Source organism: Crotalus tigris, unplaced genomic scaffold (genome assembly GCF_016545835.1).
Source record: "Crotalus tigris isolate CLP2741 ecotype Arizona unplaced genomic scaffold, ASM1654583v1 scf7180000024339.11422700, whole genome shotgun sequence".
Taxonomy (NCBI): Eukaryota; Metazoa; Chordata; class Lepidosauria; order Squamata; family Viperidae; genus Crotalus; species Crotalus tigris.
In genome coordinates, this window is record NW_024100509.1 from 8,834,938 (window position 1) to 8,979,116 (window position 144,179).

The 144,179-nt window shown below is 40.6% G+C and overlaps 4 protein-coding genes across 12 annotated transcripts; all 4 read right to left on the reverse strand.

Annotated features, from left to right (window-relative positions):
- Positions 1-5,311: 5,311 nt before the first annotated feature.
- On the reverse strand, positions 5,312-64,818 carry TEDC1 (tubulin epsilon and delta complex 1). 5 transcript variants are annotated; one of them, XM_039326034.1, is made up of 9 exons: positions 64,488-64,815; positions 63,151-63,229; positions 48,555-48,757; positions 38,935-39,102; positions 24,578-24,676; positions 13,625-13,711; positions 13,269-13,472; positions 12,545-12,593; positions 5,986-6,124 (listed from the first exon to the last, which is right to left on the reverse strand). In XM_039326034.1, the coding sequence occupies exons 1-8, from the start codon at positions 64,611-64,613 to the stop codon at positions 12,546-12,548; spliced, it is 1,014 nt and encodes a 337-aa protein (XP_039181968.1). In that variant the 5' UTR covers positions 64,614-64,815; the 3' UTR covers positions 5,986-6,124; position 12,545. The 5 variants fall into 5 exon arrangements, with proteins under 5 accessions (XP_039181965.1, XP_039181967.1, XP_039181966.1 ...); XM_039326035.1 differs by having other exon boundaries at positions 6,007-6,124; positions 12,536-12,593; positions 64,488-64,818; XM_039326031.1 differs by lacking the exon at positions 12,545-12,593 and having other exon boundaries at positions 5,312-6,124; positions 64,488-64,741.
- Positions 27,759-33,914, reverse strand: LOC120300254. Its single transcript, XM_039326037.1, has one exon. It carries the CDS (start codon positions 29,064-29,066, stop codon positions 28,140-28,142), a length of 927 nt encoding a protein of 308 aa, XP_039181971.1. The 5' UTR covers positions 29,067-33,914; the 3' UTR covers positions 27,759-28,139.
- A 4,816-nt stretch (positions 64,819-69,634) lies between the features above and the next one.
- MGST3 (microsomal glutathione S-transferase 3) lies at positions 69,635-82,890 on the reverse strand. 5 transcript variants are annotated; one of them, XM_039326066.1, is made up of 7 exons: positions 82,733-82,888; positions 82,421-82,520; positions 81,770-81,893; positions 72,653-72,726; positions 72,118-72,175; positions 71,052-71,124; positions 69,635-69,846 (listed from the first exon to the last, which is right to left on the reverse strand). In XM_039326066.1, the coding sequence occupies exons 3-7, from the start codon at positions 81,884-81,886 to the stop codon at positions 69,737-69,739; spliced, it is 432 nt and encodes a 143-aa protein (XP_039182000.1). In that variant the 5' UTR covers positions 81,887-81,893; positions 82,421-82,520; positions 82,733-82,888; the 3' UTR covers positions 69,635-69,736. The 5 variants fall into 5 exon arrangements, with proteins under 5 accessions (XP_039182000.1, XP_039182001.1, XP_039181997.1 ...); XM_039326067.1 differs by having other exon boundaries at positions 82,642-82,869; XM_039326063.1 differs by lacking the exon at positions 82,421-82,520 and having other exon boundaries at positions 82,733-82,890.
- Positions 82,891-94,017: 11,127 nt separating this feature from the next.
- Positions 94,018-122,672, reverse strand: LOC120300314 (leucine-rich repeat-containing protein 52-like). Its single transcript, XM_039326147.1, has 2 exons — positions 121,871-122,672; positions 94,018-94,361 (listed from the first exon to the last, which is right to left on the reverse strand). The coding sequence occupies exons 1-2, from the start codon at positions 122,484-122,486 to the stop codon at positions 94,105-94,107; spliced, it is 873 nt and encodes a 290-aa protein (XP_039182081.1). The 5' UTR covers positions 122,487-122,672; the 3' UTR covers positions 94,018-94,104.
- Positions 122,673-144,179: the final 21,507 nt, after the last annotated feature.

Consider the following 144,179-nt stretch of genomic DNA (forward strand, 5'->3'; position numbering starts at 1 on the left):
CAGATCCTGAAGTTGAAACTCAAGTGCTTTGGCCACCTAATGAGAAGGAAGGACTCACTGGAGAAGAGCCTAATGCTGGGAAAGATTGAGGGCAATAGAGGAAGGGGACGACAGAGAATGAGATGGCTGGATGGAGTCACTGAAGCAGTAGGTGTGAATTTAAATGGACTCCAGAAGATGGTAGAGGACAGGAAGACCTGGAGGAACGTTGTCCATGGGGTCGCGATGGGTCGGACACGACTTCGCAATTAACAACAACAACAACAAGGCAAACACCCGGTGGCTGAATATACACAAGAATTCCGGGCCATTGCCAGCAAACTGAACTGGCCAGAAGACATCCTTTTTAGCCATTTCAAAGACGGACTAAATTATGACCTATATGACGCTTGCCTGCCCCGAGCGGACCCACACCAACTTGAGGAATGGTACGTCTTGGCAGAGGAAGCAGAGATCGACATATTGAAGAGACACTGCCAAGGAAAACAATGGAGCCGCTCCCCGCCTGAGTTGACAGACGAACCAGTGAAACCATTGGCTACAGCCAAGAAGCAAATGGGGTGTTTCAAGTGCAGAAGAGAAGGGCATCGAGCTGTAGAATACCGCTCCAAAGCCCCCCAGCACAACCCAGACAGATCCCCAATCAGCAAATCCGGAAAGTCTTCAGCTAAGCCAAAAGAAACTGCCATGAGAATGATGGAAATTGTGGAACCCCCCCACCTCTGCTCATCAGGGGGAAAGAACGCCAGCCTACACCGCAGGGCTGGTGGATACCTCAGATGACAGCTCGGAGGGTGAACCCCTGGTAAGTAGACGCATCGCACCCATCCTCAAGACAGTGACTATATTAATTCCCCCCATGCCTGAAGCCGTGAAGGTGAAAGCCTTAATAGAGTCTGGCTGCACTCGCTGCCTCATTAGCCCGACATTAGTGGAGAATCTGGGCATTCCGTCGAGGAGACTGGAACAACCAATCTCATTTGGCCAGTTAGATGGATCCATAGCGGGGGGGGGGCAGCTATCCTAGCCACTTTACCAATACACTTCTCCCTGGGCAAACATGAGGAGGACATAACGTTTGTGGTGACCCCAGGCATGGAATGCCCAATGATCCTAGGGATGGAATGGTTAAAAAAATGGAACGCCTGGGTAAATTGGAGGATGACAGAAATCAAATTCCCGAAGGGGGAACCTATGGACTTAAAATCCCAAGGGGGGCTACCAGAATCAAGAATAGAAAAAGCACCCATGGGAGAGGAAAAGGGACTAACAGAAATACCAGAGGAATACAGAGACCTTGCTGAAGTTTTCAGTGAGGAGAGGGCGGATGAGCTCCCCCCCCCACCGACCTACAGACTGTGGGGGCTGTTCTATTACAAGAAAACAATGATGGAGTATTGCAACCCTGTACATATACATCCAAGAAACTGACGGAAAAAGAACAGCGCTGGCCCGTATGGGAGAAGGAGGCAAACGGGATATGTTGGGCATTACTCATGTGGCGACAGTTTCTGGAAGGCAACAAAATCCCCTTCCAGGTGTGGACTGATCACAAAAATTTGGAAGCCCTGAAAACGCCCAGGAAGCTCAATCCCAAACAAGCCCGTTGGTCCCAACATTTTCACCAATTCCAATTTAAGCTCAAACATTTACCAGGGAGAAAGAACTTCCTGGCAGATGCACTATGTCGCATGCCCCAATATAACAGCGCACGAGCCACAACTGACAGCATCAGTAACCACAAGACCCCAAGCTAAACTAAAACCACAACTGGACAGTCAAACTGGAATTGAATTCCGGAAAAGTTTGGAAACAGTTGAATGGTTCCAGAAAAACAAAAATGTGTGCACAATGAGAGACGGGTTACCTTGGGTAGGGGAAAAGTTATATATACCAACAACCCAAAGAGTCACATTCATGCAGCTTTGCCATGACACAAAATCAGCAGAGCATTTTGGATTTGTAAAAACTTTACACTTAATTAAACAGCAATTTTGGTGGCCATCCATAAAAAAGGACATAGAAAGTTACATAGCCAGCTGCCCAAAATGTGCTACTGCAAAGAAGTTGCAAGGGAAATTGCCAGGACTATTACAAACAGTGGCAAATCCCTCAGCCCCCTGGAGGGAAATAGCCATGGATTTTATAGAGGAATTGCCAGAAAGCAATGGGAATACTATTGTCTGGACAGTCACGGACTTGTTTTCCAAACAGGTGCACTTTATCCCTTGCCACAAGATTCCCACCACAAAAGCCTTAGCAAAACCTTTCGTCCAGCACATTTAGAGATTGCACGGGGCACCCCAACGCATCAATCTCTGATAGGTTAGTGCAATTTACGTCTGCATTTTGGAAGGAATTTTTATCCCTTTTAGGAACCACTCAGGGACTGACATCTAGCCACCACCCACAAGGGAATGGGGGGGGGGGGGCTGAAAAAATGAACTCAGTACTCGAGCAATATCTAAGAGTGATAGTGGGTGCTCCTCGATACACCCACGTTACACCTATCCTCCGTGAGCTGCACTGGTTGCCTATTGGTCTCCGGGTCCAATTCAAGGTGTTGGTCATTACCTTTAAAGCCCTATATGGCTCAGGGCCAGGCTATTTGCGAGACCGCCTACTACTCATAGTTCCCTACGTCCGGTTAGATCCCACAGGCTGGGCCTCCTTCAGGCCCCGTCGGCCAAGCAGTGCCATTTGGTGGGGCCGCGGAGAAAGGCCTTCTCTGTGATGGCGCCCACGCTTTGGAATCAGCTCCCCCCGGAGATTAGGACCGCTCCCACCCTGTTGGTCTTCCGTAAGCTACTTAAGACCTGGCTTTTCCAGCAGGCTTATATAACCTCACCCCTGGATGATTGTTTTTGTATTGTTGTTTTGTTATGTTTTATGTGCTTTTTATTGTTAGCGACCCAGAGTCCTTTGGGAGTGGGGCGGCTTATAAATTTTAAAAATAAATAAATAAATAAATAAATCATGGTGGAGGGCGAACAACATTTCGAAATAAAGGAAATCCTTGACTCTAGGAGATATCATGGAGCGACTCAGTACCTAGTTGCCTGGAAACACCTCCCTCCCTCACAAAACGAGTGGGTCCATAAACGTCATGTCAGAGCCCCGAAGCTATTAAAAAAGTTTCATACAGAGTATCCTAACAAGCCTGACTAACTTTTACACCTGTTTTGTTTTCTTTCAGGTGGATCTGTCTTTTTTTTAAGGAGGCAGGATGTCAGAATCCAATTATATTTCATCTCTAGTTATCAGCTATAGAAAATACCATTTCTGCCTTCTCTGGATTCTGTCATACGATGAAGGGAAGGGGGTGAACAAAGGGGCTTTATGGCCTTCAATTCCTTCGGTACACTTCAAAGGAACTGGATGTGTATATCACCAAAAGGACTAACCATAACAATGAGGCTATTACCTTCATGTAGTTCTCTCTGAAGTCTCCATCCAGCCGGCAGTAAGGAAAAGGGAGTGGGAGTGTAATGCCTGAGACTGTCGCTGGAAGAAGGGGGTGATTGGGTTGGGATACTGGGGAACCCCTTAAAACCTTGACTGGGAGAGTTTGGACCCCAAGTCCTGTCTAGAATGCCTGCAACCATTTTCTCTTAATAAAGGATGCCTGTTGGAAGAATTATTCCAAGAATTCTGTCTTGTTAAGATGCAAAGTGGGGTGGGTCCTTACATATAGTCTCTGCTTGAACACATCACATAAAAAGAAGCACACCACTTCTCAGTAACTGGTTCCACTATTGAATGGCTCCTACTGTTAGGATGTTTTTACTAACATTCAATCAATCCTGGAATTTAAAATCATTATTTTACATCCTGCAATCTGGATTGACAGAGAACAGGCCTTGTGTTTCTACTATGCAATGTCCTTTCAAGTATCAGAAGAGTGCTATATCCTGATCAGTTATAATCAAGACCAACCCTATCTTCCTAAGATTTAATTTCAAATTCTTTTATACACTTCATTGGTCTTTTTAAAAGTGTTATAATTTCCCTGAATTCTTCTGTGCCCTGAACTAGACAGTAGTTGAGATGAAGTCTAGCCAGAGCAGAATAGAGTGGAATGATTGCTTCATATGATTAAAAAATATACCTCTTTTGATACACTCATAAATTGCATTTGCATTCTTTCAGCCACAAGAAATTACTATTTGGAATCAGTACTATTCTAAGAGGATTTTTTTTTTTACAAATATTAATACCAGATTAGGTATCCTCTATCCCACCGATATCCTCAACCTGTGGTCTGTGGACCCTTAGGGGGCCATGATGTCATCACAAGGGGTCTGCGAAGGCTTGAAGAAATGTTATGATTTAAATCTTAAGTCTTGGAGGTCTTGGCCACAAGGGGGTCTATCAGGACCCATATCTATCATATTGCATACTTCCCTGCCCCTCTTTCTCTCATCTCCTGATTCCATTCTCTTCTCTCCCTGGGTTCTGCCATACTTCTAGAGGGGAGGCGGGACAGAGCGCGGGTTTATTGCCTTAGCTTCATCTATTGATACAATGTAGCGTTTTGCTTCCCTGCCTCCTTTCCCTATTTCTACAGTGTAACATTTCACCTTAACTTCCTTTATTGCCACAATGTAACACCTCGTGCTCCTGCACCATATCTCTCTCTGAACTTTCTTCTCCCTAACTTGTCAGCTAGGAAAAGAGGGGGAGAAAGAAATACAACCTCCGGAGCCTGGCTTATTTCTCCGCTCTCAAAAGGTGTGAAGAGCCGTTTGAAGATCGCACCACTACCAGAGCTGGACGGATGTTATCTCCCCTTTCCCATGATGGACTTAACACCTGGGGATTGGCCGGTTTGAACTGTCCAGATGAACTATGGGGTGGGGTTTGCTTGGGGATACTTTAACCCATCGATCTGTACAGGAGTCCCTCAGATCCTGTCTAGTATGCCTGCCATCAGCTTCTCCTAATAAAAGTTCCTTTTGGAAGAGCTTGCTTTCATAAGTTCTGCTTTCTTGGGATGAGGTGTTGAGGTGGATCCTGACAGGGTCTACGGTGAAGAAAAGGTTGAGAACTACTACTCTATCCCATATTTTTCAATGATAGTTTTCCAGAGGAAGAACTTTGAACATATCTATGCTGAATTTGTTACTTTCATGCCATTTCTCCAGCATACTGAAATTATTTTGAATTCTATTTCTGCTTTCCAGCTATCCTACCCAATGTTATAACTTCTGCAAATTTGATAAGGATGCTTTCCACTTTTGCATTCAAATTAATTAAAATGTCCATTGTCATGCCACATGTGCAACATTTAGCAAGCTTGATAATCAGCATGTCAAGTACTACTTCATCAATATTTTTATTGAAGATGGTGCTAAATATACAGCATTCTTATACTTACACATCTCTTCTCCAAATATTCAGTATGAAAGTTTAGTGTAGTATTGAAATCTGTTCTAGCTAAACTGAAACTGGGCACCAACACTTACATACCTACCTGAGAAGATAAAATAATTTTAAAAGATGTGAATATTAGCCTCCTGCTCATTATTAGCCTCCTGCTCATTAATAGCCTACATTAATATGTAGCACATTTAAAACATATTCATTCTTTCAAAATGAGAAGGTGCATAATAAACCTAAAGGACCAGCAGCTGCATTCAGAAGACAGAAATAAATGTCAACAATGGAGTTTAGCAATTTCAAGCGATCCCAAAGTGTTCTTTCAAATGTGGTGAACTTTGTCAACTTCTGCACTTATTCTTGCTTTTTGTGTTTTTATTGGTGGGATGAAAAGCACTTCACCAAGTTTCTTTGCTGCTTTATGAATCTTCTGCCCACCTTCCTCTTGTCGCTGCTTTAGCTGTGCCTTCAATCTTGCTTCTTTCTTTTTTAGAAAGCTGATCACATCAGTGACAGTGATTCCTTCTCTAATGGCTTTGGTAGGTGCCGATGTTCTAATAGTATTCATTTTACTGTCCTTTAAACACTTTCTCTTATAAACTAGTCTATATGGATCATGCAGTTTATTGCTTCTACAGGTACTATTATTGCACTTAAGATCAGAGAGTTTCAGCTCCACAATTTCTTGTACTTTTCTTACAGCCATGCAGAAATCCTCCTCTCCTTTTTCTTGCCTTGTTCTGACCTATAAAAAGGAAATTGTAATTAGATTGGTAAATGTAGACTGTACAACTGCAAGGATGGCATAGATACCATCATATCTACCCCAGCCCCCACAAATTCTGATTACTGGAAAAATGGTGCCATGTTTCCTCTTCTGTTCTGTTTCTGTTTATACACAATACTTTTTTGCTATCTGAAATTTTCAGATATGCATAATTTGTGGCTGTTGCACCTAGCATTCAGAAACAGAAGTCCCTCTGTGAGGAAAATGGGCAGTTTTAAATTTGATAAGTAAATAAAATTAAAAATAAAGATATACAAAACATACATTATGAAGTTATAATAATTTCCTATTATCATATCAGAGCAAAGGTAACATATTTTTTTAGTAATATGCACTGATTGCCACCTTAGGGTTTATAGAAAAAAATAAAATATGCAGAGTTGACTGTTTTTGAAGTCTGAATAAATTACTTTTGTGTTCTGATTAGTTGGCAGTTTTCAACCACATTATTTCAGACACTGTATTAGGACAGCTATTTTTTCCTTTCTTCCACCCTAACCATCATGTCCCTGCTGTTATTGGTTTAAATAAGATGGAGGATGAGGTAGTGCTTTGCAGAGGGAACAACATGATTGCGGGGGCGGGGGAGAGAAGTTTACAGTTGAAAAATTTCTGCTGTCTGGCTAGTTACTATTGTTTTAAAAATTCATTGCCATAGGAAAGTTAAAAATGTATGCTGAGATATATTGTGTGCTGTTCTTATTGTGGAGCAAAGGATGCCCACCACACAACATGGAGGTATATTTATGGGTATAGCAGTATTTAATGCAAAATCGTGTATAGCTATTGAGATTACATAAATGAAAATGCAATGTTTATTTACTTGATTTATTAAGATTGAGCCTATGTGCTTATACTCTGCATCTCTTGTGTTCTGTGAGCTTCCAGGATTCATTTTAAAACTTCAAGATTTAAAAGTTATTCAAATTATTTATTAAAGATATTTCTGCACCCCAAATGATACAAGTCAGGGTGGTAGACAGAATTCCAAGAGCAATCTCCCAAATACAGTAATTCATAACAATAAGAAATCTGGAAGAAGTATATGATCTACAATCCATCTATGATCCATTTCAGTTAGCTTTCAGGCTGGATCATAGCATTGAAATGGCTTTGGTTGCAGTGGTGGATGACCTTTGATTGGCTCAGGATGGGTGCAATGCATCTACCCTAGCCTTCTTTGACTCTCAGCTTCCTTTGATTCCATTGACTATGGTATTCTACTGTATCAAGTTAGGAGAATGGGAGTGACCTTTTTGCAGTAGTTCTCCTCTTTTCACCATGGTGGGTTCCAGTTGAAGTTTGTTGGGGTGATAAGTCTAGTCCCTGTTACAGGGTGCTTCAAGGATCTATTTTTCTGCACTTTTCTTTAACAGCTACATGAAATCATTGGGAGACCATCTGCCAGTATAGAGTACAGTATCATTAGTAGGTTGATGATACTCAATTGTATATCTATCCCTCACTAAGCTGATGAAGGCCTGGTGTCTGAAGGTTGTAAAGACCTAAATGGAGAAGAACAAGCTCTGGCTTAAAACTCTTCAAAAACAGAGTGGCTGTGGATTTTGGGCCCCTGGACTTCTAGAATCAGAAAGTTTTCATCCTTCTATTTTTTAAGTGAGGTAGAATTATGTTGTGCCATGCATTTGTGAAGTGGTTGTTCAGATCTGCATATGTCTCATTTTATTTTATTGCATATATCACCTTGCTCAATTTGTTTCTGGGTGTTTAGGGTAGGGTGGAGAAACTTCTGCATTAGTGTATTCTTGGGTTTAAAGTGTGCATGTATATTGTGTTGGTTGAAAATCCTCCTGAGTTTTTCAGATATTCCTGCAACATATGGAATGACAATGTTGCTTCGTTTGTTGTTGTCTTCGTTGTCTGTTATGGAGGAGCTCCTGCTCATTTTTTTTTTTAATTTGATTAAGGCCCAGTTAGGATAGCCACAAGTCTGAGGGTTTCCTGGATGTGTTTTAGTTATTTTTCTTAACAAGTAGGCAAACTTTCAGCCTAGTTGTGTAGGGTTCTGATCACTCCCATTTTGTGCTCCAGTGGGAGGTAAGTATCAAAATCTAAAAACTGTTCTCTCTCTCTCTCCCTCTCTCTGTTTGGGGGAGGAGGTTCTGTAAACTTCAGTGTTAAGGCCTCTGTCTTCTTAAAGTGTATTGCACAGTCCAGGAAAGCCCAACTGTTTTCCTTAACATCTTCCCCTGTGAGCTTAATATATCTGTCCACAGAGTTGATGTTTGGTGAAGGCTTTAAAATATTGTTTTGGATGAAACTAGAGAGTTTTCATCATTTCTTTGATTGCTAGTTGGTGTTCATGGGTGCGTTCTGCTAATGTTCTGTTTGTCCTACATAGTAGCTGTTGCAGTTTTTACACTGTATGTTGTAGATAACTACTATTTTTTCTTCTGGGGCTGCTGGATCTTTTGGCTTATTTAGGATGTTTTGGAAGGCTTTAATTGTTTTTATATTATGCTGATGCAATGTTGGTGGTTTCTGAGATTTTTTTTTTTTTTGAAGAAATTATTGTCTTTATTCTTTGATTGTTGTTTTTTTTTTAACTGAAAATTTATTTTTTAAAACATACAATCATTTATAAAAATACAATAAAATTTTTAAAATAGAGAAAACCCCCCCTTACCCTCCCTCCCACCCCCAACCCCCCTCCCTTCACTTCCCAGAGCAGAATACAGGGTTAAAAAAAAATTTAAATTATAATAATTAAGAAAAAAGAAGAAAAAAGAGAAAAAAATATCATAATTAACCTTTAACTCCATAACCTATAAAACAATTCTCTATAATATTTAATATTCATTCATAAAATAAATGAAACTTTTTAATTCCATACTTTTTCTGAATATAATCTATCCACCTTCCCCATACAGTAATATATCTTTCTTGTGTATGATCCTTTAAATAAGCAGAAATTTTTGCCATTTCTGCAAAACTAGATACTTTAAATATCCATTCTTCTAAAGTAGGCAAAGAATCTTTCTTCCAATATAAACCTACTAGTAACCTTGCTGCAGTTAATAAATTCAACATCAAAGTAGTTTCTTTTTCATTTAAGTCAACAAAAATACCAAGTAAAAATAGTTGTAAAAATAGTTGAGTAAACTTTATCTTTTTTCTAAAAATCTTTTGAATGTTCCACCAAATCATAATCCAAAAAGCCTTTACTTTTTTACAGTTCCACCAAATATGAAAGTATGTCGCATCATTATTGCCACATCTCCAACATTTGGGCTGTATGTTGGAATACATACAAGATAATTTTTTAGGATCTAAGTGCCATCTATAAAACATTTTATAAAAATTTTCTCTCAAATTTTGAGCTTGTGTAAATTTAACATTTCTTATCCAAATTGTCTCCCATAAATCCAATGAGATCGGCTCCTGTATATTCTGAGCCCATTTAATCATACAGTCTTTAACCAATTCTGTTTCCGAATCTAACTCTAATAAAACATTGTATATTCTTTTTATATGAGCCGGACCTTGGTTTTTAATCTGAATAACCAATTGTCTATCTTCTAGTGTTATTCCCTCTTTCTTGTCTACAGTCCATCTATCCATTATTTGTAAATATTGAAACCATGACTGTAGAATATTTTGCTGCCTTAATACATCTAGGGATTTCAAATGCCAATTCGAACCAGAACAAATTAACAATTCTTTGTACGAGATTTTATCAAAATTTGTCCCCTTAGAAGTTCCCTCAATTGCATGTCTGGGAATCCCCCAGATAGGTATTTTATAATTTAATCTATAATAATACTTCTTCCAAACACGAAGTAAGGCATTCCTCAAAATATGTGATTTAAAAGTCCGATCAACTTTCTTATTAAAAATTAAATATGCATGCCAACCATATATTAAATCCCAACCTTCCAAAAAAAGAATATCCATATTTGTTAAATTAAGCCAATCACTTAACCAAGTTAGGGCGGCTGCATCATAATATAATTTCAAATTAGGTGCCTTAAGTCCCCCTCTTTCTCGAGCATCCTGTAATATCTTAAATTTAACCCTTGGTTTCTTCCCGGCCCATATAAAATTATTGATACCCTTTTGCCATTCCTCCAAATTTGCCTCTTTTTTAAGAATAGGTATCATCTGAAACAAAAAAAGAAACTTTGGTAGAACATTCATTTTTACAGCTGAAATTCTCCCCAACAATGACAATTGCAATTTTTTCCAATCTCTTAAATCCTTTTGGACTTTTGTCCAAAGATTGCGAAGGAACCGCTAGGCTAAGCTGGCTCGGTTTCTGAGATATTTTTGATGTATGGCAGTGTTATCCTTTTTGAACCTTGTGCTGATTGTGCTATATTGGGTCAGGCACTTTTTGATGAAGTTGCTTAGATATCCATTTTGTTGGAAGATGTTGTAAATATGATCTGTTTCCTTTTTTTGATGTTCAGAGTTGCTGCAGTGTTTTGTGCTTGACTAAATAGTATTCTTACACAGCTTCTCTTGTGAGAGGTTATTACTTTGGTGGCAGAGCACTTGGCTGGTGTGAGTGGCTTTTCAGTAGACTGTGGTGCTAATTTGCCATCACAGGCTCTGCTAAGGATATCCAGGAATGGTAGCATATTGTTATTTTCTTCTTTCCTTGTGAATTGTATTCCTTTGTCAATGGTTTTGTTTGTGTTCTCTACTTGGACCTTTTTTATTATGGTAAAGGTATCATCTATATACCTAATGCATATTTTGGGTTGTTTGAGTCCATGTGAGTATCTTTGTTTTGTTGATACATTTGATTATCAAATTGAAGATATGTGGTTAGGCAGAGGTTGATAAAATCCATGATTCTGGATATTTTAATCTTGGTGTATTTGGTTAGATCAGGTGTCCTGTGCACCAATGGTGTCATGGATTCTTTGGCTAATTCTGGATCTATGGATGTGAAACTGTGACATCAAATGAGACCATAACTTCAGCCTCATCTATTGTCACATCCTTGATTCTTTGGAGGCACTACAATAAGGAGGTTTTTTTTTTAATTTTTTTTTATTTTTCCAAACTCTCCCCCATACATATACCGTGATATTTATCAGATGTTAACATACATTCTTTTTACATTCTTATATATAAGATACTTTTAATAAAATGAAATAAATACATACACATGACTTTTGGTGTTGCTCACCCATTTCCCCTTTCACTGTATCCACACTCCTTCTTCTCTACCTTCTTTCTCCCTTCTTCTCTTCCCTACTTCCCTCTTCTTCCTCTCCTCTTCTCTTTCCTTCACCACTCTCCTCCCCTTTCTCCCCACTTCTCCTCTTCTCTTCCAACCTTCCTCCTTCCTTCCCCCCTCCTTTACTCTTTTCTCTCTCCTCTCCTTTCTTCCCCCTCATCCCTCTTCAGATACAATTCAGGGGTAATGTCTGAGCAACTCCTCTCTCCAAATTTCCCTATCTGTATTATATACAATAAGATTAATTTTCTCTTACATTAATACTTCTATTTATCTAACCTTCTCAGTATATGCTTCTATAAATATTTATACAACCTCCAGTTATTCAATACTGTGTCTCCTGGGTCTCCCTCCTTAACTGCTCCTTCTTATTCCATCTAAATTGATGTTAACTATCTTTTAACCGTATTCTTTTCAGCCAATCATAAAAAGTTCCCCAGATTTCATAGTAGTCTGACTCTGTCTTATCTTTAATCGTCATTGTTAGTCTATTCATTTCTGCACATTCCAGTATTTTCCCAATCACCTCTCCTACAATAGGGAGTTGATGGAGTTGCTAACACCCCCAGTTGATGGAGTATTTACTTCCCCTTGTGAGATGCCCAAGCTTTTTTTGTTAATTCTTCTGTTGTATTATTGATGGGGTCCCTGGTAATAATAAAATTGTATGGAGAGATATGTCAGGCTTATGGTTTTTTGGGCATCCATAGAAGCATGGAAGAATGTATCCACTGCTTCTCATATGCCACTGTTCCTCTTTGTTAATTTAGCCTTTCTTGGTGAGATCACTGAGAGTTCTCTTGTTCTAATTGTCTAGTTTCTGCATTGGATTGGTGTTCACCAGGAGTAAATTTCTTGTCTTCTAGTAATTCTTCACATTTTGGCCTGTCCATAAGTGTAGTTCAGCCTTTGTCTGCTGGTAGGATGATGATAATCTGGTCCTTTTTTAGATTTTGGAAGATTGATATGTCCTCTGCTGCAGCTAGTTTTGTTCTTGTTTTCTGTGGTATAATGGTTTATCTGATGTTTCCTTGGATCTCTCTGGTTTTAAATGCTCCTTCTAAGGCTGCAAAGAATTCTAGTTGATCAGTAGCAGTGCTTTTTTTGTAGAAAAAAACTCACACACGTCATACAGAACTCACACACGTCATACAGCCCACCTTGCTTACCCTACAAGGTTCCATCCAAAAAAGGTGCTGGAACTCTGTTCTGGGCGTTCTATGACAAAAAAAAGCCCCAATCAGTAGTATTTATGTTATCATTGAGGCATTTTTATAGAATATTGTGTTCTGCGGTAGCTAGCAGACAGTTGGATATGTTGACCACCTATTTGGGTTCTTGTGCCTCTTGATTCTGGGATTTGTTTTGTAATGTGATTTTTCTTTTTCTAGCATCTCTCTGGGAAGTAGTTGATAGTGGTTGTTAACCTTTCTATGTACTCTGGTGTGATGGCCTGTTCTAATTGCTCCTTGAGGGTTGCCATAGTGTGCTGATATTTGTTTAATCTAAGATGTGCATCTATGATCATGAGCCATATTGTTTTTGCCCACTTTCTAGGGCTATTTTCTATCCAGGTGTGCAGTTTATTGAAGGTTTGTATTGACACTAGTAGGTATCAAAATATTGGAGCTTTGTAAGTTCATTTTCAACACTCTATATTAATTTATACTATACATTGTATAAATTGTATATATATATGTATGTGTGTGTGTGTGTGTATGCACATACATTTGATAATGCTAGTAAGTCACAATCTTGAATGTACGCAAATGTATTCCTTCATTAGCAAAAACCATAGCTTAAACTTCCCACCCAGAAGGTTGAAAACAGATTAGCATTAGAAGTCAAAAAAGAGGAAGTCTTAATCCCAACTGGATTTCTAACAGATCTTACCTTCCCATAGCAAACCAGTTTCCTGAGGGTTCTATGCTCACATAACTCCTGGCACAGACTCAGAAGATCTTTCTTACATTTGTCAAGTTCTTCAATAATTCTGCTGACACCATGGCATCCCAGGGCAGTACCTGGCAAAAGACAGCCCTTGTAACACACAGTCTGGTTCTGGGTATCTTCTGTTACCATATCTAAAACTGTCCCCTGCGAGGAAGGATAACAAGAATTAGGCAATTGACAAATTCCTAACTGATAGCTACACTGATAATTTTGTTCAGTTTTGTAGAGGGAATTTTTATAAACTAATCTTGGCTGAAAGTATGTCACTTTTGATAGACCACATTATTGAGTTATACCATCCAATGCCAATAAAGGGATTCCATAGGCTTCCACTTCAAAAATGCTTCTAGACGGGAACAATCAGATTCCACAAAATGCAGCAACTGAAGAAATGAAGAACAAAGTATATTTAATTATTGCAATATAACAGAAAGTAATATGGTCTCTGTAAGGTAATAGGCATGTCTACCAATGTAAGCTTTAGAGATCCCTGTTAAATAAGCAACATACTCCCAACTGTAAAGCAATTCTATGCGTATAATAAAACTACAGCATAAGAATTCTGAGCAAGAATTCTCCCTCCCCCCCCATCCCTCTATGAAATAGCCACAGAAGAGTTGCAGCTTTGTTCTTCTGAATTTCTGAATTTCCTGAATTTAGACTCAAAGGATGTTTGAGGATTGATTTCAGTTAGTATATATTCAAACCGCAGTTTTCTTTAAGCTAGCGTTTTCTTGAGAACTAATCACCATCTTTTTTTAAAGCCAAATCCCATTCATGTATCTTAATAAACTCTAAATTGTACAGTAGGTACCTGGTTCAACAGAGTAACTGTGAGAGGATCAAGGAGTCCTAGTGGACAATAATTCAAATATGAGCCATTAGTGTGCTACAGATGCCAAAAAGGCCAAAAAGGCAGAAGGATAGTATCAAGATCACATGAAGTGCTAGTATAGTTTTATATTGCACTGGTAAAACCACACTTAGAATACTGCATCCAGTTTTGATCATCACAATACAAAAAAGATGTTGAGACTCTATAAAGAGTACAACAAAGGGCAACAAAGATGATTAAGAGGACTGGAGGATAAAATATATGATGAATGGTTGCAAGAGTTGGGCATGTCTAGTCTAATGAAGAGAAGGACTAGGGGTAACTTGATAGCAGTCTTCCAATATTTGCCACAGAGAAGAGACCTATTCTCCAAAGAACCTAAGGGCAGGACAAGAAAGAATGGTTGGAAACTTATCAAAGAGAGAGCCAACCTAGAACTAAGAAGAAATTTCCTGACAGTGAAAACAATTAATCAGTGGAATGATTTGTCTTCAGAAGTTGTGGGTGCTTCATTACTGGAGGTTTTTAAGAAGAGATTGGACAGCCATTTGTCCAGAATGACATTGGGTCTTCTGCTTGAGCAGAGGGTGGGACTAGAAGACCTTGAAGGTCCCTGCCAATTCTGTTATCCTGTTACTGAATTTTAAGTTGTTATTTCTGGTGTCAATTGGTCTCTGTTGTGATTGGCTTGTAACCTGATAACGCACCTCAGATGGTGTAGACCTCTCCAGACTGACTAACTACAAGATCCTTGCTAAAGAATATGTATTTCCATTAGCAGAAAGGCGAAAGCAGCTTCTTTCTTCTGAACTTGTTTGTATATCGCTGGTTGAGGAAAAAGAAAGAAGACAACTTTCAACTATTAGCTGAAGACATAATTTCTGCATCATCCCGGGTTATCCCAGTTAGATGTGATAAACCCAGTGATGAGAATTTTACATCTGTAACCAACCCCAATCCTAAGGTATTTGAAAGATTTCTTAGAATAGTTAAAAATAATATTTAATGAATAAATAAATATAGCAATATAAAGAATTCTGTTTGTGTTACATAAATTATTGGTAGTTATTCTAGTAACCAAGTTTAGGGAAAGTCACAGATCCATCTTTTATAAAAACATAGATGAGGCTGGGAAACAGTTGCATATCTAAGGGTACCTAATGTGTTTGGGGACGACAGTAAATCTGAACTAAGAACCTGTGATTCACAGCAATATAGGTAGTCCTCACTTAATAACCCTAATTGGGGCTGGAATTTACATCACTAAGCAATATGGTTGTTAGGTGAAATATCACGTAACCACACCACTTAGCAATGCATTTTCGATAGTCTTGGTTGCAGCTGTTAGGCCAGGACTTGACCCTTCTCCTACTCTGCCATTTTTGCCACTGCTTCAACACTCTCTGCCCTTTTGGCCATCCAAACTCTGTTGCCCCTTCTGTCAACCTTCACTATCTTCTTTCTGTCACTGCTGAAAAGGATTGCCTGGCCTTGCCAACTGCCAGCAGGACCAAGCACCTCATCAGAAGCTGCCAGCAGAGTCAGAGTGGGCATGCCTTAAGTTTTTTTTTATCAGTTTATCTTTTTTGTTTTTTGCATCAACCCATTTTGATGCTGCTTTTATTTTAAGAGACTTGCTCTGTGGTCTAGAACTAGGAATCTTTTATGTAGCATCAGAGCAAAAAAAGTGAACACTATCCAACCATACTAGAACATTAATAGTAGACTTCCGGTTTGCCATCGTGGGCCCGTGGACACAGGAAGACGAGCTCCGTCTTTAGTGTCCAAATTCGTCCCACTGGAGGACCCTGAAAAGGGTTGAAAGTCACCTTGTAGGGGTGACGAGCAAGGAGGGCACCCCTGCTTGATTGCAGGATAGCAGCGGCCCTTTCATTTGATCCGAGGAAGCCCTCCAAACCGGTGGGGGAAAGACCGACCATAGCAATATGGCCCATCACTAAGCTGCTGACAACCAAAGTCAAAATCACCACCAAGCACCTTTAAAGTAACACGGATGAAACTGGGTGAGATCTGATCCTCTCTTTAAGACTTTAAGTATTTTTTTCCTGTAAAAGCTACCCAAAATATTTTTCCCCCTGTGAGGAGAGAGGGAAGCGAATTTCTACCCCACCCTCTAAGAAAAGCGGTGACTAACTACTCAGGGGAAACAGAGCAACTATAAGAACAAGTTGTCAGCCTAGATACTCAAACCCTAACTTTGACTACAATTAAAGAATCAACTACGCAAAACACAATAGAAGAAGTGGAACAATCAAACACTATGATAGAGGATTCAAGGGACCAACAAATACAGTTAATGGAAAACCCACAAAAGGGACTGATAACATGAAAATGGAAAAGACTTTCTATATAAACCAGAAGAAATCTGAGGAGCAAAAAGAAGAACAGACCGAAGGGAAGATAAACAATCCAGGACAATTATGGGGAGATGGAATAATAGAGAGACGATTTGTTAGTCCTTCCAGGGTCTCTTTTATTTCAAATAATTTATACAGTAACAGAGGGAGATCTATTTGATGATTTAAAACCACGGACATGGAAGGCGAGTTGGCAAAGAAAGAAAGCTAGAATAAGGCTGAAGAAAATTGGCGTTTGGATTTATTAGTGAGGATGTTATGTTATTAATTAAAATAGAATATACTCAAACAGACAAGATGTCTACTTTGAATACTAGATTATGTTATGAATTGAGATAAAGAAAACTTTGGTCATTTAAAACTTGGAAGTATAAATATCAAAAGTTAAATTTGAATATTGATGGGAAATTAGAAATTGGGGAAAATAAATAAATAGGATATTGACGGTCTATAAAGAGTGAATAAAAGTAATTAAGATATATATAAGCTAAAAATGTTGATAAATGTAATAAACATGTCTTTACGTAGTTGATAAAATAAGAACTGTATTAGTTTAAATATGAGATAGTAGATATTAAGAGAAAAAGAGAGGAAGTATTTGATGTTGAAATAAGGGAAATTTTGGTCATTAAATTTAAGACATTTGGGAATTAGTAGAAAATAAAAATGTTATACTGTATTATCAATTAGATGATGTAAGATGGTGAGAAATAGAATATATTCAAATAGATAGGACATGTATCTTGAACATTAGATTTTGTGATGAATTGTGGTAAAGAAACTTTGGTTACCTAAAACCTTGGAAATTATAAATATTAAATGCTAAATTTAAATATTGATGGGAAACTAAAAATTGGGAAAAGCTAATTACAGGATATTGATTGTCTATAAAGATTGAATGTTATAGCAATTAGGACATGTATAAGCTAAAAACTATTGATAAATGTAACAATGTTATTTTTACTTAATTGATATAATAAGAATTATATTAGCTTAAACATGAGACAGTAAATACTAAGGGGGAAAGAAAGGAAATATTTAATGTGGTAGTTTGAGATTTGTACTAAAGACACTTGTATGTTATTGAATTATTGATTAACCCAGCCGCCATGTTGCTTTTTTAATACTTAAATGTAAAACTAGAAAATCAATAAAACTTTTTTTTTTAAAAAAACTATTTTAATCTAATTGGATGTATATGCTTTTGAAACTTGGGGACTAAAAGTGTTCTTTTTCTTATTAGAGACATTTGTTTTTCTCTAAAAAAGAAATAAGACTTGAAAAACTATCATAAACATTTTGGACTTAAAAAGCTTTAAACGGTGTTGGTGACATCTCGTGATGAAGTATGGTATTACAATTTATTATTGCCTAAAAGAGACTTGGCTTGAAGCCCAGACTCCAGAAAAAAAATTCCTTGACCTTGACAGTTACCACCTGTGAAAAATCCAGCTAAAAAGAAGGAACTTCTGGGCGGCATGTCTGGCCTGTTTGAACTATGAATGTAAACTGCTACTGACTTCCAGAGCTATACTTGGGGAATTGCTTTCCTATTTCTTTACATGAGAAGCATACGAGATGATGGAATACCTTAGACTATAAACTCTTACTTGACAAACAATTTCTACTATAAAGACCACCTATAATACGTGAAATAGATGTCCCATAACCAGCTATAAAAAACAAAAAACTATTTTTAATGTTTGATTCTAAAGTCTTCAGCTTAACATACTATCAAGAGAATATGGATGAAGATCAGGAAAAAATCCTTTCCATTTTGAAATCAATACACGAAACCAGTGCTTTTTTTGTAAAAAAAAAAAAAGGTGCATGTTATACAACTCGCCTTGCCTACCCTACAAGGTTCCATCCAAAAAAGGTGCTGGGACTCCGTTCTGGGCGTTCTATGACAAAAAAAGCTCTGCACAAAACCATTCTTTCAGCTTGTGACAAAATAAGATGCAACATAAAGGAATAAGATGCCAGCTTAAATATACAAATCCAGAACTTGACTACAACCAAAGAACTAACAATGCAGAAAATAACAGGAAAAGACTCAGCATATAAGACGACCCCCGTCTTTGGCGCCAATTTTAGCGCTTCCGGAAGTCGTCTTATACGCCGGCACATACGGTAAACACTAAGACAGAAGACCCAATTGACCAATAGACCCAGGAAAAAATCAGAAAAGGGAGTGACAACACTGAAAATGGAAAAGACTTTTTACAAAAATCAAAAGAAATTTGAGGAATGGAAGATAAATTTATCAGGACAATTGTGGGAAATTGGAGTAAACAGAGAGGCAATTTAATGAATACAAATGGGCTAGTCCTTCCAAAAAAACTTCAACCAAATGGTCTTTCTTATTCCAAATAATATATATAATAATAGAGGGAGAACTATTTGATGATTCAAAGGCACTGACATGGAAGGTTAGTTGGCAAAGGAACAAAGCCAGAGTAAGGCTGAAGAAAATAATGGCTTTGATTTATTAGAGGGAATATCATATTACTATCTAGAGGGTTATATGGTGGAAAATAGATACAGTAGTGGCCAAAATTGTGGAAACCTTTTAGGGAAAGTGTACATTTGAGGTTTGATGGCTAATAACACCACTTTTCTTTTTAGTAGTACCATAAAATTATATATCAATGGAAAGATAATTTAATCAAGAATGTAATGCAATAACCTTTATGAAGGATTTTCTATTAGAATAGCAGTTATAAAGAAGAAAAGTGAAACACATAGAAAAAATGAGATATACAAAAATTATCACCATAGAAAAAATGAGATATACAAAAATTATCACCATGTCAGTTAACACTTAGATGGGTAACCTTTAGCATGAATTATGGCCTTAAAAGGTCTTCCTATGGAGTGAACCAAGCCCTTTAGTTCTACAGCTGTTATAATGTGAAACCAAGATTGAATGATTTCTTCTATTAATTGGGTTTTATTGCTGGGTCGCTTCTGACTAACAAGTTTCTTTAGTTGGCTCCATAGATTTTCAATTGGGTTAAGGTCTGGGCTATTCCCAGGGGAATATGATTATCTTGAAACCACTTTTTGTACACAGCAGCAACATGACATGGAGCTGAATCCTGTTGAAATATAAATGCTTCACTGTCTTGGAAGGCTTCAGTTTGGGCTCAACTATTTCATTAATGTATTTTTGGCCATTTATATTCCCATTAATCGCACAAAATCTGCCCACACCTTTTGATGTCATATAACCCCAGATCATAACACTGACTGGGTGTTTCATGGTACATGTAATGCAATCAGGATGCAAATGTTCTCCGATTCTTCTCCTTAAGTATTTTATGCCATTACTACCAAACAGGGAGATCTTGGTCTCATCACTCCAAATAACACTGTCCCATTGTTCCTCTGTCCAGGTAACATGGGTTTTAGCCCAGTTTAGTCTTTTCAACCTTTGTTTGAGAGATAAAAGTGGCTTTTTTTGTGGAATTCTAAATTTTAGGCCAAATTCCTGCAGTCTGCGCCGAACAGTCCTTGCACTCAACTTCACATTGCATTGCGCCATTTCATCTTGTATACACCCAGATGATTTTCTTCTGTCATGTAGGCACGGTCTCTTAATTCTTCTATCATCACTTGCTGTTGTGCACCTTTTCCTGCCTTTACCAATGTGGTTTTGTAGTGACTGAGTCTCCTTATACCTCTTCAAAAACTTAGAAATGCCACCTTTGGTTAAGTTTCCACCATTTCTTTTCCTAATTTCTTTATAACTGTAGCCTTGTTCACTTAATAATGCTATGTTACATCGCTTTCTGGGCAACCAGTCAACTCTTTGCACCATTACTTTAATTTTATTACGTTTTACAAGCTCACTAAATGAAATAACACGAAAAACCCCAACCAACTTGATAGCGATCACATAACACACTGACAAATGTCCTCCTCTCAGCTTCAATACATGACATCAATAACTGAATCCTACTGTGATCTGATTGGCTCATTGCCAAAACAAGATGACACCTGATTGGTTCTCTAAACACTCATGCTCATTGGCTACAATCAGATGAAGGAAAACTACCTGATATCCATCTAAGCAAGTTGTGCTTCCTTTTTCTGGTTATTTGGCTATAACTTTTCATAGAATACAGATAATTGAACAAATTTTGTTGCATTACATTCTTTTTTTTTATTAAAAGTTTTACAAATTTATTACAATATACCCCCACACACACCCCTCACCCTTCCCCCCTCCCCCACTTCCCAGAGCTGATTACAGGGTAATAAATAAACAAACATAATCTAACTAACATAAACCAACTATACTATCAATCAAAACCATAACACACTTTAACTCCTTCTCAAAACAAATATTAACAAATTAAAACAAAAATAATAATAGAATTAAAACTATTAATAATTATCTAAAATCTACTCAAAAGCAAGGTAATACTTTTCAGTTTCATATTTCTTTTGAATATAATCAATCCATCTTCTCCAAACCATAATGTATTTTTCTTGTGAATGGTCCTTCAAGTAGGCGGAGATTTTCGCCATTTCTGCTAAATTAGATACCTTAAGTATCCATTCTTCCAAAGTAGGCAGTGAGTTTTTCTTCCAATATTGCCCCACCAATAATCTTGCAGCTGTTATAAGATTCAACATCAAATTGATTTCTTTAACATCAAAATCTATAATAATACCCAACAAAAATAATTGCGGAGTAAACTTTATCTTTCTCTTAAAAATCTTTTGAATATTCCACCAAATCTTAATTCAAAAGGCTTTAATATCTCTACAGGTCCACCAGATATGAAAATAAGTTGCATCTAAATTTCCACATCTCCAACATTTGGGCTGTACATTCAGAAACATGCGAGACAACTTTTGGGGATCCAAATGCCATCTATAAAACATTTTATAAAAATTTTCTCTTAAATTTTGCGCTTGAGTAAATTTTACATTTCTAACCCAAATTGTCTCCCATGTATCCAATAAAATCAGATCTTGAATATTTTGAGCCCATTTAACCATACAATCTTTAACTAACTCCGTTTCAGAGTCCAATTCTATTAAGGCACTATAAATTTTTTTTATATGAGCTCGACTTTGATCTTTAATCTGTTTTACCAAATTCACATCCTCTAAAGTGATACCAACCTTTTGATCTATACTCCACCTCACTAACAATTTATTATAATAAAACCAAAAATATACAATATTTTCTTGCTTCAACTCGGTTAAGGGCTTTAATTGCCAATGCTGCCCAACCAAACTAAGTAATTCCTTGTAAGAAATCTTATCCAAATTTACTCCCCTAGATACTCCCTCTATCACGTGTCCAGGAATCCCCCAAATTGGGATTTTATAATTTAACCTATAATAATATTTCTTCCAGACACGCAACAAGGCACTTCTCAAAATATGGATTTTAAAAACCTGATCAAATTAAATACGCGTGCCATCCATATAATAAATCCCATCCCTCAAGAGAAAGAATATTTTTATTTGTTAAGTTGAGCCAATCACTAATCAACGTTAAAGCCACCGCATCATAGTACAATTTTAAATTAGGCGCCTTTAGTCCTCCTCTTTCCCGTATATCCTGCATAATTTTAAATTTAACTCTCGGCTTTTTCCCTGCCCAAATGAATTTGTTAATCCCCTTCTGCCATTCCTCCAGATTAGCATCTTTTTTCAAAATAGGTATCATCTGAAATAAAAAAAGAAACTTTGGAAGTATATTCATTTTAACTGCCGAGATTCTCCCCAACAAAGATAATTGTAATTTTTTCCAATCATTTAAGTCCTTTTGCACTTTTACCCATAATGTCTCATAATTATTTTTATACAATTTAACATTAGAAGCTGTTATATATACTCCTAAATAGGTTGCTGTATAGTCTGTGTTACTGGAGAGGAAATTGAAACTTTAGGAAGAGAATAAATTCCATGGCGTTTTGAAGCCATGAAAGTCCTCAAACAAAGAAACAGGATTCCTCCGCCATTTTTCCTTTCACTCCAATTGTCAAAATAATAGCTGGAGAAGACAATATTTCTTTCTTGAGTTAAAGTTAAAATTCAGCACAGTTCTGATCCTCCTGAGCAGCTCCGTCTGCTTTAAATTTTACTTAAAGTTCTTTTTTATGTAGCAGATGTGGAAGCAGCGTCTAGCTTCGTTCTCCGCTGGAGAACAAAGGTGTCATGAGATGTGGAGTTATTCCAGACTCCGAAGGAGCTCTCACCCTTCGTCTCCTAAAAAGTAATCTCTGGGAAACTAGAGGAGCTCGACTTCTATCCAGAAAAAAAACCTCACCTTCTTCCCTTTGCCTGGGAAGAAAGTTCTGAGCCGCAAAACAGCTGATAGTCGCTGTCTTGCCGGCTCTTACACAATCCTGAGACGGGCGGCTAAAAAAAAAGCCGCCATCGGTGCGGCAAATGCCACCGGAAGTCCGTTGCATTACATTCTTGATTAAATTATCTTTTCATTGATACATAATTTTATGATACTATTCCAAAAAAGTGGAGTTATTAGCCATCAAACCTCAAATGTACACTTTTCCCAAAAGGTTTCCACAATTTTGGCCACTACTGTAATTTTTAGAAAATAAAGTAACATTATAATTGAATAGGTAAGATGTGTAACAAGACTAATAGACTTTGGTATGAAAAGGGAAAAAGGGAGAAGTTGAGATAAGGGAAATTTTGGTCACCTAATATAAAATATTTGGAAATCATAAATAAGTGTTTTTTTCTTTTTTTTAATATTGATGGGAAATTAAAGTTTATGTATAGGCTAAAAAGTATTGATAAATGTAACAAGATTTATTTATTTTTACTCAGTTGAAAATAAGAATTCTGTTTGCCCAATATGAGATAATAGATATTAGTAGAAAAAGAGAGGGAGTATTTGAGCTTCTAAAAATTAGACCTAAACTAAAATATTTATGTATATTACTGATTTATTGGTTAACCCAGACAATAGATATAATGGTTTTAATTTATTAGAGGGAATACTGTATTATTAATTGAATGGTTCAATATGGTGGAAAATAGATAACTTTTAGAAAACAGAACAAGACTATATTCAAATACATAAGATGTGTATTTAGAATATTAGATTTTGTTGTGAAAAGGGAAAAAGGAAGAAGTTGAGAGAAGAGAAACTTTGATTACCTAAAGCTTGGAAATTACAAATACCAAATGTTAAGTTGAATATTGATGGGAAATTAAAGCTTGGGGAAAAAGCAATAACAAGACATTGATCGTATATAAGGATTGAATGCAAACACAATTAAGATATGTATAAGCTAAAATTATTGATAAATGTAACAAAGATGTTTTTACTTAGTTAATAATAATAATAACTGTATTAGCCTAGTATGAGATAGTAGATATTAAGGGGAAAAGAGAGGAAATATCTGATGTTGTAACTTGAGATTTGTACTAAAGACTTATTGTATGTTATTGAACTATTGATTAACCCAGTTACCATGTTGCTTTTTAAATACTTAATTGTAAAATTAGAAAATTAATAAAATATTATATAAAAAAGAACATTAATGGTAGTTTTTAAAAGTTTTATTTTAGCAATGTTACATCCATTCAGTCATTCAAATTCTACTCACCAAAAGACCCATCTTGTCATTGGCTAAGCCAGTGTTTCTCAACCTTGACCATTTTAAGGCATGTGGACTTCAACTCCTAGAATTCCACAGCCAGCAATGCTGGCTGTGGAATTCTGGGAGTTGAAGTCCACATGCCTTAAAATGGTCAAGGTTGAGAAACACTGGGCTAAGCAATGAGGAAGCCTTCTCCTTGAAGGAAGGGAAGAAGTTCCACTTTGCAAACTAATTAAAACCTCAAGATACTCAGGTCAGCCTGTTTTGTAGGCAGCTGTTTTATAAGAAGTACTGCAGGAGACTAACCAAGATCCTTTGGTGCCATACTCTGAAGTTATTTATTCCAGCTAGAATGTAGCTGAAGCTTGGAAATTCTGCAGAAAGCAAGTTTCTCTGAATTACTAACATATCATCATGGTACAGAAAGAGGATTACCTGCTTGTATCTTTCTGGCTGTCTTCCAACATCAACTTCTATGACTGAGAAATGGCCAATAACAGGGTCAGTATGAGAACCTATTGTGTAGGCATGTACCTGGGAGAGAAACATATGGTTAGAAACAGGATATGAGATGTATCTAAAACTACACATGTAAATGTATTGTCTATAAAAGCAATAATGTGTAATACATTGTTGCTTGTAAAGACAATATACTTAAATTTGTAGTTTTAGGTGTTAGATTATAGGTAGTCCTCGAATTAACAACCACAATTGGAACTCAAATTCCAGTCATGAGTCATGGCATCACATGATTGGACTAGATTTTATGTGTTTTTATGATGATTGTTAAGTGACTCACTGCAGTCATTAAGCAAACCACATGGTCATATGAACCCAGTATATGCAAATGGCATTTTTGCTGGAAAATCTTCATAAAGAAACCAAATCCCAAGGCTATTAGATGAGACAACTTCCTGCAGGCTTCCCACAACTCAATCAGTGGAGAAGTTGGCAGGCAGTTCCAGATGGCTGTGAAGCAGGATAGCAGGCAGGAAAATGGTTGCTGCCTGTTGGGGGTTAGGATAGGGATTTCCTGCCTGAGCAGGGGATTGGACTAGATGACCTCCAAGGTTCCTTCCAACATTATTATTATTATTATTATTATAGAATTAGGGTTTCATAGAGCTACAGTACAGGAAATAAAATTAGCATACTTCAGTAGGCCAGCCAGATATTATGCTGCCTGTAGATAAACATTCAAAAACAATGTATTCTAATTCTGAGTAAAAAAGCAGTAAGAGCATCAGTGGGAAAAAGTTTACCACACAAACCAAAAAGATGCTTTTCATGTTTTGTCCATATATCTTTGCTTGGAAGGTTTAATTGCTTACTGTCAGTACCCATCTCTTTGATGGTGGGGGGGAACTTTTGCTGGTTCAGTCTTTTCTTTTCCCTTCTGAGGGTTTTGCCATACTCCTGGGGGGAGGGAAGAAGCTTAGGGAATTGTTTTGTATCTTTTTCCTTTCGCTTAGTGCTACAATGTATCCTCTCTGCTTCCTCTATCTGCTTGCTCTTTGAACTGATTCCCCCTTGATGTCTAGCTGGGGTGAGAAAGGAATGTGCCTCCAGCCATCTGGCTTATCGCTCACTGTGGAAGAGAAGGTGAGAAGACCCAACAACGTTTTCACAGCCTTGGGAATGGAGTCTTATCAGCCATGTTCCCACAGCGGACTTAACACCTGGGGACTGGCCCGTTTGAACTGACTGGATGAACTATTGGGGTGGGCTTTGCTTTTTACTCTTTTAACTTATTGATTTCAGCGGGAAACCCTCAGACCCTGCCTTCTATACCTGTTGTCAACGTCTCCTAATAAAAGTTCCTTTTGGGATGAAACCATTCCAAGAGTTCTGCTTTCTTGGGAAGAGGTTTTAAATGGGTCCTTACATTAGGCAGGATCTGCAGAAATCAGTCAGCCCAAAAGGAAGACCCTTACCGCAGTGACCGCACAAACCATGTCTGAATTAGATACGGAGAAAGAGGAAGCCACCATGGAGGGGGGGAATTTTCCCTCCAGGCTGGCCTGAGTGGATGCAGCTTACATTCCTCCAGCTCCTCCAATGAAGTTGTGGTTGCTGAGCACCGAGTTAAGCCGAGGTGGTCGATGGGCGTCAGGAAAAACGAAGATTCGGAGCGGAAAGCGAGGAAGGTAACCCTCAAATGTGTCAGTCACCAACCAGGCTAGAAATTGGAGATGGAGAGATCGCTCTGTCTCAGCGAGGATGAGGACAAAAGACCAGTCTGCTTCAGCCAGTTCTTAGAGTAAGCCATTGACATGCTAAGAGTTGCCTTCAACTCCCTCAAAGAAGAGAAGACTGACCCGTGTCATGGCATCGCAAACCCAGGTTCAACTGAGGAAGCAGATGGTGTGGGAATCAAGGCGGCAAACCCAAGTCCTTCCATCAGCACTTCAGAAACTGCAGCTGCCACCACAGCAATAGCCACTCTCGGCTGAGTGTACCAGCTGACAGAGACAGACACCAACCCAGAAGAAGGTGGGGTCACCGAGCCAGTTGGTGTTCTGTCCCAGCCTATGTGAGTCCTTGTTATGCTCACAAGGAGAAACCCCTCTTCCAAGAAACAGGCAGGAACCGCAAGAAAAAACCAACCCCTTTTATTCTCACAGACCTAGTCAATGTCCAAGGCAAACAAACACAGTCCACAGAAACTCAATCCTCAACATGAACAGTTGCCTTTGGCAACCAGCATCTTCCACACCTTCCCTTTTATAATTCAGCCAAGGTGTGGCTTCCTAATGCTTTCTCCTTTGCCTTTGGAGCCACCACATTGCATTCCTCTGTCCTATTCACTTCTCTTGCCTATACATTCATGCATCCGGGATTTTTCCCAGCTGTTCTTCATCACTGTCCAACTCAGGCTCCCATCACAGCTGTGTCTCAGCCTGACCGTGAGTAGAGGAGCCAGGCTCCTCATCTGACTGTAAGTCTTGGAGCTCCTCAGAGACTTCCTCTGACTCTAATGTCACTCCAGGCCTCTCCTCCTCATCTGATTCCTCAGACTCAGCTGCCAGATCCACTGGCTGGCGAGGAATCACAACAGTCGGAAGATTCTGCAACTTGGGGGTAAAGTACAGTGGAGAACCACAAAAATTGGGGTTCTTCTTTTTTTTTTGAAAATATTTTATTGGTTTTTAATTTTTAAGAAAAAGTACTCAGGACACACTGTGGTGTTTAGGTAATCAAACATTCCAAAGTAAAAACATAAATAAACAACTCAATTCAATACATTCACTGTTGTTGTGGAAAAACCACAATACTTACATCAGAAGACAAGACCATGAAGGGTTGGAGAAAATAGGCTTTATTTGTGCACAATGGTTCAGAGCATTCACATGACAAATTCTGAACCCTGAGTTACTCTGAGGGTGTCATTTTTATACAGCTTGCCGCCCACGCTTAACCTAATAGATGACTTCTTATCTACCTTTAACACACTAAAACAGAGAAGTTTATATCTTGAGGCTACACAAGGAAAAAGGAGAAGTTCACACAAACGGTTGTCTTACCACACCTCTCTACACGGGTAATATCTTACACCATCTGTGACTTTCAGTTGACACTTCTTGTAAAAATGTTTCTTCATAGAATTGCACACAGGTCATCACACTCAGCCAGTTTATAGTATTAGTTAATGCTTACGAAACATCACCTCTGTTAATTAAAATATAATTCAAAAGTACTTTATCATTTCTCTTAATGGCAATTTTCCATCTACCTCATTTCCCCCTTTGAAACCTCACTTAAATCTTGAGATTATTGGGGAGGTTCATATATTGGGGGGTCTCCAGCTGGAGCACTCAGTTTTACATACTCCCCCCTCATCCCACAGGGCCATAACCTGGGCTATGGCTAACAGGGAATTAATGACAATACTAATCAGCAACACTATAATCACCCAAATAGTTGGCATGAGCCCCTTTCTAATACAAGCAGTTTCCCTCATCCTTTGGCTGGGTTCCATGCTTAGAGAAGCCTAATACTAGTGACGCGATTGCAGCTTCCAGGGCAGGGGATTTTTGTTGCTCGTGCGATGGGTGTTAGCTTCCAGAGTAACACCTGCAGGGGTTTTCTTCACCTCTCCCGTTCGCAGGGGTACAGCTTCCAGAGTGTCACCAGAAGAGGAGAGGCTCCTTCTTCTACAATGCAGGGTGAGTTTAAGGGGTTGAGTTGGGTCACTAATCACTTTCCACTGGGTGGGGGCGGCCAATTTAACTCGGGACCAATGGATCCATGATTTGATTTCAGCCACCTTAACAGCAAGGAGAGAACACATAACAACAGTATATGGCCCTTTCCATTTTGGGCTTAAAACTTCCCTCTTCCAGTCCTTTACCCAGACCTCCTGTCCTGGTTGTATGTCATGTGTGGGTGTGACCAAGACATGGGGTCTTTGGGTTAGAACATATCGTTGTAGCCGCTGGACTATAGTGTTAAGAGCCTGCAGCTGTTCTAATTTAACAGTATCTGCCATTTGTTCAGAGTTCTGGTCACCTGGTTTGAGTAAGTTGGGGACTCTGCCATACAATAATTCAAAGGGAGACACGAGCAGCCCCCTTTGTGGGGCACACCTTACCGCAACCAGGACCATATTTAAAGCATCTGGCCACTTAAGCTGAGTTTCCTGACATATTTTTGCCAATTTTTCCTTAATGGTCTTATTCATTCTCTCCACCCTTCCTCCCGATTGAGCATGGAAACTACAGTCAAGCTTCCATGTTATTCCTAGCATAGCTGCTATCTTTTGGGTGGCTCTATGGATAAATTCAGGACCATTATTTAAAGAGATTCTAGATGGCAACCCATACCTGGGAATAATAATATGAAGCAAGGCTTTTGCGACCTCAGCTGCTTTTTTTTCTTCTTCTTCCTTGTAGGGATGCAATCCGGTCATCCAGTGTATGTACATACTATGACTAACATTGCTTTATAGGGACCTGAGCATGGCATGTCAGTGAAATCAATCATCAAGGAATCGAAGGGATAATTTCCTCTGGGCTGGGGTCCTTGCCTTGGGTTGTTGGCTGCACAGATCTCACATCTAGCACAAACATTTGCTGCAATACTGTGTATTTTATCAATACAGACTTCTCTCTTCAGGGCATTTGCCAGCACTGTCTTTCCCAGGTGCAGTTGCTTATGAACCTGTTGCACTGCATCCCATGCTATATATCCTGGGATAAAGACTCGCTGGTCTGGCAAAATCCATCAACCATCTTCCTGCCTTGCTTCCAGCACCTCAATTTGTTTCAAGTCTTCCTGAGAGTAGTTGGGTTTCACCTGCTCTTGTTCTTTAGGGGTCCATAAAGCTAGACAATTTGTATGCTCAGAAGGTGCCTTTTGTGCAGCAATGCGAGCTTCCCAGTCTGCCTTATTATTTCCTAATTGAATATCTGATGCTCCCTTTTGATGCCCTTTGCAATGCATTACAGCTACTTCTTTAGGCTCCCACACAGTATTCAGCAGACGCAATATCTGTGGTCCATACTTAACATCCTTTCCCCCTGAAGTTATAAGTCCCATTTCTTTGTATAAGGCTCCATGGATTTGCACTGTTAGGAATGCATACTTAGAGTCTGTGTAAATATTAATGCACTTTCCTTTTGCCAACTCCAAAGCTCTAGTTAATGCATGCAGGTCAGCTAGCTGAGCATTTGTACCGGGCGGAAGTGGCTCAGCTTCCCAGACTTCCTCCAAAGTCACCACAGCATATCCTGCCTTTTGAATGTCTTCTTGCATAAAACTAGTTCCACCCGTGTATATTGTAAAGTCTAGATCAAGCAGGGGGACATCTCTCATGTCTGGGCGACTAGCGTAAGTTTCCTTGATGGCTTGTATGCAACTATGTGTGGTTTCCAAGTCTGGTTCAGGCAGCAGCGTGGCTGGATTCAGTGAGTTTGATTGAATTAATGTAACCATTGGATTATGTATTATTAGGGCTTGATACTTTAGCATGCATGGGTTGGTCAGCCACAAATGTCCTTTTTGCTTCCAAAACAGCTTTAAGAGCATGGGGTGTGTAGATATCTGACTTTTGTCCAAAAGTCAATTTATTAGCTTCCTGTGTTAACAACGCTGTTCCAGCAATTGCTTTAAGGCAAGCTGGCCAACCCTTAGCTACATCGTCAAGCTGTCTTGATAGATAAGCGACCGGGCGATGCCAGGTTCCTATTTTCTGGGTGAGAACCCCTACTGCCACATTTTGCTTTGTATCTACAAACAGTTGAAATAACTTTTCCAAGTCTGGTAGACCTAAACAAGGGGCGCACATTAGAGCCTCCTTGAGAGTGGTGAAGCAGTTATTCTTTATCTCCCTCCTTTGTGGCCTCATATAGGGATTTTGCTATTAAACTAAAGGTAGGGATCCATATTCGGCAGAAGCCAGCAGCAACTAAAAATCCTCTTAACTCTTTCCTATTCTTCGGTACAGCAGCTGGCAGATAGTGGATGATGCTTTGCAAAACCAGTGGGGTTGTCCTCTGCCCACAAATATGGTACATCAAATTCTTCCCATCTGGCATTTTTCTCTATCATTTGTGCCAGCATCACCATTCTCCATTCCTCTGCATGGTTTACCCTGCTCCTGTTCCTCAGGGGTCCACAAAGCTAGACAATTTGTATGCTCAGAAGGTGCCTTTTGTGTAGCCATACGAGCTTCCCGGTCTGCCTTATTATTTCCTAATTGAATATCTGATGCTCCCTTCTGATGGCCTTTGCAATGCATTACAGCTACTTCCTTAGGCTCCCACACACTATTCAGCAGACGCAGTATCTGTGGTCCATACTTAACATCCTTTCCCCCTGAAGTTATAAGTCCCCTTTCTTTATATAAGGCTCCATGGATTTGCACTGTTAGGAATGCATACTTAGGAGTCTGTGTAAATATTAATGCACTTTCCTTTTGCCAACTCCAAAGCTCTAGTTAATGCATGCAGGTCAGCTAGCTGAGCATTTGTACCGGGCGGAAGTGGCTCAGCTTCCCATACTTCCTCCAAAGTCACCACAGCACATCCTGCCTTTCAAATGTCTTCTTGCATAAAACTAGTTCCACCCGTGTATATTGTAAAGTCTGGATCAAGCAGGGGGACATCTCTCATGTCTGGGCGGCTAGCGTTAAGTTTCTTCAATAGCTTGTATGCAACTATGTGTGGTTTCCAAGTCTGGTTCAGGCAGCAGCGTGGCTGGATTCAGTGAGTTTGATTGAATTAATATAACCATTGGATTATGTATTATTAGGGCTTGATACTTTAGCATGCGTGGGTTGGTCAGCCACAAATGTCCTTTTGCTTCCAAAACAGCTTTAAGGGTGTGTGGTGTGTGGATATCTAATTTCTGCCCAAAAGTCAATTTATTAGCTTCCTGTGTTAACAACGCTGTTCCTATCGCAATGGTTCTTTATCTCCCCCCTTTTGGCCTCATATAGGGATTTTGCTATTAAACTAAAGGTAGGGATCCATATTCGGCAGAAGCCAGCAGCAACTAAAAATCCTCTTAACTCTTTCCTATCCTTCGGTACAGCAGCTGGCAGATAGTGGATGATGCTTTGCAAAACCGGGGGGGTTGTCCTCTGCCCACAAATATGGTACATCAAATTCTTCCCATCTGGCATTTTTCTCTATCATTTGTGCCAGCATCACCATTCTCCATTCCTCTGCACGGGGTACTTCCATCATCACCTTTCCATATTTTATGGCCATTGTGCCATCCTCTTCAAAGGAGATATGCGCCCTTAGTTTACAAAGCAGATCCCTTCCCAATAGAGGAATTGGCATATATACAAACTGATGGGTTATAATTTTTCCTCCCATAGTGCAACTTAAGGGCTCCAAAAAGGGTCGCTGCAATATTTTTCCTGTTGCTCCTTGTATGTTGATAGAGTGAGGGGAGGCTTGGCTTAGGGGTTGGGTTAGGACTAATTGGGTGGCTCCAGTATCCACAAGGAAGGGAATAGGTTTGCCTCCTACTGTTAAACTGACCACAGGTTCTGGGAGGCGGGCTGAACCCAGTCGGTCTCAGTCCCACTCCTCTGCTTCTGCCAGGTCTATGAGGGGAGTTCTTGAAAATCCTCTTCTTCTTTCTCTCCCTCCCTGGCTTCTCCCTGGGCCACCTCTGTAGTTCTTCGCAAACCTGCCTCTTCCCCCTCCTTTTTCTTCATCCTTTTCTCTTTCTGGACATTCACCCTTCCAGTGTCCTTCCTTCTTACATATGGCACACTGGTTTTGTCCTAACACCATTCCCCGTCCTCTATCTCTGCCACCTCCCCTTGACACCCCCATCATAGCAACTGCAAGCAATTCAGCTTTCCTTTGCATTTTCTGATCCCTTTTCTTTTCCTCCTCCTTCTCTCTATTCACAAAAGTCTTTTGGGCCACTTCCATCCTAATCTTTTCCCTTTCTTCTGGATTAAACAAGGTCCCCATAAGTTGCTGTAGATCCATCCAGGTGGGGTTGTGGGTATCGACAATAGTCTTCACCAGGTCTGCTACTTCATTTGGTTTTTCACTAAATGGGCCATAATGAAATTTTCCAGTTAAGAAGGTCTGATGTAGTAAAAGACATATGTTGGAATAGAGGAGCTGTGGCTGTTTCTGCTGGATCTTCCTTACTGACAACCAATTGATCTACTTGTCTAAGGGGAGCATTCAAAGACGCTTCCTCAGTCTTTGCCCTCGTTTGTTCAGCTATCAGTCCTCCCACTTCTCTGTCTTCTGTTTGCAGTCCCGTCCATTCCTCTTCTGCCTTGGACCCCCTCAGCACCTCTTGCTGAAGGTCCAGCTTGGGTCCCTTGATCCTGGACATCTGGTTGGATTATGGCTTGTCCCCAGCTTTTTCTATTTTCTAAACTTTTTAACATAGGGGACAGTTTTGCATTTCTGGATCCATGGTGGAGGTCTTTGCAACAAGCCGAGCCACACATCAATATAGGGTGCCTGGTCTGGGTGCCCTAACGTGGGATGGAACACTAGCTGATGTACTTTTAGAGCAATGGATGGATCTAATGTCTGTGCTTGGCCAGCCTATATTAAAGCTGGGCCAATCTACCTCACTGAAGATCCTCAACTTATGCCTGCTCCACTTAATACCATAATCCTGAGCCCCATAGGCAGACTTAAAATGCTTTGACATTCACCCCAACAGAGTAAAGAGTACACTTTCACCACCACCCAATGAGCCTCCCAGGGCACCAGACAAGACAAATGAGGAAAAGGGATGAGAGGAATGTAAGGGGTCCTTCCACTTGGGATGACACTGAGGGTTTCGCTTATATGCGCTAGACCCAGGGAGCCGGAAACTCGACGGTCACCGATGGGAATTTCGAGCGCCACTTACTCACTGCAAACACACACAACAATCCTCCCACCTTATTCCAAAGAGAGGATGATCAGTCCTCTCCTCCGTCCCTGTTTACAGGGAGGGATTCCTTATTTCCCTTTCAATACTTGCCTGCAGGCGAATCCTTTGTCCTCTAGCTGGCTGGAAAGTTGCCTTGTCTCCTTACCCTTCACCTGTGGTTCTTGGAGTGGCCGACTGCCGATGCTGGAGCCCTGTGTCACAGGCAAGTCCCTCGGAATAAAAGGTCCGATGGCGCCTGGGATGTTCCCCCTAACACTACAGGCCCCTGGCACCAGGGTGTGCCCTCCAGAGAGCCCCAAGACTCCTTGCCGTCCTGCCGCGGTCGCCAGATAATTGTTGTGGAAAAACCACAATACTTACATCAGAAGACAAGACCACGAAGGGTTGGAGAAAACAGGCTTTATTTGTGCACAATGGTTCAGAGCAGTCACATGACAGATTCTGAACCCTGAGTTACTCCCAGGGTGTCATTTTTATACAGCTTGCCGCCCACGCTTAATCTAATAGATGACTTCTTATCTACCTTTAACACAGAGAAGTTCATATCTTGAGATAACACACATAGGAAAAAGGGAAGTTTATCCAATGTGCAGAAAACCACACTCCCCTACACGTGTAATATCTTACACCATTTGTGACTTTCGGTTGGCACTTCTTGTAAAAATGTTTCTTCATAGAATTGCACACAGGTCATCACACTCAGCCAGTTTATAGTATTAGTTAATGCTTTCGAAACATCACCTCTGTTAATTAAAATATAATTCAAAAGTACTTTATCATTTCTCTTAATGGCAATTTTCCATCTACTTCAAAACTACTCTCAGGAAGACTTGGACAAAGCTGAGGTGCTGGAAGCAAGGCAGGAAGATGGTTGATGGATTTTGCCAGACATGGGATGCAGTGCAACAGGTTCATAAGCAACTGCACCTGGGAAAGGCGGCACTGGCAAATGCCCTGGAGAGATTTATATTGACAAAATACACAGGATTGCAGCAAATGTTTGTGCTAGATGTGAGATCTGTTCCACCAACAACCCAAGGCAAGGACCCCAACTGCCTCAAGAACATCAGCCCAGAGGAAATTCGATTCCTTGATGATTGATTGCACTGACATGCCATGCTCAGGTCCCTATAAAGCAATGCTTGTCATAGTATGTACATAACTGGATGGCCGGATTGCATCCCTACAAGGAAGAAAAAAAAGCAACTGAGGTCGCAAAAGCCTTGCTTCATATTATTATTCCCAGGTATGGCTTGCCATCTAGAATCTCTTCAAATAATGGTCCTGAATTGTACTCTATTTCCCTCAAATAACATAATACGTTTAAAATATTCCATTTCTAAATTAAATTTCTATTACTACTAAACCTGTTTTAAAACTTTATCAGTTTACAATTACCAAAATCAAATTTCACTTTAACTCAACAAGTTATCAATTCAGGTAGCCCTTCCAGATATATTCTAGTTCTTAATTTCTCTCATCCCTCCTTTTATCACCAATCTCATTTATTTCTTCTTTCATTACACAATAGCTATCTTAATTAAAAAATAATGTTAATTCACTTCAATTCATTACAGAAACTTCAAATTTCATCCAATTGATTGTCATACCTTATCACATCTATGTTATTGTACAAAAAAATCATCTAAGTTAAAACATTCCATTAATTATTAAAACCATCCCAATCTAAAAAATGAACATTTTTTCAATTCCAGTACATAATTTTCATCAAATAAATCTGTTATTCCAAAAAGTATTCTTAATCTATTAAAATATCTTTTCTAAAAATCACCCTCATATATATATATATATGTTTATATTTTTTCTTGCTTCTAACTCTAAATCATAATCCTTAAAACAAACCATAAATCAAAAATTGCCTTTAAATCCATTACACAATTTTAAATTTCTCTTTTCAATCTAATTCTGGTTTTTTTCCTGTGCTAAGCAGGTTTCCATAGGGACACTTCCCTTTCAGCCAGTAGATCTGTCTTTGTTCCTTGCAGTAGCCTTTGCAATAATAGCAAGCCCATCCTCTGGATTAGACGTCTGTATCTCTCCTCCTTGAAGGGTCGTTGCTTTGTAGTCTGAAGTCTCAGTCTTTGCTTCTTCAGTTCCTCTAAGTTGCAGATGCTCTCCTCCTTGAAGCGTCGTTGCTTTGTAGTTTGAAATCTCAGTCTTTGCTTCTTCTGTTCCTCAAAGTTGCAGATGGAAGGTTTGTAAGATAGAATAAGTTCCTCTTTTATTTCTGTTGATTCCTCTCCTAATATATTTTGATTTATACCATAGTCAGATATAGCCTGGACGTCCATTTGAACATTTGAAGTGAAATCCCTAGATCTTAGTTCTGTAGTAAACTTTTTCATTGTAGCACATATTTCTGCAGTAGCCTCATAGATCTTTTCCAATATAAGTGTACAGTTTAAATGTGACTGAGGTTTCTCCATTTTGATAGTAATTAAAAAGAGTCTCTTTTTTCTTTTTGGTAGAGGCTATATTTAATATAATTTAGGCAATATCCACCCCCCACAGTTCAAAAATTGGGGTTCTTCTTAGTCCAGGTCCTGAGCTACATGGAGAAATATGGTCGGGACATCCCCAGTGACCATGGGTGGGTGAGGATTTTAACCACGGAAGTAGAAGGGACAGCGACCGAGTGGATGGTGAACCTCCATGATGCGGATGCTCCATAATTTCATGGCAGCCTTCAGGAGACGATTCAAGGATCCTTTGGCTAATCGGAAGGCCAGAGAGTGCATAAAGATTGTCAGGCAGGGCCGGCGCCCCATGGCAGAATACACGGAGGAATTCCGAGCTATAGCCAGAAAACTTAATTGTCCAGAGGAAGTTCTGATAGGACATTTCAAAGATGGGCTTAACCTATATTATGCCTGTATCCCCCGGGGCAAACTTGACCTGCTCTACGACTGGTACATCCTAGCTGAGGAGGCTGAGATTGATCGAGCCAGGAGGCAACAACGTCTGGGGAAATTCTGGGGAAGATCTCCAGCAGAGGCACCCCGGGAGCTGGCGAGACAGACCCCTACCATTCCAAGACCAACAGGTTGTTTCAAATGTGGGAAGGATGGTCACTGCGCTGCTGAATGTTGCTCAAAAACTCCAGTTCAAAAGTCTGACCGAGTTGCAGGGGGGAAATCCAGGAAAACCCCGCCAAAGCTGAAGGAAATGCCCATGAAAAGTGTGGAGGTTGTTGAGGTCCTAACCCCATCAAAACAGGGGGGGGACTCTAACCCGGACCGAAGAGCCCCAGAATTCTCGGAGGACATCTCGGAGGATGAATCCCTGGTAAGTGGACCCATCGTGCTCCTCATCAGAACTGTAGAACTCTTTAGCCCAGGGATTCTGAAGAAAGTTGCATTAAGAGCCCTGATAGACTCCGGTTGCACTCGCTGCCTCATAAGCCCAACCCTGGTGGGGAACTTAGGAATCCCGGTGAGGAGGCTGATGAAGCTGATTTTGTTTGGCCAATTAAATGGGTCCATTGCAGGGGGTATCCTGGCCACTCTCACCACGCAACCCGTCCAGTTTACCATAGAGAATCACGTAGAGACTCTAACATTTGTTATGACCCTGGAATGGAATGCCCACTCATATTAGGCATGGTGTAGCTAACGAAATGGAACCTGAGGGTAGACTGGAGAATTGGAGAGCTGAGGTTCCCGAAGGGGAAAATCAACACCAAGGGAGTAGCCCAGACCAAGGGGGGGGTAAAACCCCTGCAGTGAGCGAAGGAGAGTTGGAAGGCATACCAGAGGAATATCGGGACCTAGCTGAAGTATTCAGTGAAGAGAAGTCAGATGAATTACCCCCTCACCGACCCACAGACTGTGCTATTGAAATACTCCCGGGGGCAAAGTTACCTAAACCAAAATTATACTCCATGACACCACGGGAATTAGAGGAGTTACAAAAATTTATAGAGAAAAACTTGGCAAGAGGTTTTATCCAACCGGCAAAGCCAAAAATAGCAGCCCCGGTGCTATTTCGTGAAAAGGATGAGTCTTAAGATGTTTTATAAATTACCAACAAGATAATTGGACTGACCTACTTCCATTCGCAGAAGTCGCCTATAACAACGCAGTGCATTCCAAGTGGCGACGGGACAAAGTTTCAATCTGATGCCTGAACTACCCTCCACCAAGCCGACCATCCCTTCCCTGAAAGAGTGGATCACACAACTCCAAAACACTTGGCCAATTGTGAGAAAAGCTTTAGATGAGGTTAGGGAAGCATATAAATTCCAGGCAGATAAAAAACAAACTGAGCTCAAGCCATTCCAAGTGGGGGGGGGGAAGTATACCTTTCTACTAAGTACCTGAAATCCCCACAACCCTCTAAAAGACTGAGACCAAAATTTGTGGGACCTTTCCTCATTAAAAGGATAATCAATCTGGTTACAGTTGAATTAGAACTCCCTAAGACACTCAGACAGGTTCACCATGTCTATCATTGTAACCTCTTAAACCGTGAACTGAATTTGCTCTTAAGGCCAGCTGCAGCCCCTCCTCCTCCTCCAATCATGGTTGAAGGAGAGCAGCATTTTGAAATCAAAGACATTTTAGACTCCAGGACACATCATAGTTCCACACAATATTTAGTTGCTTGGAAACCTCCTCCCCAGAACGAATGGGTCCATAAACATCACATTAGGGCACCTAAGCTACTAAGTAAGTTCCATGCTATGTACCCTGAGAAACCAGACTAATCCCACTGTTTAACTCTGTTTTTTGTCTTTTACAGGTGGATCACTCTTTCTTTTAAGGGGGGGGGACTTTTGCTGGTTCAGTCTTCTCTTTTCTGCTTTCTTGGGAAGAGGTTTTGAAGCTGGTCCTTACACTAATAACGATTTTCTGTCTCAGAAGATGAAGTGATACCAATAGACATTTTGTCTATTTTGTATTCTTGCTGAAAATCAATTGGGATTAATTTGGAGCTCTACCAATCCTTAAAATATATAATTTGTATTACCTTGAAGATCTATAAATAAACCTACTATGGCCTCTTGCCAATTTCAATTATGGCTTGGCTGCAAACTAACTCCCAGTTCTGCTCAATGGCTAAACTATAAATTAAAATCTGGAACTATGGCATGTATTGGAGGACTCATGTCAAACCACGATTAACTGTTATATCAGAATAAACTGAATATGAATCTACAGTGGTTTCAGGCTTATGAACTTTCAATTCAGCTTTACTACCTCATAATCTTGGAACTAGAAAATAAAAAAAATATCACCACTATGTAAAAGAAAATATATCCATTGTTCTTGCTACAAACATTGGCTACAAAAAATAGACACAATCTTAAAATCTATTTTGTTTTAAAAACTCTTTTGAAAATTGATTACCAGAGCAGGATAATGCCACAAAATATAAACTACTGCAACCGAAGTCCTACTTACCTTGTGCAGGAGCTTGCATTGTTCCTCCTGGTCAGAATGGTAACTCCGCCACTGGAGTTTCAGGTGGCCATTCAACCACTGAAGGTATTGAACATCTTTTTGGCCTTTTACGTCAGGTTTAGAAACAAGGCTTTTTCCATCTTGCAGATATTTTAGAAAAGGATTGCACTAAGAAGGAAAATAATAATAAAATCTCTGAAAATGATTTTTGCTCTGTTTTTCAGTCTCTAAGGTTTATTATATGAGCTTAGAGAGTATTTCTGTGTTTAGTATTCATTGTTGCCTAGAAATTTTAGCAGAATTTCTAAAGATGCTATTGACAGAGAAATGTCTCATTACTCAAGAGTCTAAAGCAGGGGTCTTCAAACTTGGCCCTTTTATGACTTGTGGACTTCAGCTCCCAGAATTCCTCAGCCAGGTACGCTGGCTGAGGAATTCTGGGTGTTGAAGTCCACAAGTCATAAAAGGGCCAAGTTTGAAGACCCCTGATCTAAGGAAATGTATATCTCTAGCAATAGTAATACATGTAATGCTCTCTTTTTAGAACAGTTATTCGCTTTCTTGATTGTATCTTATCTCTGTATCATAACTTGAAGGAAGTTCTCATAAAAAGAAATTTTCACTTTTCTGCTCTGTGTTATCACATTCAAGGAGCAATGTAGAGATGTTTTCATTAAAAAGGCATCAATTTCTCAAAAAAAAAATTCAAAATGTCAAATTCAAGAAATATCAAGTATATTAAAATAAATGGAGATTTCCGGTGGGGATGCTGCACTGATGGCAGCTTTGTTTGGGCTGCCAGCCCTGTGATTGTGTAAAAACGCGTGGCGAAAGTGAAAATCAACTGTCCTGTGGCTTGGAAATCTCCTCGGGAGAAGGGGGGGAGAGTTTACCTCAGGTAGAGGTAGAGCTCCCCTAGACCTCCTTAATTATTTGGAGGTCGGAGGGTGTGAGTTCCCTTGAAGCGAGAGGCTTTCTCTGCACTCCAGGATGCCTTTGCTCCGAGCTTCAGGAGCAAAGCAAGACGCCGCACCCACATCTGCATTTCAAAGGGACTTGTGAGTAATTTAAAAGCAGACGGAGCTGACCAGGAGAAGTTAAAATTGTGAATGCTTGAAACTTTAACTCGGGAGAAATAATCTTCTCCGTATTTTAATTTGACTTAAAGGAAAAAATGGCACCGGAATGTTATTTCTTTGTTTGAAAGGACAGTGTCAAGAAAGAGCTACATTTGGAAACAAAGTTTAAACAATGTATTAGACTTTGGTTATTTATGGTTAAAAGTACAAAAGGACTTAAACAATTGGGAAAAATTACAATTATCTTTATTGGGGAAAATTGCAGCTGTTAAAATTAATGTTCTACCAAAGTTTCTTTTCTTGTTTCAAATGATACCTATTTTGAAAAAAAGATGCCAATTTGGATGAATGGCAGAAGGGTATTTGGGCGGGGGAAAAACCAAGAATTAAATTTAAGATCTTACAAGACGCACGGGAAAGAGGAGGACTTAAGGCGCCTAATTTGAAATTATACTATGATGCGGTGGTTTTAACACTGGTTAGTAATTGGCTTAATTTAACAAATAAAAGTATACTTCATCTTGAGGGATGGGATTTATTATATGGGTGGCATGCATATTTAATTTATAACAAAAAAGTTGACCAGGCTTTTAAATCTCATATTTTAAGAAGTGCTTTTGTCAGAATCCAATTATATTTCATCTCTAGTTATCAACTATAGAAAACCCCATTTCTGCCTTCTCTGGATTCTGTCATACGATGAAGGAACGGGGTGAACAAAGCGGCTTTATGGCCCTCACTTCCTTCAGTACACTTCAAAGGGACTGGATGTGGATATCACCAAAAGGACTAACCATAACAATGGGGCTATTACCTTTCATGTACTCCTCTCTGAAGTCTCCATCCAGCTGGCAGTAAGGAAAAGGGGGTGGGAGTGTAATGCCTGAGACTGTCGCTGGACCCCAAGTCCTGTCTAGAACGCCTGCAACCATTTTCTCTTAATAAAGGATGCCTGTTGGAAGAACTATTCCAAGAGTTCTGTCTTCTTAAGATGCAAAGTAGGGTGGGTCCTTACATTAGACAGGACTTGCAAAATTAATCCACCTGGAAGGGAGACCCTTGCCGGGGGATTTTGCAAAAAATTACCATGTCAGACAATGGAACAAGAAAGGGGGAAAACTCCCCAGAAAGAGAGCCGCTGCCCCGACTGGAACCTTGCTGGATGTCGGGATCCGAGAGGTCAGATTGCTCAGAAGTGGTGGAGACACGGGACCACAAGCCTTGCTGGTCAATGGGCGTTCGGAAGAAAAGCGAGTGGGGAAAGGAATCAAGAAAGGTGAGCCTGAGACGGGGGCCAAGCAACCAAAATGGAAGCAGGAGATGGAGAAATCCCTGCACGCAAGTGAAGAGGGAGAAAGCTGGGTACCGTACTCAGACTGGATCCTAGAGAAAGCTATTGACCTGATGAAGAGAACTCTCAGCTCCCTAGGAGAGGAGAATCCTGAGCCCTATGGCCGCCCCAGCTCCTGGAGCCGCAAAGGGAGAGACACCGAGGGGGAAGTGGAACCTGCAGCCCTGAGGACATCTGCTGATCCAGTAGTCCCCACCCTGTGCCGAACCACAAATGGCAATCTGGACGGAAGACACTACCACCAACAACGGAGGCACCAAACCATTCCAAGACGTCCGCCGTTGGAGGTGAAATTCAAAGGGGAGCCAACATGCTTGGGGTTTTTCCTAACCCAAGTCCTCAGCTACATGGAGGAATACGGGCGGGACATCCCCAGCGACAAAGCCCGCATCCTGATCGTGCAATCTGCCCTGGACGGACCGGCTGCAGTATTTATGCAATTAATCAATGACGTTCTAAGGGAGCACCTGTTTAAAGAGGTCCTTGTTTACTTGGACGACATTGTTATCTTCACCGAAACAAAAGAGGAACATGCCAACCAAGTCAGAGCAGTTTTAAACAAACTGCGAGCCGCCCACCTATATACCAAACTCTTGAAATGCGAATTCCACCAGGAAAGGATAGACTACCTAGGTTATCGCATATCCCCCCAGGGCATTGAAATGGACCCAGAGGAGGTCAGAGCAGTATTAGATTGGGCACCACCCCACACAAGAAAGCAACTACAAAGTTTCCTGGGCTTTGCAAACTTTTACCGCCAATTCATCCCCTCATTTGCCCAGATAGCCTTACCCCTCATTAACTTACTAAAAATGAAGGGAGCATCCTCAGTAAAACCTAGCCAGCCACTAACATGGACAATGGAGTGCCAAGCAGCGTTTGAGAGATTAAAGAGACTTTTTTCTGCCGAACCAGTATTAAGGCACCCAGACATGGATAGGCCCTTTGTAATACAGGTGGATGCAAATGATGTGGCAGTGGGGGCTGTTCTATTACAAGAAAATGATAATGGGGTATTGCAACCCTGTGCATATACATCCAAGAAACTCACGGAAACAGAACAGCGCTGGCCCGGAAAGCGCCCAGGAAACTGAATCCCAAACAAGCCCACTGGTCCCAGCATTTTCACCAGTTCCAATTTAAGTTCAAACATTTACCAGGGAGAAAGAACTTCCTGGCGTATGCACATTCATGCAGCTTTGCCATGACACAAAATCAGCAGGGCATTTTGGATTTGTAAAAACTTTACACTTAATTAAACAGCAGTTTTGGTGGCCATCCATAAAAAAAGGACATAGAAAGCTAAGTGGCCAGCTGCCCAAAATGTGCAACTGCAAAGAGGTTGCAAGGGAAATCACCAGGACTATTACAAACAGTGGCAAATCCCTCAGCCCCCTGGAGGGAAATAGCCATGGATTTTATAGTGGAATTGCCAGAAAGCAATGGGAATACTGTTGTCTGGATGGTCACAGACTTGTTTTCCAAACAGGTGCACTTTATCCCTTGCCAAAAGATTCCCACCGCAAAAGCCTTAGCGAAACCTTTTCTCCAGCACATTTACAGATTGCATGGGGCACCCCAACGCATCATCTCTGATAGGGGAGTGCAATTTACGTGTGCATTTTGGAAGGAATTTTTATCCCTCTTAGGGACCACTCAGGGACTGACATCTAGCCATCACCCTCAGTCAAATGGTCAATCGGAAAAATTGAACTCAGTACTCGAGCAATATTTAAGATGTTTTCTTAGTTTCCAGCAGTCTGATTGGGCGGACTTATTTCCTTTTGCAGAAGTTGCCTACAATAATGCAGTCCACTCCAGCACAGGTTACACTCCTTTTCAAATAGCTACCGGTCAAAGTTTCAACCCCATGCCAGAATTAACCCCAATGAACCAACGATCCCATCACTGAAAGAATGGATGGAACAATTACAAAACACCTGGCCAATAGTTAGAAAAGCACTAGATGAAGCTAGACAGGCATACAAAGCACAAGCCAATAAAAAAAGGGTTGAGCCTACACCATTCATTACAGGAGAAATGGTGTACTTATCTACAAAATACCTAAGTCCCTACAGCCCTGTAAAAAACTTGGACCAAAATATATAGGGCCTTTTCCAATTAAAAGAATCATAAACCCAGTAACAGTAGAATTAGAATTACCCAAAAATCTCAGGCAAATACACCCAATTTTTCATTGCAGCTTGCTGAAAAGAGAGCGTCAGTCACCTTTATGGCCAAAAATCCCCCCACCACCTCCAATCATGGTGTAGGGCGAACAACATTTCGAAATAAAGGAAATCCTTGACTCTAGGAGATATGATGGAGCGACTCAGTACCTAGTTGCCTGGAAACACCTCCGTGCCTCACAAAAGGAGTGGGTCCATAAACATCATGTCAGAGCCCCGAAGCTATTAAAGAAGTTTCAGACAGAGTATCCTAACAAGCCTGACTAACTTTTATACCTGTTTTGTTTTCTTTCAGGTGGGTCTGTCTTATTTTTAAGGGGGCAGGATGTCAGAATCCAATTATATTTCATCTCTAGTTATCAACTATAGAAAATCCCATTTCTGCCTTCTCTGGATTCTGTCATATGATGAAGGGAAGGGGGTGAACAAAGGGGCTTTATGGCCCCCACTTCCTTCAGTACACTTCAAAGAGACTGGATGTGGATATCACCAAAAGGACTAACCATAACAATGGGGCTAATACCTTTCATGTACTCCTCTCTGAAGTCTCCATCCAGCCGGCAGTAAGGAAAAGGGGGTGGGAGTGTAATGCCTGAGACTGTCGCTGGAAGAAGGGGGTGATTGGGTGGGGCTACTAAGGAACCCCTTAAAACCTTGAATGGGAGAGCTTGGACCCCAAGTCCTGTCTAGAACACCTGCAACCATTTCTCTTAATAAAGGATGCCTGTTGGAAGAACTATTCCAAGAGTTCTGTCTTCTTAAGATGCAAAGTGGGGTATTATTATAAGTTAAATTATAAAATACCAATCTGGGGGATTCCTGGACATGGGGAATCTATGGGTGTGAATTTGGATAGGATTTCTTATAAGGAACTACTTAGATTGGTAGGGAATGATTGGCAATTAAAGCTGTTGAGTTAAAGCAAGAAAATACTGTACAGTCTTGGTTTCAGTATAATCAATTGTTGGCTAGGTGGAAGTTAGATCAAAAGGTTGGTATTACTTTAATTGATGAGAATTTGGTAAAACAGATTAAAGATCAAAATTGAGTGCATATAAAGAGAATTTATAATGCTTTAATAGAATTGGATTCGGAAATGGATTTAGTTAAAGATTGTATGGTAAAATGGGCCCAAAATATTCAAGAACCGATTCCATTGGATATATGGGAGGTAATTTGGGTTAGAAATGTAAAATTTACTCAAACGCAAAATTTAAGAGAAAATTTTTACAAAATGTTTTATAGATGGTATCTGGATCCTAAAAGGTTGTCTTGTATGTATCCTAATTTACAGCCCAAATGTTGGAGATGTGGTAGCTTGGATGCTACTTATTGTCATATCTGGTGGACTTGTAGAAATATAAAAGTTTTTTGGATTAAGATTTGGTGGAACATTCAAAAGATTTTTAGGAGAAAGATAAAGTTTACTCCACAATTATTTTTATTGGGTGTTATTGTAGATTGTGATGCTAAAGAAATTAACTTGATGTTGAATTTGATAACAGTTGCAAGGTTATTGGTAGGGCAATATTGGAAGGATTGTTTGCCTACTATAGAAGAATGGAGGCTTAAAGTGTCAAATTTAGCAGAAATGGCGAAGATTTCTGCTTACTTGAAGGATCATTCACAAGAAAGATACATTTCGGTCTGGAGAAGATGGATAGATTATATTCAGAATAAATATGGGACTAAATAGTTCCATTTAGTTTATGAGTAAATTTTAGAGTATTATTATTATTAATAGTTTATTATAGTAGATTTTTTATTAGTTGTATTATTACCTTTAGTATTAGTATTGTTTAACAATTTGGATATTGTATTGTTTAATAATTAGGATATCGACTTGTTTATATTATTATGTTTATTTTTAATTTGTTTATACCTATGTTAAAGGGGAGTTAAAGCGCATTATGGACTTGGTTATTTATATAGTTGGTTAATGTTAGTTAGAGTTTGATTATTATATTTGTAACCCTGTACTCAGCTCTGGGAAGTGGGGGAGGGAGAGGGGGGGTTTAGGGTGGGCGGGCTTTGAGGTGCATACTGTAATTTTTATAAAACTTTTCAATAAAAAAAAAAATAAAAAAAATAAATGAAGCTTCCCAGAAGTGAAAAACAATTGGCTTCATCAGACTATTTAATATAATCCCGAATATTTTATGAAAGATACACGCAAAAAAAGATTAATATATGGAATGTCACTGGGAGTCCAGAGATTCATTGTCCAAAATGGCTGAAGGACACCAGGCTTATCTGCTCCTGACATATTCAAATATTCTAGTCTTTGAAAATGTGCCAATTTGATCATCATCTGCCATCCCTTTATCAACAGTGCCAATTTTTTATTCTATTCAATGCAGTGGAATATTGGAAAGAAATTATATAAAGTGATTTGGGACTGTGTCCATCAGCAGGTTAATTCTCCAAACACTGAACAGAACCAAATGTATGGTGGGAAAAAAATCCTCTAATCCTCGTTGAAAGAGGAAATTGGGTAGTGAGTCCAAATATTGCTGATGCTTCCTTCTAAGTCCCTCTTGTCTCCTTCTAGGCTTTATACCTGGCAGCCTTAGTATTATGTAGGCACTATGCAGACCAGATTTTTGCTCTTAAAAGAGATCTGTAAAAAATACATGAATGTGAGAAAGCAAGTTTATGGTATACTTTTTGATTTAAAGAAAGTATGTTAAAGTGAACAGTCTTAAATCATAGAATGTTTGGGATGAAATCCACAATTAGTTGCTGAATGCAGTAACAGCAATGTACAATAGATCTAAACCATACATGAGAATCAATGAAAAGGTTAGCAAATGTTTCATATTAGCAGGAGTAAGAAGGATGTAAGATGGCGCATTGGGGTATTTTAATATATACCTTTTCATTTATTTTGTATTTATTTGATATATATATGGAATCATTGCAGTGACGATAGAGGTGTGATGCTTGGGGATATGAATATACATAAATGTATAAGAAGCTAGTACAGAAGCTGACAACTCATATGTAAATCTGAGTTTATTTTAAATAAATAAGTCTGAATTATTGAGGCTATTTAAACAAGTAAAACCTGGAAGGAGGTTCTGCTGAAATATGGCATTATAATATTATTTTGAAGTGTATAAAGATAACAAACATTCATTTTTCTTTAGGGTTCAAAAGAGTTTCCATATTGGGCAAATGTTTGTTACTAGATTCTCAGATTAGATTGTTACTAACTCTCTTTACAATACTTTTAATATAAAACCAATATGCAATGGAAGAAGTATCTTTACAAAAACATTATGTTGTGTTGAATTGCCACCTATTGGTAAATAAGTAGCACACTTACAGGATTAATTTATGGGACAAGGTGTGAATTTCAAACAATGACATCATTTTGCAAAGTTAACTAAGATATATATTAGTCTTATAAGAAATCAGGATAAATATTAAGTTTGCATGGATAAACTAGTAATAAGTAATTACGTGTAAGTGGCCACTAATCCTGGATATCAAATCATAGTAAATATGCTACTATAGCTCAACTCCGAAGTCCAGTTTTGAAATCAAAACTGAGTAGTCCTATGATACAAAGGTGTCTGGTTTTGGTCTCACTCAATATTTTATATATATTTCATAGCTGTTAAATCCCAAGATAAAACCTTCTTGCTTAGCCAGGTCAAAAAATAAAAAGTAATACTTTAATTATGCAAAAATGGTTGAACAAAGAGTTAATGTACTTAGTATCATCAACTGAGATCTAATATTTAAGGCTTCTTTTTGGGGGAGGGAGAGGGACAGGAATGTGGAAAAATTTGTAAGTAGAAAATTACTTTATTATTTTATTAAATATAGTATAAATATGCACAATTCTGTTAATAAAAAGTATGTTTGTCTACTGAAAACAATTATTCACTGATTGCACTTATTTTGAAAATATCCATTTTTTTCTGGGGAAGCGGGAAAGCAAAAATAGTTGAAAATAGAAAAAACTATCAACCCTGAATAAAACAGGCAAACTCCCTATCTTAATGGAGATACAACCATTCATTTTTGCAGCCATGATTATACTGTGGATTTATACTAAGTTTGCAGTCAACTATAAATATTTCCACAGTATTTTTACCAAATCAATATTGCCCATTTTATATAAGTGGGTTTGTTTTTTGTTTCCTATATAACAATTGTATTTGTCCACACTAAATTTCATTCTGCTATTTTCAGCAGATTTCTCTACTGTATCTAAATCTGTTTGAATTTAATTTGTCTTGTACAGTTAACCACCCAACCTTGTATTTTCTGCAAATTCATAAAAATTCTCTTTAAAATTTGTAAACATAATAATCTTTATAGAGAGCAAAAATCATATCTTGTGACAATGCACTCAGTGTCTCCCCCTTCATATGATATGAAACCATTGATTACCACACTTTTGAATACAATTTTTGAAACATGTCAAACATGTTCATCTACGTGGATGGCATGACAATTAAGTCAAGATGCGTAGAAAATTAATACTTGTTGTTAATCAGAATGTCATGAGATACTTTGTTAAATGGTTTGCTGAAATCAAGATATTCCTACAAAAAATGCTATATTTTATCAAAGTGTAAAAAAAATAACAAAACAAGCAAAACAAAATTCTACACTATATCCTCACAGTGTCTAGACTATTTCTACATTACATAGAGGTAATCAACAACAGACTTGAAGAACCCAAAGGCCCCCCAAAAGGGGATGTCTGCACTTTAGGTGTCTTTCAGCAAGGAAGCTAAATATTTTAAATTAGCGTAAGCCCAGAACAACTTTAGCTCTAGGTAAAATGGTATACATTCATTTTTTAAAGCCATCTGTCTCTTAAACAATTTCCACAAAACATGCCAGGAACATATACATCTGGTTGGAATACATTAAAAATAACCTGCCTCAATTGCCACTCTCATTAAACAAAATCAACTGACCCATTTTCTATCTCATTATTTGGCTGCCAATGAAAATTATTCTTGAACCCCTTAAACTCACCATGCATACTGTTGCTTCATCCCAAGGTTTAAATCTATTTAGTATCAATAACTTTTCCATTAGAGCTATTCTGCAAAGGAACCAAGAAAGTACCAATAGCAGTTCTCTGCTCGCTTCTGAACCATCAGCGGGAAGCTGATAAAATTTTAGTCTTCTATATCCATAGCTCAAGGCTGCACATTTGACAAATCTGATTTGGGTGCCTAAAGAGGAGATAAGGTAAATGTTGGTTATTTATAACAATTCAAGTAACCACAAATTCATCAAAAAGAGTGCCAAATGTTAAAGCAAGTAGAACCAAAATCTGGAAGGCAAGGCGATCAAATCTCTCACCTCAGGAATAATTTATACCATAGTAACTTTTCAACCTTTTCACAGATTGTACCACTTTTAGGACACGACAATATTCGAGTACCACCAGTGTTTAGCAAGGTGTCAAAAACTTGATAACTAAAAAAAAAAAGGGGGGGGGATTTTGGGCTTTACTGATTAGATTCATTTGTTGTTATAGAAATGGCTAGTTTATAATATTATGGAAAAATAAAAAGTTGAGGTTCAATGTTAATGCTTCCTTCTACTGCAACAGAAGAATCAGAAGTCAATGCCTTTTCTTTTCTTTTTCCCTTCTCCCCCTCACTTTTCCCTTTTTCTCTCACCCTTCACTCGCAAAAGCCCCCCCCCTCACCTGTTGCTAGCAAAAGCCTCTGGCTCACTCTCTCTCACTCACTCCGCTCGTAAAAGCCTTTGGCTTGCTCTCTCACTCAGTTTGCTCACCAAAGCCTCTTGCTCCCTCTCACTTACTTACATGTTGCTCACAAAAGCCTCTCATTCACTCAATCTGCTCGCAAAAGCCCCCCTCTCTCTCTCACACACTTTGCTTGCAAAAGCCTCTCGCTTTTTCACTCATTCTGCTCGCAAAAGCCTCTTGCTCTCACTCACTCTGCTCACAAAAGCCTCTCGCTCTCTCACACTTTGCTCGCAAAAGCCTCTCACTCGTTCTCACTCACTCACTCTGCTCACAAAAGCCCCTTGCTCTCTCTTTCATTCACTCACTTTGCTTGCAAAAGCCTCTTGCTCTCTCACTCACTCTGCAAAAGCCTCTTGCTTACTCTGGTCGCAAAAGCCTCTCGCTTTCTCTCACTCACTCTGTTTACAAAAGCCTCTTGCTCTCTCACTCACTCTGCTCACAAAAGCTTCTCACTAGCTCGCTCGCTCACCGCCATTTTAGCTTGTTCCCTCCCCCACTACACTTGGCTAGGGATCTCCTAGCACCTGCCAGATGCTAAAGTACAACTGATGGTACTCATACTACTGGTTGAAAAGCCCTGTACTAGTCTGTCAATACCATCTCTGCTCTCCCAATAATTACTTAGTGCTTAAAATGAAAAGAAAGTGATCTCCCATTATCCCTGAATTCACTGAATCATTAAACAAAGGCTTTGTAGATTTATAAATTATACATACATACATACATACATATATATATTGTCTCTAATTATACTAAAAATGTGAATCCCGGGTATATTCATGTTGAGAAAAGTAATCGAACACCGGGATAAATATAAAAACAATTGTTTAATAAACTAACAACTGTTTTAAGGTAGAATAATATAGAATAATGTGGAATAATAATAATAATAATGAAAAATCATTAAAACAATGATGTGTCTGCATAATTACTGGAATAAAGCTGTGTTAGCAATCTGTGACTAACCAAATGCACATTGCACTTGGAAACAACGTATGTAGCATAACTGTCCATTGTATGCCTGTGAGAAACTAACCTAATGAAATACAATGTGTATCACTAATGTGTGTCCCTTTGTTCCTGAGAAAAGAAATGTATAAAACTGAAGCCTAAACCCGCCCTCAGTGTTCAGAATTGCTTGTTGTTACTGCTTCTGAACCTTGCACAATAAATCTCTCTGCTAAACCCTCTGGAATTCGTAAAAGTCTCTTTTGTTTTCTACAAGAATTCTGGCACTCCAGACGAGACTTTTAGGAAGAGGCCGTTGACCTTCCAGACAGACTGCCCTGGTGGAGAGCCCCTCTCCTAACGATGACTCCTCCAAGCCGGCTCCATGGCCTTTGTCTACGGGGAGACCTCGACGGGAAGGGAGGGGAACGCCAGTGAAGCACTCTAGTCAAGGATCCACCAAGGGTAGCAGACGGGTCTTTAATCCTGGGAAGGGTCTGGAACGCCTGCAGGCAAGTATCGTAAAAGGGGATACCTGATCCCTTTTGGATCAGAAGAGGGGACTGATCACCCCCCTAGAAGACAAGGCGGCGTCCTTAAATCTTCAATAGGTAGGATTGTGTGAGTGGTTAAACCATCGCATTTCCTGCAGTGTGACCGTTGGAACATCCGGCACCTCAGGTCGGTGGTAGTGTGTTAGGGAGAAATGGGGGGGAACCAGACAAAGAAGGGCGTTGGTCAGACGCCGCTTCAGTGCATGTTAGGAAATTTTAAAAAGGGTTTTTCTAGGGATTATGGGGACCCAAGACCAAATCCAGCCATGTTAAAAAGATTCTGTGAATCTGAATGGACCACCTTTGGCATAGGGTGGCCAAAAGAGGGATCGGCGAATTCTGAACTCGTGGCACAGGTTTATCAAATTGTGACTGGAAGTGGTCATTGGGACCAATATCCCTATGTAGACCAATGGCAGATTAATATTGCAGAAAAGCCTCGATGGTTAGCAAAGTGTCAGATAGAATGTGCTAAAATATACTTGGCAAACCAAAAAGCCAAGCCTCAGACAAAAGCTACGATTTTGAGCCAGGAAGACAGGGAGAAAGTTGCCAGACCCCCTCCCTATGTTCCAAGAAGAGAAGAAGGGAGAATACATCAGCAAATTCCACCCCCTTCGGTTGAAAGAAATGAAGTCCATCTTCAATCAGAAGCCAGTGTGGAAAGAAAGATAAAACAGTTCAGAAAAAAGAACAGGACTTGGATAGCGATGAAAGCAAAACATCAGTTTCTAGTCGAACTAGAAGTAACACAGGGGTCAAAACAGAAGAAATGATAGCCCCTCTAAGAGAAATCTTGGTCCCTGGACCAAATAACACCAATATTCCAATGCTTCAGTATGTTCCCTTTACAATCACTGATCTATTTAATTGGCATCAACAATTTGGACCATTTTCAGAAAAACCTCAAGAAATAATAGACCTAATCTCTACGCATAATCCCACCTGGGATGATATGCAACAACTTATTTCTACTTTATTGGATATGGAAGGAAGAGAAAAATATAGATTAGGGAAATTAAAAGTACTTGCCCGCTGACACCCCAAGGGAGAAGCGAATTCTCAGGCAAGCAGAAATACCGATGCAGTAGAAGAAAGACCAAACTGGAATGCTAACGATGCACAGCACCAAAGTTTGTTGCACAATTATCGGCTTTTGTGTTTAGAAGCCCTGAGAGAAGCAGCAATTCACTCAGTTAATTATGCTGCAGTAACTAGTATTTGGCAACAGAAAGATGAGTCACCAACTGCTTTTCTCAGCAGATTGATAGAGGCTTATAAAATAAGCACAGGTCTTGATATGGAGATGGCTCAGAATCACCTACTCCTAATTGAAAGATATATCACCCAAAGTGCCCCAGACATAAGAAAAAAGTTACAGCGCACAGAAGGGGCATTAGGCAAGAATGTAGCAGAGATTATGGAAATAGCACAGAAGGTGTTCCGTAACCGTGAAAAAGGAACGTAAATCAGATCAGAAAAAGAAAGTTGAAATGTTAGCAGTGGCATTGGGGGGGATGCGTATTGGACCCAACCAATGTGCCATCTGTAGACAGGAAGGACACTGGCAAAGGGAGTGCCCCCAGAGGAATGGCCAACCTAGGGGACAATCTCGCCAGCATGGAAGAGGACGAGGAAGAGGATTTAGAGGGACTTTCCAGAGAAGTTACAGGGGAAGCTTCAGGGGAAGAGGGCGTCCAGACTATCCCAGTCAGACAGAAGAAAGAGAAGAAAACATGATCGGCTTAGCCGACATGGAATGGGGAGACTGAAGAGGACAGGGTTCTATGGTCCCACCCCCGGAGCCCATTGTTAAAATACGGATGAGAGGACAGATTGTCCCAATGTTAGTTGACACAGGAGCCACCAGATCTGTCCTAAATAAATCTATTGGCAAGCAATCATACCAGACCATCCAAATTCAGGGAGTATCTGGAGAAACTCAATCCCGACCACTCCTGGAACCCCTAACATGCCAAGTGGGACAAGGAATCATTAAACATCAATTTCTATATGCCCCAGATTGTCCAATTCCATTATTGGGGAGGGACTTGCTTACTAAGTTGAAAGCAACAATATCCTTTGACCATGGGAAACAATTAATGCAAGTGTGCCACCCAGTGGAAGAAATATGGTGTTTGATGATAATGACAGAAAAAGAGAAAGTAGAAGGTAATACGTGGCAGCAGTTTAATGTCCCACTCCTGTGGGCGGAGGATAATCCCCCTGGATTTGTGAAATATGCCACGTCCGTTATGGTGGAACTAAAACCCCAGGCATATCCTGTTAGAATACCCAATGATATTGTACTTCAGAGGCTGCAATTGCCATTCAAGAATTAATCCAAAAATACTTGATAGCAAAAATCATTAGAAAAATTCAGTCACCCTGGAATACTGTAATTCTACCTGTTCGTAAGCCTGACAGACAGTGGAGATCAGCACAAGATCTCTGCCCCGTTAATAAATTGACCTTAACCCTACACGCAACTGTTCCTAATTCATATATTCTTTTGAGTACAATACCTGCATCCGCTAAATGGTTTTCAGTTGTGGACTTAAAGGATGCATTTTTCACCATACCTTTAGCTGAGAATTGTCAGCCAATCTTTGCATTTGAATGGGTTAATCCAAAGACACAAGTTAAGACTCAATATACCTGGACTAGAGTACCACAAGGATTTAAGAATTCACCTACATGTTTTGGTCAAGCTTTAGCCCAAGATCTTGCATATTTGAAGTTAGTCAGACAAGAGGACTGTTGCCTTCAATATGTAGATGATATTCTGATAACTGGACAAAGCAGGGAGGATTGCTTTGAAAACACATCCAGACTGCTTCAAATGTTACAAGACTGTGGCTACAGAGCATCCAGAAAGAAAGCACAATTAGTTCAAAAGACTGTAATGTATTTAGGCTATGAACTATCACAAGGACAAAGAACTCTGGGCCCCCAGAGAAAGCAAGCTGTCTTACAGATTCCCATCCCCAAAACAAAACAAGAAGTTAGAGCCTTTTGGGGAATTACAGGCTTCTGTAGAATTTGGATTCCTAACTTCGCTCTCACAGCAAAACCACTGTACCAAGTTTTAAGGGGACCAGAAAAGGAACCTCTTTTGTGGCAACAAGAACAGACCCTAGCAATGGAATATCTTCAACAGGCACTTACTACAGCACCAGCTTTAGGACTACCTGATATATCTAAGCCGTTCTCACTTTATGTCGATGTGAGACAGAATGTGGTTTTAGGAGTTCTTACCCAAAAGCAGGGAAATTGGAACTGCCCAGTCAAAACAGCTGGATATGGCCTCACAGGGTTGGCCACAATGTTTAAAAATTCTAGCAGCAGTTATACTGTTACTACAGGAGGCAAATAAGTTAACCTTTTCAGCACCGGTGGCTGTTTGTACTAGTCATGCCCTGCAGACAATTATTGACAATAAGGGACATTTATGGATCAGCAATCAAAGGATGCATAAGATACAGGCCCTTTTATTAGAAAATCCACAAGTTACACTACAACAGTGCTCAACTCTCAATCCAGCCACTCTCATGCCAATACCAGATTCAACTATGCCCGTGCGTAACTGCATGCAAACAATAGAACTACAATATTCTTTATGTGTACAATAATATATAATAATAATAATATGAATTATTCTTAGTAAGAAATAGAACATGAAGGAAGAAAAATGTAAATAAGAAATAATGGGGCTATAAGGACAAATATTTAAAGAAGAATAAGGGGGAAATATAAATATTAGATTACTGTTACTTAAGTGCTGTAAAAAAAGGAGGAGTATATATTGTGTGTGTATGTGTGTTATGTTTTGCTTTGTTTTGTTTTGTCTTGTTGGTTAAAAATAAAACATTAAAAAATAAAAAAGAACTACAATATTCTTGCAGACCTGACCTTATGGACCAACCATTGCATAATCCAGACTTTCAATGGTTTACTGATGGATCCAGCTTTTATGGATCAAGGAATTAGATACTCTGTTACGCAATTGTTTCTCAAACTACTACTATAGAGTCAGCACAGTTACCTAGCCAAGCAAGTGCACAATTTGCAGAATTATATGCCTTAACCCGAGCATTAGAAATAGCTGCAGGAATGATTTTAAATGTATATACGGACAGTAAATATGCATTTTTGACAATTCACGCACATGCAGCGAGCTACAAAGAGAGAGGATATTTGGACTCCACAGGCAAGATCATCCAATATGCAACTTTGATTAAAAGACTTATTAAGGCAGCACAGTTACCGTCTAAAGTTGCAATCGTCCATTGTCCTGGACATCAAAAAGACTCAAGCCTTATTACCCAGGGCAATAGGAAGGCAGACAAAGAAGCCAAGAGAGCTGCGTTAGAAGGCTCCCCTCTCCAGTTGCATGTCACCAGGTTCATGTATTTAGACACTTACTTAGAAAAACTTGATCCTACATATACGAAAGAGGAAAGCCAAAAGTTGAAGCAGGATGTACAAGCTGAACTAGTTAAAGGCTGGTACACCCTTCCCGATGGGTGCATTGCTGTTCCTCTGGCGCTTGCCTGCCCCCTTATTTTTCAAGCCCACAAGCAACATCATCTGGGAAAAACTGCATTATTACAACAGCTTGAACGATTTTTCTATCTTCCCTTTGTTTCTTCGCTAACAGTCCAAGTATGTTCTCAATGTTCCATTTGTGCCCAAACCAATGCATGCCAAGGACCGATAATACCACCTGGTCGACAACCAATCGCTTATTTTCCAATGGACTATGCCGTTGTTGATTTTACTGATATGCCTAGGAGTAAGAAATATGTAGCCCTGTTAGTAATAATTGATACCTATTCAGGGTGGATTGAAGCCTTTCCAACTGTAAATAAGAAAACTATACAGGTTGCCAGAATATTTCTAAAAGAAATTATTCCTAGATTTGGTTGCCCTTCTAGGATTTCATCAGATAATGGCCCTGAGTTTGTACACCAAATTAACAAGGCTTTAGCCCAGGCATTAGGAATCAAATGGAGATTTCACTGTGCCTTTCACTCCCAATCGGCTGGAAGGGTGGAACGTGCTAATCGCATAATTAAAATCCTCATTACCAAATTTTGTTTGGAAACTCATCTCCATTGGCCAGATGTTTTGCCTATGGTTTTGTATGCAATCAGACTGGCCCCCTGCACTAAATTACAACTTAGTCCTTATGAGCTCATGTTTGGCCGTCCCCCTTGTCTATTTAAACCTGACAGTCAGGGCTGGCCAGACTTGGCTGATAAGGGGGGAATAGACCAACAGAAATTCTTACATCAGTTACAGCTTCATAATTTAGCTGTTTCAAATTTGCACCATTATATGATGGAACAACAACCCCCTCCAGTGGTCACGGCAACACATGGGTTCAAACCAGGAGATAATGGGTAAAACATTGGAAATCAGATCCCTTGAGCCCAAGATGGAAAGGACCATGTACTGATGTTATGTGTTCTCCTTTGGCTGTGAAAACCTTGGAGGGAAAGTCCTGGATCCACTGGAGTAGATTGAAAGCAGCTGCATCTGCCGATCCAGTAGCTTACAAGGTGGATAAAACTGACAAACCTTTGGTGTTGAAATTTACAAGAAATACACCCTATCGAACCCTATCGGCAACGGATTCTCAACACACGGTGTGAACAACGAACCCTGCTGAGACACCCTGGAAGCTGTCTCTCTACGCACGGTGGAAGATATGAGGATTCTACAGCTCGTAATATCTGTTAGTTATTTAATATGGGGAACATACACAAAGAAAGAACAAAAACATAGGGGAACCAGGGTTGTCGAAACTGCATCAAGATTACAAAACAAGGAAACCAGATAACTAAGACTTTGCTTTATTATACAATGAAACCAGAAGAGTGCCAAGATAGTTCCCCTAGCTCCTGTACATACAATAGAACTACATATAAAGTTTGTAGAAAAGGAGTCCAAGATCAGTGTTATAACCCGAAGTCTGATCCTGACAGCTGGGCCTTGCAGATCCGAACACATAGAACAAGAGGGAGCCCTAGGGACCAGGCACTATTAGGGATCTCCCAATGGAAATCCAACCCACACTCCAGTTTTAGCGTCATCTTTGATGTTTGTAAGGCAGCTAATTATTGGGCTGCAATATATGGCTGTGGAGGGATCGGTTATATCCACAGCTATATCCCAAACCATAAGTACTTGTGCCCACCGGATGGATGTGCAGTCTCCACGGTCAGATGTAAGTGGTGGTCATGTATTAAGTGGCATACCCAAGACCCGAAGGAGATGGAACACATCTTGTTTGAAAAGAATAATACAAAAGCAGACTCCTGTGGAAGGGACAACTGTAATTTGGTGACTCTCACAGTCAAGAATGGCAGTTGGTTCCTGGTTCCAAAATAGATGGGAAAGAAAAAACTGGATGTTTGGGATAGGAATAGATGCCAACGGCTACAACCCAATATCAGAGGTGGAAGTCAAAATTATAACTGCAACCAAAAGATCAGAACAAAAATCATTATTCTGGTCATATTATGAGGAAATGGAGAAAACAAATGTTCCTGAAATACCAAGACAGGTAGTCAATACCTTTGTTAAGTTAGCTGAAGATATTGCCCATACTTTAGGCGTTTTGTGTGTGGTGGAACAAATATGGGAGAAAAATGGCCATGGGAGGCACAAGAGTTAAATTATACCAAGGTACTAGAAATGTCTGAGAATAATAGTTTAACCTATACAAGTGGGAAAGATGGTGATTGGACTCTCACTTCCAACTTGGTAGGACATGTATGTTACTCAAGGAACAAAACAGAATCTTGCGTAGCAGTAGGTCACTACCTATGCACAGGGACTTGGGAAAACAGTAAATGGTGGTCTGGAACCAACGAAACCACTACTATGGATCGTTATGCCCTTACTAATGTATCTGGGATGCCATATCTAAAAGACCCCACAAATACCAGTCTCCTTTGGCTAGCCCCAGATGGAATGTACTGGATTTGCGGAAAAATGGCATACGGACAACTACCTAAGAACTGGTGTGGATCTTGTGTATTGGGAATAATTCGACCAGGATTTTTCCTGTTACCATTAAAAACTAAGCAAATTCTTGGAGTTCCCATCTATGATGAAGTTGGCAATATAATACAAAGAAGGGAACCAAGTACATACACCCAATGTGCAGGAGTCACTTGGCAAGAATATGAATGGCCACCTTGCCGCATTATCCTAGTTTACGGCCCAGCTACTTGGGCTGAGGATGGAATGTATGGATACCGTACCCCTATTTATATGCTCAACAGGCTCATTAGGTTACAAGCGGTGGTAGAGTTAATCACTAAGGAGACTGTGAAGGGACTAACTGAATTGGCCAAAGAAAACGTGAAATCAAGGACATATATTATGCAAAATATTATGCAAAATAGGTTAGCCTTGGACTATCTGTTGGCCAAAGAAGGAGGGGTATGTGGAAAATTCAACCTAACAAACTGTTGTATCGAAGTAGATGAAAGTGGAAAAGTGTTGAAGGACATAACAGACAGAATGGTCAAACTAGCTCATGTTCCGGTGCAAACCTGGAAAGGATTTAATCTGGAAGACATATTTTCAGGATGGTGGCCAAAGTTACCAGGCCTACAAACCATCATAGTTATAGCAGTATTGTTAATTCTAGGATGTATTCTGATTCCCTGCTTACTGCCCTGTGCTATAACAATGATTCGAAGAATCTCAGAAAGTACAGCCCAAATAACTGCAAAACATGAAACAATGTTAGCTTTATGGGAATATAAAATGGTGCCCACTAAAGATCCTGAATCAGAGGTAGAACGATGGAAGTTTAAGCAAGAAAACTTCCAAAGGGGGGAATAAGGTAGAATAATATAGAATAATGTGGAATAATAATAATAATAATAATAATAATAATGAAAAATCATTAAAACAATGATGTGTCTGCATAATTACTGGAATAAAGCTGTGTTAACAATCTGTGACTAACCAAATGCGCATTGCACTTGGAAACAATGTAGGTAGCATAACTCTCCATTGTATGCCTGTGAGAAACTAACCTAATGAAATACAATGTGTATCACTAATGTGTGTCCCTTTGTTCCTGAGAAAAGAAATGTATAAAACTGAAGCCTAAACCCGCCCTCAGTGTTCAGAATTGCTTGTTGTTACTGCTTCTGAACCTTGCGCAATAAATCTCTCTGCTAAACCCTCTGGAATTCGTAAAAGTCTCTTTCGTTTTCTACAAGAGTTTGATAAACTTAGCTTTCGTCGGCAGTAAGAGTGGAATGCCTGCTCATAAGACTGGCATTTGTGCGCTCTGCTCATAGAATGCATCACCGGTCTACCCACCCCAGTTGACCGTATTGCTTCTAATAGTCTCGCATCCGTCTGTATACTTGTAAGCTCAGGGATCACCGCCTCTTTTATTGTCTCTTTGCCCGCTTTGGACGTATCTCAGTACACTTTGCTATAGGATGGTCCCCCAGTGCCTCCTGTCCTGTGGCCACCTCCCTTGTTGTGAGTGTGGCACCCCGCCTCCCATCATTGACTCCTGTATGAATCGTGCTGGAGATTTCTCTTCTTTGCCGGTCGTATTTCTTTGCTGTTGTATGGGACAGCAGTTCCGGTCTTGCGTGGACTGCACCCGTTGCACTCGTTGTGAGTTTATTTATTTATTTATGAGACTTATATACCGCTTTAAGTGCAAGCACTCTCTAAGCGGTGTACACCAGTAAGCAATGTATATATATATTTACATTGCCCCCAACAATCTGGGTCCTCATTTTACCTACCCCGGAAGGATGGAAGGCTGAGTCAACCTTGAGCCGGTGATATTTGAACCGCTGACCTGCTGAACACAGTCAGCTAAAGTGAACATTCAATTAATCACCACATAGAGTTACTGCCTGCTTATCAGGCATGAAGGAAGTGGAAACAACAGCTTAACAACTCACAACAAGTGGAACGGGTGCAGCCTATGCAAGATCAGAACCGCTGTCTCATGCAACAGCAAAGAAATACGACCGGCAAAGGGGAGAAATCCCCAGCACAATTCGTACAGGAGTCAATGATGGGTGTACCCAGATACATCCAAAGCGGGCAAAGAGAGCGACAATAAGAGAGATGGTGATCCCTGAGTCTGGATTTGTTTTCTCATTTTGTCTCTCATAGTTGAGGTCTACCTATGATGACAATTACAGGCCTCTCTCATCTTTTTAAGTGGGAGAACTTGCACAATTGGTGGCTGACTACATACTTTTTTGCCCCACTGTATGTAGGTGAGACCACAAAGCATCTTTGGATAAGACTGCATGAACATCAGTTGGCCATCAAACACCATGAGCAGCAGTCCCAAGTGTGGGCTCACACTGTAGAACACAACCACACGTTTAACTTCACTGAGGCCAGGGTCATTGCTCATGATGCAACAAAGGGCAGCCGTCTGCTAAAAGAGGCATGGCTATCCAACAAGCATTCCATCAACCAGCATATTAAACCGTTACCAGCTTATCAGACATTACGCCAGCAGATATCTTTAAATAAGAAAACTGCAAAGATGAAACAGCCACAGATCCTCACTGATACAAACAGGTCAACAGAGGATCGTATCCTTTCCTCAATGGACTTAGGGTCACAACAAATGATTAAGAGGAGGCAGACGGCACCAATGAGTGACAGCAAAAGACTTGGAACCAACATGGACAGGGACAATGATAGCAAGAAAGAACAGCCAGCTAAAACGGCAGCATCACATATGCAAACGCCAGAAAAGCAGCGAGATGACTATGCACGGCAAAACACACACTCCACATGGGCGGGGCGTGAGGAGAGAAGCAGGGTGCCTAAATTCAAACACCCATCAACGAGTGCGATGGAAACAACAGAGCAATTAACTACAGGGGGGCGGGAACTCAATAGACCAATAACATGCTCATTAGTCAAACGCTTGGCGTTACAAAGACTATAAGAACGTGATTCTCAATCCTGGCTAGAACTCTGATGATGTCAGCAGACACTGACGAAAGCTAAGTTTTTAAATAAATTCTTCAGTCTCGGTGATCTGTGTTTTAGTTTTTGAATATATGTATATGTATATGTAGAGAAAAATAGTTGAACACTGGGATAAATATAAAAACAACTGTTTAATAAACTAACAACTGTTTAATAAATTTAGCTTTCAACATGAATATACCGGGGATTCACACTTTTAGTATAATTAGAGAATAGTACACACACACACACACACACACACACACACACACACACACAGTATATTACAGTATAACATATGCCTCCTAATTTGGACAGCATCATTCCTGGTATAAGATAGTAGCATACAGCTAATCCATGCAGAGAGTAGCATAGCACACTGGCAACAGGGCTCTCTGCCTAAGCAGCTTTGCACTTTTCTAGAACAAAGAAACAAATAAATTATCTATTTCAGTTTTTGCCCTGTCTCAGATGCTAAAACCACTTGGGTAATCTTGAGCTAATCACTTGCACTTACCCCTAAAAAGGCAATGGCAAACTGCTTCTGAAAACATTGTCAAAAAACCTGCATAGACCAGTTGCCACAAGTCAAAACTGACTTGAAAGCACTCATAAATAAACAAATAAATGTATCTACATCAATATGTTATATAGAGTTCACTATATAAAAACTATAGTAACACTGGAATCAAAGTAATGTTCATGAGCTAATAAAGCTGTAAACACAGTAATTTAATACTCTAGTATGAATATGTAACAAAACAATAAAACAATTATCAGATGCTTTGTGAGATTTTATGAGAAAACTGCCTGGAACAATTCTATCTGGATTTCATAGAATTGCAGAGTCACTCAGTTCTCAATGCATGTTTGCTGGGCATCAGAGTAGGATATATCCTTGGTAAGAGCTTACTTCTGAGTATGAGAGAGTAGTGTAATGGTGAGGCAATTAAAACAATCATAGTCATTTTAATTCCTTGGTGAAGCATTTCTCACAGCCCCAATGCTCACCAGCAGTGAGTAAAGAAACTATCTCTAGATAGATTAATTATTCTGATCAAATAGTGAGGCAAAAGGGGCTATCAGTATGGTTGCACCTGAGCAAAAATCTGATTTTTTGAAGCAAGTTGGATAACAGATGGAGCACTTGTAAGAATTACTAGTGTAAGGCTTACTATGTGGATGACCGAACGCATGCCAAAATACATTGCTACTTTTTCACAACAAGAGCAGCAAAAAAAAACATTTACTTTGCAGAGCCTGCTGCTTCATAAATTATTGTCAGTAATTACCTAACTGGCATTTGGATTGAAGCAAGTGGCAAGTTCCATTGCTCCAACATTCAGAGAGGATCATCTGACACTACCATAATTTCAGTGCTGTGAGGTACACAATAAATGTACATGTTGTAATTTTCCATTTCTGTTAAAGGAATAGGCATATAGAGGCACTTAGCTAAGATACTTTTAGGAAAGGAGATATAATAAGCTGAAGGAATAGAGAGGAATTATATATACTGACTTAAGGGATACTTTTAGAATAGTGTACACTATTGTAGAATAGCATATAGCTTCTGAATAACATATTATTCATTTTATATAAGGCTTATTCTTTATAAAAACTGCTTAGAGTTAGTATTTTAAAGTATAACTATGAACCAAAGTGTGGCCATGTTTAACCAAAGCATGAATTCTGTTACACACAGGCATTCTTATAGATAAACAAGGAAAGAAGACAAATCTTTTATAATTGCAATTATTCAGTTTGGGTAACAGTTCACCTTGTAGATAAAGCTACACCCTTAGTTAGCAGGATGTTACAAATCATGCCATGGAAAAGGGAGTGAAAATAAGACAGGAACAAAAGTGGGCTTTTTGATCTAATAATTGGAGGTTTGGTAATTGTAATGATTGCTAGGTGGTGGGAATGCATGTGACCGGGTGGGCCTATCAACTGGGCTCACTTTGGAAGGATGTGGCATGATGCACTGGACGGTATAAAAACCTATGCAAAAATTGATTCAAGTGTGGACTCTGGGATTTGCCATTATCAAGAGTTCCACTGCTTTTGCAAAAGCTTTAATAAAACTTGTTTTGTTTTCCAACACCCTTGGAGTTGAATTTTTATTCCTCACAGTGCCAAGCAGAGATTTTCAACAACTTCTTAATGTATGAAAATATGTTATACTTTTACCGTTTTTATTCAAATTTTTATAGCTGCCCAAAGCGTTTATCATTTTATAATTCATGTACCATCTTTCAGACTGAGGCTGTTAATATATTTCATAAACAAATAAGATAGTTTTGCTATTTGCATTCTCCCCCACCCTCTAAAACTAAACATGTTTTGCTACCTATATCAGCAGATTTTATCTGTCCTCCACCATGGATTTGATTCAGGAGATGATATAGTAGTTTCCAGAATGTTAAACTCTGTTAAAAATAGAGAACGAATTGTTTAATTCATAAGATATCACCAGATGTTGTTTTTTTTTAAAAAATATGGTATTTAACATTTAAGTACCTTTTATGGCTGCCCAATTGATTGCCATTGAAGGTGCAGATTATCCAATTGAATATTAAATAGAATAAGGATATTTCAACTGCAGAATCGTTCAAAATAATGATTTTGAAGAATATTGTAACTAAATTCAGATATAATTTTCATATTTCAATGTATCAATAAATGTGGATTTAATATCTACGTAATAGGAAGACACGTGCATTCTGGGGTATAAACATAATTGAATATAATTATGATTATAATTTTTAAACCTCATTAACTGTTTATAGCAGCGGTTCTCAACCTGTGGGTTGGGACCCCATTTGGGGTTGAACGACCATTTCATGGGGGTCGCCAAACAAGGCTGTCCACCATTTTTTCCCCCTTTTCTTTGGCCACGCCCCTGGCACCCAGTGATGTATAAGTGGTTGGGGGTCACCACAACATGGGGAACTGTATTATGGGGCCGCAGCATTAGAAAGGTTGAGAACCACTGGTTTATAGTGAGGGAATGTTTTTTGTGTTCTATCAAGATTTTGCATTTGTTTTATCCTTTTTTGGTTCTCTCTATTCACCTAAGCGTTACCAAATTTCTCTTAAAAAGGTTAGCAGCAGCTGACAAAATAAATTAGTAGACTGGAGCTTCGTTTTAAAAACTTGAGCCCCTCAGCAAGCATGGTTATATTATCTCCGCGGAACACGTAAAAGCAACTCTGCAGTTGGAGACTCAGAAAGAAGGAAGTGAGACTGTTTCCTAGGATACATTCCCCTGAATCGAAGAAAGCCCTTTTCAGCGAAAAACATCATTTTTTTCATTTTTCGGCTGAAAAGCTCCGTTGCGCAAACCAGACGTTTTTTCTAGTCCATCCGACCAACCCCGCCGCCCTTCGGCGAGAGGGCCACTAATCAAAGGCAGCTGTTACCCTACGACGGCGTCTCTCAGTCTCAGCCGCTTTGTCTGGACTGCAACTCCCAGAATTCCCCAGCCCTCACATCTTAAAAGTAGCTGTGGTTGAGAAATTGCCTTACACCGTTGAGGTCTAGTCTCATTTTTTAAGCTGCCTAGTATGTCTCGCACAAACACTGCCGGTCAACATAAATTCGTGCTCAGTGCCTGAACATACCACCCAGTTAGGATGAGAGCGGCCAGGGGCATGTACAGAATCGCTTCCCCTTTCCCCTACCCACCACCTGAGGTTGATCGAACTTGGCTTGCCGGAAAGTCTCTGGAGAAACGTGCGAGCCAGGCAGGCTCAGGCTCAGCGCTGCAATAGCTGCCGGTAGGTAAGCGGATGCCGATCGTTGGCAATTCATTATCTTTATGGACTTATTCCCGCGCCTCTCTCTCAAAAGCGGCACGAAGTTACGGGGCTTGACAGGAAGTAAGCGTCAAGTACGCATGCACAACAGTGAATTTGAAGCTCAGTCGCTTCCTTATGCCCTCATCACTCCCTCTTTACCATAGAGAAAAAAGAGAAGTAAGCATAACCTGTCAGATTTTCTAATAAATTCTGAGATTCGACCTTTTTAAAAAGTGGTCTGTGATCTCTTTTGGGAATTATTGAAAAGGCGTACGTTAAATAAAAGCTGTGATTGCTTAGCAGACATCGAACGGGTAGTCACCCCGAAACTAACAAAAGCACTTTCTTTTTCTACCTCAAATTTTATTTCGAATATTTTAATCATTTAAGATTTGCAACATTCAAAAATTAGATCACGTTGAAAACAACATGTTAGCTGCATATTGCAAATGATATTTTTTGGGACACGGGCAAGGACGAGGATTTTTGAGGAATCCGTATATTCGAATTTCCTTCAGTTGTTTTGTCTAGAATGATCAATGATATGTCAAGACACTTTTTTTAATTTCATGCCTTGTATATAGTTGATTGATAAGTTAGACTATATGATTTGTACTATATAGAGGACTGTAAAAACTGTTTTTATTTTTGCACCATTTTTTATTTTATCATATTTTCTACTCCCAGGAATTCTTTATTTTTCTCACAAGCTACAAGACCAGTTTTAGGGCTTCATTAATGTGCCAGATTAACAAGGTCCTACCTACTCCATCTTGTCACCTAAATTTTCATGCTTTAATTTCCAAGTTCTAATCTCAAGAGAGCTGGCATTATTGAATGGATAAACTTAAAATAATCAGCAATAAATCAAGTCTTTAGAAAACAAGACATGCTTTGCAATTTATTCCTAATTTTGGGGAAAACATCCAGCCATTAATTTCTGTTGATAGTCCCTAATGTTATGTGCTCCTGGCTACTTTCCTTCCTGACCAGAGGCAAGCTCGCCTGACCAATAACCAGCCAAGACACAGTGAAGGCCTTTTGTTCCGTTTATTGCAATAAGCAGGGAGAGAAGCTATCAAAGCTTGGTTCTCTCCCAAGTTCCAACCCAAAATATTTCCTTCTTTATACATCCCTCCTATTTCCCCATTGGCTGAGGTACTATGAGGTTACACTCTTTCCGACCACCTCCTACATATTTCCTGCTACATATTAAATGATACATTACATGTACATTAAAATTAAGAGATAATTTATGCAAGGTGTGTCAATATTAATCAACTAATTGCACATGCTCAGTTACCTGAGTTCTGCCCACCTTTTTAATGACTTCTTAGAAAAATAGGTTCTTTTCTGTTTTGCTAATTATCTTCTCTTACAGATGTTTTTATAGCTTCTTCCTTTCCCACTCTAAGACCCAGCTAATTTTTGCCTACATATTTATCTTACACCCTGCCTTTGTTATCCTTTCCTGATTCTCCCATCTATTATAGTTTTTGGTTCTCCATCAGTAAATTTCCACTGCAGCAAATTCAATTTTAAATTTCGCTTTCAATATTAAATTTTGAAGACATTTCTTTTACTTCTATCACTACCAACCAGCAACACAAAGAGAATGTATCTAGTCCTCAATGAATACTCTATAGTAAATAAGGCAGCAATCAGCTTAGTGAAGTAGTTCTAGGATATATCTATCAAGAATACAGTATGTTATAAAAACAGCAATTTCTATTCCTGCTTCGTGTGTCACAATTTTAGGTCTAAATTAGATGTAATAGTACACACATTGTAATGACACAACCAGGATGAAGTATGAAATGTATTATTGTGAGCAGAAATGATTAATTAGGCATGTACATCAACCATATTCACTCTAGCAAGTGTGCTACCATGCTCTAGCAAGAATGACAAACTTTATCTTTGAACATATAAAGTAATTTATATGTTTATCACAATCAGAGCTTATCTGAGTTAAGGAAACCTTTTGAACAGTTCTGATAGACAGCAGCACATGCACAAGCTTCTGGCCTTTCTTAAATTCAGGTTGTAGGATAAGAATGATTTATTTTCATAGAAAATAAGAACTAGAGTCAGTACTTGATGACAAAAGTGTATCTTATGGCTTGTCAGCCAAAAATTCAATCTGCCCAATATCTCCTAATAAGCTGTATCTGGACAACAGATATACAGGAAACCTTAGCAGGAACTATACAGGAGCCACTACTGTTAATAAAGAATCAGAAATCTTGAAAGTTCAGGAGGGAGAAACACCTCAGACTTTCTTAGGTTTCCCCTTGTGTCCTTGGAAATATTAAATACATGCTTATATTCTCTGTATAGTATCTTCGTTCTTTTTTCTATATGCAGATCTGAATCTACCATGCTCTATGTCTGTGGAGATTCTCAGTCAACCAGGTCATAGTTATCCCAAAGATGCTTTCTCAGGAGGCAACTGGACTTTGTTTTTCTTTGAAGATGTTTCACTTCTCAACCAAGCTTTTTCAGCTCTTACTGGATGGTGGGGAATGAAAGGACTTATATTCCTTGCAGACAGCTGTTCATTTGCATTCTTTTAGTGAGTTGTTAAAGCTACCTGGAGGCTTATCTGTGTCTCTTCAAAGTCAAGTGAGTAGTGCAAATGGGTGTGGAGCCTTCTTGGAACTGTTCAAAGGACTGTGTTGTAGACTGGAGATACTGTAGATGATGTCGAATCCCTCCCCCTCTGTTGAGGGCTGTTCAATTTTGATATAGATGGCCCCTTTTTCAAACCAGCAGCCCTCTGTCCAAAATGTGGACTTTGCTGTCTTCAAAAGGGTGGCCTTTGTCTTTTAAATGCAGATGGACTGCTGACTCTTGTCCTGATGGGTTTGTTCTCCCATGTTGTGCCGTACGTTTATGAAGTTGTTTTGTTTCTCCAATGTACAGATCTGCACATGGTTCATTGCATTATACTGCATATACCACATTGTTGAGTTTGTGCCTGGGTGTTTTATCCTTGGGGTGGACAAGCTTCTGCCTTAGTGTATTATTAGGTTTGAAGTGTGCATGTATATTGTGTTGGTTGAAGATCCTCCCAAGCTTTTCTGATATTCCTGCAACGTAAGAATGACTATGTAGCTCCGTTTATCAGAATATCAGCAGTCCATCTGCATTTAAAAGACAAAGGCCACTCTTTCGAAGATAGCACAGTCCACATTTCGGACAGAGAGGGCTGCTGGTTTGAATGAGGGGTCAAAGAGGCCATCTATGTCAAAACTGAACAGCCCTCTGTCAACAGAGGGGAAAGGATTTGACATCATCTATCTCTAGTCTACAACACAGTGCTTTCAACAGTTCCAAAAAGGCTCCACACCCATTTGCACCATTCAGGTGACCCTGAAAACACAGATAAGGCTCCAGGTAGCTTTAATGATTCACTAAGAGAATGCAATGAACAGCTGTCTGCAAGGAATATAAATCCTTTCATTCCCCACCATCCAGTCAGAACTGAAGAAGCTTCTTGGATGAGAAGCGAAACATCTTCAAAGAAAAACAAGAAAGTCCAGTTGCCTCGTGAAAAAGCATCTTTGGGATTACCATGTTCTATATGTATCCTATTAGTAGTGGACCAGAAAATGGTGCAAAGTGAATAATAAGAAAAGCAAATCTCCAACTGGTACCATTTAGTGCTAATAAATGGAAATGGACTAAAAAAATATATCATAATTTTATGGCTGCTATGAAAAGGCTTTATTTCTTTGAGAAAAAAACTGAAAACACCCAACAAGAAGGAAACATATGAGACCAGAATGTGAATACTTATTGTGAGAACCAGCATAGAAACTTAACACCGGGTATAAAAGTTGGAACAATGCATTGGAAAGCAGAGATTTATCTACAAAGAGCTCTTTGGAAATCTCCCAACCTCTTTTATTTACCTGGGCAGCAATTAAGAAGAACTGAAATATTTTATTAAATTATTAACTAACTCAAAATAAATGATGTGCAAGCATCTGAAGTTGAATCAACAACATTCAAACAGACAAAATACATACATAACATTTTGGCTAAAACAGTATTAAAACAGAATACTTAAAATGCTTGCTCAGCTACCTACATGTACAAAAAAGAGATTAATAACTGAAGTAATATTTTTTTTTTTAAAATAGTAGCATAAAAGTTTTCTGGAAACTGTTTACAGTTTCATGTCAAACTTGAGAATATATACAATATAGTAACTGATATGGCATGTATATCCCAAAGATATAAACATGTAAATAACCAAGAGTTATCTATACTCAATTATCTGTATGGCTATCCATACTCAAGGCAGCTCCAGTTGCTCTTAATGCCACCACACAAAACCTGGTCACCTAGTAAGTTTTTTCAGGATATCAGAAAATAGAAATTGTACAAAATTTAAGTTGGTGAATCCTATTTTGATAGTCACAAAGTGGAATACTAGAGGAGTTTGGATATAAAAACAGCAGTTCAGAACATGTTTATAATTTCAACTTATCATGAGGACATAATCATAGTCGGTATGGTGTCTTTTTGTACTTTCTAGTACAAAGTGGTATACTAATGTTCTCACAAAGTGGTGAGAACATTACATTTGGGCTAAGGTGATGGTACTTTCACCAGCTTAGTTTTGATGGTTTATATGAAACACGCATAATCTGAGTGGGGTTGTTGCTTGGTCATAGCCCATAGATAGTAAATGGGAGAAAATCCAAGGAGTGAGAGCCTGGAGATGTGTTTCTAGAATGTAGCTGAAACTGATCCAACTTATATTACTGCATGCTCTGATATTGCATTTAATTTTTTTTCTATATATATTTTATATCAGCTATCAAACTGAAAACAGTTTTTCTGCAGTTCTACAGTTTTTTTGAAAGCCTTCTAAAGATACATTCAAGAACATTTATAACCCTTACCAGGCAATGCCTATAATTATAAAACAAGGGAAATGCTAAATCCAGTACCACAGAAATATCTGGTTAGGAGCAAAAAAACCTGTCAAACTGCCAAGTTTTAACAAGAGGACATTGGAACCAGAGGTGATTCACTTGTTTTTATTTTTTTAAAAGTAATGATAAAAATTACATGTGAGATACATTTAAAGACATCTCAGGATGTCACCAGAATGGATGCTGTCTAGGTTCTGCAGATCCAGCCAAGATGCTGGAAAGCTGAGTAAACAGTGATCCCTGCCAAACAAAGATGAGCAATGGAACCAAGGACTCCACGATTTCTCTTATTAGGATCTATAAAGGGAAGACAGAACATTCACATGGCATAATACAAATAGAAACATTAACAATGCAAAATATATTTTTTGTTGAAATGCTTTTTTTATTGTCCAATAAGTTCTGGATGCTTCAAGGAAATTGTTGTCATCTTCATATATAAAATAGCGTCCTTCACAGAAATAAAGTCATTACTTATTTATATGATATTACAGACTATCTTGAGCAACCTTCTATGTGTCATTTTTGTTATGTGGGTCTCTTACTAGTTTGTAATTCCTATACGCTTTCTACTCATGGCACATGCTTTCCAATTTTAAATAAAGGGCTAGGTATCTGCCTAGCATTTTTAATTCATGAAGCATTGTTTCCCCCAAACACTCCTAATAGGATGGTCACTTATTACATTTTCCATAGTTAGCTCTTTCTACATATAAACTGGGCAGTTCACCCAACTTCTCCTATTCCTCTTTCCCTTGATTTTAGAAAGTTCTCTAGAAAACATGCAGGGGTGTCTTTGGGGCTGGCTGTGTACAAGAAAAAGCTAGGCAACTAAACATTCAGATAAACACATTCAACTTTTCCTCTTGTCTGTTTTTTCTAACTATGATTTTTCATTCTATTCCCTGGGGAATACTAACACATAATATAATGTGCAAATTCATTTTATCACTTAGCATTATGTATAGATAAACCCAACATCTTATTTTTGACTGCAAATATTTTCTGGGAATAATACAATCTACATATATCCATTATATAGTGCAAGCCAGATTTTTAAGCAAAATTTGCTGAATAAACCAAGAACTGATTAGAATCACCCTGGATTCTCACAATGCACACAGCCACATTAAAATACACGTCTTAGCAAGTTTCATGAGCCAGTCACTCTAAATTTGGTCATGTTGGTTTTAATAACATTTTTAAAAAAATAAAAAATGCTTTGATACAATCTGTGAATTTAGTCTCATTTTACCAGTAATGGTCTAGGTAAATTAAGGTATGTTTTTCTCTATTTTTTTCCATTTTCTGAGGAAAATATAGGACCAGCTATACGGTCCAAAATTAAACTTTAACTATGAATTCAGACTAATCTTGACAGAACAACTCGAATTTTGTAAAACAGTATCTGGCTGTCAAGTGAAGCAGGAGTTTATAAAAAACACCAAAGAGATGAAAACGGCTTTGCAAGAAATGATTGTAACTCCTATATAAGGACTCACCTCCTGTATAATAGCCATAAGCATACAGTATTCTTCCAATTATCCATGCTATACCAAGTCCTGTAGCAACACGCTATGAAGAATGAATAATTGCACATGAAAGGATGTTTACAATTAAATGGATATTAAATGGACAGTCAATCACTACAATTAAGATTTATACTATGGGAGAATTATTCTGGAAAGATGTGGTTATACTAGCCAAGAAAGTAAATAAAGACAATTACAAACTTACTCCACTATTTCATTTGCTCCAATTCTTTTTAACTCCCTGTATTGGGCAAGTGCAAAAATTATGAAGTGACATGATCAGTCCAATTAAACTTGCTCTCTTTTACACTGTATATCTTTTACCTTTTTATCCCTTCTTTCCAACTTTCTCTTTATCAAGTTACATTGGAAGCTTCTTTAATAGTTTGAATTTATTTTGATGGTGAAATGATTATTGACAAAGAGAGCACATTTACTGGTTAAAAAGATCAACTTTTGTGGTCTGGTTCATTTTCCTAAGATGTGTTGGCAATAGCTGTCATCAATATCAATCCAAAAATATTTATTTCAGAGATAATCTTCCAGTTTTTTAAACGAATAATTTTGGTCTAATTATGGTCAATTGAACATCCATCAAGCTACCAATAAGAAGTTCCTGTATTTCTTATTTTTCTGCAACGCAAGAGTGCTAATTTAAAAACCAACAAATTGCAAATCAGAATGCAATATTTTACACTGATACCAGATGCTGATTACTGTATCAAAGTTATTTATTAAATTTGTTTGCCACCGCCCATTTCACCATGAGGTGACTCTGGGTGGCTTATAGCGTTAAAGAATAAAAAAATACAACAATATGTATACATTAAGAATAACACATTAAAAAGAATAAAATACTATACAAATACAAATTATCAGCTATAACTAAAAGATAGATGGGTTTGGATATACAACATTAATTCATCTGCCTCTGGTTTTACTATATTGTCTTAAGAAGCATTTTGGGGTTTAAAAGATACACCAACTTCCATTGAAAAAATTACTAATCATATCCAGACCTAAATATTGTTCTTACCGGGTAATAGATCCCACTGATTCCAAGAAAGAACAGGAAGGAGGGATATGTTTCCAAGCTAAAAACAGTCAGATTTTTAAATACACTTCATTAATGGATTTTACAAATTTACATCCAACTGAACATTATACAGAACCTAACATATCCCCCAAAATAAAGCAGAATATTCTGCTATACCGTGATACCTTTAGCTTGCCTGCAATCATAATAGTAAACACAAGCAGATTCATCTTACAATTTATAATTTTGCTCTGTTTTTATATTCTTGGTTGCTGTCTTCCCAACCATGTGCCCTGCACCTGTCTAGAATTACATCCAAATGACCAATAGTAGCATTTCATAATGTATAAACACAGAACAAGGAACATGACAGCCTGCCCCATTTATGTCCTTAGGAGAAAAGATATATCATGAGTGCTGCATCAAAATAACCAATATAGATTTCCTCTCTAGTTTACAGTGGAATTCAGATGTTTTCTAGGCACCAAATCTGGAAGAAACCAGGAATAAGCACAATGCAATACAGACTACTCACGTGTTCTGGTGTGCCCTCTGGATACAGTTAAAGATATGCCCATTTTCAGGGTCTGTACTGTACATGGTTGGATACTATTGAGGGAAAAAATTATATACATATATGATTTTATATATATGCTGTATAGCTATATAAATAATACATGAATTCAAAACTTACAGTACATGATATTCTAAATGGTCATGGATGTATATTTGTTGGCATCTCCTCAATAAAAACCTGCTTTTTTTCTTAGACTTACATAGTAGATATGTAAATTAGCAAAACTAAAATTTAAAAATACATTAATATAACAAATAATGATTAAATAATAAAAACACATAAATAAAATATTTTAATAACTGTATTAGCATGTTTCTGCCCAGTTTTGTTATGAAAGTAAAAATTAGATATATGAGAAGCATAAAAATATCACAGAACCATAGAATTATGAAGCTGAAAGCAATCAAAAATATCATCAGTCTAACATTCTATAATGTACAGGAAGCCAACCATTTCCATAAGACGGGGCAGATCAACATTCTCTTAGAAACCTTCAGAAATGGACAACTCACGACTTCCATTGATTGACCTTCTACTGTTGTACAGATCTTGCCCCCTGGAAGTTTTAATGAAAGAAGTGAGAGCCATAAAACCCCTTTGCTCATTCCCCTTCCCCTTCGTAGTATGACAGAATCCAGAGAGGGCAGAAATGGAGTTTTCCATAGTCGATAACTAGAAATGAAATATAATTGGATTCTGACATCCTGCCCCCTTAAAAATAAGAGAGATCCACCTGAAAAGAAAACAAAACAGGTATAAAAGTTAGTCTGGTTTGTTAGAATACTCTGTATGAAACTTCTTTAATAGCTTCGGGGCTCTGACATGATGTTTACGGACCCACTCGTTTTGTGAGGCAGGGAGGTGTTTCCATGCTACTAGGTACTGAGTTGCTCCATGATATCTCCTAGAATCTAGGATTTCCTTTATCTCGAAGTGTTGTTCGCCCTCCAGCATGATTGGAGGTGGTGGGGGAAGGAATTTTTATCCCTCTTAGGGACTATTCAGGGACTGACATGTAACGAACACCCTCAAGGGAATGGACAGGCGGAACATTCGAACTCAGTACTTGAGCAATATTTAAGATGCTTTCTTAATTTCCAACAGTCTGATTGGACGGACCTACTCCCCTTTGCAGAAGTGGCCTACAATAATGCAGTCCACTCCAGCACAGGTTACACTCCTTTTCAAATAGTTACCGGTCAAAGTTTCAACCCCATGCCAGAACTAACCCCAAATGAACCGGCAATCCCATCACTGAAAGAATGGATGGAATAATTACAAAACACCTGGCCAATAGTTAGAAAAGCCTGACTAGATGAAGCTAGGCAGGCATATAAAGCACAAGCCGATAAAAAAAGGGTTGAGCCTACACCATTCATTATAGGAGAAATAGTGTACTTATCTACAAAATACCTAAAATCCCTACAACCTTATAAAAAACTTGGACCAAAATATATAGGGCCTTTTCCAATCAAAAGAATCATAAACCCAGTAGCAGTAGAATTAGAATTACCCCAAACTCTCAGGCAAATACACCCAATTTTTCATTGCAGTTTACTGAAAAGAGAGCATCAGTCATCTTTACGGCCAAAATCCCCCCCCCCACCACCTCCAATCATGATGGAGGGCGAACAACACTTCAAGATAAAGGAAATCCTAGATTCTAGGAGATATCATGGAGCAACTCAGTACCTAGTAGCATGGAAACACCTCCCTGCCTCACAAAATGAGTGGGTCCGTAAACGTCATGTCAGAGCTCCGAAGTTATTAAAGAAGTTTCATACAGAGTATCCTAATAAGCCAGACTAACTTTTATACCTGTTTTGTTTTCTTTTCAAATGGATCTCTCTTATTTTTAAGGGGGCAGGATGTCAGAATCCAATTATATTTCATTTCTAGTTATCGACTATGGAAAACCCCATTTCTGCCGTCTCTGGATTCTGTCATACTACGAAGGGGGATGAGCAAAGGGGTTTTATGGCTCTCACTTCCTTCATTAAAACTTCAAAGGGATTGAATATGGATTTCATCAAGAGGACTGACCATAACGAAATGGCCATCAGCTTTCATGTACTCCTCTCTGAAGTCTCCCTTCCACCGGCCGTGAGGAAAAGGGGGTGGAAATGTAACGCCTGGGATTGTCGCTGGAAGGACGGTGGGATGGGGGATGCTTGGGAACACTTAAAACCTTGAATGGTAGGGGTTGGCCCCTCAGGTCCTGTCTAGAACGCCTGCAACATCTTCTCTTAATAAAGATGCCTGTTGGAAGAAATATTCCAAGAGTTCTGTCTTCTTAAGATGCAAAGTGAGGTGGGTCCTCACATCTACAGAGCTGCACTACAATCATTACTTCTGGTTCTAACTACTTGTCAAGGTTGAACTGCTAAGATTCAACTGCTAACTTCTATTGCTATTCAACTTGCCATAGAAATAGGGGGGAGGGGTAGAAAGCCTAGGGAGGAAACGAAATTCTAAGAAGCTGTCCACAGACCATGAGAACCTACAAGAATGCCACGGTCACTAATGCAGGTGTCTGTCGGAGAAGTGGACTGTTCCCAGAACAAACCAGAGATATATGATTGGATAATCGAATACCTGGTGGGTAGAGGTTAAGGGAAGCTAGGCAAAATTTCACACAGGAAAACCAGAGCTGGTTTTGCTTCTTCAGTTCTGAGATGTGCACTCAATAAAGTTTTATCCTTTATGACATGTCAAAGCCTTGAAGATTCCTTGATTTTGAGTTCGCTAGTTGTACAGTTGACATTAAACCAGCTCACTAATGTTATGAGTGCAGCCTACTCAGATGTAGCATAGTGGATTGTAGCATAGTGATGTCAGGAACCAAGAAGAAGATCGATGCCACAGCCAAGCCTGGGCTGATACCTCCTCGGGAAGTACTGGCATCGGCCCAGGTGGACTTTGGGACATAGCCAGTGGTAATGCTGTCCAAAATGAGAGTGGAGAAGACGAAGCAGCTGCTGGTACAAGAAGAGAGAACTATGTCAGGGTCCCTCTACACTGGCCTGAAAATCCAATGGACAGGCGGTATGGAGAAAGCTGTGAAGATGGAGTTCTCCCTAATCCCACAGGGGGTTGAGATAACCCAAGGAAGCAAGTGGAAGGCCAAGAGGGCTGCAGAGTGGGAAGAGTCAGCAGTGTGGAAGCCTCTGATCACCTCCCACAGCATCATGAGATGTTTGTTGAGGTGGAGATGCGAGGAGCGAAGTAGGTGAAATCCCAAGCCCGGGGGACAGCACTTGGAATGGGTCAGACTATGGTGACTTCATCTCCTTCTTTGCCCCAACCAATGGCACTAGATCAGGTGTGTCGGGATGGCAGGGAACAGGAGAATGGCTGGGATTTTACCAGCAGCCGCCAGGCAGCCCCGCCAGTCCATGCGGCAGGGAGAGCTCCAGCCCACACCACCCAGCAAGTTGTAGAAGTGCCGCCCGGCTACCTGCTAGTCCGTGATGACTGTGAGCCACTGCCTTTGAAAGCCACGTTTGACAGACGGACAGAGAAATTCCTGAACCAGGTATGGATCTACCTATTTATTTATTTATTTATTTTATTTATTTATATGCCGCCCAATCCCAAAGGACTCAGGGCGGCGTACAAAATTAAAACAATCATCGAGAATAAAACAATAAAATAATTCAATCATACTGCAAGTCCGATCATGTCCTGCCCCCCCCCGGGGACATCAGCCCCAGGCCTGCCGGAACAGGAAAGTTTTAACGGCTTTCTTAAAGGCCGGCAGGGTGGGAGTTGTTCGAACCTCGGGGGGAAGTTGATTCCACCAGGTCGGAGCCACCACAGAAAAGGCCCTTCCCCGAGGGCCCGCCAGCCGACATTGTCTGGCCGACGGGACCTGAAGGAGGCCCAATCTATGGGACCTCACCGGTCTCTGGGAGCTGTGCGGCAGAATGCGGTCCTGTAAGTAACCTGGCCCTATGCCATGAAGGGCTTTAAAGGTGATAACCAACACCTTGAATTGCGTCTGGAGACCCACAGGAAGCCAGTGCAGCTCGCGGAGGATAGGTGACACGTGGGCGTACCTTGGCGCGCCCACAATCACTCTCGCGGCTGCATTCTGAACCAACTGCAGCCTCCGAACGCTATTCAAGGGTAGCCCCATGTAGAGCGCGTTACAGTAATCCAGTCTTGAGGTGACAAGGGCATGAGTGACTGTGAGTAAAGCCTCCCGGTCCAAATAAGGCCGCAACTGGTGCACCAGGTGAACCTGGGCAAAGGTCCCCCTGGCCACAGCTGAGATATGTTGTTCCAAATTTAGCTGTGAGTCAGGAGGACACCCAAGTTGCGTGCCTGCACTGAGGGAGGTAAATTTACCCCCCCCCCAGGACTAATGATGGACCATCCAGTTGACCTTTGGGAGGCAAGACCCAGAGCCACTTGGTCTTGTCAGGGTTGAGTCTAAGCCTATTCACCCCCATCCAGACCCTCACATCTTCCAGGCACCGGCACATCACATCGACTGCTTCACTGAAAGGACACGGGGTGGAGATATATAATTGGGTATCATCCGCGTACTGATGATACCTCACCCCGTGTCGCCGAATGATCTCACCCAGCGGTTTCATGCAGATGTTAAAAAGGAGGGGGGACAGGACCGAGCCCTGAGGCACCCCATGATCGAGGCGCCTAGGGGTCGATCTCTGTCCACCCGCCAGCACCGACTGCGACCTGTCAGAGAGGTAGGAGGAGAACCACCGCAATACGGTGCTGCCCACCCCCTCTCTGAGATGACGCAGAAGGATACCATGGTCGATGGTATCGAAAGCCGCTGAGAGGTCAAGAAGCACCAGGATAGAGGAGTGACCCCTATCCCGGGCTCGCCAGAGGTCATTGGTCAGTGTGACCAAAGCAGTCTCAGTGCTGTAGCCGGGCCTGAAACCAGATTGAAAAGGGTCCAGATAATTAGTTTCATCCAAGGATCGCAAGAGTTGGGACGCCACCACCTTCTCTACAACCTTCCCACAAAGGGGAGGTTGGAGACAGGACGAAAGTTCTTCAAAACAGCTGGGTCCAGGGAAGGCTTCTTGAGGAGGGGCCTCACCACCGCTTCCTTTAAAGGTTGCGGGAAAGACCCCTCCATCAAGGATGCATTGATTATCGCCTGGAGCCAGCCTCGTGTCACCTCCCTACTGGCAGAAACCAGCCAGGAGGGGCACGGGTCCAATAAACAGGTGGCGGCATTCATTGCCCTCACGGCCTTGTCCACTTCATCAGGGGTCACAGGCTCAAACTCGCTCCAGATAACATGACTAAGACCAGCCCCGGGCAACTCGGCTGGCACTGCCCAGTCGGAGTCCAGGTCTCTCTGAATCTGAGCGATTTTGTCCGAGAGAAACTGAACAAACTCCTCAGCTCTCCCCTGCAAGGGTTCCTCCGCCTCCTCCACTTTAAGAAGGGAGCGGGTCACCCTAAACAGGGCGGCTGGGCGAGATTCTGCGGACGCAATAAGTGCGGAAAAGTGAACACGCTTTGCCGCCCTTATCGCCACTAAATAAGTCCTAAGATAGGCTCTTAATAGTGATCGGTCAGATTCAGAGTTACCTACAGTGGCATGAAGCAATGTTCCCAGATGAAGGGACCTGTGTGAATGCCATCACTATGAATCTGGAAGAAGCCGCTGAATGGATAGTGTTGCTCCACAATGAGGGAGCTCCGGAACTGGGAAATATCAATGCCTTCCTAGAGGGGCTCCAGGCCAGACTCTGGGATCCCACACAAGCCCACTGGGCGAAATCCAAAAGTCACTCCATAAACCAGGGGAACCAGTCCATGGCTGAGTACATTCAGTTTTGCAGCCTGGCTGGGAAGGTGAGAGTGTGGCCAAAACACCTACTGGTCTACCAATTTTGAGATGAGCTAAACAGAGAGGTGTACCAGAATTGCCTGCCCCGGGGAATTCCTGATGACCTCCAAGTGTGATATCAGCTGGCCATCACAGTAGAACTGGATCTGATGGAGTATCAGCGACATGCAGTGCCTGAGAGCTGTCCCACTGAAGCCAAGAGAAGTGCCCACCAACACGTAGAGGGGAAGGACCCCCTGCTCCAATCACAAGACAGAGTCCACGTCGCTCCACAGGAGCTTTCTTCCGATGTGAGAAAGAAGGCCACAGGGCAGCCAATTGCCTGCCCCCCAACCTACATCGATACCAAGGACCCCGAGCCAACCCAAGCCAAAGAAAACTCCGAAGATGATGGAGAAAATGCGAGCAGCGCCATAGGTCGTGGAGGTCTCCCCCCAATCAAGCAAAGGGGAGGGAACTCCGACCCTCAGCAAGCCTGGACTGGTGTTCTACGAGAGTGACAATGAGGGGGAAGATGATCTGATGGTAAGTGGCACCATTACCCCATCGACTGCCCAGGTGGAGGTGGTAGTGTCCCAGTCGGGGGGGGGGTCTTCATCCTCTGTTAGACTCAGGGTGCACTTGCTGCTTGATCAGCCTGAAAATGATAGATTTGTTGGGATTAAGGCTTAAGAGACTGAAGCAACCCATGAAGTTTGAGCAGGTGGATGGTTTGCTTACTGGGGGCGTGGGATGTCTGCAACTTGCCTGACTGAGCCAGTAAGCCTAAAAGATGGGGAGCCATGAAGAGACTAGCCAGTTTATTATAGGCCCAAAGATGGCAGAAACAATGATACTGGGGTTCTCGTGGCTGAAAAAGTGGAACCCGTCAATTGACTGAGGAAGTAACAAGTGGTGACTGAAGAGTAAAGTCAAGAAAAGGCTGGGAATGGAGAAACCGTCAAAAGTTAGGCAAATGCGATCGGCTGTGAAAGTGGAACCAGTTAATACGCTACCAGAGTTCTGAAGGAACTGGCAGATGTTATCTCAGAACCATTGAAACATATCTTTCAAAAATCCTGGAGCACTGGGGAAGTACCTGAGGATTGGAAAAGGGCTGATGTGGTTTCCATCTTCAAGAAAGAGAAAAAAACAGACCCAGGAAATACAAACCAATCAGTCTAATATCAATACCTGAGAAGATCCTGGAAAAGATAATCAAAAAACAGATCTGCAAACAACTAGAAGCAAACAAAGTTATAACTAGTAGCCAGCACAGGTTTGTTAAAAACAGATCATACTAAACCAATCTTGTTTCATTCTTTCATAAAGTGACTAAACTACAGTAATAGACCAGCGAAATACTGTGGACATAGTATACTTAGATTTCAGAAAGGCATTTGATAAAGTAGACCACAACCTATTCCTTGGTAAGCAAGAAAAAGGTGGAATAGATAACATCACCACCAGATGGATCTGTAACTGGCTGGCAAACTGTACTCAACGAGTAGTCCTCAATGGCACTACATCCATATAGAGAGAAGTAAGCAGTGGGGTACCACAAGGTTCCGTCTTATGCCCAGTACTCTTCAATATTTTCATCAATGACTTAGATGAGGGAATTGAAGGGGAACTCATCAAATTTGCAGATGACACCAAACTGGTAGGAGTAGCCAACACCCCAGAAGACAAACTCAGGATGCAAAAAGATCTTCACAAATTTGAGCAATGGGCCCTATCCAACAAAATGAGTTTCAATGTGGAGAAAAGCAAAGTTTTACATTTAGGCAGGAAAAACCAAAGGTCCAAGTACAGACTGGGCGAGACCTGGCTTAAAAACAGTAACTGTGAGAGGGATCTTGGAGTGCTAGTGGACAATCACTTGACTATGAGCCAGCAGTGTGCAGCAGCAGCCAAAAAAGCTAATACCATCCTGGGTTGTATAAACAGAGGCATAGAATGAAGATCATGCAAAGTATTAGTACCGTTTTATAAAACCCTGGTAAGACCACACCTGGAATACTGCAACCAATTTTGCTCACCATATCACAAAAAAGATGTTGAGAGTTTGGAAAAAATTCAGAGAAGAGCAACTAAGATGATTAAAGGCCTGGAGACTAAAACATAAGAAGAAAGACTGCAGGACTTGGATTTGGTTAAAGAAAAGAAGAAATAGGGGAGACATGATAGTAGTATTTCAGTATTTGAAGGGCCGCCACCAAGAAGAGGGGGTCACGTTATTTTTTAAAGCACCAGAGGGCAGGACAAGAAACAAAGGTTGGAAAAGAGAGAAGCAACCTGGAATTAAGGAGAAATTTCCTGACAGTGAGGACAACTAACTAGTGGAACAGCTTGTCTCCAGAAATCGGGGCGCTCCATCACTGGAGATTTTTAAGAAGAGTCCAGTCACTTGTCTGAGATGGTATAGGTCCTCCTGCTTGAGCCAGGGGCTGGACCAGAAGACCTCCAAGGTCCCTTCCAGCTATATTCTATTCTACTTAATGATCCACAAGTTGGGGCAGCTGGGACTGTAGGGATTGCTGTTGCTAAGTGATACAGTCCCATGGTATTGTGTTTTACAACTACTTTGCTAAGTGATGGAAATTACAGCCTCAGATGTGATTGTAATGACTTGAGAAATGCCTTATCTCTTTACTGCCACTTACTGACTCTACTCATTTCTGCAGCCCAAATTTTTCACTTTATCTTTTAAAAGGTAGGTGGTATGGATCCAATTTATTGGAGCATAATCTGTGTCCTTAAACTAAAGTCACCTTAGAGCAGGCATGTCAAACTGCCGGCCTGCAGGACGGATGCGTCACGCCAAAACTGTGCCCTCCCATTGCCAGCAATGGAGAAAAAGTCACAATATGTCGCGCAACATCACGTGACATCGCAAGTTTGACATGCCTGGCTTAGAGGGTTAAGGCCCCCTCTATATAAATTAGGTTGATAGATTCTTACTGGGCCTTTTAATGGCTCTGAATTCCTTTACCCATGGGTTATGAAAGTTTTTAAACTGGTTACTTGTTTTACCTCTTGTTTATTTTTTATCATTATACAATATTTTAATTGTTATTTTTTAAAATACTGTTTCCTGAAAGGTGAAGCACAGTATTTTACATAATTCAACTTGAAGCATTCACAACATTTCTACACACACACACACACACACAATTTCTTTTCAGGAAATGCTACAGTTTCTGCCTCTAGAAATAGCTAAGTAGGGGAATTCTGGGAAAATCACCCATGCTTACCTCAACATGATATTTCTTGCGTGCTTTCCCCACATTTACTGCAAGGTGTGTTATCAAGACAAAGCTGGCAGCACCAGTTAAAATCACATAGCCATATTCTTTTGAGAAAACCACCATCCTGGCCCTGAAGAAAGTTAAAAGTAGTAAATTAGTGTGTTTTCTGTAAGCAGCCTTTAAAAAAGAACAATTAATAAAGAAAAACAGGCCAGCCTCCTCTTACTCTCCTAGTTTAAACTTTAAACACTACCATTGTCTTGCCCTGTGCTCTCTTCTGCACTTCCATGACTATCATAGAACTTTAGACACATTTTTTTTTTTTTTGCTGGGAGGTCCAGAAACACTATACAACTTTGGAGTTATCTTCTTGAAGGAAACAATTGTGTGCTGCATAAAATGTTAATTAGACTATGTTTCGGCTAAAAGAAAGATACTTTCCTCCCATAATGAGAAGCTGAAGCACGCCATATATAGCTGCAAGCTCTAAACACCTACAGCAACCTGGAACGAAGCATAAATTTCTTGACAATGAGAACAACTAAGTTTCAAAGCAGAACCCAAAAAGGAAGAATTTGGCCTCAAACAATGCATTTTATAGGGACAAAAATAAGTAATGGCGATATCTATAATTTGTGAGAAATAGTGCATGCTCACCAAATGCTTCTTTAAAATACGGTTGGCTAGTCGGGAACAATATGAAACCGCTTCCAGACCTCCCGCAGAAGGTATTGTAGAGAGCGGATAGAACGAAAGTCTGCAGGGACGATAAATTCAAGGGCTCAAACGCCTCAAACGCCCGCTGCATAACCAAGGTATGGCAAAGAGCAATTCCCCCCCCCTCCCCGGGGAAGAACAGGCAAAGAAAGCGAGCTTACGACGATCAGCGGTCAAGTCCCCCACTAGCGGCCTTCAAAAAACTTCTTTCCCTCCAAGCGGGCAGGAGCGACCCCTACTGCCCCAGCTCACCGTTCTCTGCGAGCTGATTCGGCAATCAAACAGCCAAGGCAGTAGGACCGGATCCCCGCCGCTCAGTCGAATCACCCTCCTTCTCTTCGCGAGAAGTCCAACTCCTGCCCGCGCCAGGAAAACCTGAAATAGCTCCGCCCCGAGCAGAAAGAGGTTCCTGTGGGCACCACGAGCTCGTCCTCTGACTGTAATGTTCGTCAGAAATGTTAGACATGATAGTCTTAGTGCTGATTGCTTTCCACTCTTGCAAACTATGCTAAAATGGATGCATCTTGCACTACATCTCCATTACTGTATTATGTTATTAAAGGGGCAAAGTTCCACAACACAGGATATACATGTAGGTATGCTCACGTGCAAATACTAGTGAAAGATGAGGCACACTTGCACAAATTAAAAAAATAAATTCCCACATGTTGATATTTTTGAGTTATTCTCTTTAAAAAAAACTACAAATCCATCTAGAGAGGGATAAGAGCTTGTACACTGAAATCCAAACACTCAAGGTTCAATTTATTTTATGCATTAAATAAATTCCCTGGTACACCTGAGTACTGTATCCCAAATAGTCTTCCTTTCAACCCAGTCTGGTTGCATTTCTAGCTTTGTTAGTGCTTACTTGGTGTAGCAGAAAAATGAGATGTGACCCTTCCATGATGATTGTTTATTTCTCTTTCCAGCAGGTAGACTGCAGGTCTGATTGCCCTGTCATTCATTTTCCACAGCAGGAGTCCCCCCCCCCCATTATTGGCCCAAGAGGATGCAGGATTCGTATCAGGATTGTTGGAATGTTGCAGGAAACCAGGACTCAGAATGTTAATAGAATCATAGGGCTGGAAGGGACTTGGAGGTCTTCTAGTCCAACACCCTGCTCAATGCAGGAGTCCTTATACCATCACAGACAAATAGTTGTACAATCATTTCTTGAAAACTTCCAGTGATGGTACATCCACAATTCTGTGAGGCAAGCCATTCCATTGGTTAATTCTCACTATCAGGAACTTTTTCCTTAATTTCAGGTTAGATCTCCCTCTGATGACCTTCCATCTATTGCTTCTTGACCTGCCCTCAAGTGTTTTGGAAAATAAGTCTATCCCCACCTCTCTGTGGCAGCCGGTCATATACTGAAAGACAGCTATCATGTCACCCCTAATTATTTTCTTTGTTAGGCTAGATATACCTAGTTTCTTTAATATACCTAGTTTCCTCATATGATTATTAGATTCTTTTCCATATTAGCTGCTCTTGTCTGCATTCTTTCTTTTTTGTATCATGGTGGCCAGAATTGGATGCAGTATTCCAAGTGTGGTATCATAGTATAATATAAAGCTGTACTATTATTTCTTATGATTTTGATGCCATTCCTCTGTTGAAGCAATCTAGGACTGAATTAGATTTTTTGGCAGCTGCTTATACTTAAATGGTGGGATATCTATGTCCTCTCACAGTTACTATTATTGAACCAGGTACTGCCTATTCTATACCTGTGCATTTGGCTTTTTCCTGCTGAAGTGCAAGACCGTACATTTCTCACTACTGAACTGCATCTTGTTAGCTAGAGCCCAATGCTTAAATCTGTTAAGATTCTTCTGAATCTCGAGTCTGTCCTTCAAAGTGCAAGATCTCATCTTTTTTTATAAATTTCAAAATGTTTGAAATGCTTTGGGCGTTGCTTCTCAGGACCTCTGCAGGTTGTACTATAGTGGAATCCAATGAATTTTGGGATGGTTTAGGAAAAAGAAGAAGAATCAGAATAGAGCTGGAACAGACCTTGGAGGTCTTCTAATCCAGCCCCCTGCTCAAGCAGGATACCCTATATCATTTCAGGCAAGTGGATGTCCAGTCTCTTCTTAAAGATCTCGAGTGATGAAGCACCCATAATGTCTGAAAGCAAGCTGGTAAATTGTCCTCACTGTTAGGAAGTTTCTCCTTAATTCCAGATTACATCTCTCCTTGATTAGTTTCCATCCATTGTTTCTTGTCTTGCCTTCTGGTGCTTTGGAAAATAAATCGATTCCCTGCTCTTTGTGGCACCTCTCAAATACTGAAATACTGCTGTTGGCTGTAAAATAGAAATACTTTAAAAGAAATCCAATCAGTTGGAGTTGCAATCAGAAAAGAGTTTATTGTTTAACAAAAAAAACTTAAAAAGCGGTTTGCAAAGCGTGGTGAACTCAAGTAGCATAACACAGTATGCCACACTGTTGAGCCACATATACAATGGTTTCATACTTCAATTTTATGCACCCTATCGCGATGCCCCATTCCCTCCCCCCATGGCCCCATTGGCTTAGGCTTTGGAGGCTACAATCTATCAGAAGTGCCTAACTGGAATACATTATCTCCGCCCCTGTTTGCTTACTTTATACTAATAAGATCCCTCCCCTCCTATCCTGTTTATTAAGACCATATATGTACATACTTACTGTTATGTCCCGAGCCTTTGCAAACGGCTCGGGCGTTTGCAGGCAGTCCCGGGCAGGTGCAAAGCTGCCCGGGACCAGACAGGCTGTCGCCAGCGCCGTGCGCATGCGCGGGTGCTGGCGCGGGAAAAGTAACCCATTTACCCGGGAGTTGCCTATATAAGAGGCTGCGAGGCGTTTGGGCGAGGCTGAAGCCATCTTCCTGTAAGCTGAACGCTGAATAAAAGAAACTGAGAACTCCAGCTGCTTCTCGTGTCTGTTTTCCCGCCAAGGACGTAACACTGGCGACGAAGGTGGGATGCCTTGCACTACCTGGAAAGGAAAAAGTGTAAGCTTACCCAAGGAGTCCTGAGCGGCGGAAGAGGAACGGCGTCGACTCGGCAGCTGCCCGCCAATCCGGTGCGCATTCGGGGGTAGGCTGGCTGATAGACCCGTCTCCTGAAGATCCGAAGATGGCGAAAATCGGAAGGCTTTCGGAATTCGACGTCTCACATCCAGAGCGGTGGGAGTCCTACGTATCCAGAATGGAGAACTACTTCAAGGCAAATCAAGTGAGGGAAGATAGCTTGAAGGCGGCCACCCTGCTTTGCGTTTGCGGCCAAGACGCCTTCGAAATCGCAGAAAATCTTGTAGCACCTGTTCCAGTAGAGTCTGTAAGCTACACAGACCTGAAGAAGCTGCTGAAAGAGCACTTCCACCCCAAGGTGTCCGTTATCTCATGGCGCCACACCTTCGAGCAGAGGGATCAACGGTCCGGTGAAACAGCCAAGGAATACATCGCCGCGCTACGGAAGGCCGCCAAGCCCTGCGAGTTCAAGGACCTCGAGGAACGACTGAGGGACCGATTCGTGTGCGGGCTAAGGCATCGAGAGCTACAACAGAGACTTTTTGCCAAGGAAGAATTATCCTTCCAAGACGCCTTAAGGGAAGTCACCGCAGAAGAAGCAGCAGGCGGCGCCATCAAAAACATGCGGCCGATCAGAAACAGTGCAGAGGGTGCGTCCGTGCACCAGGAAGACGTCCGACGAAACTCCGAGGAGGATCCGGACGAGGAAGTCGACCGTCTACACCCCGCGAAGGAAGAGAACCAGAAGGGAAGCTCTTCGGCTCTGCTCAAGTGCATCGGCTGTGGAGGTCGCCACAGGAGAACCGACTGCAAGTTCCGCTCCGCTACCTGCCGGGCATGCGGCAAACAAGGGCATATTGCAGCTGTGTGTCTGAGCCGACGAAAGGCACAACCCCAAGAAGAACGCCTGAAAGGTACCAGATTCCCCAGCCAGAATAGGGTAGGGTTTTGCGCTTCGCGAAGAAGCATCTGTAGAACAGGCACACACAAGCCCATGAAGAAAAAGCTGTCACTCAACGTGAAGCTACAAGGGGTTCCATTATCTATGGAACTAGACACAGGGTCTGCCCTGTCCATCATTTCATTGCATACATTTAGGAAGATTTGTTCCAGTAGTGGGTCTAAGGCCAAGTTAAGGCCTTCTGATATTGTATTAACAGATTTTCAGAACTCAAGAGTGTGTGTTAAGGGGGAGGCCACCCTTAACGTGCAATACAAGAGCTTTGAAGGTCCACTAGACTTATTAGTAGTAGGGGGTGAACGAACGAGTCTCATAGGACTCGATTGGTTTGAGGCCCTGGGGATACACGTCACAGGACTCAACAGCTTACAAACACTCGACCTACAGGAAGTCTGCAAAGAATTTGCAGATGTTTTCAGCCCCCAGCTGGGCACATTCAAAGGACCACCTGTGTCCTTAAAGCTAGACCCCACTGTCACTCCCATTAGGATTAAAGCAAGAAGGGTCCCTTTTGCTTTAAAAAGTAAGATTGACACTGAATTAGACAAACTAATCCAACAGGGAATCCTAGAACCTGTTGATTCCAGCCCATGGGAGACCCCCATTGTCACGCCTCTAAAGGCAAATGGGGACATTCGCATTTGTGCTGATTACAAATGCACACTCAATAAGGCATTGCAGCAACATGCCTATCCTGTTCCTGTGGTCAGTCACATCCTGGCCTCTCTCAAGGGGGGGCGTGTTTTTGCAAAGCTTGACCTAGCTCAAGCATATCAACAGCTGCCTGTTGATAATGATGCTGCCATAGCTCAGACTATTGTGACCCACAGGGGAGCCTTTAAGGTAAAAAGGCTGCAGTTTGGAGTGAATGTCGCTCCTGGATTTTCCAAAGCGTAATGGAAAACACACTACGAGGTATACCAGGGGTCTGCCCCTACTTTGACGATGTCTTGATTGCAGGAGACTCCACACACATTCTAGCTGAAAGACTTAGGGCTGTCCTGTTAAGATTCAGGGAATCAGGCCTCAAGCTCAGAAAAGACAAATGCAAGATTGGGGTGCCTTCTACTGAATTTCTGGGATTCAAAATTGATGCTGCTGGGATTCATCCTGCTGAATACCAAACTAACTGCTATTTTACAAGCACCCAGGCCAAAGTCTAAGGCCGAACTTCAGGCCTTCCTAGGCCTCCTGAATTTCTACAATTCTTTTCTTCCACATAAAGCTAGTGTAGCTGAGCCTCTTCACAGGCTACTAGACAAACAAGCTGTGTGGCTGTGGTCACAAGCACATGAGGCTTGCTTTAAAGAAGTCAGGCCTTGCTCACTTCTAACAGTGTTCTTGCACATTTCAACGAGTCTCTTCCTGTGTGCATCGCTTGTGATGCATCCCCCTACGGGGTTGGAGCTGTCCTGAGTCACCTCAGGTCTGATGGAACTCAGGTTCCTATTGAATACTACTCCAGAACACTGTCTTCTGCCGAGCGCAACTACGCTCAGATAGACAGGGAGGCTCTGGCTGTTGTTGCTGGAATTAAAAAATTCCACGATTTTCTATATGGCAGGCATTTCACGGTCTTCACTGACCATAAGCCTCTGCTGGGACTGTTTACCACACGTAAGCAGACTCCCCACATCATTCCCTAGAATGCTTAGGTGGTGTTCTATTTTTCTTGGTCTGCATAATGATTTTTCATTTTATACAAAAGCCTGGGAAAGAAATGGGCCATGCTGATGGCCTCAGTAGGTTGCCTCTGCCAGTAGTAGAAGCTGACCCCGCGCCAGCTGTCAACATTCTATCAATCCAAGCCTTGCCCGAGCTCCCTCTTAGTGCCAGGGATGTTACCGCTGAAACAGGTACAGATCACACACTTTCACGTGTCCGCTCCTGGGTCCTGTCCGGGTGGCCTGAGCACTGCCCTAGTCCTGAGTTTCAGAGTTTCTGGTCCAAAAGGAACGAATTGTCCCTTTCTCAGGGTTGTTTGCTTTGGGGAAACAGAGTTGTCATTCCCACCTCAATGAGGACTAGGGTCTTAGAATCCCTCCACGAGGGTCATCCTGGCATTGTTCGTATGAAGGCTCTTGCACGCAGCCACTTGTGGTGGCCTGCTTTAGATAAAGATATTGAGGCTAAGGTACACGCATGCCACATGTGCCAACGATCTCGCCCAGAGATGCCCCAAGCTCCTGTGCATAAATGGGAGGAAACACAGTCCCCATGGTCTAGGGTGCACATTGACTACGCTGGGCCCTTTCAGGGCCAGTTCTTCTTGGTCCTTGTTGACAGCCATTCAAAATGGCTTGAGGTTGTGCCTGTCTCATCCACCACCACTGCAAAGACTATTCAGGTACTGAGGGGGATTTTTGCTGCACACGGGCTGCCAGATGTCATTGTGTCTGACAACGGCCCTCAATTCACCTCCTCCGAATTCCAAGCTTTCTTACAGGCAAACCTGATTCGTCATGCCACATCTGCGCCCTTTCACCCATCCACCAACGGTATGGCTGAACGCATGGTGCGCATCGCAAAGGACGCCTTGAAGAGACTCACCTACGGGGACTGGCATCACAGGTTGGCTGACTTTCTCCTTTCTTATCGCACCACACCGTCCACTTCTACAGGGAGAAGTCCAGCTGAACTTCGTTGGGGGCGCCAACTTACTACGAGACTTGACCGGTTGCATCCGGACAGACTGCCTTCATCTACCTCACATCCTAGGGCACCTAGACAACTACTTGTGGGTGCCCCGGTTTGGGCTCGCAATTACGGGCCTGGTCATACATGGGTCCCCGCTTCTGTGTCCAGGATCACAGGTCCTCTCTCCTACGAGGTTGCCCTGGACAACGGTCGTGTCCTGCGTCGGCACATCGACCAACTCCGCTCTAGGCGGGACTTTTCTGCTGAACTCCTGGGTCTTTTCCAGGGGGGGAGGGGGACCCTTTGGAGCAAAGGGAAGGGCAAGAGTTACTGCCCATCTCCACTGAGGGAGCCACAGACGGCCCGTCCCAAGATTCTGCAATTGCTCCGAAAAGGAAGTCATGGAGCTTACCCACACAACAGGCATCCACGCCTACTCCAGCCAGGGAGTCACCCCGGGGGCATACTCACTTTCCACACATATCACACAGCACTCCAGTCACGGAGGATACCCGGGGGCATCCCAACAAATCATTCCCCGCAAGAGAGCTGGCACACAATCCCCAAAGTTGGCCTGACCTTACCCCAAATCCTACAGAGGGTCAAACATACACAGAGCTAGTCGAGGAACCAAGTCCCGACTACAACACCCCTAGCGCAAATCAGGGGACACCTGAGTTTTGGGAGAGTACAGAAACCCACATGAGCCCAAACACAGAATGGGGTTCAGGGAATGGACAGCCTCCTGACAGGTCTTGGACTGACCTAGGAGGTCCTACAGAGACGCCCAGCAGCGGCTATCACTTCAAGGGGCCTGAGGGTCTACAGCTAGGCAGGTCAACCAGGTCACAAAGCAACAGAAGCCCTGGCCTGACGAGCCCGGTGGGCAAGCAAGCAGGCCAGGCATCGGGGCACAGTCCTTGGAAGACACCAGGGCACAATAGAGAGAATAGGCTCACGCCTCCCTCCAGTCAGGGGACTTATGCCAGTAACCCACAGCTAAGAAGGTCACAGAGAGCAAAGAAATCTCCCAAGTACCTAGAAGACTACATAACATTGCTGGCAAGGCAAAGGCCAGTAAACAGTGGGAGCACTGGGGAGCAAAATGTTATATAAAATAAATGCTGTATGTTGGTAGTAGTTTTAGCCCGGGGGAAAGGGGTGTTATGTCCCGAGCCTTTGCAAACGGCTCGGGCGTTTGCAGGCAGTCCCGGGCAGGTGCAAAGCTGCCCGGGACCAGACAGGCTGTCGCCAGCGCCGTGCGCATGCGCGGGTGCTGGCGCGGGAAAAGTAACCCATTTACCCGGGAGTTGCCTATATAAGGGGCTGCGAGGCGTTTGGGCTGAGCTGAAGCCATCTTCCTGTAAGCTGAACGCTGAATAAAGGAAACTGAGAACTCCAGCTGCTTCTCGTGTCTGTTTTCCCGCCAAGGACGTAACACTTACCAATCTTAGAAGAAAGATGTCTTCCATCTTCTACACCTTTCAGACCAAGTAGTGGTTACCAGGCACCCAAAGGTACAGAAAAACAATTCCTAGATGATGACTCACACCAGACCCCATCGTAACTCCTATTTCCCTCCTCCCCTCACTTGAGGCTTGTAATTTTCCAATATACATAAAGCATCTACTCAGGCAATTGATTATAAAGTAATGACCATAAAGTAACAAATCAATGATTACATGATAATGCTAAAAGTATCTATATTTTATTTTTAAACTTCCTTGCTTCTTCCAGTTATTTTCTACACTGCTATCATGTCACCCCTAATTCTTTTCTTTGTTAAGCTAGATATATCTACTTACCTTAATTGTTCCTTATATGATTTATCCAATATATTCCTTACCATATTAGCTGCTCTTTTTTGTATCAAGATGGCCAGATTTGGATGCAGTATTCCAAGTGTGGTATCACTAGTACAATATAAAAAGCTATACTATTATTTTTTGTGATTTTGATGCCATTCCTCTGTTGAAGCAACCTAGGATTGAATTGGATTTTTTGGCAGCTGCTCATATTTAAATGGTGGGACATCTAGGTTACTATTTTTTAATGTTTTATTGATTTTCTAATTTTACATTTAAGTATTTAAAAAGCAATGTGGCAGCTGAGTTAATAAATAATTCAATGACATACAAATATCTTTTAGTGCCAGTTTCAAACTACCACATTAAATATTTCCTCTCTTTTCCCCTTAGTATTTACTGTCTCATGTTTAAACTAATACAATTCTTATATCAATTAAATAAAAATAATATTCTTACATTTATCAATAATTTTTAGCTTATACATATCCAGATTATTTTAACATTCAATCTTTATAGACAATCAATGTCCTAATTAGTTTTTTCAATTTTTAGTTTCCCATTAATATTTAAATTTAACATTTAATATTTATAATTTCCAAGTTTTAAGTAACCAAAGTTCCCTTTATCACAATTCATCACAAAGTCTAATATTCAGGATACACGTCTTATCTGTTTGAATATATTCTATTTCTCACCATCTTACATCATCTAATTAATAATACAATATAACATTCTTATTTTCTATAAATTTCCAACTGTCTTAAATTTAATAACCAAAATCTCTCGTTTCAACATCAAATACTTCCTCTCTTTTTCTCTTAATGTCTGCTATCTCATAATTAAGCTAGTACAGTTTTTATTATATCAGCTATGTAAAAACATGTTTATTACATTTATCAAAAGATTTTTAGATTATATATATATCTTAATTGCTTTTACATTCAACCTTTATAAACAAATCAATATTCAAATTTAACTTTTAATGTTTATACTTCCAAGTTTTAAATGACCAAAGCTTTCTTAGTTCATGACAAAATCTAGTATTCAAAGTACACATCTTGTCTATTTAAGTATATTCAATTTTAATCCTCACTAATAAGTCAAAACCCCAATTTTCTTCAGCCTTATTCTAGCTTTCTTTCTTTGCCAACTCACCTTCCATATCCGTGCTTTTAAATCATCAAATAAATCTCCCTCTGTTATTAGATATATTGTTTGAGATAAAAAGGCCATCCAGTCACCATTTTTTGGGAAGAACTAATAAATCATCTCTCTATTTTTCCATCTCAACATAGTTGTCCTGAAATGTTTATCTTCCCTTCGATCTGTTCTTCTTCTTGATCCTCAGGTTTTTTCTGGTTTATATAGAAAGTCTTTTCCATTTTCAGTGTTGTCAGTCCCTTTTCCGGGTTTTCTGTTAACTGTGTTTGTTGATCAGTTGACTCTTCTATCATAGTATTTGATTGTTCCACTTCTTCTATTATATTCTGTGTAGTTGATTCTTTAGTTGTAATCAAAGTTTGGGTTTGTATATCTAGGCTGACATCTTGCTCTTTTCTGTTGCTTCTTATTTCATCAGTAGCTGTTAGAAGAGTTTCATAAATTGCTTTCAACATAGAGAGAATCTGTTCCTGATCTTAAATCCATGTTCTCTTAGTGATATATTTAATTAAAAGCTTTACAAGCAGAGAATGAAAATAATTCTGTCACTGAGTGTAAAACACAGCTGGGTTTCTCACAGCTGATATCTGCCAAGGTTGCAAAAGTCTTATCTATAGTCTAGGCTTCAAGCCAAGTCTCTTTTAGGCAATAACAAGTTGTAATATCAGGTTTAGCCACAAGATGTCACCCATCCTGTTTAAGATTTTTTTTAAGTCCAAAATTTTTATAGTTGTTTTTCCAATTTTACTTGTTTTTTATAAGTAAGAACCCAAATCTTCAATAAGAATAGGAAATCTTTTAGTCCTCAAATTTTAGAAAGATAAAAATCCAGTTAAAATCAGGTTGTTCTTTCAGCATTTTAAACTCCCCTGGATAGTCAGTCACCACTATTTTTAGAGGATGGGATGGATTTTCCCTTCCCTCTCTCCAGAGGGGGGAAATACGTTGGGCAGCTTATACAGATGGAAAAAATAGTTAGGATTGAAGAGAGGTTTAGATCTCACTGAGTCTCATCTGTGCTGCTTTATAGGTGCCTGGTAGTAAGTTTGACTTCGGCTGTCTGCAACCTAGTGAGGGGCCATATTTCTATGGCCGGTCTTTCGTCTGCTGGTTTGGAGGGCTACCCCGAATCGAGTGGAAGGGCTACCGCCCTCCCGTGATCAAGCGTAGGTCCCCTCCTTACTCATCGCCAGAGTCCCCCAGCAGTGCAAAATCAAATGTGGAAGACGGAGCTCACCTTCCAACGCCTGTGGCGGCTGCAGCAGCAAACTGGAAGTCCTTTGATTTGTTTCTAACCCTCTCCTTGGGGAATGCTTGTCTTTCATATGTAACCAAACCTTGTTATTTGGAACCCTCTTGATCTAGGGAGCAAGAACTTCGTATTCTCATTTGAAGATTCTGTTTCCTGTAAGTGATCAATAATTCGATTCAAGTGTTCCATCTTGGTGCTGGCTATCATCTCCAGGAATGAAGGGACTTGCCTGGCCAAGCCATTATTCATTTATGTTGAGTTCCCTGAAGAGTGGAACAGTGTCTCCCATGCTTTGGAATCTGGAAGATATAGTATCCCTCTTTAGAAGGTGAAATCCCTCTTTAGAAGGTGATGTTCAGCCTTTTGTTTTAACCTTTCTCAAGAATACTTTTTAAAAAGTTTCAGTAATGAGTACTTAAGGAGAGTGGAGTCAATGTTAGGGTTTCACTGGAATGATTTTCAATGTGGATAAGTAAGACAATGCTTTATTATTACTCATGCATGTTTTCTTTTATTGTGGAATGTTATTAAATGTTTACATTTTGAAGAAATGCACTTTAAAACATAAGAATTTTTTTTTATTCAAGATCTCACTTAAAATAATGTTGAATGGGATCTACTTTGGTAGAGTTTTGCTAACAATTACAGCCTCAGTATAATCTGTTTATTCTTTTCCACTGAGAAGGAAGTCCCACTGTTTGCATTATAATTACTGCAACCTTATTGAATGGCCTGGGAGATACTTAAAATAAACATACTTGGAGCTCCATTGTGATGAGTCATTCTAGTTCTCCATTTCCTCTTCCTCCTTATCATCTTCTCCTGTGGCAGTTAAGAACTCATATATCACTGCACATATTTGCATCAGCCAGGCCAACACAGTGCCAGCAGAGAATATACCAAACCCAATTAACCCCAGAAAGAGATAGTCTTGGTTGCTGAAATGGATATAGCACCTGTAGTAGAGTTCTTCCTGCACCTCTTCCAGCATTTTCAAGCCATGCATAAAAACAGGGCTGTAGCAGGTGACATTGGCAGGGTCTGTGGAGGAAACAGGAATGACACAGACCTTGATTTATGCTAGAAATCATACTAACAAAGGATGGTATTCAGTAGTTTCAGGAAGGGATATCTAGAAGCTCTCAGAATGCACTCTAATTAGTTATCTAAAGTGGGAAGATCCATGAGTTCATTTCCCACTAGAGGGTTTGAGCCCCATAGAATAATATGTGGTTATTTGTATTTGAAGAGTCCTATTCAGAGTAAACTGATCACATGATGCTTCCTGGTGATCAATATAACTGAAAATGCCGCACAAGATACACTCTTTGTAAAAATAGAAATCACCTGTAAAATCCATACATGGAGGGGGGGTCACTTGCTCAAGGTGGATACCATTTTGAGAGCTACCAGCAAAAGATGCCTGGAACCTTATCTTTTACAGGCCTAGCATCTACTTCAAATTTTATGCTGTCATTCAGAATTCTTTATCAATAAATGTTTTGATGTTTTGATGCTCTGCTCCTTTTGAACCTCAGTGTGAAACCACTGGGTGAGGTAATTTGTCAGTTCAAGGTCTGGTATTATCAGTATGCTGATCATTCCCAGTTATACATCTCAGCCCTGGACTGCTTATATATGGGGGTCCTTGTGGTCAGGGATGGCTTTAGTATTAGTTTTGGATGGAGTTGCATAGGTAGGTGTGCATTGTGGGGTCCTCTTGGACTCACAGCTAGTTCAAACAGCAGGGGGCAGCTGCGTTATTAATGGTATTTTGTCTAGGTCAGCGGTTCTCAACGTTTGTGTGACGGCGACCCGTCACACAAATGTTCTGCGCATGCGCGCCGCCCCCCATGCGCAGCGTGCATGCGCGGCGCCGCCCCCTGAGGGGAGAAAATGGCGGATCGCCTTCTTTGGCGACCCCCGAAAAATGGTCGATCGACCCCAAATGGGGTCGCGACCCATAGGTTGAGAACCGCTGGTCTAGGTAGTCATGTTTCTTAAATTAGGTATTTCAAATATTGTAAGCTCTCTAGGATCTTCTGGAATTAGGTAACCTCAAAATCTAATAATTTAAATTTAATTTAATTTTGCCACAGCAACAACTCTTTAAGGCAGCTTGGGCTGAGAGAGAGTGACTGTGCCAAAGTTATTCAGACAGCTTTCATACCAAAGGGAACATTAGAACTCACAATCTCTAATCTAACACTTTATATAAACTTGACTTCAGGATGCAGTAAGAAAAACCGAGGGCCATTTGCCCTGATTCCATTTTAGAATACTGCAAATATAGAGCTGCACAAATACACCATCACACACAAAGCAATTGGTATGTTTTTTTCCAGCTTTTTTGAAAGCCTGAAAAATTGGGCTGTTAATCAGTAAGAGAAAACACATACTCACACAAAGTCAAAAGTATTTTGCAAGTATGCATAGCCTTTTATTTTCTACAGGTCAATAAACTATTAACCATAATTTGTTCTGAATTAGTTCGAAATTTCAGTAATATATATAGAATTTTGTTCTTGTATAGCAACTATTGTGAACTCTGTTGCGGAAATAACACTAGGGAAAGGGTTAGCCTCATAGACTTCTACCACAGACCCAGATTGTAAGTCTGAAATCACTTCTGAAAATAACATTTTGAACGTCACACTTTTGAACAGTTTATATCCTTCCATCAGTACATTCCAGTCAAGAGTTTCATCCCACCAGGTTTCAGTAATGGCAATTATATCATATCTGCCTTCATGTACTAATACTTCAAGTTCATCCTGTTTGATCCCTAAACTTTGAGCATTAGTGTATAGGCATTTGAATCCTTTATTGGTCTTGGGTAGGTTTCTTATACCTCCTACTTTGTAACTGGGATTTACATCCTTTCCATTGCATTCTATTTCATTATGTTTTTCTTTTTTTATTTCTTTTTTTACTTTACTCCATTCCTCCTTATGTGATTGGTTATGTAGTGGTTTTTGCTTGGAATTAGGTTCTATAGGTCATGAAGTTTGATGTTTCCATCAGTCTTGCTCCTTAGGTACATATGTGGGCTTGTTTTTTACGGAAGCTGTTTGTCCCCTATTGTGTTTGATTTGGTTGTATCACTTTTCTTCTTTAGGTTTATATACGGGATCGTCATTTTTTAGAATCTGTTTGCTCCCTATTGTGTTTTATTTTGGTGTAGTCTTCTTGTTTAGACTGGGATTTCTTGTTTTTCTCATTGAATTTCAGAGTGGCTATAGTTGTCTCTAAACCCTTTACTTTTTCTTCTAGTAATTCAGATAGATTACATTTGATACATATATAGTTTGGGTCTTCTGTGGGCATAAGCTGAAACATACAGCACACTTTGCAAGTCACTATAGCGTCAATCTCTGTTTCCATGACTTTTTTCTTTGTTTCTTTGCTAAGAAATTAAAATTTTCTAGTTTAAACACTCTGTATTACAAAGTGTCAGTTTACAATAGTTTACACGAGTTCTTGACATTTTATTCTCTGTCTTGAAAAATTCATCAGTAACTTCTCTGTTTTAAGTGTGTCTTTTTTGTCGTTTTTTTATTTTTTTCCTCAGATCATTAAGAATTTAAAAATTTCTAAAGAATTAAAATAGTAAATTGTTTTTTAAATGTTTAGTTGAAATAAGAAATTGAAAAATTGAAAAAAATGAAAAAAGAATTTTAAAATTGAGAATGATTTAAACAGTAAAAAATAAGATTTTTTTAAAAAAATGGAAAAAAATTAAAATGAAAAATGATATTTAAGAGTGAAAAAAGAAGATTAAAATTGGAACAAGGAAATTTAAAATAAAAAAAGAAATAGAAAAAAGAAATTTAAAAAATTGAAAAGGAATTTTCCTTAAGAAAGGGAAATCAGAAATTTTTTAAAATTAAGAATTTACAAGAATTTTTGGCTTCTTGTGAAGTAATATGCACTTTTTTGTTGGAAGTATCAGGCTATTTTCTAGGAGATGCTTTGCTCTTAACCCTCTACTTCCCGACTTGAAAGTTTATCCCTTTCCTTCCTGTCCACAAGTGTTTTGTGTCAAGGTTCCGACTAATGAAAAACTTCAAAGAACTTCCAGGCATTGTCCTAAAAAGTCTTTTATTCATGTAACAAAATGTCAGCACAGCATGAATGAGGTATGCTAAGAACTTAATTTTCCTCCTCCTCTCCTCCATACTTTGCCAGCATGTTCCCTCCCTTGATTTGCTCTCATAAATCATATTCTCCTATCAGTTTGAAGGTCAAAGTTTCTCTTCCGTTTGAGCGTGGGATTTTTATCTAATATAATTACCCACATACATTTTTTCTCCCCTCCCAGCGTCATCTGAGTTAACTCTAAAAATACCACACAGCTCTGCATATTTTGTCAGAACAAGAACATCCATTGTTAGCAGCATTACATCCGGCTCCCCTTAAAAAAACAGAACCTGGAATGTAACAGGGGCCATTTTTTGGTTTGTTGCAGTATTTCATATGAAACCTTTTGATGAGTCTGTCAGCTTTCACCTCGCTGGATTTTAACCAAGTAGCTTCGGACAGGGAGTACCCCTTCCATTGCACTAGGTACTGCAATTTCCCTTTAAAAATTCTAGAGTCAAAAATACCTTTTACTTCATAGTGAGTCTGACCCACTACTACGAGGGGCCCGGGTGCCTTTTGGGGGGGAGGTCTTAAAGTGGAGCCCTGACAAGGTTTAACAAGCTGCAATGGAAGACAGGGTGAACCCTTCCTAAATGTCTAGGGAGTTTCAATTCTACTGTGATGGGTTGATGATCCTTACTATGGGGAAAGGCCCCAAGAATTTTGGTCCTAACTTCTTACTGGGTATTTTGAGGTGTAAATATTTAGTTGACAGATAAACCTTTTCCCCAACTTGGAATGTTCTTTAGGGAGCCCTCTTTTTATCAGCTTGCTTTTTATAGGTTTCAAAAGTCTTTTTTAAAGCAGTTTTCATGTTTCTCCAAACTTCTTCCTACCCCCTCACCCATTGGTCAAGTGTCTGGGAAGTGGAGGGCACCTGAGGGGATTCAGGTATTGGGCTGAACTCTTTTCCTGTGGCCACTCTGAAAGGCGTGTAGCCGGTGCTGCTGTGCACAGAATTATTGTACATCACCTCCACAAAAGGGAGGAGTCAGTCCAGTTTGTCTGTTGGTAGGAAATGTAATATCTGAGATATTGCTCCACCATTTTGTTAGCGGATTCTGCAGCCCCATTGGTGGCCAGATGAAAAGCAGATGATAAGCCTTGAGATGATCAAATTAATTTAAGAAACCTCCTCCAAAACTTCACTGTGAACTGCTCCCCCCCCCGTCCGAAATTATTTGCTTAGGAGGACCATGCAGCTGGTAGATATGTTTCAGGAACAATTTGGTCAGTTGTTGGGCAGATGAAAATCCTTTGCAGGCAATGAAATGAGCCTGCTTTGAGAACAGGTCTATCACAGTCCGTATGACAGTATTTCCTCTACTTTCAGGTAGGTCTACTATGAAGTCCATAGCTATTTCTTCCCATGGTTGAGAAAGGTCTGCCACCGACAGACATCCCGTTTCAGCCCCGACCACCAAAATTGCTGGCAGGTGAGGTGTAGAGTTTTTAAATATCCAAAGTGTCCAGCCTGTTTTACATCATGGTTATGTTTGAGAGCATTAAGATGGAGGGCTTCAGGCAAATATAGTTTTCCCCCTTTGTATGCCAAGCCATCCCTGCACGTTAGGGAGGTTTGATTATCTTTGAACCATTGATCGTTGAGGAGCTCTTGTTTTATTTTCTTTACCCCAGGATTAGGGACTCTGCGAGGCGTGAATTGAGTGGCAGTTTGTGGACTGGAAATAATTGCCTCATTAACCTCTTTGCGTTAGCTTTTGTATTGGGGCAATCTCGATAGCACATCAGCTAGGAAGTTTTTTCCTCCCGGTATGTACTTTATTTTTTTTTAAAATATATTTTATTGTTTTTTTTAATTTTAACAAAGAGTACTTTAGACACACCGTGGTGTTTGGGTAAACAAACAATTCAAGGTAAAAAACATACATAAACAGCTCAACTTAATACATTCACTATCATCTCTCTATTTCTCACAAATAACATAATAGATTTAATATATTCCATTTCTAGCTTAAATTTCTGTTACTACGCCACCTGTTTTAAAGCTTTATCAATTTAAAATTACCATAATCAAATATTGTTTTACATCAACAAATTATCACTTCAAGTATCTCTACCATGTATATTAAAGTTTTTAATCTCTCAGCCCTTTTCTTATCACCAATCTCATTCATTTCTTCTTCCAGTGATAACTAACTTAAAAAAAACAATGTTAAACCTTAGTTCCTTTCAATTCATTACTCAAACTTAAGATATCCAATTAGTTATCCTACCTTATCAGATCATATTATTATAGGCAAAAATCACCTAATCAATTTAAGCACTTCAAAATTACATTCTCATAACTGAACATTTTTTTTCAACTCCAGAACATACATACATAGATACACACACACACACACACACACACACATGTATATGTATATGATTATATATTTTTTATCCTTAATACAATCCATAGAGCCAAGGTTCTTTTATCCAAACCATTCCATACAACAAAAAAGCATCTAACTAATTTAAACACATATGTATATAGTTATAATTGACTTAATTAAAAAAAAGAAAAAAGAAAATAATAATAATAATGTTAAACCTTAATTCCTTTCAATTCATTACACAACCTTCAAATTCCATCCAATTAATTATCATACCTTATCAGATCATATTATTATACACAAAAATCACCTAATCAATGTAAGCACTTACTAATTTAAACATGCATGTATATAATTGCATTTTTCCTAATTCTGGCTCTAGATCACTATCCTTAAAACAATCCATAAAATCAACATTGCCTTTTACTCCATTAAACATTTTTAAATTTATTTTTCAGTCTAATTCTGGGTTTCTTTCTATGCCACACGGGCTTCCATAAAAGCGCTTCCCTTTCAACCAGTAAATCCATTCTTGATGCTTGTAGTAATCTTTGGGAAAATGTACGTCCCTTCCTCTGCAGTAAACATCTTTTTTCCCTTTCAACCAATAGATCGATTCTTGTTGCTTGTAGTAATCTTTGAGAAAATATAAATCTCTTCCTCTGCAGTAAACGTCTTTTTCTGTTCTCCTTGCAATGTAGTTGCTTTGTATTTTGAGGTCTTAGTCTTTGCTTCTTCTGGTTCTCTAAGTTGCTGAAGAAAGGATTGTCAGATGAAATAAATTCCACTTCTATCTCTGTAAATTCCTCTTCTGGTACATTTTGATTTATGCCATAATCAGTTGCAACCTGGACATCAGTTTGAGCAAATGAAGTAGAATGTCTAGATCTTAATTCTAAAGTACAGTTTTTAAATGTAGCACAAATTTCTGCAGTGGCCTCATAAATCTTTTCCAATATAAGTGCACAGTTCAGTTGTATCTGAGGTTTCTCCAGTTTAATATTAATGCTTAAAAGGAAATCTCTTTTTCTTTTTTGTAGAGGCTTTGTTTAATGTAAAAACATCCACCCCCACAGCTTCACAGGTGTACAGCTTACCTTTAGTGTTTTGAAATTCAATAGAATAAGCAAAGTTGCAATATTAAACTTTCGCCACTAGATGCCCTCAGTGAGTTAAGAAAGTCTTTTCCAAAAATCAATTCTTTTTTTCTGTCTTTTAGAGTATTATATATATATATATAGAAATAGTAAAGTTCTTAAAAAGAAATGAAAGATAAAACCTTTTCCTTCTTTTTTTCCTTTTTAGTGTCCAAATAAAAGTAAAATATAGTCTTTCAGTATTTGTAAAATGCCTTTCTTCCCAAAGAAAGCAGAAGCCGCCTTTCCAAGCCAGGGAAATAATTTCAAAAGCTCTTACAGGTACACAAACGAAGAAAGGCAGAAAAGAGAGAAAAATAAGAAAAAATCTCACCCGGATTCATCACGGGGGCACTCAAAGCTTAGATGTTGTCTGACTTACGGTCTGAAGCAGCAGGGCAATCGGCCATTTTACTGGCCGATCTTCTTCTCCGTCGGCCCTCAGAGATTTGTCCAGGCAGCTGGAGGAGCCGCCGCTCCTCCGCAGCTGGACAGCAGCCTTCTCCGGTATGTACTTTAGAGTGAAGTTGAAACGGTTAAAGTACTGTGCCCACCTACTTGCTTTGCAGACAATTTGCGGGGAATTTTCAGTGCCTCTAGGTTTTTATGATCTGTCCATACTTCAAAAGGCACTTTGCTCCCTTCTACATAGTGTCATCAATTCAACAGCCCCCACCTAATCGCGAAGGCCTCTTTCTTCCAGGTTGCCCATCTTCTCTTGCTTTCAGTAATTTTTTTAGAGGTGTAGGCGCTGGGTTGCAGGACCCCACTTTTGTTCTTTTGCAGCAATACAGCTCCAACTGCCACATCATTGGCATCGGCTTGAATTACAAAGGGCTCCCCTGGGCAGGGGTGCTTTAGGACCGATTCAGCAGCAAATAGTCTCTTTCAATTCTCAAAAACTGTTTGACAGCCCATTGTCCATGCTAGTGGTTGGCCTGGTTGCGGCTTCCCTCCTCTTTTGCCTGTTTTGAGTAGTTCTGTAAGGGGTAGGGCAATCTTGGCAAAAGAGGGGATGAATTGAAGATAGAAGTTGGCAAAACCAAGAAAGCTCTGGAGCTGTTTATGAGTTTTTGGGGGCTGCCATTCGATTATAGCTTTCACCTTGGCTGGATCCATTTCAATGCCCTCGTTGGAAATTCTGTAGCCAATATAATCTAATTGGGTCTGGTGAAATTCACATTTTGACAATTTGGCATAAAGCTTGGCATTCAATAGTTTCTTTAACACTTTTCTAAGCAGCTTTATATGATCAGTCATATTCGTGCTGTATATCAGGATATCATCAAGATACACCAAGACCCCTTTGTACAAGTGATCATGTAGAACCTCATTAATCAACTGCATGAATACAGCTGGGGACCCCTGTAGTCCAAATGGCATGACCTTGAATTGATAGCTCCACATGGGGCAGTTGAAGGCAGTTTTCCACTTGTCTCCCTCCTTTATTCTCACCTGGTAATGTGCCTCTCTCAGGTCTAATTTAGTGAAGACACTCCCCTTAGCCAGATGGATTAATAAATCCTTTAGGAGGGGAGGGGGTATTTATTTTCCACACTCACAGTGTTGAGATCCTAATAGCCTATGCAGAGATGAAGAGACCCATCTTTTTTTTTGAACAACATAGGGGCTCCCACGGTAGATTTGGCCCATTCAATGAACCCCCTCACTAGGTTTTTATTCACTTATTGTTGCATCTCCTCCATTTCGAGGGGGGACATAGCATACATTCTTGGGCGTGGGAGTTTGGCTCCTGGCACCAGTTCAATAGAGAGTCATTGGGTCTGTGAGGGGGCAGGGCATCACATTCTTTTTCACTAAATGCCTCCACTAGGTCCCGGTATTTGCTGGGGATGAGTGGTTTGCCTGGTGGCGGTGAGGCAGCCATGTGCGCCTGCTCACTGGGTGGCCTAAAGTGTCCCACAACGTTGGTTGAATCGGTGGGAGGTTTAGGCCCTATAGGTAGTCTCACAGTTCTCATTCCTTTCTCCCACTAGATAAACGGCTTCCATTTGTCCAACCAGGCTAGCCCTAGACTCACAGTCATTTTTGGAGCTACCAGGAAGCAAATAAACTTCCAGTGCTCACCTATTTCTAGGTGTAGGGGCTCAGTTAATTGTGTGGCAAGAGTCCCTCCCATCAGGGAGCCATCGGCTTGCTCAAACCTCACAGGCTTGGAGAACAATTTTGCCCATATACCCAATTTCATGGCAAACCACAAGCTAATGATGTAACGGGAGCATCCAGAATTGATTAGCACATTTAAGTCTATTTGTGCCCCTGAGTTAGGGATTATAAGTTTGGCCACCAGTGAAAAAGGTGGGATTTGTCGACTCACCATCGGGTCATTCTCTCCTTCATCGTTGTCAAAGGAGGGTAGAGCAGGGGCAGATCCACCCGGAGTCTCGGCATCCTCCTGTGTGTGGGGTGTAATCTGGGCAACAGGTTCCTGCATGACCCGGTTGGATTTCTCTCTCGTCAGCCGCTGGGCAGGTTTCCTTCTCACCGCTGGTTCCAGTCTGCTTTGTAGTTGGGGATAGTGGACTGGACAGTTTGCTGCTTGATGTCCCTCCTGTCCGCACCGGAAACACTTAATTGATGGACCTGTGGGCCTCTCAGCCATTGCAGTAGTTAGAGGTTTTCGTGGGGGTGATTGCTGTTCAGGTTGCTCTGGCTGCTGCTCAGATTCAGGTGGGGAGGCTTCTTATAGTGGGTGAGCTGAACGTCTAGCTTCACCGCTGCCTGGTACCACTCTTGCAGTTGATCAGGTACTGCTCGATAGATGCAGGCTTGAGAGAGGTGATCATTTAATCCCTCAATGAAGTGATGGATTAGGGATTGTTCAGGCCACCCCTCTATTCGACCTGCTATCTTGCGAAATTCTCACACGTACTCCAGGGCAGGCCTGCCAGCTTGTTTTATTTTGTGGATTTGTTCTCCTGCTTTGAGACCAATAGATGGGTCCTCAAATCTTTCTTTCAGCCCTAGGAGGAAGAGGTGGGGGTACTCCAATTCAGGGGCTTGCTCATTATATAAATTGTTCAGCTATTCGGATGCTTCTCTCTCTAGGCTGGATGCTATCACATTGATCATGGTGCCTGTGTCTCAGTAAAGATAAGCCCAGCGGTTCAAATGAGAGCGTACTTGGTTGAGGAAGAAAATCAGCTTTTCTGGGTCCCCATCAAAGATTGCTCTGAAAGGGGGTGAAATTATAGCCTGTTGGGATCCCCACTGTGGCTGTGGCTACTGGCCCCATCCTGGTTGCTGGTTCATGCCCAGGGGCTGCACATTCAGAGGCTGTGGCCACGTCCCCTGTTGCTGTAAGCCCCTCCTCGGTTGCTGTACGTTCGGAGGTGGTGACCAATCTCCTTGCTGTGGTAATCCTCCCACCAGCTGCTGATCTCCTGGGTTCTGCACCACCCCAACCTGTTGTTTAAGGCCTCTATTAGCTGTGGCAAGCTCAGATATTGCTGACCATCTACTTGTGGGGAGTGCCAAACTCCCCATAGCTGCAGAGGCCTCAGACTGAGATTCCCTCTCTCTTCAGGGCTGGAATCCCTAGTAGGGGAAGACAGGGTCTGAAAGGCTGTCTGATCTGCAAGGGAGGGGCTGCTGGGTCTTCAAGCAAACTCCTTTTTCTCATGATAGATTTTCCTCCTGAATCTTTACCAGCTCCTCTCAAGCCTAGAGACAGCGGATGTCAAGGTTCCGACTAATGAAACAGTTCAAAGAACTTCCAGGCTTTGTTTCTCCTATAAAGTCTTTTATTCATGTAACAAAATGTCGGCACAGCATGAATGAGGGATCTAAGATCTACACTGAAAGGAATTTTTCTTAAGAAAGGAAATTCAAATTTTTTTTTAAAATTAAGAATTCACAAGAATTTTTGGCTCCTTGCGAAGTAATATGCACTTTTTTTGTTGGGAGTATCGGGCTATTTTCTAGGAGATGCTTTGCTCTTAACCCTCTACTCCCCGACTTGAAAGTTTATCCCTTTCCTTCCTGTTGACAATTTTTTTGTATTTATTTTCCCCCCCTTCTTTCTTGCCCTTTGTTTGCCTGGCCACTGTTGGGGTTTTCAGGTACAATGTGCTGATGTGGGCACTCTGCTTGACTGGCCCACTGCTCAGCTGGTGCTGGTCTGCTGTGTTGCTCTCAGTTGCTATGGGTGCTACTGCTCAGGTGATCCTCTCTGTTGCTCTCAGCCACTGCTAATCCATCGCACTGCCCTTAGTCACTCCTCAGGGTGCTTTATTGCCATGTCTGTAGTGCAGTTGATCAAGATTTGCCATGCTGCTCACAGTCACTGGTTTGCTGCTCCCAGCTCCATTTCCCCTCTCTCAGTGGCTTCCGTTTGCACTGAACTGGCTCCATTCAGGTGTCAGGTTGGGTCACTGGGCTGCCTCTCCGTCTCTCAGCTTGGCTATCTCACCTTCTCTCAGATGGGTTGCTGGGCTACCTCTCAGTTGGGACACTAGGCTGCCTCTCAGCTGGGCCACCTCTCAGGTGGACTACCTCTCACCTGTTTGTTTAAGAAATTCAAGCTCTCTTTTTAATCCCTCCTATAGCTAATCTTGATGTTGTCCTATTGATATAGTTTGTAATTCACACAGGTATGATGAATGATGAATAAAATTTGCTAAGTAAAAAAAAATCTCCTGTTGAAAGAAAAATCTTCATTCTGGTTCATCCAAGCTGGGGATAAATAAACATGGCGACTGCTTTAGAAAGAAGGTTGCAGTTTATTGAAGAGCCAGAAAGTTGGTTCTTGCAGGAAAGAGAAGAGAAAAAGAGGGCTGAGCACATGTGGGATGTAGGTTTTTATACCCACTGAAACCTTTTGTTTGGAGTAGGTTTCTGTTCCTGTGTTGAGGCTTTGTATTTCCTGTGTCATGTATTCTGACCTGAGTCTGGGTGTGCCTTTCTGGTACTCTTGATGGTGGTGGGTTAATCCTATTATGTCCCAAGGGTTATATCCTGCTTCCCTGGTGAGGGGGCTAATGACTCCTAGAGTTTGGGGGGTATGCAGATTTTAGGTGTCTTTGTCTTCTTGACCTCCTAGTTGGGGCCTTTCTGATGGTTTACATCTGCATTTGTACAGAGCTGGCTTCTGCTTTGGGGAGGGAGACCTGGGGGCAGGGTTGGTTTCTGCTTTTAAAATCCTTTTGAGAAAATATATTTTTCTACCCTTTTAATATTTCCTTCTCTTGGTGGCTGACTTCCCACACTCCGCTTAAAGGAAAAAAAATAGTATCTTATATCATATATATATGATATAAAAAGATAATACAAGGTAGCCCACAAAAATTCATAAAATTTTTAAAAGTATTAGAAATTTAAAAATATTGTAAAAAATATTGCAGTCTCTGACTATTTGTGATCCACAAAAGAAGCTAGAATGATAATTGCAGTTCAGGGTAATAAAAGCAGTTCTTGGGAATTTACAATCTTTACAATAAAAATTTACAATCCAGCTGTAAAATTTTGCAATAGTTGTAACAGCTTTTTAAAATGTTTACTCAGTTTTCTCAGGATCATTCAATATATTTTAAAAAATTGTGTTCATGTCAGAATCCAATTATACTTCATTTCTAGCTACCTACTCTGAAAAAAACCCATTTCTGCTCTCTCTGAATTCTGTCATACTACGAAGGGGAAGGGGGATGAGCAGGGGTTTTTTTATGGCTGTCACTTCCTTCATTAAACTACAAAAGGACTGGATATTGATTCTCGTCAAGAGGACTGACCATAACAATATGGCCATCACCTTTCATCTACTCGCTCTCTGAAGTCTCCCTTTTGCCGGCAGTGAGGAAAAAGGGGGGGGGGAACAATACAACGCCTGGGATCTGGGAAAAGAGAGGATGAGTGATCGTCGCCTGGAAGAACTGTGGGGTGGGGGACTGCTTGGGAACACTTAAAACATTGAAGGATGGGAGAGAATTCCTCAGATCCTGTCTAGCACGCCTGCAATCATTTTCTCTTACTAAAGATGCCTTTTGGAAGAGATATTCCAAGAGTTCTGTCTTCTTAAGATGTAAAGTGATGTAGGTCCTTACAGTTCAATTCATTCATGATTATTTAGTTAGTAAAGACTGGAATCCTTATAAATCCTTATAAATATGCAGAGAGAAAAGGGAAGGGAAAAAAACTCCCTTGCAACAGATCTGCACTTCTTTCATTAGAAATAGAGAGAGGGAAAAAGAACATTCATGCAATCAGATCTCAATGTAATTCATTTTGTAACTATGTCTTAGTAAATATGCTCTGTTAATGGTAAAAAGAACTATGCAATCAAGATTGAAGAAAAACAATTCAATCTATATAAAGAAAATTTTCTAAACTGAAAAACTTTGTCAATGCTGGTATTTCCCCAATGTCATCAGGAGAACAAAGGAACTGCAGTCTGATTAAGGTACAAGCAGAACTCACCAGAATTTGGAAAGATTTCTCTTTTCTCCAAGTCCTGTCTAAGTCCAGACTTTTACTCCATTCACTTTTTTTAACCTGTGGTTGTAATTCTGTGCATGTTTGGGATTTTTTTTAGGCTTTTAATTAAATTATTCAAGAGAGCCCCACTTCTGCATGTCTGCTCTCTCCAACAGCAGAAAGGAAGGAAGATATAATCAGCAGAAATAGATGAAGTGAGAATGACTTATCTTTCCTATGTACATACTTGTGATTCTTATGAAGGAAATCAGAGCCCCAGAGAAGGAAATATTAAAAGGGCAGAAAAATATATTTCCTCAAAAGGGTTTTTTTAAAAGCAGAAACCAACCCTGCCCCCAAGTCTCTGTCCTAAGCAGGAGCCAGCCCTATACAAATGCAAATGTAAAACCATCAGAAAGTTGGAGCCAGAAAACTCAAGAAGACAAAGACCTAAAATCTGCATACCTCACCCAAACTCTAAGAGTCATTAGCCCAGCCCCAGGGAAGCAGGATATGACTTTTGGGACATAATAAGATTAAACCACAGATACCAAGGCCTAAAAAAGCACACTCAGACTCAGTTCAAAGTTCATGCCATAGGAACAGGAAACTAGTCCAAACAAAAGGCTTTCAGAGGGTATAAAAACCTACTCCACATGTGCTCAGTCCTTGATTTCTCTCCTCCTTCCTGCCAGAACCATCTTTCAGTCTGGCTCTTCAATAAACTGTAACCTTCTTCCCAAAGCAGTCGCCATGTTGTTTATTTATCTCCAGCTTGGATGAACCAGGATGAAGACTTTACTTTCCACAATTATCCAACGCATTTATAGAGATATATTTAGGGCAATTTGTCTATTGTCACGTAGGCTACTCTGATTAGCAATTGTCCATGGCAAAGGATCTTTCCCATAATTTTCTTAATTTTTAATTGGAAATACAGAGAATTACATCTTAAATCATATAGATATTGTCTACTATTATGGTTATTATATTTTCTCAGTGGGGTGGCAGGAAACATTTCATTTGCCTTTGGCTCTCTCCTAGAAACAAGGAAAGAGGAGTGAAACTTAATTCCTCCTGCATCTTTATTTCTGAATATATAAAACAACTAATTAATCTCAGAACAAAAGGAGTTGGTTCTTGCTTATCAGGCTTTAATACACTCACACATATACTGTACATGACTATCAAAGCTACTTTTAGAAAAACATGCAAATACAAAAGAGGGAGATATAGAAAACAAAATTTATTATGGGCATGAAGTCAAAGAAAAGAAAAGGGAACATAGCTAAATGAATGGTCCTTGGTGCTCTCTGAGCTTGCTTGTTTTCTTGTAGATGTTTCATTACATGAACTAGGTCACAGGTCGGCAACCTGCGGCTCCGGAGCCGCATGCGGCTCTTTGAGCCTTCCCCTGTGGCTCCCAGGCTCCTCTGCCTTTGCAGAGAGAGACAGAGACAGAGAGAGTCCATTGCGCTTCCCTGCTTCTCTCTCTCTCTCTGTGTGTGCTGTGTGTGTGTGTGTGTGTGTGTGTGTGTGTGTGTGTGTGTAAAAGAGAGTGCACTCACATTGTTCTCCAAGGAGCTGAAAAGCTTTCTGGGCGGAGCTCCTCCCTTTGCTGCATCTCTGCAGGAAACAGGAAGAGCAGGAGAGAGCTAGCTAGCCCAGCTAGGCTGACTCAGGAATTCTGGGAGTTGAAGTCCATGAGTCATAAAAGAGACGAGGTTGCCTACCCCTGAGATTGTTGGAGAACAACTTGAAGCTTGCCAGGTGAGCAGCAGATGGGGGGGGGGAGAAAGAGAGAGAGAGAGAGAGAGAGAGAGGGAGGGGGAGAGAGAGAGGAAAGAGAGAGAAAGAAAGAGAGTGGGGGAAGAGGAGTGGCAGACCAAGGGCAGAGAGGCAGGGAGGGAGAGAGACAGAGAGAGAGAGAGACCCTTTTGACATCTAAAATGAAGATAACACTGCATATATCCTTTTTTTACCTGTGTGTGTATGTAATTTTATTCTCTTAAAGCATTCTCTCGGTGATCATTGTTTTAATAGTATGGATATTCCCAAGAGTCATATTTTTACTTTTATTTTTAATGTGTGTGTGTGTGTGTGTGTATACACACACACACATACACAAACACTCTCTCTCTCTCTCTCTCTCTCTCTCTCTCTCACACACACACACACACTATAATAAAGATAAAAAAGGATATATGCAGTGTTATCTTCATTTTAGATATCAAAAGGGTTTTGCGGCTCCCGGTGTTTTGTTTTTGGTGGGAAACGGGTTCAAGTGGCTCTTTGAGTGTTTTGGGTTGCCTACCCCTGAACTAGGTAATAATCATCAGTGCTAGTAAGGAGTGCAGTTTGCTGTCAGTTTATATTCTGGTTGCTTGCCTGTCAGTGTTAGTGGGGGTGGTCTTAGAGATTCTTTGGTTGGACTGTTTGCTGTTGGCTTCTTTGGCAGTTTCTTGATTGGAGTATTGTTTTGAAGAGAAATCGGATCAATCTCAGGTTAACTTAATTAATGCTATCTCACTTCTGTACACCATGCTTGCACAGGGAAAATGCCATTTACCTTAAACAAAAGGAGTCATGTACCTGGATGCAAATGAAATGGTGATGCCGAAGGAATTGATGACATATGATTATTGTTTAACCTTTTAAAAGCCAATCAAACCACTTCCTTGTCCCTTACTGTCTCATGCTGTTGCGATTGGGAAAGACTCTTTATAAAAACAAAGACACCCCCCCCCCAGACATGGCTGTTCCCTAGCACGCTGCTGCCCATGTGCTGGGACGCTGCCTGCCCAGCTGCTTTTCTTGGTCGATTAAAGAGCTGTTTTTCCCATTCTTGAAGTTGCTGTCTGAGTTTCTGCTTTGGCTTGTGAGAGTTTCAGATTTTATTTGCCAGTGAAACCTTACTCTTGTGGAAAAATAAAAGCCTTAAAAAATGACTTTTAAGGATTCCAAGGGTGAAAGAGAAGTTTTTATTTTTTGCGCAAAAGGTTCAGAAGTGATTTTAACAATCAGCAAATTTCTGAACAAGGGGGAGGGTCTAAACTAAAGCTTTATAAGTTTCTTTTTCTCAGGAACAAAGGAAGCATAGATGGAATCTTACATTGTATATGGAATCTACTTTGTGTAACATTCAGATAGTTTCTCACACGTTAGCTCCATTTCTCATGGGAATACAATGAAGGCAGTTTTTACTTTTATACAATGTTTCTAAATATGCATTAGGTCATTCACGTACTGTTAATACAGCTTTTGGCTAACACAGCTTTCTTTCAGAGATTATGCAAACACATGATTTTTGCTTTTAGTGATTTTTCATTATTATTATTATTATTATTATTATTATTATTATTATTATTATTATTATTATACTTTATTCTTCTTTATTCTATGTTATTCTATTTCTTTCCCACATTATTACAGTTTGCTTGATTGTTGATCTGATTTTAACCTTGGAGTTAATCTATGCTAATCTGTGTTCTGATTGCTGGTGGAGAGGTTCTGGAGGTCTTTTTGTTCCCTTTTGGGCTGGGTGATAGTCTCTTGCACAATCTATAGATGTTGTTAATGTCTATTTGTCTCATTGATGGCTGATTTGCCAGAGTGCCAGGCTTCTAGATATTCTCTGGCATTTTTGGACTTGGCTTGGTCTAGGATGGTCATGTTAGAAAAATTTTAGTCAAAAATGTAACATGTTCTGTATTGCATACTGGGATCGGTGAGGCATTGATCAGACCGAAGATTAGCAACAGCTCTTTATTGAATAAACACAGAAGCAACAGAAGCAACTCTAACAGCCACTTGACTTCTATTTATACAGGACTGCCGCTAAGCGGCAGCCAATGAATTTAAAGCAATATTTGCTGCCCAAAATGTGGGCTTGTAACTAACAGGCAAACAGTTGGATACTGATTTAAACATATTCAGTTAACAGTTTATAATTGCCATTACACATTGGGTCAATACACAACACCCCTTCCCCCTATATAAATCCCCATATCACAAATAATGGATATAATCTTGTAAGTAAACAGGTGGGTTCCGCACCCGCTCTGATTGCCCTAGCATTGTTGGAGGCTCCCGATCTACAAGCCTTTTGGGTAGACTGGGGTTCTTAGACCTGCTCGTCTTGGGTAGACCAGTACCTTTCTTGAATGTTCTGGCTAGATAGACCAATGCTGTCCAGTGCAGCCCTGTTAGGTTGATCGGTGCCCATTTCTTTGAATGAAGCACATTCTGACAGTCTGGGGAATAAGTCTGTTAACACTTCCCATTCTGTGGACATATTCTCAAAGGTCTGTGTCCTTATCCACCCCTGGCCACCATAGGTAGCTTCTCGCGAATGCCTTCATCCTGACTATTCCAGGATGTCCCTCATGCAGAGATTCTAAGACCCTTGCTCTTAATGTATATGGGACTATAACCCAACTTCCCAGTAATATGCAGCCCTTGTAAGCTGATAGCTTATCCTGTCTTCTGATGAAACTGTGAAATTCTGGCCCTGGACTGGCTTCAGGCCACCCCCTCAACATCCAGCTCAAAACACGACTGAGTGTTTTGTCAGTGGGTGTTTCAGCAGCCACATCCCCTGCATGAAGGGGAGACTCAGGAAGGATATGTGCAGCAGGTGCAGGGTCGGGATCTGATTGAGGCAGGGGCAGCTTGCTGACCACGTCAGCGTGGCCCATTTCTTTACCAGGCTTATGTATTAGCTTGTAATTGTAGGCTGCCATGAAGATTGACCACCTCAGCATCCTTGGGGAAAGGATCTGAGGGGTTTGCTTGTCTGCAGTAAATAGACCTAGAAGAGGCTTGTGATCCATGAAAACGGTGAATGGGCGACCATAAAGGAAATTGTGGAATTTCTTTATTCCAGCTGCTAATGCCTCCTTGTCAATTGGTGCGTGATTTCTTTTTTTTTTAATAAAGATTTTATTGGTTTTTTTTATCAACATATGTTAATTTTTCCAATCAACAAGTTGTCTGGAGTTTGCTATGCTAATACATGTCCAATTCCTAATCCTTCATTCTTTCCTCTAGCCAAGAATAAAATAGGTTCCAAATTTGATAGTAGTCTGTATCTTCTTTATCTTTCAACCTCATAGTTAATCTGTCCATCTCTGCACATTCCAATATTTTCCTGATTATTTCTTCTTCTGATGGCAATCCTTCATTCTTCCAGTATTGTATAAAAATTATTCTCGCTGCCGTAGTAATGTGTACGATTAAATATAATTTCTGCTTATTAATTTTTTCAGGCATAATACCTAGTAAAAAAAGTACAGGTTTAAAATCCACTTGTTCACCCAATATTTTTTCTAACCATATATGTATCTTTCTCCAATAGGCCTTTGCCTTACCACATGTCCACCAAATGTGATAGTATGTGCCTATGTTATGTTTACATTTCCAACATCTATCTGACATATTTTTAAACATTTTTGCTAATCTTGCTAGCAGCAGGTGCCATCTATAAAACATTTTATACAGATTTTCTTTGTATGAAGTTGACATTGTTAATTTGTAGTTTCTCTCCCATAACATTTGCCATTTTTCTAATTCTATATTATAACCAAATTTTTTTGCCCATCTTGTCATTTCACTTGTTCACTTTCCATATCCAAAATTAACAAAAAGTTATACATTTTCTTAATTAATTTCTTATCTGAGGTTAACAAAATCTTATCAAACACAGTTTGATCCTTATAAAATCCATACATTTTTACATCTTTTTCATATCTACTTTGTATCTGTAAATGTGCCCACCAGGACAAGTTAATTCCCTGATTTTCCAGTTCTTGTTTAGATTTTAATTTCCCATCAATATCTAGAATATCTTTATATGTTCATATTTTTTCAAAGTCTACCAAGTTCGGATGTATAAATGCCTCCATTGTTGATAACCACCCTGGAATTTTTGAATATATTTTAGCTTTAATTTTTTTCCCATACTGTTGACAAGGCATTTCTTATAAAATGATTTTGAAAGTACTTACGGACTCTGTTTTTCCCATACCATAAGAAAGCGTACCACCCCAATTGTAAATCATGTCCCTCTAGATACAATAACCTTTTATTTCTAAGTGTTATCCATTCTTTCACCCATGTTAACACAGATGCTTGGTAATACAACGTCCATTGCGGCAACCCAAAACCTCCATTTTTCTTAGCATCTTGTAATGTTTTTATCTTAATTCTAGCTTTTTATCCCTGCCAAATAAAGTTCAAAATTAATGAATTTAAATCTTGAAAGAAGATTTAAGTTTTATCGGAATTGTTTGAAATAGAAATAAAATCTTCGGCAACACATTCATTTTTACTGTAGCAATTCTTCCTAATATTGACAGCTGCAGATTTTTCCATCTTTCCAAGTCTAGCTTTATTTGCTTCAATAATTTTGTATAAATGTCTTCTTTTATTGACAAACACTTAGCCAAGAGATGAATACCTACATATTTAACTTTTTTCACTATTTGTACCTCTGTTTTCTCTAGTATTTGCCTTTTTTTGTTTATCTGTGAGGTTCTTTACTATTATTTAGTTTTTTCTTTATTTATTTTTAGTCCTGCCATTTCTCCATATTCTTCTATCTTTCTCCATAGTTTAGGAATCATCTCTAAAGGTTCTTCCAAGATAAACACTAAATCATCAGCAAATGCTTGTAACTTATATGTTTCATCTTTTATTTTCAATCCTTTAATTTCTGTGTCCTGTCTTATCCTTCTATTTAGTACTTCCAAAGTAAAGATAAATAATAATGGAGATAGCGGACACCCTTGTCTCGTACCTTTTCTTATCTCAAAGCTCTCAGTATAATCCCCATTCACTATCACTTTTGCTGTCTGGTTGCTATATATTGTTTTTATCATATTTATAAAATTCTTTCCAAAATCCAGTATTTGTAATGGCTGGACCATAAATTGCCAGGAAACATTATCAAACATCTTTTGGGCGTCGAAAAACACTAATGCTAATTGTTTCCCTGGATGTAATTCATAATATTCTAATATGTCCATTATCACCCTTAAATTGTTTTTAATTTGTCTCTTCGGTAAAAAGCCGTTTTGATCTGGATGTATAAATTCAACTAAGTATTTTTTCAATCTCTCTGCCATTATTGAAGTAAAAATTTGAGTAATGAAATCAGTCTATAGTTCTTAATATACGTCAAGTCTGAATCTTCTTTTGGTATCAAAGTAATATTTGCTTCAATCCTTGTATTTGGAAGTTTGGCCTCTAACAATAGTCCATTACAAACATCTTTCAGTGGTTCGCTTAATGTATCTTGTAGATTTTTATAAAGTTCCACCGGTAGCCCATCTGGGCCTGGTGTTTTCCCATTTTTTTGTCGTTTTATAGCCTCTAATATCTCTATCATTGTTATTCTTTCTTCTAACATAGTTTTGAATGTCTCTGGAATTTTTGGCAATTTACTTTCTTCTAGATATTGAGCAATTCTCTCTCTTGCAGCCTCTTCTTTACCATACAATTCCTTATAATATTTCTTAATTATCTTTTTTATTTCTTCCTTTTTAAATTGTAAACAACCTTTCCCATCTACTAAATTATGTATTATTTTCTTCTCTTTCTGTTTTTTGAGCTTATAAGCTAGCCATCTTCCTGGCTTATTGGCATTTTCGAAGAAATTTCATTTTGCTCTCTTTATTTGTTCCGCCAATTTTTCTGAGTCCAACAAATTCAGCTTATGTTTTATTATTTCCATTTCTCTTTTCAAAGTCTTTTTCTGTGGATTTTGTTGTAATTCTGTCTCTAACTTTCTAAATTTTTCATTTAATAATAAATATTGCTGTCTTCTTTGTTTATTTTTCTTTGCCATATACATTATAGCTATACCTCTAAAATACGCGTTAGTTGTGTCCCATACGTTTTGTAGTGATGTATCTTCTTCTTTATTTTCTTTAAAGAAGAATTCCATTTCTCTTTTCACCAACTCTATGAATTCTTTGTCTTTTAGTATAGATTGATTTAAAATCCATCTTGGTTTTTTTTTGTATTCCTTTCCATGTTGATTTTAAAGGGTTATGATATGCCCATATGCCTATTTCTATCTCAATTTCCTGTATATCCATCTTTAATTCAGGAGTCATCCAAATCATGTCAATTCTTGACCAAGATTTATGGCTATTTGAGTAAAAAGTATATTGTCGATTTTGAGGATTGGTTTCTCTCCAGACATCTTGTATTCCAATTTCTTCTACCATATCAAAGAATGTTTTGGGTAGTCTTCGTCTTATGGGTTTTCCTATTTGCTACTTTTATAATCCATTGTTCCCTCTACTATCGCATTAAAGTCTCCTATTAAACAAATATTTTGGTATTCCATTTCTATTAATTTCCTGTGTAATCTTTGATAAAATTGTTCTTGATTATCATTTGGGGCATAAATTGCCACTAACAGTATTTGTTTTTGATGTAAATATATTTCAACCATTACAATTCTTCCTTCTTCATCTGAATATATTAATTTAGAATCTATTGTCTCTTTAACGTATACCGCCACCCCTCGTTTCTTTTGTTGTGTTGATGTATAATGAAGCTTCCCCATTTTCGGGTATTCCAACAGTTTATAATGTTGTTTTTTTATGTGTATCTCTTGTAAACAGATTATATCTATATTTAATTTCTGAAGTTTCCTAAAAATTTTATTTCTTTTTGTTGGGGAGTTTAGTCCATTTAAGTTTACCCAAAAAAAATCATTTTTTTTCTCCATTTCTTCTTTCATTACTTATATTTTGGTCTAGTCGTTCTTGTAGTCCTTTGTTCTCTGGCAGGTCCTTCTCTTTCACCTGTTTGTTCACCTTTCTCCTTCTGTTGTTCTGCTTGTGCCGTTGCCCCTTGGGCCATCTTTCCTGTCTGCTTATACTCTTGTTGTTGATGCAATCCTTCATCCAAAATTACTCTATTTCTTACTTCAAAGTCCTCTGCTTTCCATATTGAATCCAGTCGATATCTTGTATTATTCCAGTTTATTAAAATGCCTTCTGGCATTAGCCATCTGAAATTTATGCCTTTGTCAATCAATTTTGTAGTTAGAAAATGGTAGTGTCTCCGGGTATCCCTTATTCTCTTGGGTATGTGTTTTAGGACCACAATTTCTTTATTTTTATATTGTAAGGGTTCCTCTCTCACTTTTCTCAGTACTTCATCTCTTGTTGATTTCTTCATGAACCTCACATGCACTTCTCTTGGTAATCTGTTTTTTCTTGCATAGCTTGAATTCATATGAAATATTTGATCCGTCTCATTCTGAATGTCTGCTCGGTCTGCGTTTAAAAGTTCTGCCAACAACTCAATAATCACCATTTCTATATTTTCTTCACTATCTTCAGGAATATTTTGAAACCTCAAATAATGTTCCGCTTCTCTCATTTTTACCATTGCCATAGCCCGTTCTAGCTCTTGATTAGTTTGTTCCAGTCCTTCATTCTTTTTCAATAACATTTCCACCTTTTTGTCAATGTCTTCAGTTTTATTTTCCACTTCCTGGATTTTCTGTTCATTTTTAATGATCTTTTGATTTTGAGCTTCAAATTGTGCCTTTATATCCAGAATTTCTTTGCTTACTTTCTCCAGTTTACTTTGTGTTTCCTCATGGTTCCTCTGCAAGATTTCTTGAATTAATTTTAAAGAGGTCTGTGTTTCATCTTGAGCCGTGCTTGCTTTGTCACGCTGTAGCAATGTACCGACAGAACTCTGAGTTGTTGGACTGGCTTGTCCGACAGAGGGCGCTGAAGAGGTTTTCTTTTCAAGTCTGGAAATATTAGATGTACTCATTTTGTGGCTCACAGTCTTAAACTTATATCCAAAGCGTAAACAGGAATCAGCTGTTGTGAGGCAAACCTACCTCCTCCAGTCCCTTCTTGGATCTAAAATATTCTCCCCCCCCCCCCGAGATAATGTCTATTTAGTTTTTAGCCAATGTCAACAAGCATAGCTATAAACTGTCTCTTCACTTGTTATCTCAGACCAAGGCTTTGTTTTGTTCTCAAGCTTCCCAAGGTCACTCTCTTTTTAATTCTTATTTTTCGCTAGTAGGTGTCCTCCTTGGCTTATTTATTGGCTTATTTATCAGTCTCCACACTCCAGTACTCCCATAGTTTGATATTTATTAACATTTTCCCTTAATGTTAAATTGCTGCTCCAAAAGTCTCTCTGGAGGTCTTTACTCTTTCAAGTTCTCCCTTTCAGGGTCTCAACATTTTCAAACACAAGAAGAAGGAAAAGACTTCAGCTCACCCAGACATAGCATGTTGTTGGAAATCAGCTGTTTTTCATAGCTTCCCTTCCAGCTGCAGACAACTTGGGATGCCTCGGCTCCTGGCAGCCTTTCTTCTGCCCCTTTAGAGGGGGCTTCAGTATGCCCAGATTGGTTGCCACCAGATCCAACCTCCTGAAATATCCCTCTTTCTTCGTTGCCCCTCCAGGGCAACTTTCCATCCCTTTAAGAGACGCTAGGCAAAGCAAAACCGGACTGAAAGGCTGGAGGTCCAGCCTCCCATGTCTCCCTGCCAAACCGGAAGCCTGATGCGTAATTTCTTTCTGCAGGGGAAAGTGTCCTTGAATAATACACTATGGGTGCTTGCCGCCTATCAGCCATTAAATGACTCAAAACTGCTCCTATACAATACGATGAAGTGTCACATGCAATACTGATAGGCAGTTTTTCATTGAAGTGAATTAACACTGAGTCTGATGATAGCAGTGATTTGACTGCTTTGAAACTTTTTTCGTGAATGCTAGTCCACAGCCATGGTGCCCTTTTATCAAAAGCCTATGCCAAGCCTGCCTTATGAGGAAGGAATGCACGGTAGAAGTTAAGTAACCATAAAAATGCCTGCAGCTCCCCCTTTGTCTTAGGTCTGGGAGCCTGCTGTATCGCCTTAAGCTTTGAGTCAGCAGGGTGGAGTCCAGCAGCATCTATCCGAAATCCCAGGAACTCAGTAGAGTTCACACCTATCTGGCATTTATCTCTTTTAAGCTTCAACCCCGCTTCGCAGAAGCATTGAAGAACTGCTCTGAAACATTCTGCTAACATTTCAGCTGACTCTCCAGCAATTAGAACACCATCAAAGTAAGGGCACACATCTGGAATATTCTTGAGTGTACATTCCATTACACTCTGAAACAGTCCTGTGGCGACACTTACCCCAAACTGCAAGCAGTGACCCCTGAGTGCACCTCTGTGTAACTATAGTTTGTGCCTCTGCAGTGGCATCATCCACAGGCAGTTGCTGATATGCCTGTGCAAGGTCTAGCTTAGCGAATAAGCAACCTCTCTGTAGTGGTGCCAGGATGTGGCTAACTACCAGGACTGGGTACGCTTGCTGCTGAAGTGCCTTATTAGTGGTGCACTTTTAATCAGCACACATGCACACATCTCCATTAGGTTTAACTGGTGTGACTATGGGGATTTCCCACACACTGCTATCTACAGGTTGCAATACTCCCTGCTGCATAAGTTAATCTAACTCTGCATCTATTTTTGGTTTTAAGGCAAAAGGCACTCTGCGAGGCTTGATCCTGATTGGGGTTATTGCTGGATCAAGGTGGAGGGCGATTGGTGCTCCTTTGTATTTACCTAAGCTGATGCTGAATACATCAGCAAATTCCTGGTACACAGCTGTCAAATCAGCTGTTGGAGTCCTGTTGATGCCAGTCACATGGATGCCCAGGGCATCAAACCAGTCCAAACTGGTGCGCTGGCCTTCGACTACCACGATGTTGAGGGGACCCTCAAACTCTTTGAAGCTGACTTTCATTGTAGCTTCTCCTTTAACCACTATGTGGGAATTTTGAAAGTCTGTCAGCACCAGATTTGACGGCTTGAATCTGACTCGTTTCCCACCATGTCTGCAGATGTAATTAAAAGTTTTGTATGGATTATGGACAGGGCTGACTGGGTGTCCAGTTCCATTGAACACAGAACTCCTTGTAGCCTGACCCTGAGTCTTAGCTTTTCTTTGAGAGGGCGATGGGCTCCTGTTCTAAAAATGTTCCTCCTCCCGGAGCAGTATCCGACTGTGTTTTGCCTTGGGGCCCATTTACCTCTCCTGGGAATGTCTTTGGGTTGAACTTCCCTCTGGCAACCATTACAGATGATGGCAATGTGCCCCTGTTTGCCGCAAGCTCGAAACATGGCCGTGCAGAACCTGCATTCTGATCGCTGGTGCCATTCTCCGCAGCTGGCACAGCTAGGGAAGAAAGCTGCCTTGTCAAATGGCTGCTGCCTTCTTCTTGGTAGCTTCTGCACCTGGTCGATCGCAACATCCTTGTCTGGGTCGTCTGTTTTATCTGTGTCTTCGTAGTGAACAGCTGTCTGACTGAGGGAAGTCTTTGAGGATCGTAAAGCCTTCACTCCACCGGTGGCCTCTTCTGCCATAGCTTCTTTTAATGCATCCTGGAATGTCAAGTCTTCCTTTGCAAACAGCCTCTGCTGTAAGTCTCTGTTTCTGAGGCCACATACAAGTCGGTCCCTGAGCCAATCTTCTAAATCTGGAAATTCACAGAGTCTGGATGCCTGTCTAAGGGCAGTCACGAATTCAGCAGCTGATTCCCCAGGCTGTTGTTCTCTTTGCTCGAATGCATGCCGCCAAGCAATGATGGCCAGCTGGGGTTCAAAATGTTCTTTTAGTCTCCTCTTCAGATCAGCGCAGGTGACTGATTCTAAGCTGGCTGGGGCTATCAGGTTCTCCGCGATGTCGAAGGTCACCTGTCCGCACACGCATAGCAGAGTAGCAGTCTTCAGCCCATCTTCTCTCATTTGGTTGGCCTGCAGGTAATTCTCCACCCTGGAAACGTATGAGCTCCATTGCTCTGAGTGAGAAACGTCAAATTCATTCAGCTTGCCCACCTTGGCCATAGTTGACTCTCATGAGGTCTTGTCAAATGCCTTATATTGCTAAGGAGCTGCTGTGTGAATCTGGGGACAGATCCCTCAGGATGATTGTTTCTCCAGTGTGGCTTTACTGGCAGGCAAGGTGGGGACGTGGTCCTTACCAGGGCACTTGTGCCTAGTCTTCACACCCTCGTGACTTCTGGCTCTGGTTCAGTGCTTCAGCTCTTTCTTTCCTTTGCAGCATATCCCATCCTTGTCGCCACTATTATATACTGGGATCAGTGAGGCATTGATCAGACCAAAGATTAGCAACAGCTCTTTATTGAACGAACACAGAAGCAACAGAAGCTACTCTAACAGCCACTTGACTTCTGTTTATACCGGACTGCCACTAGGTGGCAGCCAATGAATTTAAAGCAATATTTGCAGCTCAAAGTGCGGGCTTGTAACTAACAGGCAAACAGTTAGAGACCTGATTTAAACATATTCAGTTAACACTTTATAACTGACATTATACATTGGGTCAATACACAACATTCTGCATCTCTTTGCTTCCATGTATTTGTTGTTTGGTCCAGACATGGCAAATCATTCAGGTTTTCAACCAACAATATAGAATCATCTGTATACATAACATATAGCATACCCTAACCAATATGTCTGCAACATCACTACAAGGATCTTTATATATTCATCCTTAAATATATTAATAAGTCACAGAATATCATACACCCTTATCTTACTTTTGGAGAATGGCATGAATAGACCATATAGGTGATAGTCAACTGAAGCTACTAAATTATCAGTGTTATCTTTTGCAATTGGCTACCATGGAATAAGATGTATCTTATTTCAACTAGGGGAAAGAAAGAGGAGCTCCTGCTGTTGGATATATTTACACTGAGCATTAAAGTTTAACATTGCCCTCACACAACCAGAGGAATGTAAAATGAAGTGTTTATTTCACACACAGAGTGTTGCTCTTTGACACAGAGTGGACAGCAATACTATAGTTGAATTGCATGACATCAGTGAGAAGTGAAACTCTCTTAGACAATACATTAGTTATCTAGTTTTTTTATTCTGTTTGCCTTTCCGAGATGCATGAAGAATAGGAATTGACTATTGAACAATACTGATGGAAGAAGCCAAATAGTGTAAAACTGCACGTGTGAGCTGAAATATTTTGTGAGTTACATAATGTTTTGTCAATCTTAATTACAAAGAAGACAACAACAACAACAATACTTAGCAAAATTCTAAATAAAAGATATCCCTTTGCTTTTAATGCAAGAATCATACATATCACTGGAGGTTTTTAAGAATGGTTGGACTAGAAGATTCCAAGGTCCCTTTCAACTCTGTTATCTGTTTAGTCTATTATTTAATCTAGAATTTTTAGTTTCATTTTAAAGAGATCTTTATTCAACTCCACAGGCATAAAATGTGTCAGTTTACATTCCTTATTTTATGAGCTGAGGAGAAACAGCAGTAGTTCAGTGCAAAATTGCTGGTTACACAATAGTCATCTAGAACAGAATACATCTTTTTCAAACTCACCTGAAATAGTTATGCCAGTTTCCTTCAACCAGCTACATAGTTCCATAAAGGAGCAATTGCAGAACCAGGGATTCTCACCTATGTCCAGTCTTTTCAGATTAGGCAGGTCCCTGACCGTACTTGTATCAATAAACATCAAGCTGCAGCGGCTCACATCTAGATGCCTCAACAAGGTATTATTGGCAAAAGAGTCCTTCTCAATCTCTACCAGGCTGGGATTGTCTGAGAGTTTTAGCACCACCAGACTGCTCAGCTGTGAAAAGGTGCCAAAAGTTACCTGTGTGAGATTGTTAAAGCTGAGGTCTAAGTAGATAAGCTTGATCATGCTGACAAAAGTGAAATCCAGGTCCTTGCCTAAAGTGTTGCTGCTGCAATCTAGGTAGATCAGGTCACTGAGAAAATTCAACTCAAGTGAGGGCAAGTAGCTGAGTTTGTTTTCAGCCAGAACCAGCTGCCTGGTATCCAGTGGAATTATAGTTGGGAACTCTTCCAGCAGTTTCCCCGTGCAACTGACAGTTAGGTATTGGCATGTACATTCTTTGGGACAGCTTATGCTTCCTATTGTCCATCTGATTGTACTCAGGAGCACCACCATCCAGAAATTCTTGGAGCTGAGAGGAAAGAGCATGATGTGGCATTGAACTTCCTTCTTTGGACTCTGATAGTTTCCATGAAGATCTGGGCCAGGAGCCATGAATTTTCAAGTCTTATCCTGAGGGGAGCTGTGGCTGGCTGTTCTTCCTGATGCTCTCTGCTTATCAAGAGCCCTGGCAAATGATTAAACGAGAACAGAGCTTCTTTTCTTGAAAGTGCAAAACAGCTACTTGCAGTTAGAAGATCTCCATGTCACGTTGGCTGCCAGTTGACACCTTTATGTCAGCTCCAGGTAAGTTCATAGGTTCTTGGCACAGTTTGCATACACTGAAATGTGTATGCATATAAGTAACTTAATTATATGCCAGCTTTTTGTTTCCAGAGAAATTGGGTAAATTCTAAGAAGGACCAAAGTCTGAGGACAGGCATCCCTTATATAAAGGAGTATAATTTACATATGCTCATTCCCCACATATTAAGAATTCTATCTATCTTTCCACTCCATGCAAAAGAGAAATAAAATAAATTGCTGGCCCCTATAATCCCCTGTTCTGTGTGCTTCGTATTGTATACACTTCTGCAGTTGTATTAGGAGACCAGGAACAGAAAAACCTTTCCACTTGACAGACCTGTTAGAATCAGCAGCTAAGAGATGGAGGCAGGAATTGTGGAAACTAATCAAGGAGAGAAGCAACCTAGAACTAAGGAGAAACTTCCTGACAGTTAGAACAATTAACCAGTGGAACAATCTGCCTCCAGAAGTGGTGAATGCTCCAACACTGGAAGTTTTTAAGAAGAGACTGGACAGCCATTTGTCTGAAATGGTATCGGGTTTCCTGCCTGAGCAGGGGGTTGGACTATACGACCTCCAAGGTCCCTTCCAACTTTATTATTATTATTATTATTGATCATCGCACAGTCAGCCAGATGTTCAGACTGGATTTGGCATTTTGTCTACCTATCGAGTCCTTACCCAGGACCTGGGATAGGCAGATGTGGATGTTTAATGGTATTACAGATATCTTCGCAGAATGGAAGCAGTTCTAGTAAGGCCGCCTTTTGCAATTGACTAATAGCGAATTTGTCAATGCCAATGGTGTTCAAGTGGTGCTCCAGTTGTTTTGGAATTGCACCCAAGCCACCTATGACTATTGGTACTACCCTTGCTTGCTTTTGCCACAATCTTTCTATTTCTATTTGTAGGTCTTTGTATTTTGTTATCTTCTCCAGTTCTTTCTCGTCTATTCGGCTGTCTCCAGGCACTGCCACGTCCACTATCCAGACTTTTTTGTCTTTCTTATCGACAATTGTTAAGTCTGGGGTGTTATGTTGCAGGTGCTTGTCTGTTTGACTTCTGAAGTCCCAGAGCAGTTTAATTTTATCATTTTCTATGACTTTCTTCTTCTTCTTCTTCTTCTTCTTCTTCTTCTTCTTCTTCTTCTTCTTCTTCTTCTTCTTCTTCTTCTTCTTCTTCTTCTTCTTCTTCTTCTTCTTCTTCTTCTTCTTCCTTCTTCTTCTTCTTCTTCTTCTTCCTTCTTCTTCTTCTTCTTCTTCTTCTTCTTCTTCTTCTTCTTCTTCTTCTTCTTCTTCTTCTTCTTCTTCCTCTTCTTCCTCTTCCTCTTCCTCTTCCTATTCTTATTCTTCTTCTTATTACGGATCATTGCATAGTCAGCCAGATGTTCAGACCGGATTTGGCATTTTGTCTACCTATCGAGTCCTTACCCAGGACCTGGGATAGGCAGATGTGGATGTTTGATGGTATTATTATATACTACTACTAATAATGATAATAATAATAATAATAATAATAATAATAATAATAATAATAATAATAACAATAATAATAATAAGCTATGTGCAGTCTCTATATTTCAAAGAAAAATTAATTTCACATTAGTTTTAAATATGCTGCAGGGAAACCCAGAATGTATGGGATAAGCTCTCAACAGGACCCATGTGGGGTCATAGAGATCCAGATCTAGTTTAGATCTGGAGCAGAATCTTCAAGAGAGGATGCTCAAATACTCATTGAATACATTTCTAATATTACAATGATGTTTTGTATTAAAATGAAAACTGATAATTTGAAAATTATCTTTGATAAAGTGATTAGTCACTTGATTAGTCACTTTAGACTTTAGTCTAGTTTAGACTAGTTGACCAGCGAAGTGCTATGGACATAGTATACTTAGATTTCAGTAAGGTATTTGATAAAGTGGACCACAACCTACTCCTTGGTAAACTAGAAAAAGGTGGAATAGACAACATCACCACCAGATGGATCTGTATCTGGCTGGCAAACCGCACTCAATGAGTAGTCCTCAATGGCACTACATCCAAATGGAGAGAAGTAAGCAGCGGGGTACAACAAGGTTCCATCTTAGGTTCAGTACTCTTCAATATCTTCATCAATGACTTAGATGAGGGAATTGAAGGGGAACTCATCAAATTTTCAGATGACACTAAACTGGCAGGAGTATCCAACGACCCAGAACACAAACTCAGGATCCAAAAAGATCTTGACCAACTTGAACAATGGGCCCTATCCAACAAAATGAGTTTCAGTGTGGAGAAAAGCAAAGTTTTACATTTAGGCAGGAAAAACCAAAGATACAAGTACAGATTAGGCAAGACCTGACTTAAAAACAGTAACTCTGAGAGGGACCTTGGAGTCCTAGTGGACGATCACTTGACTATGAGCCAGCAGTGTGCAGCAGCTGCCAAAAAAGCTGATACAATCCTGAGTTATATAAACAGAGGCATAGAATCAAGATCACACAAAGTATTAGTACCACTTTATAAAACCCTAGTAAGACCTCACCTGGAATACTGCAGCCAATTTTGGTCACCATATCACAAAAAAGATGTTGAGAGTTTGAAAAAAATTCAGAGAAGAGCAACTAAGATGATCAAAAGCCTGGAGATTAAAACATATGAAGAACAACTGCAGGACTTGGGTTTGGCTATGAAACTGAAAAGTATTATCTTGCATATGAGTAGATTTTAGATAATTATTAATAGTTTTAATTATATTATTTTTGTTTTTAATTTGTTAATACTTTTTTTGAAAAGGAGTTAAAGTGTGTTATGGTTTTGATTGATAGTATAGTTGGTTTATGTTAATTAGATTATGTTTGTTTATTTGTTACCCTATAATCAGCTCTGGGAAGTGGGGGAGAGGGGGATGGGGTGGGAGAGGTTTATATTGTATTAAATTTGTAAAACTTTTAATATAAAAAAAGAAACAATGGTTGGAAACTGATCAAAAAGAGAAGCAACCTGGAATTAAGGAGAAACTTCCTGACAGTGAGGACAATTGCCTCCAGAAATTGTGGGCGCTCCATCAATGGAGATTTTTAAGAAGAGGCTAGACAGTCACTTGTCTGAGATGGTATAGGTTCTCCTGCTTGAGCCGGGGGCTGGACTAGAAGACCTCCAAGGTCCCTTCCAGCTCTATCCTATTCTAGTTCAAAATTGTGAGAGATGGAGGTTCCCTCGCCCCAATTATATACTTTAAAAATATTTGGAAGTTACTTAGTAGGGGAAGGAAAATCATGAATTAAAAAAATGAGCATGTAGAACATTCAGATTCTCTGAACACAGGATTTTAGTGAGAGATTCTTTCAAGATAGAGCTGAAAGGAAAAATTTCAATTTTTAAGTAAACTTCAACTAGAAAATGTATCTATTGTTTTTGTTTAGAGATTAAACACAGTGGAAGCCTTGATTTGAGATAAAACAGAAAACTAGGAATACATCATTGCAAAAAGATCCCTGAACCTCAGAAGAAATGTTTTCTACTTTATTCTGGCAGACACACACACTTATTAGCTACTCTACGTAGAACTGATCTTGCACATATGATATATGTGTTTTATAAAAAAACCCATAGCAATAAACTCTGAATATTATTTTTCTTTTCCCAACTATAATATAGTATAATTTTTCTTTCACCAACTTCCTTCAATAAAAAAGCAAAGGGCTCTCACTCACAAAAGTTTATTTCTTGCTCCAGATACTATACTTTTTTTTTTTTTTTTTACAAAACATAGCCCTTTTGTTCAAACTTTTGTGGGAAGTCAGCCTCCCAGAGAAGGAAATATTAAAAGGGCAGAAAAATATATTTTCTTAAAGGATCTTAAAGAGGCAGAAAAGCATGCCCAGTTTTCTTAATAGTCCCAAGTCTCCCTCCCCCAAGCAGAAACCAGCTCTGTAGAAATGCAGATGTAAACAATCCAGGAAGGTGGGAGGCCACCAGCTAGAAGCTTAGGAAGACAAAGACACCTAAAATCTACATACCCCACCCAAACTCTAAGACAGGACATAACAGGATTAACCCACAGATACCAAAGGGCACACTCAGACTCAGGTCAAAATTCATGCCAGAAGAACAACTCCAGAGGGTATAAAAACCCACTCCCTACATGTCCTTGCTCTCTTTTCTTCCAGAGCCATCTTTCTGTCTGGCTCTCCTCTTCAATAAACTGCAACCTTCTTTCTAAAGCAGTCGCCATGTTGTTTATTCCTGGCTTGGACTGAACCATGATGAAGACTTTTCCTTCAACAATTTGGCGGCCCAGATGGGATTCCAAGCTAACCTCTCCAATGGACTGAGACTGATAAGCCCCATTTTGCCAGCAGCAGACCCTTTGTATCTGTGGATGGGTTTCCCAGGCCCTGCCCATGTGGAGTCAGGGTAGTAAAGCAAGTTTTGGGTTTGAGCTCAGCGGCTACTTTAGGAAGAAGGTGAAGGTGAGTACCGCTAAATTTTAACTTTAAAGCTCGGGAGCAAAGGAAATGTGTGTATGTCTGTGTATGTGAGTGAGAAGACCCTTTTCCCACAATTGGATTTTGCTCCCTCTAGTCTTTCCTAATCGCAGAAAAGATCTGTTCAAGTGGCAGACCCTGGAAAGCATGGGGGTTTGGCCAGAGTGTAGGACCTTTTGTTAGGGAAAAGGGAGAGGCTGTGTGAAAACGGAATGGAATGAGTGAATGAGAGAATTGGATTTGGGCAACCAGCTGGTAAGGCCCTGTAAGCAAAGCCCCAAGTTAGGAAATTAAGCCCCAGGCTAGGAGCATCTGTTACCTCTGGAAAGCAAGCAGAGGTCCTCCCAGACATTTGAAGTCTGCAAACAGTGGTGGTGAAAAGTGAAATTAAAGCTGGTAAGAGAGCATCCCATACCTTCTGCAGGGGAGCAGAAGAGGCCTCGACAGACCCCTTATTGGTCTGAAACTGTGGTGGTAGATCCCTAAAGGATCATCCAGTACTCTGTGAGGGATCCAGAGTCCTCCGTAGGTCCCCTTTTGACCCCAAACCATGGTAGTAGGTGGAAGTCTCACTAGGAGGCTTTAGTGCGCTGGACCCGATAGAACCAAGATGAACCCCTGCATCAGGAATAAGGGAATCATGGGGTGTTCTAGTTCAAGGGTCAAGATAAGCTCCCCAGTGAAAAGCTTGCTTGAGGCCTGGGACGGGAATCAGCTACCCATTCAGGTGTGAAAAAGAGATAGGTAGAGAAACTATATTTATATGGTTGCATAGAAAGAAAGAGAGAGAGAGAGAGAGAGAGAGAGAGAGAGAGAGAGAGAGAGAGAGAGAGAGAATCACTATTCCTATATTTTAATTTCCTTTTAAGTACCTTTTGGTCACCATGATGTAAAAAAGATGTTGAGACTCTAGAAAGAGTACAGTGAAGAGCAACAAAGATGATTAGAGATCTGGAGGCTAAAACATATAAGGAACAGTTGCTGGAATTGGGTATGTCTAGTTTAATGAAGAGAAGGACGAGGGGGGACATGATAGCAGTGTTCCAATATCTCAGGGGCTGCCACAAAGAAGAGAGAGTCAAGCTATTCTCCAAAGCGCCAGAAGGCAGGACAAGAAACAATGGATGGAAACTAATCAAGGAGAGAAGCAACCTAGAACTAAGGAGAAACTTCCTGGCAGTAGAACAATAAAACAGTGGAACAACCTGCCTCCAGAAACGGTGAATGCTCCAACACTGGAAGTTTTTAAGAAGAGACTGGACAACCATTTGTCTGAAATGGTATAGGTTTCCTGCCTGAGCAGGAAATTGGACTAGATGACCTCCAAGGTCCCTTCCAACTTTATTATTATTATTATTATTATTATTATTATTATTATTATTATTATTATTATTATTTGTTTCTAATCCAAAGAGAAAAGAATTTTAAAATTCTGCTAGAAATTCTGCTTAAAATAAACCACCAAAAGGAAAATACCTTCACTCTGTTTGTCTGGCCAACAAACAGAGTGAAGAAAAATGTTTTGCTTTGTTTTTCTCTCCCCTTTCTCTATCTGTACTCTTAAGAACAGCTCTAAGTTAGCAGGAGAGAATGTTTTAAGTTCATCTGCTGGAAAAGTTTCACTCTTGCATTTACTGTATGTATTGTAAACGGGTTTTATCTGTCTATCCTTTTCCTGAAACATGCCCAGCATTTTTCAAGTTGCAACCCTTTAGTCTTCTTTAATATGTTACAAATGTTCAATTTCAGAAATGAGACCTTTCATTTTTGTTCTCTTACCAGAATCCAGCCTCTCTTTTGTCCTCATCTGTGTTGTCCCCATCTTCTCTGTTTCTTTAACCACTGCAGTATTAATGCCTTTCAAACTCTGTCTGCAAGCTACCCCCCCCACTCCCAATTCTACTTCTCCTTTTCTTATTCTCTGTTCCCCATGCCTTTGTCTGCCTCCTGGGAATGTCCACCCATCCTGCTCTCATGTCTTTCAGCCCCATAGATGACTCAACAACCTTTTGGAAGCAGAGCACACTGACCCAGATGCTACCTTCATCCATTTGAGCCATGGAATTGGGTTTTGAATCCAGCCATCCACTAAAAAGCCATAATGCAACCTGAGTGGAACAGATCTTCCCAAGTCCTACCATTCCTCCAGATACCTGTGAAAGCTGCAGAGGAAGGAAGGAGTCCTGGAGCCATTGGTCCCCACGAGAAGCCTCAGAAGAAAATTAGGAAGACTATTGGAGGGGGGAGGGGGGAAACTCATTGTAAGGTTTTCTTTCTTGCCCCATTTGTGTTGTAATTAAGCAGTTGAATGTATTTATGGAGTGATGGCATTTGGGAATAGTTGGCACAGCAAGTACTGAACACCTTGGACTTCTGTCTGGTGGGAGGGAAAACTTGTCCAGGATGGTTGTATTGCCTGTTTTGTAGAAGCAACTGCACACACACACAGACACACCATTCATAATCACACTGAGTCTATTTCTTTCACCTACCTTCAGTAAAGCTCCAGCCTGATTCTTGCCTTGTGTCATTAAAACTTTGTAGGAACAACTTCCAGCAAATTTCAAGGGGGAGGGAACCAGCCCCCCTCAGACAATTTGCAATTCATATGCCCTGACTGAGGAAGTAGCAGAAAAGAGATCTCCAAGCCTAAGCCCTGAATATCTTGCACTGGTGGACTCAGATTGTGAGTCGTAGGGCTCACTATGTGCAATTTAAGAAAAATTTAATAGCCTGCTTGCATACTGGCTAACCTCAATTGGACATTACAAACCTGGATGCACTGAACTAAGAGCTAAGGTAGGAAACAATCCTTGAAAATGGGCAGCCAGTGGTTATGTACTGATGAAGACCATGGCTGTGAAAAATTTTGGGGGGAATGTGCAAACCTGACTGGAAGCTCAAAGTGACATCCAACATTTAAAAAGAATTGGCACAGAATATTGGACACTATAAATTTCTTTTCCATCTAACATAACTTTCACCCTGGCTTTAGACCTTTATGGTTGAACTCTATTAGCGCCTCCTTTTTTTTTGCATTAACAGTTTAAAGCTTGTTTACCAAGTCTCCCTGACCAGATCAATTTTAATCTTGTACCAGTAAGTGTGTCATTCATACACTTATGACACAAAGGGGGGATTTGTGGGAAGTCAGCCCCTCCCCAGAGAAGGAAATATTAAAAGGGCAGAAAAATATATTTTCTCAAAGGACCTTAAAGAGGCAGAAAAGCATGCCCAGTTTTCTTAATAGTCTCAAGTCTTCCTCCCCCAAGCAGAAACCAGCTCTGTAGAAATGCAGATGTAAACCATTCAGGAAGGTTGAAGGTAGAAGAGTAAGAAGACAAAGACACCTAAAATCTACATACCCCACCCAACTCTAAGACAGGACATAATAGGATTAACCCACAGATACCAAAGGGCACACTCAGACTCAGGTCAAAGTTCATGCCACAGGAACAACTCCAAACAAAAGGCTCCAGAGGGTATAAAAACCCACTCCCTACATGTGCTTGCTCTCTTTTCTTCCAGAGCCATCTTTCTGTCTGGTTCTCCTCTTCAATAAACTGCAACCTTCTTTCTAAAGGAGTTGCCATGTTGTTTATTCCCAGCTTGAACTGAATCATGATGAAGACTTTTCCTTCAACACTTTATTTGCATTAAAATAGTCCTTCCATTTTATACTAATCAGTTTTATATTGATCAGAAAATTTTGTGCATGTGCATAAAATATTGGAGTGCAATTCTGAAAGATATTTTTATGCTGCTTTTTTTAAAAAAAATGTTCAAACAGCTTACATAATATCTCACTGGTATTTTTTATATCTGTCTAATCAGTAATCACATTTGGATCTTTGCTAGCAACTGTGATCTATTTCACATAAAGCAAATTTGATGGTATTGGAATGGAAACTTTAAATTTTATTTGAAAAGTTATGTGTAAAAGTTACATTGGGTTGTTAAAATTATTGTTAGCTTGTAATACACAACTGCTGCTTTGGTATTTAACAGAAAGCAATGATACCCATATCCTATTCCTTTGAAGGTAATACTGACAAATAGGGTTACCTGAAACAGCCCCCCCCATTTCTTTATTAAGATTCTGCCAAAACCATATTGACAATAGATTTACTAAAATCACTGCTTATTTCAGCTATTATTGGCAAGCCTCTGAAACAAATATGTGAGACTGCCTGAAACACTGTTTCACCAAGGTTGATTTATTGTTTATTTAATGACAAAATCATTACATGATTACAGACTTTTCTGCTATTTTGCTCTGTAAACCAGATTTAGGAAATCCTTTTCTGGATTTCAACCCCTTCTTTCACTTTGGTCACAGAGTTGGCCATGTGTTTTGTCTGGACTATATAATAATAATAATAATAATAATAATAATAATAATAATAATAATAATAATAATAATAATAATAATAATAATAATAATAATAATAGTAAAGTTGGAAGGGACCTTGGAGGTCATCTAGTCCAACCCCCTGCTCGGGCAGGAAGCCCTACACCATTTCGGACAAGTGGCTGTCCAGTCTCTTCTTAAAAACTTCCAGTGTTGGAGCATTCACCATTTCTGGAGGCAGGTTGTTCCACTGGTTTATTGTTCTACTGCCAGGAAGTTTCTCCTTAGTTCTAGGTTGCTTCTCTCCTTGATTAGTTTCCATCCATTGTTTCTTGTCCTGCCTTCTGGCGCTTTGGAGAATAGCTTGACTCTCTCTTCTTTATGGCAGCCCCTGAGATATTGGAATACTGCTATCATGTCCCCCCTTGTCCTTCTCTTCGTTAAACTAGACATACCCAATTCTCGCAACCGTTCCTTATATGTTTTAGCCTCCAGTCCCCTAATCATCTTTGTTGCTCTTCTCTGTACTCTTTCTAGAGTCTCAACATCTTTTTTACATCGTGGTGACCAAAACTGGATGCAGTATTCCACGTGTGGCCTTACCAAGGCATTGAAGAGTGGTATTAATACTTCACGTGATCTTGATTCTATCCGTCTGTTAATGCAGCCTAGCACTGTGTTGGCCTTTTTGGCAGCTGCAGCACACTGCTGGCTCATATTTAAGTGATTGTCTACTAGGACTCCGAGGTCCCTCTCACAGTTACTACTATGGTAATAGATCTCCCATTGGAGGGATTTCTTAGCTTCTTCCGTCCCCTGCTCTCTTTGAAAGTAACTGCAATTGCTTTGTCTTTGATGGGCATGACTCATGAAGAATGGTGAAGGAACCCGCCCCATCAAAACTTATTTACAATACTCCCTGTCACTTGGACTAAAATTGGTCAAGTATTTCTATCATTTCAACCAAGAGTAAAAAAGACATAAAAATGTTCCACTTCATTTTTTGTTTACTGCAAACAAAATAAAAGGTCTAGCCTTTCTTGGCTATAGGCAGATAGTAAAGATACTGAATGAATGACAGCTGTTTTATTTTGCACCACATGTGGTAGCAGTCTCAGAGGATGCATGCTTAGAATACAGAATAAGTTCTCATTCTATTTGGGAAACTTCCCTCCAAGCCTGTAGGCTCTATGTGCTGTCAAAATCAGTGCTTCATGAATAAGTGACTAACCTAGTGTTTCTCAATGTTGGTAGCATAAGATCAGTGGATGTCAATTCCCAGAATACCCTAGTCAGCAAAGGAGCAGAATTCATTTTAAAGCTACCAAGGTTGAGAAACATGGGCTAAGCTCTGACTCTTCAAGCAAGCTTGATGTCCCTTTATTGGTAACCACTGAGCAAGAGAAGCTTCAGCTGGGTATGCTCAGTGAGAGGATTTAAATTATACAGGATCTGCCCTCTGCTGCTGGAAGGAAGTATGCTTTCTTATTTCATGTTCCTGACTCCTACATTCTTGACCAAGTCTGGTTTTTCTCTTTGAGTTCTTAAGACATTGTGTATTTTTGGATTATAGATTATTTGACATGGCTTTACATCTCTTCCTCAGCCACACTTGTCTGCTTCCTTCTCCTAAGTCCACTCCTGTTTTTATGTCACATCTGCTCCCATCTACCTACTCTGCTGGCACCTTTCCTCAGTGTGTGATTGTTCCCTAGCACCTCCATATAATTGCACATGTTGCACCTATAACATGACTGTTGCTGCACAAGCTTTCCATACACACACACTCCCATCACTGAGGCCAAGACACAACATATTCTATTTTACTTTTCCCATGAATGAGAACTGTTGAGTCCTCAAGTCGACGGCGAAAGAAGAGCACACATTCTGTTGATTCTAACAGCCTTTATTCTCAGCAGCTCTCTCCGACACAACTCAGAGGCTCGCAGGCCTCTCTGCCTCCTTTAATAGAATCCCCAGGCAAAAAGGTAACAAACTGGCGCGCTTCCACGCCTTGCGCATGCGCGCAGGCTGGTGCCACTCAGTCTGGTCCCGGGCAGCTTGCAATAGCCCGGGACCATTGCAACGTCCCGAGCCTGCTTTTGCAGGCTCAGGACACAACACCCCTTCCCCCCCCCGGATGAAACTTTATTAAACTATATGAATAGATATACGCAACTCAACACGAGTGTGGTGTGCTATCCAATGGAACCTGCACATTTGTTGCAGCTACTTACTAGCCACACTATAGCATGGTACCATGCTATTGTTTTGGAATTAAGTGCCCAATACCCACACTTCCAAGTTCCCCAACAGCAGGTACCTTCTTCACCTCCCTTGCTTTGACAGCAATGTTACAAAATCTTCCAGTATTTGGGAGATCTTTTAACTCTCTGTGACCTCCTCAGATTTTGAGAACTCCCTAAATCATCCTGTGCAGAGATTGTAGTGGAGTTGCCTCCTCTTTTAAGCCCTGGTAGTCCCCGTGAACTGGGTTCTGTTGCCTGGTCTGCTTGCTTGCCCACCGGGCTCGTCAGACCAGGACTTTGCTCCCCACTGTACCTGGTTGATCTGCCTAACTGCAGGCTCTCGGGCCCCACTATGTGCCCGCCAGCATTTGGCATTTCTGTGGTACTCTCCAAGTCCACAATGGACCTATCATGGGAACTCATCCCTTTACTCCCAAGCCCCGTAATGGGATTGTCTGGGGTTTCTGCAGTGCCCCAGTACTCGGTTGCCCCCCATTCTATGCCAGAGGTACCAGAATCAGGATTTGCCTCTCTGACTACCTCCCTGTGAGTAGACTTCCTTTTGGAAGCAGTAGCAGCATTGGGCCAGCTTATTAGTTTGTATGCCAGTTCTCTTGTGTTATTTGGGTTGTTTGGATGCTCCTGGTTATGCTCCCTGCTTGGAGTGCTGAATTGGGGTTGTGAATAATGGGTATGCCCCCTGGGTGACTCCCTGGCTGGAGTAAGCACTGGTGCCTGTATTGTTTCTTGTTCCCCTGAATTCCTGTTAGGGACACTTGCGGAACTTTGGGACAGGCCTTCTTCAGCCTCTCTGTTTGGCCCCGGTTGCTGCCAACACCCTTCCCTTTGCCCACAGTGGTCCCCCTCCCCCCCGGAGAAAACCCAGGAGTTGCAGAGGGTGAGTCCAGTCTCGTATACAGCTGATCGATATGCTGCTGAAGAACACAACTGTCATCCAGGGAAACCTCGTAGGACAATGGACCAGTGACCTTGTATACTACCGCCGGAACCCACAGGTGACCGGGCCCATAGTTCCGGGTCCATACCAGGGCACCCACTTGCAGACCCCTTGGTGCCCTAGGTTGGGTGACCTGAGGAGCCACTCTGTCTGGATGCAGCCTGTCAAGTTTGGTGATCAGTTTGCGCCCCCAGCGAAGTTCAGCCGGGCTCTTCCCAGTGGAAGTGGAAGGTGTGGTGCGGTAAGCAAGAAGAAAGTCTGCCAACCTGTGGTGCCAGTCCCCGTAGGTCAGTTTCTTTAAAGCATCTTTGGTGATGCGAATCATCCGTTTAGCCATGCTCTTGGTGGAAGGGTGGAATGGTGCCGAAGTTGCATGATGAATCATGTTGGCCTGCAAGAAAGCCTGAAACTCGAAAGAAGTGAATTGAGGACCATTGTCAGAAACCAGAACATCTGGAAGGCCATGTGCAGCAAAAATCCCTCTCAGTACTTGAATGGTCTTGGCAGCAGTAGTGGAAGAGACAGGAACAACCTCAAGCCACTTTGAATGGCTGTCAACAAGGACCAAGAAGAATTGTCCTTGAAAGGGCCCAGCGTAATCTACATGCGTCCTAGACCAAGGTGACTGTGTCTCCTCCCATCTATGTACAGGAGCCTGAGGCATTTCAGGGCGTGAGCGCTGGCACAAGTGGCATCCATGCACTTGGGCCTCTATTTCCCTATCTAATCCTGGCCACCATAAATGGCTGCACGCAAGCGCTTTCATCCTGACAATGCCAGGATGACCCTCATGGAGGGAAGCTAAGACTCTAGGTCTCAATGAGGTAGGAATAACTACTCTGCTGCCCCACAACAGGCAACCCTGAAAAGTGGATAACTCATGCTTCTTGAGCCAGAAACTCTGGAACTCAGTATCTGGACAACTCTCAGGCCATCCAGACAAAACCCATGACAGCACACGCGTAAGCGTGAGATCTGTGGCTGATTCAGCAGCCACATCCCTGGCATTTAGGGGAGACTCAGACAATGCTTGAATGGAAAGAATATTGATGGCAGGGGCAGGGTCAGCCTCTACCATTTGCAAAGGTAATCTACTTAGGCCATCAGCGTGGTCCATTTCCTTGCCAGGTTTGTGAATCAATGAAAAATCATAGGCTGACAAAAAGATAGACCATCTCAGCATTCTAGGAGAGATGATATGGAGAGTTTGTTTGTTAGTGGTAAACAACCACAACAGAGGCTTATGATCAGTATAGACCATGAAATGTCTGCCATATAGAAAATCATGGAATTTTTTAATTCCAGCGACAATGGCCAAGGCTTCCCTATCTATCTGGGCGTAATTTCGCTCAGCAGAGGACAAGGTTCTGGAGTAATATGCAACAGGAACCTGAGTTCCATCAGCTCTTAAGTGGCTAAGTACAGCCCCCACCCCATAAGGGGAAGCATCACAAGCGATGCAGACAGCAAGAGTTTCATTAAAATGTGCAAGCACATCATTTGATGTAAATAAGGCCTTGACCTCATTGAAACTTTTTTCATGTACTTGTGATCACTGCCACACTGCCTGCTTGTCTAAAAGCCTATGAAGTGGTTCTGCTACATTAGCTTTGTTAGGTAGGAAAGCATTGTAAAAATTCAAGAGGCCTAGGAAAGCTTGTAACTCAGCTTTAGACTTAGGCCTAGGAGCCTGCTGTATGGCCTTCAATTTAGACTCAGCAGGGTGAATACCCCTAGCATCTATTCTGAATCCCAGGAAATCTGTAGAAGAAATTCCTATCTTGCATTTGTCTTTTTTAAGTTTTAGACCTGTTTTTCTGAAACGCAGCAGAACAGCCCTCAATCTCTCAGCTAAATTCTGAGTGGATTCTCCAGCAATAAGGACATCATCAAAATAGGGGCAAACCCCTGGTATACCTCTCAGGGTGTTTTCCATAACACTTTGGAAAATTCCAGGAGCTACATTTACTCCAAATTGTAGTCTCTTGACTTTGAATGACCCCCTATGAGTTACAATAGTTTGTGCTTCAGCAGCAGCTTCATCAACAGGTAACTGTTGATAAGCCTGTGCCAAATTAGCTTTGTAAAAACATGCCCCCCTTTGAGGGAAGCCAAAATATAGCTGACTACAGGTACAGGATACGCATGCTGTTGCAATGCCTTGTTTAGTGTGCATTTGTAGTCTGCACAGATGCGAATGTCCCCATTAGCCTTGAGAGGCATGACTATGGGGGTTTCCCATGGACTTGAGTCAACAGGTTCTAAATTATCTTGCTGAATCAATTTGTCCAATTCAGCATCAATTTTTCCTTTAAGAGCAAAGGGTACTCTTCTTGCTTTCACCCTAATGGGAGTGACAGTGGGGTCAAGTTTCAAAGAAACTGGGGGGCCTTTGTAAGTTCCAAGCTGGGGGCTGAAGACATCTGCAAACTCTTTGCAGACCTCTGCTAGGCCTAACGTTTGCAAATTGTGTAGTCCTGTAACTTGGATTCCCAAGGCCTCAAACCAATCGAGTCCTATAAGACTCGTTTGTTCACCCCCAACTACCAATACATCTAATGGACCTTCAAAATCCTTGTATTGTACTGTAAGGGTGGCCTCCCCATTTACACACACCTTGGAATTTTGAAAATCTGTTAAGATTATATTGGATGGCCTAAGTTTGGCCTGGAACCCACTGCTAGTGCAAATCTTCCTGCAAGTGTGGATAGAAATGATTGAAAGAGCAGATCCAGTGTCCAGCTTCATAACCAATGGAACTCCTTGCAATCTCACCTTAAGTGACAGTTTCTTTTTAAGTGGCCTATGTGTGCCCGTTCTATAGATACTTCTGCGTGATGCACAGAAACCCACCCTGTTTTGGCTGGGGACCCTGGCACCTTTCAGGCACAATTCTTCTCGAGGTTGTGCCTTCTGATGGCCCAGACAAACAGCTGCTATGTGGCCTTGCTTGCCACATGCTCTACAGATTGCAGAACGGAACCTGCAGTCGGTCCTCTTATGGTGACCTCCACACCTGAAGCACTTGGACACAGCTGGAGACTTTTCTTTGCCTTCCTTCTGCTTCCTTTCTTTGGATGGGTAGAGATGATCCACCTCATCTTCAGGATCTTCCTCCGAGCTCTCTTGAACTCCCTCATGGTACATGGAAACTGCTTTTGGGTTGTTCCTAATAGGCCTCATATTCTTGACCGCCCCACCTGCTGCCTCCTCTGCAGTGACCTCTCTCAAGGCATCTTGGAAGGAAATGTCTTCTTTTGCAAAGAGTCTCTGTTGCAAGTCTCTGTTCTTTAGCCCGCATACAAAACGGTCTCTCAGCCTTTCTTCCAAATCTTTAAAGTCACAGGGCTTAGCTGCTCTTCTCAAGGCTGCAATGTATTCTTTGGCCGATTCACCAGCTCTTTGATCCCTCTGTTCAAACGTGTGCCTCCTCGCAATAACAGACAACTTGGGCTGGAAATCTTCCTTTAATAACTTCTTTAAGTCTGTATAAGTAACAGACTCAAGAGGAGCAGGGGCTGCCAAATTCTCTGCAATTTCAAATGCATCTTGACCACAGACACACAGCAATGTAGCGGCCTTCAAGTCATCTTCTCTAACTTGATTCACTCTAAAGTAATTTTCTACTCTAGCAACATATGACTCCCATCTTTCTGGGTGAGTAATGTCGAATTCAGACAATCTCCCTATCTTCGCCATCCTTGCTTTATTCTAGGAAGGAGTCTATCAGCCAGCTTACCTCCAGCTAAAGTGGGAAGCTGGAAAAATACTGATTGTCCGACAGAGATTGGGAGTGAAAGGGAGGTTTTCCTGCTTACTAGACAACCCTTAAAATTAGAATGGCCAGACATCCTGTTCTCAGTTCTGCACATGATATATTGCGAACTGTTTATCACACGGTATATTGAAAACTGCTTAACACTTGAAATATTGCTAACTGCTAAAAGCATTCCTATGTTAAAAGAGGAACTATAGATTATAACCATGTCTAGTAACTTTCCTATGTTAGAATAAGGAACTATAGAATGTAACCATGTATGGAATATGTCTTGATCAGGAAATACTGACGTATTACGGGTTATAAAAATGATCATCTACGCCTAGTCTGGGGTTCAGACTTTTTTTTAGCTGTGTACAGCTCTCTGAACTTGCGCAAATAAACTTCCCTTTCCTTGAAAGAGCTGACTCAAGTCTCTCACTTCTACAACATTTTCTGGTGCATTGGCCGGGAAACTTGAGTGAGGCGATGTGTAGCTGAGGACGGCTTGACCCTTCGGACCTGCTGGAAAGCCATCTCTGAACTATTCTCCAGGCGCCATGGAGGTGTGTTTCCTCCAGGAGACAGCTTTGGCTTCTCAGCAGAGCCGACAGAGCTGAGAGCCAGTCCAAGAACCCTTTGGGAAAGGAAAGGAGGTCTGAACCATCTCCTGGCCAGGACAAGTGTAACAACAAGGCAGGCGAGTATGTGTTTAAAGTTATTGTACCTATCTCACTTGAAGATAGAAGAGGGGACCTGATCACTCCCCTGGATTCGGGACGGCGATCCTAAAGAAGTCCGTGTTAGGCTGTGTGGGTGGTTAAGCCAGTGCATTCCCTACTAGTGACCGTTGGAATGTCCGGCACTGTAGGTCATCGGCAGTGTGTTAGGATGGAGGGGCGTAGCAGTGTTCCCAGCACACTGCTGGAATGCATGATAAAGGGATTTGATAAGTACTGTAATCATACCCAGTATAAGGTTCCCTATCCAAAGGTAACTAGGGATAGGCTGCAGTTTTTATGTGAGCATCAATGGCCTCACATGGATGTGGGGTGGCCCCCAGAGGGAACTTTTAAGCTCCAAATCATTGATGACCTCACCTCTCTGATAGCAGCCCATGAGGAAAACTATCCTAACCAATTTCAGTATATAGATCAGTGGGGGGATGCAGTAGCAGGACAGGCAGATGAGTTATTGCAATGTCAAGCTGAAATGGTTCATTTGTGTGTGGCCAGACCTAAAGGGAAAAAGCTTCAGGTTGAGACTAAAAGAGTCAAGGATGTGAAGATTTTAGAGACTAAGGTATCAGATGTAAAGAAAGAGATAAAGGTGGAAGTAGAGGAAGTAATCCTTAGATCCCCTCCCTATGTGCCGGCCTTTCCCCCATGCCCCCAGTGCTGGCTGAAGCAGCTGCTGTGCCTGGGGATGGGCTGACTGCTTCTGCTGTGCCTGGGGACATGAAACCAGTTGTGAGGCAGAAACAAAGGGGGAGGCTGTCAGCCCCCAAGGAGGAAGGAGATTTGGAAGGTCTCTCTGTAAATATGAGGGGAGAAGTAAGTAAAGAGGACGTGGCAGGATGTACAGCAATTGTTGAATACTTTGTTGACTCCGGAGGAAAGGGAGAAGTGGAAGGCTGCTGTTAGGCAGTGCTTAAAAGATAGGTTGCCAGCTGTACGGGATATACAGCCAGAGTTGGAAACAAGGGCACCAGAGAAGGATCCAGAATGGAATGCACAGGATCCACCACAGATGAGATTGCTGAAGGAATATCAGAATTTAGTAGTAGAGGCTCTTCGCAAGGCTGGAAAGCCTTCGGTGAATATGTTAAAGCCGTCTTTTGTGATGCACGAAGCAGATGAAAGTCCAGAGAGTTTCCTCCAGAGATTGATTGAGGCTTATGAGCTTTATACTCAGGTTGATCCAAGGAGTGCAGATAATGTGAGAATGTTGAATGAGAGGTTCATAGCACAGAGCTATGATGACATAAGGAAGCATTAGGGAAGAATGCTACAGAGTTGTTGGAAGTGGCAAGGAAAGTGTTTGTTAATAGGGATAAGGTGGAAAAGAGAGAGAGATGCAAGGATGCATAAGAAGACAGAGTTGTTGGCTGTGGCATTGTAAGGAGGAAGGTCATTGGCAAAGAGAATGTCTTAGAAGGCAGATGAGAGGAAGAGGTTAGAGAGGAAGAATAGGTAGAAGATGTGGGGGTGTTGAAGGTGGGCCCACCACTAGGCTCCCCTTTAGGGGAAGGGGACAGAGAGGAACCCAAGGGTATAAAGGAGATTGGGATAGAGAGAGGGAAGTTGAAGGAATTGGATTGGCAGGGACCGGATGGATGGATTGAGCAAGGACATAGAGCTTTAGGCTGGGAAAGGAAGCAAGCAGTGTTAGCTATTGCTGAACCCCTAAATAGGCAACAGTTAAGGGATTTTTAGGTTTGGCAGGATTTTGTTGAATATGGATACCAAATTATGCCTTATTAGCAGCACCTCTTTATTTGGCTACAAAAGGGGGTGATAGAGAACCTTTTGAATGGGAGGGAGAACAAAGGAAAGCTTTTAAGGAAGTGAAGCAAGCCCGCACATCGGCACCAGCCTTGGCTTTGTCTAACTTAGAAAAGCCTTTCAACCTATATGTAGACACTAAAAAGAATATTGCATTGGGGGTGTTGACACAACAATTGGGGCAGTGGCAACGCCCGGTGGCTTACTTATCTAAGCAATTGGATGGGGTTGCCCAGGGTTGGCCACATTGCTTGAAGGTTCTTGCTGCTATAGCAGTCCTTTTACAGGGCTGTAATAAATTGACCTTCTCATGTCCCATAAGTGTCCACACTCCTCATGCAGTCCATTCTATCTTGGATAATAAAGGGCATTTGTGGATCAGCAGTCAAAGGCTTTTTAAGTATCAGGCAATGATGATTGAAAACCCTCAAGTGAAATTAGTGGTGTCCAACCGACTGAACCCTGCAACCCTATTGCCCACAGAAGTTGATTCAGAGCATGACTGCTTACAAGTTTTAGAGACTGTGTACTCAAGCCGTCCAGATCTATCTGATATCCCTCTTCAGGATGCTACCCTGAATTGGTATACAGATGGCTCAAGTTACATGCATGATGGCAAGAGGGTTTCTGGATATGCTATTGTAAATGATGAGGAGGTGGTGGAAAGTAGTCCGCTTGGAGCAGGCTGTAGTGCTCAAGTAGCAGAATTATGGGCATTAATCAGGGCATTGGAAAGGGCTGAAGGGGAAACTTTAAATGTTTGGACAGATAGTAAATATGCTTTTCTAACTTTACATGCTCATGGTGCTGTGTATAAGGAGAGGGGATTCAGGGATTCGGCTGGCAAACATGTGTTACATGGACACTTGATAAAGTGTCTTCTCGATGCAGTACAAAAGCCAGCAAAGGTTTCAGTTATGCATTGTAAAGGGCCATCAGGGGGGAGTGTGGACTCTGGAAATGGCGCATGAACAGGCAGGTGGAAAAACTTAGGAACTATGTTATTGAACAAACACCACCTAGATTAGTAACAAGATGTCATCCTTTTAAACCTGGGGATAAGGTGTGGGTGAAACATTGGAAACATAAACAACTGGAAGGGAGATGGAGAGGGCCTTATGAGGTGATAATGGCCTCTCCCTTAGCTATAAAGATTGCAGAATCTAAGTCCTGGATCCACTGGACCAGAGTCAAGGCGGCAGCAGACCCCTGTGGACAGTGACCAGGGATCCAAAGGTTTCTACCAAGCTCACTCTTAAACATGTTTAATGTGTTTAATGAATGTTTTATTGTTTGTATAACAGATATTATAGTAGCACAAGTGTATCCTGCACATATATCTACAGCTGTTCGGTTGGAATTCAACCCCTTGCTAAGTCACTCCCGGAAGCTGGCTTTCTATGCACGGGAGAAGAAAGGATGAAAGGATTATATCTGCTTTTATATAGTACTATTGTTGCATGTAGTAATGTTTGTCTTTTTAATCTAGGGCAATGGAGCAAGCCAGAAGAGGCTCCTGGTATTGTTCAGTCTTATGCTATAGGCACTGGCCCTTGTGATGGTCACCCCCCATTGGTTTTTCACCAGAATGCTGGAATGGTATCTTGCCTCATCCTTGTCAATTTCCACTAGTGTTTGACAGAATAGTTAAAGAAACTTGCATCACTAGACAACCTGTCAACCCAGAAGCCTGTCAATATGCTGGATATATTCTTAGGAAAGGCATATGTGTTAGGGCTCCTTATAAGAAGCCTCCTCCTCCTATAACATTGGAATGTGGGCCTCCTCTATTCTGGGGTTGGGAGCGGGTCACCCTAGTCTCGCAGTTAAAGACGGGATGGAAGGGGACTTGCATTGTACGTGTAATTCCAGTGGAGTTTGGAGTCACTATCTGGAAACCCCAGAGGAAACGCCCAGAGAGAAAATGGAGTAAAAGGTCCCACCAGAAAAAGGATGTGCCCCATCCATTGGAGTCAAGGATGCAATATAATTTGTGGGTCCAGTTGGCTAAAATAGCCAATACAACAGATTTTTGCCTTTCTGAAGCATATGACATGGAGAATCTGCTGTCCACATGTTTAATACCAGTATGTGTTCCAGTCACAGTGGCCAAGGAGTTCAGTCACTATGTGTTTAAAGAACATATAGGCTATGAAACACTGTACAGCTGGGGTCACATTTCCAAGTTTCTACCACCCGATGCTCTAGCTTTGCATACACCTAATGTAGCCATTCCAGAAGACTTACAATGTGCACATATTACAGGTTGTGAGCAAAGTACACTCCTACCTCATTGCCTGAAGGTGAGCCAAGAAAAGCTGAATTGCACATCTTTCCAATCAGTGTCCTTTGGTTATGCAAACATATTGTTACCTAGAGGGTGGTTCTTCACTTGTGGAAAAGACTCTTTTAATTACATTCCTGCCAATCTAAGCACTACATATTGCTGTCTAAGTAGACTGACTACCTTCCTACCAGATAGATCACTTTTCACCTCCCCTAACACCACACGTTACAAAAGGGCAGAAGTTTTGAATGAGGATTGTGATTCCCCTCGTACTCTTCTGAACGCTGCTGAATACAATGCTTTGGCTGTCTTGTTGGTGGGAGTTCCTGCACTTGCTTTAAGGGCTCGTGTCAATATAAATTCTGTGGCCTGCAACTTGGCTAAAACTATCAATGCCACTTCAATAGCCTTGTCTGCTATCAATCAGGAAATGATAGAATTACGTAAGGCAATTTTGCAAAATAGGGCAGCCATAGACTATCTTCTACTCTGCCAACACATGGGATGTGAGGCCTTTGAGGGGATGTGCTGTTTTAACCTTTCAGATCAATCCCCAGTTATAAATAAGCAAATTAAAGTGCTCCATAAAATGGCACTGGATCTGCAAATAGATTCCCTGGGAAATTGGTGGAGTAACTTATGGTCTTGGCTCCCAATGGGTCTTATTGGAAACATTATAAGAGCAGTGGTCATCTTTATTGCTATTCTGATTAGTAGCTGTTGTCTTCGGCAATGTACCTTTTCAATGATGCATAACATAACACTGCCTAAACAAGTGTCCCTGCTTGCAGAGAGAAAAGCTACGGCTCAAGTTATGGCCATGTGGGAATTCCAGAAACAAGAATATAACAACATACATACATCAGACCCAAGTGTTACAGAATGAAACTTATCTGCAAAGTTGAGATAAGTCTCATCAGG

Coding starts and splice junctions, on each gene's coding strand:
- LOC120300254 (XM_039326037.1), bottom strand. CDS start 29,066: ATGTACATACACTGGATGACCGGATTGCATCCCTACAAGGAAGAAGAA.
- TEDC1 (XM_039326031.1), bottom strand. CDS start 64,613: ATGAATTGCCAACGATCGGCATCCGCTTACCTACCGGCAGCTATTGCA. Junction 48,758..63,150: donor GATAAAATCTGCTGATATAG/GTAGCAAAACAT, acceptor TCTCCTCTTTAG/GCACCCAAATCAGATTTGTC. Junction 13,473..13,624: donor CCCTTTATTGGCATTGGATG/GTATAACTCAAT, acceptor CCTTCCTCGCAG/GGGACAGTTTTAGATATGGT.
- MGST3 (XM_039326063.1), bottom strand. CDS start 81,886: ATGGTGGTTTTCTCAAAAGAATATGGCTATGTGATTTTAACTGGTGCT. Junction 71,125..72,117: donor TCAGTGGGATCTATTACCCG/GTAAGAACAATA, acceptor CATTCTTCATAG/CGTGTTGCTACAGGACTTGG. Junction 69,847..71,051: donor TTATGGCTATTATACAGGAG/GTGAGTCCTTAT, acceptor TTCCCTTTATAG/ATCCTAATAAGAGAAATCGT.
- LOC120300314 (XM_039326147.1), bottom strand. CDS start 122,486: ATGGCTCCTGGCCCAGATCTTCATGGAAACTATCAGAGTCCAAAGAAG. Junction 94,362..121,870: donor TCTGAAAAGACTGGACATAG/GTGAGAATCCCT, acceptor TTTCCTCCACAG/ACCCTGCCAATGTCACCTGC.